The sequence below is a fragment of the Haemaphysalis longicornis genome, unplaced genomic scaffold (assembly GCF_048455015.1).
Source record: "Haemaphysalis longicornis isolate Haplotype H1 unplaced genomic scaffold, Haemaphysalis longicornis Haplotype H1 scaffold_155, whole genome shotgun sequence".
In the NCBI taxonomy this organism is placed as follows: Eukaryota; Metazoa; Arthropoda; class Arachnida; order Ixodida; family Ixodidae; genus Haemaphysalis; species Haemaphysalis longicornis.
In genome coordinates, this window is record NW_027526262.1 from 427431 (window position 1) to 566036 (window position 138606).

At 46.5% G+C, this 138606-nt stretch overlaps 1 protein-coding gene and 1 non-coding gene across 2 annotated transcripts; both read left to right on the plus strand.

The window, feature by feature from the left end:
* The first annotated feature begins 17966 nt into the window (after positions 1-17966).
* Positions 17967-116643, plus strand: LOC144166014 (neprilysin-2-like). Its single transcript, XM_077695682.1, has 21 exons — positions 17967-18131; positions 33482-33635; positions 35295-35348; positions 35749-35883; positions 40061-40147; positions 40418-40626; positions 40713-40955; positions 45938-46012; positions 59262-59392; positions 62322-62601; positions 62677-62775; positions 63660-63737; positions 85102-85214; positions 89688-89746; positions 92112-92163; positions 92226-92296; positions 106729-106844; positions 108280-108342; positions 113726-113824; positions 114618-114691; positions 116465-116643. Exons 2-21 carry the CDS (start codon positions 33506-33508, stop codon positions 116586-116588), a joined length of 2292 nt encoding a protein of 763 aa, XP_077551808.1. The 5' UTR covers positions 17967-18131; positions 33482-33505; the 3' UTR covers positions 116589-116643.
* Positions 81115-81188, plus strand: Trnat-cgu (transfer RNA threonine (anticodon CGU)). Its single transcript has one exon. It is a non-coding gene; the product is annotated as a tRNA-Thr (tRNA).
* Positions 116644-138606: the final 21963 nt, after the last annotated feature.

Consider the following 138606-nt stretch of genomic DNA (forward strand, 5'->3'; position numbering starts at 1 on the left):
GCCAATGGTAACAACCTGACTACGGTTGCTGATGTAACTAGGGAAGAATTCGAAGCTCTTTTCTCGAAAACCATAGTTTTTTAATTTTTTTTTGCAGAATGCAGTGGTCGATGGTGTCGAATGCCTTTTGTAGGTCAAGAAACACGACGGAAATTAGCTTATTATTATTTAAAGACGTGTTGAGCTTTTGGGTCAGAGCTTGAACTGCGGTGGAAGTGAAAATCCCGGCCGGAAACCATGCTGTTGCGGACATAGTATTGTATATTTTTCCAGGAAGTGGTTGATTCGAGAGGAAAGTATTTTTGCCAAAATGTTGTTGATTATACTGAGCACCGATATCGGGCGGTAGCACGAAGGGTCGGATCGATCACCGTCTTTGAATGCGGGAAATACTTTGGCGGTTTTTAGAGGAGAGGGGTAGGATGAAGTGGCTAGGGAATGGTTAAAGATGTGGCACAGTATCGGGCCTAATATGTCTATGTTGTCTTTGATCACACGCGCCGTGACTCCATCCAGCCCAGGAGTTTTGTTATTGCACAGTTTTGCTACAGTGGATAGCAACTCGCCTAACTCAATGTCGTGAATAACGAAGGTATTGCATATGAGATTGGCTAGACATATATCGTCGTTACAACCTTGATGACTTGACACCAAGGACGGGCCAATACTGGTAAAGTAGGAATTGAAGCTTTCAACCGTGTTATTATCTACGGCTAAAGGCAGAATTCGTCGCGCACAGGGATTGCCTGTAACACCTTGTACAATTTTCCATATTTTTTTTGTATCACCATTCGCATGTTTAATCAAACCGGAGTAATAGTCCCTTTTGCGTACGCGGATTATCGCCACTGAGTCATTCCATATTATTTTAAACTGTCGTAAATAGTATTCATTTTCTTTATGTTTCTTCTATTTGTTATACCAGAATTGCTTTTTCTTTATGGTTGCAAGGATGTCATTAGTCATCCAAGGACAGATAGGAGCTTTATAAGAGCGAGAAGATATGGTAACGCTAGAGTTACTGATTGCTGTCTTTAGTGTTACAATCAGATTGGCGACCTCGGTATTTACATCGTCATGAAACAGACTACTTGGATTGATAGATTGAAGTTCATTCCTTAATAGGGTGTAATCAATTTTTCTAAAAGGATAGTTATTTTTGGGTACGCTTTTAGGCAGGCCTCGGATGGAAATGAAAATGGGTAGGTGGTCAGAGATTGGTTCGTCCAACACATTCGCGGTGACCGGGGTTAGCATGTTTGTTAACACGTGGTCTATGATCGTTGCTGAAGTGCTGGTTAAACGGGTGGGCGTAGAAATCAAGTTGCGAAGATTGAATGAAGCAAGCAAAAATTCGTAGTCTTAAAACGTTGGATTCTGAGTGTCAATATTAAAGTCCCCCGTAATAACAATCGGGACGTTGTAGCTTGCCGAGAGAGCAAATAAAACTTTTTCAAGCTTGTCTAAAAAAGCAACATAAGATGAGTTTGGAGGTCGGTAGATAATCCCTAATACAAGGGAGCACTCTAAGTTGATAAACAGGGATTCCATGTCTGGGCAGCTGTATGTAACGGTATCTAGTTTAGAAAAAAAGCATCCGGATTTAACAAAAAGGGCCACACCACCACCACGTGTGCGTGAGTCTCGTGAATTAGATATAAATGAGTAGCCGTCGATGTTGGCATTTTCACCCTTTTTAAACCACGTTTCTGCAAGCGCTATAATGTCGATAGGTTGAAGATGTGCAGAAAGCGATGCAAGGAGCAAGTTTTGGTTTTTGTTCAAACTGCGTATGTTCGTGTAAAAGACAGAAACATTCTTGTGTTTGGAAACGCTATCAGTTTTGGTTACTGAGGGCGGCATTATGTTATGTTCCGGTGTAACAAGGGCTGCAGTACAGCTTTTATACTACTTTGACCAAATCGTCATCACAGGTGACGTGCAGAACCTTCGAGCTTTCAGATTTCCTCATTAAAATTTTTCCATCGGCCACCCACGCGAACTTGCAATTTTTTTCCCGTTTGTACTGAATAGCCTTCCCGAGCAGGATTTTGTTTTCTGGGCACAAGTGGTCGTTCACGTATACTGGGCTATCTGCTTGATAACCCAGCAGTGACGCGTTCAGCCTTTTCTTTTTTGCGGCATGCAGAAGCTTGTCACGGGTAGTTCGCGAGTTAAATTTAACAATTATGTTAGGCAGTCCGCCGCCTTTTGTGGGGACACGATGCACCACATCAACATCATTATCCGATAGCTCGACGTTCAGGCACTTGGCCACCTTCTGCAATGTTAGGTCTTCCTTTTCGGTTAGCGGTATTCGTTTGAGTTCAAGGTTATTCTGCCGGGAGTACTGTTTTAGGTCCACCATTTCTTTCCTTGCATCTCTGAGTTCCTTATTCAAACGCTGACGTTCCTTTTCCCCTTCAACACTGCGTTTTTTTACTTCACTCAACTCTTGCCGGACAGACTTGAGCTCAGCTTTGAACTCGTCAAAGCTCTCACTAGGGAATTTCATAGACGCCTCGAAACCACTGACGCTAGTCTTGATCTCTTTCATAGCCCCCATGATGGTGCTGAACATTTCGATCAAGACCTTCGTAAGTTCCTTGATAGAACTGGGCGTTTTGTCACCCAGGGCTTTGGTGATGTCAGCGAGGGCCTCCATCGAGGTAAGTCAATTGAACAGCAAGAAATTTCAAGCGAATTACACAGCAGTAAAATACAAACGTGTAAGCACTGAGAGCAGACCGACAACCATTTGCAAAGTAGGCAGAGGGCACATCAAGATCGAATTACCAGCCTTCAGTGCGTAGAAGAAGGGATTAGCAGTCGTGCCGGAACGGCTGCCAGTCTGCTCTGAATGCCGACAGTCCAGTTGGGGCCGTATTTGTAAGCGACGTGGACGCCACCAGACGAGCCGCCAGGGAAGTTGACGCCACGTTCCGTCAAGGCGATTAGTCGATAGCAGCACGTGCTCGAGAGACAGCCGCGATGTGACTGCGCACAGACGACCGTAGAATCCTCCTTCCCGGCAGAGATATCAGGCCTGGATCCGTTACCCTGTGTAGCCGTGCCTGCAGTGCGTAGAAGCAGGGATTAGCAATCGTGCCGGAACGGCTGCCAGTCTGCTCTGAATTATGATGGTGAGGAGGAGGATTAGGATATAGTTACACTGTAGTTGATTTAAAATCTTCCTGATCTTCGTTTTGAGGGCTCTACGTTTTTTTCCTTAGACAGCTCCCTATATTGTTTTCCCACTGGATCTAGCTGCCAGTGGTAAACAAGTATTTATTACATTAAACAATGATATTATGATGCTTGGTAAATATTTGTGTTAAACTGACTACAACGGACATTCTTTTCACCAAAAGCCATGCTGTACAGCACTGCCATCGTCACCAGATGCCAGAAGTGTCAGAAGCTTGCGACCTTTGTATCCCCGCATATTACGAGTGTGCCGGACTAGCAAGCAGCCGCATTTAAGTCACTGGACGGGGCCAGTTTTCATCACATGATATCCCGAAATGTCATCCCAAAATACATCCTCCCCGCCAACCCAAGCAGGACGAACATTATTATGGAACCGGGGCTTGTACCTTGCTCGCGCCACTTCATTTTATTTCTTGCATTTCAACGAATTTATTTTTTCCTGTTTTCAACGGATACTGTGTGGCTCTGGTGGATGTCGTGCCATCATATATCTACATTCAAATTCCGAAAAAATACGGGGCTACATATTAGTTTTTCTAGGGTTCTTCTGCTGTCTTTGAAGAGAGAGAGAGAGAGAGAGAGAGAGAGAGAGAGAGAGAGAGAGAGAGAGAGAGAGAGAGAGAGAGAGAGAAGAGAGAGAGAGAGAGAGAGAGAGAGAGAGAGAGAGAGAGAGAGAGAGAGAGAGAGAGAGAGAAGACTTTATTTGAAGAAACTCATGTCCGAAACGCTGAAAATGGGTTAAGAGCGGAAAAGTGTTGCAGAAGAAAATCTCCCCAAGTCTCTAGAACATAAATGGCGGCAGGAACTTCGCTAGATGTCTAGAAGGGGAGAGAACCGCAGAGTATAAGCAGAATGAGAAGTCCGTAAATATGGTTGCCCTTTGGGGTGTTGTAGAACAAAATGGCTTACCGTCAACTGATCAATATGCAGGTTACTGGTTGAAAACTCCTTAGAAAATTCGTAACTTGGTCCGGGTAACGCGGTACAGCTAAAATCGCCCAAGCACATGCCCAATGGCGTCAGGCGAAATAATGACAATGGCGTAGGACTTGTTTCGACAACTGATTGTTGCAATTAGCTTACGACAAACAGGATCATCACTGCTATATTTGATGTAATTGTATATTAATTGCTCAAAAAAATATTAAGAAAAATTTTCAACGCGGAAGTCATGAGGTTAAAATAAACGTGGTAGCAAAATTTTGACAATGTCGTCCAATGATTGGGTTTAATAAATTTATACCTCGATTGGCCGCATTTTGTATTGTCATCACTGTTTTAAAAAGCGGGGGTATTTTGTGATAATACACGATGATAATCAAATGCTTTCTAGGGTGTAGTCAAATGTTTTGTTTCCTTTTCCGCGTTTCAAACTCTGTACGTTCCAACTCGCGCCCTACAGCTTAAATGTATTCATTCTGGCGCATACCAAACATTACAGGACGAAACAGCGCGCGTCAATATGGCACCGGCATGACAACTCGCGTTATATCAGCATGGCGTCAGAACAGCACAGTGACATAGCAGTACAAGCCAAAGGGCACATGCCAGGACAGCACAGCGACAAAACGGCACAACGACAAAAAAGCAGAGCGTCAAAACAGCGTGCTTATGCGGGACGCCTTATGCGAGAGTTATCTACCGTGTTAACGAGTCCAGAAGCAATTTCAAGTAGGTAAAGTACATTTTAAATTGTCTCTTCTGTTTAATTTCTCTTTCATTGAAATAAGGGTTTAGATTTTCGTTCTTTGCAGGAATAGCGTGCACGCCTGTGTCCACCGTTGCCCGTATACAATATTGTCCGTTTTCACAGTTTTTACTATATATCTAGTGATACTCTAGGGACGTAGTTTTTCTTGCTTTTCCTCAAGAATGCAAGCACGTCAAATATTGCCTCTCGTGCGATGTTTTGAAAAACCAAAGTTAGATTTATCTCTTCTTTGTAATATTATTCTTTTATATTACCTAAATTTGTTTTTGTTGGACCTCAAAGATTCAATTGTTTAGTTAAAGAAAAAAAAATTATTTCTGTTACATAAAACAAAACATTTTCGATTTTTCTGTGACCAACCTAAGCCTAAAATGAAATCAGGAATATAACTTGCTTCGAGGCATTTTAGCGTTATTTGCGTATAAAATCGAGAAAAATGTTAAAAATTTTTCCTTTAATAATTTCCGTAGGTGTTTTCCTTGATTTTGAACGTGCACCACCAGGCTGTAATTCCCTCATTCCATGTCTTTATCACGACCGCGATGGAATAAAAAAAGAACATGAACCCCTTTTCATGATCTTTCATGAATATCTACTCCAGCTGGTGATGGATGGCGAGTAGGTATTTGCATATATTGCATTTTACTTGGATGCAAATGGTATTATTATCTAAAATTATTATTCAGCACTATTGCATATAGACCAATTTTCACAGACTACTCGCGTGCCGTACAGCATTCCCAACATGGGCAGATACTCTGATGCAGGATACGGTTACCGCTAGATGCTGTAAAGGGGACTCATGTACGTATACAATACATGGAAAATGAAACGCGAACACGAAAATATGAATCACAACACGCAAATAGCGCGATTTCTTTCCATACAAGTCAAAATGACGCGGGACTTGGTTACAAAAACAAAGTCCGCTAATGTGGCTTTCCGAACATACCAATAGCGCGCCATTATTAGACCTCAACTAACAGTGTTTTCCAATTTTGCGTGTTCTGATTCATATTTTCGTGTACGCGTTTCATTTGCCGCGTTTTGTACATAAGTAAGTCGCCCGGTACTTAGTCGAGTAAGATTGCAGTGCTGCCTCCGTTTGTGTCGCTAATGAATTTTGGCAGCATTTTATAGCCATGAAGTCAGGTAAGTGTCCAATTTGCCTTTCGAACGCAGCCTAGATGTAAGATACGATTTTTTTTCTAACGCTGTAACAAACGTGGGGTAAGACCACCGATCCACTGCAGGATACTCAATGTCGTAAGCGGCTCACTTCATATAAATTGTCGATGAAATCATTCACACATGTCTTCCGGAGCAGCCTGAAGGCAGGAACAAGAAGACGCGTTGGATTGATTGGATTATCTTTTACGAGAACTGCATTTAACTCAATTTTCCAACGGTCATAGGTGCTTGTACTCTCTCAGTTCATTGAATTTATGATTAGGCCTATTTTATTGCTGCGAAAGAAGTATATGCCCCATGAGCATAAATTCTGGCGACGTTGTTGACAGTCTACAGCGGACGGTACCAAAATTGCGGACGGTGCAAAGAGCAAAGCCCACCAAAAAAGGTCGGATTGACGTCATTCAAAGCTCGCAGATACGTTCATGTAAACAAACTAAACATTGTTTGTAAAAGAAAAAAAATACCGCTATGTACACTCTCACGTAGAAAAGAGGTGACCGATAGTATCGTTCAAAGGTCCATGCCATTTCAATACTGGCTATTTATTACAGATGGTGAATCACGCCTGGTACAAGCAACAAAACAATTCCATAGGGTTATTCCAGCCCTCTGGACTAATTTAAGAACGGGAAGCAGCTGTATTTTTGTACGTTCACCTAATCACGCGGCACTGTGAAGTACCCAAGTTAGTTTATTACACACCACGCACAAACACCTCATGAGCTCACATAAAAGCCACAAACGTTCGCAACCGACGAGAACACATGAAAATGTGCGCTAGTATTCGAGGGTAATCCGTCGCTGTGAGCCAGCAAGTCATTGGTGGATGCGTATGCTCACGCCACCCGATTAACGGGTTCCTACGAATTGGCAGCACAGCGGAAAATAGTTCATTATCTACTCACTTTCTAGTTATTGGTACACATTAGAACACCTGGAAAACAGTTATACAGATCCATTTCATGTTTGTGTTATAAATACAGCTTATTAATGCCTATAAAGGCAGTTTTAGCCGAAAAACCATCGCAAGAGAAATTAAGGACGCACAAAAGTGAGCTTTACATGACGCTACTAACAAGTCGTTTATTTTTCACTGTTACTAGGCTTATTTAGACTGGAACAGTCCTAGAAAAAGAAAGAGAATCTCCGGGAAGACGCAAAGTACGGGGCGAACATGGTTCTAAGAGAGCACAAAAACGAAAGCTAGAAGACTTAACTGACACTCGTGCATGCAATTGCAGGAGCTTTGCACCAAAAAAAAAAAAGGCCGCGTATCTACTCCTTTCGTTGAAAATATGTTATTACACTCAATTACATCTGAATTAGACATCTTATTTCTTACTGAAACTTGGTTGACTGGGAGTGACCCAATACCACTGCTCGACGGGTACCGTTCAATGCACCTGAGAAGGGAAAATAAAAGAGGCGGAGGCGCCAGTGTATACATAAAAGACACCATTAGTTTCATGGGTTTTGAAGGATTTTCGGAAATTACCAATGATTTCGAATGCATAGCTTTACACGTACGGAAAATTTCTATGTGTGTAATCTATAGACCTCCTACGGGTAACAAAAGAACATTTTACACCTTCTTGGAGCGGTTATTGACATATGCTTGTTCGCGCAATGAATGTTGCACTATAATTAATAGGTGATTTGAACATCGATATGACCTCGGAAGAAGGAGCGTCTCTTGAACTGAAAGCCTTGTTATCTTGTCATGGTTGGGTTAATCACATTAATGCTACCAACTAGAATTGACACGAACAGTGCCACATTTTTGGATATCTGTGTATGGAATTTTTGTGGTTGTGTTATATCGACAGGAGTTCTGACTGTGGATATCAGTGATCATTTTCCAGTTTTCTTTTTTATCGAGACTCATTCTGTTATAGATGATCTATCCCCTCAACCGCGCTTCTTCCGTAAGATCAACAACCACACAATCGAACATTTCCGAGAACTAATGGAATCGTTAGATTTGGAAATCGTCTATCGAGTGAGTGATGTGAATATCGCTTGTAATGTTTTCCTGCAATCACATAGGAGAATGCTACGATGCAGCATTTCCTCTATAACCTGCAAGAAAAAGAACCAAAAAGGTGCGGCAACCCTGGGTGGATCCAGATCTGTATAAATGCATATAAAAGAAAAATTCCATGTTGCACAATTTTATAAAAACGAAGGATCCCAAAATGCGCAAGGGGTAAAAAAGTTTAGAAAAAAGCTGTAGAGCGATTTAAAGAGAGCGAAAAGAAAATATTACGAACGGGTATTTTTTCACATACGAGGCCAGCCTAAAAAGATATGGGACACTGTTAACAAAATGACAAGTAGAAAAATAATAGCATAGCCGCAATACACTGGTGAACTGGTGAACAATAGACGGAGAACTGGTAGAAAGCCTTCAGCTGGCCAACTGTATGAATACTCATTTTATTGATGCTGGTGCGCACCCAACACACACTGATAACGGCGGCCGCGGCGCGACTGGCATTCCACGATTGTCCAGCTCTATCTTTTTCGAATTTAGGCACGATGCCGAAGTGCGGGACTTTATCGGAAAAATAAATAAATATTCAGCGGCAGGAGGTGACGGGTTTTAATCGAGTGTGATTAAGCGCGTGGCACTAGAAGTAAGTGACGTGTTAGCGTACATTATTAATCTATGTCTGTCCACCGGTGTTTTTCCCGAGGAGCGTAAAGTTGCTAGAGTGACGCCGATTCATAAAGGGGAAGCACGCGACAATGTATCAAATTACAGGACAATATCGGTCCTGGCAGTTTTTTCCAAGGTATTTGAGGGAGTAATCTATAATAGACTTTCGACTTTCTTTCTTTAACACAATGTAATTTCGAAGTGTCAATACGGTTTCCAAAAATCTAAATCAACAGAACAAGCATTACTCTACATTAAAGATAAAATAATTGCCAACATTAAAAACAGGCAGTTCACAATTGGACTGTTTTTAGACCATAACAAGCATTTGATTTGAAAGATAATTTTATTTTTCTAAATAAATTGGAGAGTTATGGAATACGTGGTGGGGCAGGTAACCTTTTGAAAAGCTATTTGACTCAAAGAAAGCAGTTTGTTCAACCAAACTCCATTGCATCAGACATGTTACAGCTAAAACAAGGTGTCCCGCAAGGCTCCAAGTTAGGTCCGTTACTGTTTATAGTTAATGTAAATGACATCATAAATATAGAAGGTCCGCAAGAACTTGTAATGTATGCGGATGACACTAATGTATTCTTCACATCTGATAATATAAATAAACTTCACTCAATGGTAAATGTTTACTTGGAACAATTATCAAATTGGTTATTACATAATAAATTGCAACATAACGCTACAAAATACAACCTACATAATATTTATGCCGTACAATAAAAATGTCGAGAAAGAAATCCCGATTATATTAAACGGAACCAAGTTAAACCTAATGACAGAACAAATGTTCTTAGGGGTTTGGTTTCAAGAACAACTTTCGTGGAATATGCATTGTACTCACCAGTCCACCGAACTTTCTAAAAGTATAGGGACCGGGCGGCCGTTGTATGGCACCACCGTCGTTTCAGCGAACAGCGCCGCCCGTGGCGAACCGCTCGTCAGTGGAATGCCGGTGGCGGTCAGCGCAGCGTAGCTGTGCATGGCTTTCTGTCGTTTTTCTGCGGTGCGGCTTGCAAAGCGAACGAAACCCCACGTGCATTTTTCAGATCGATAAATCTTGAGTGTGGATGTGACGTTTACGAGGCATGCCATGTGTGTTATTTACGCCCATACTCAGTATTTACAAATAGCAGACGACGCTCAATGCGCCAAGCTGGAAGTCAAGCTGGAAGTGAAAGTTCGTTGCTTCATGTAATTTTTTCATGCCTGCATGTAGTTTCGCGAATGGAGAAGTATATTGCCGCTAAATGCTCCCACAAAGCCGGTGTGTGCAACCGATCTAGGAATGCTGCGGCGCTGGCCTTTGGCAGTTGATGACGAAACGGCGCCGACGTCGTGCACAAGCCAAAGACGAAGTTGGAGGGTGTCTTAGAAGATTTACCTCAAAACATAAATTGTGATGGGCGACGCTTCTGTAACTTCATTACCTACGGCTGAAACGTATTTAATTTCACAGAAATGCTCTTACTACAGTCATCGGGAATCGTTGATAGAATAAATACCGTATGATAGTAGAATGTTATTGCCTGTCGTGGAGAAGCATTGCTTTACAAGAATTGCAATGGTTGTTGGCTAGTTGGTAAATGGTTTTTCAAAAACATATTCCTGCGTGGCTGAAGGACGCAAGACAGGAGGGTGCCCGAAACCTGTACTCAGCTTCACAACTGAATGCTGCATGCGGTCGGTTTACAAGCTGCCACCTACGCTTGAAAAATCATGCACACCTCCGTCTAACGACGATGACGGTTTATCGCAAAGCTCTATCGTATGGGTTTCCTTGGTTGCCTTCTGGATTTAAACTCTGACTAGTTAAGCGTCGAATTTGACCAGCACGCAGTTTGGTCTTTTGATCGCAGCGTCTTTGACTTTGATAATTTCCCATTCGATTTCGCACAAAAAAAGCTTTGTGTTCAACCATCATAATTATTAGACGGAGGGCTAGATGATTTTGCTGTTTAATTTTGAACTTCCATGCCCCCTCTCCAAATCTAAACTTTTTCCAGCGTGTCAGAAATGTGTCTGTGGTGGAGGACTCGGGCTCATGCACCCATATTTGAAGCAACTAATCGCGCGTTTTTGGTGTCTTCACCAGGCATTACACGATTTTTTAGGTACTCTGTAAAGAATACTTAAGCATTAAAAAACACCGGCTGACATTAACACTGCCACATTTTTTAACTATCGCTGCCAGCCTTTATTCTACGCAGGTGGTAAAACGGGAAGGGGAGGAGGGATGGTTTGTAGCTTTTGGCTGTTGAATTGGTGAATAACTTTGGCTCTTGATAAAATGACCACCACAAACGTGGGATTTCCACTTCGGCTTTCAGGCTCCCATGCTGTCACAGTGTCGCTCACTAACACCGAAGGTACAAAGCTCACGGTTACAGAAAGTGTAAACTACCGCAACATTTCTACGGCTACACGGTAATCCATCTCCTATGCAGGCGCCTTTCTAAAGCACACATATCGAGGTATCCCAGCGCAAAGGCTGGCGTGGAAACCGTAGTCATTGAAAACAGTGGAGATAATTTAAAGTGGTAGAAATGAATTCTAATATTGCTAATAGTTTTATTCCTACTCAGGTCGCGCGGAGCCAGGCGTAGAGCGCTGCAAAAAGCGCTCGTGTCAATGTAGCCCTTCCCCAACCTTACAATCATCCAATAAGTTTGCGTAGCCATGAGTGCATTTAAGAAGAAAATAATACTAATAATAGTAGTTTTATTCGTACTCAGAAAGAGTGGAGCCAAGCGCAGATCGCTGCAAAAAGCGCTCATGCCATTGCAGCCGATACCCAACTTTAGACGCGTCCGATGAGTTTACGTAGTCATTACTGCATCTAAGAACCCAACACATCTGCTTAGACTTCGTTTCATCTCACATGTATGCTCACAACGCCACCAAAACCGACAAAGCGCCGAAGCAAACACGACAAAAACAACGGGAGGCTGTGTAGTCCAATGCACCGGCTCATTCCACTGACGAGGGGAGCGCCGAGTGGTGGCGCCACCCGTCCAGCTGCCCGGTCCCTATAGGTCTCATATATAGAATCGGCCATTTCATACCACTATGGTTGAAACAAAACTTATACAATGCTCTCATTTATTCGAAACTATGCTACGGGATTTTGGTGCGGGGGACCACAACTAAAACTAATAATAACAGGCTCATTGTATTGCAAAAAATAATTTTGCACATATATTTAGATTATCATGGCTGTTAGGCATATTTGAGGACAAGTCCTTTATTTACTGAATACTCAGTGCTTCTAGCTGACCAAATCTATTACATGAAGGTTCTGCACTCCATTTATAAACAAAAGACCCACAATAAAGTTAACAATAAATGTTCTGGCTACCAACTCAGGCATACAATACGGCACACTCCAAAAGTAAGAACGAACTATGGTGAGCAATCTTTCCTGTACCAGTCAACTGAAATATCAAATAAATTGGGGGAAAAATTAAACTTCCACGCCAGTGAACTTACGTTTAAAAAACAGGTCAAAGAAGTGTTACTTAAGCAAAGCGCTTGCAATACTGATATATAATTAAGTGTTTGAAGAATATGACTATATGTTCCCCTAAAGGTAGAAATTAAAAACGATTACAAACTAAAATACATTAATACGTAATTGTGACATAGTTGTGTGAATGATGAAAGTTAATTCGTACGAATTACTGCGTTTGTGTGTACGCTGTGACCTTTCTGTGAAATTTAGACCTATGCTTTGTATAATACATAGGAAATGTAGTAATTTGCTTTGTGCTATTTTTTTATTATGATTGTGCTATTATGCTTAAATTTGTGAACAGCCCTGTTATTACGTACGCTGTAAATCGGGTGGCTGAGGCCTTTGTCAGGCCACGTCCACCTTTAGTCTCAGCCTCCCCTTGGTTTTGCCAAGAAATAAAAATCAAATACTCAATTACTCAAAATGTCGACGAAAGACGATAGTCGACTGTCACCTTTGCCAAGTAAATGACTTCCTTCTCTTCCGCGCTAACCTCTCATGCTGTTCCGCTCGCGTCTCGCTCCTCCCAAGATAACACGCTAGAGATTTGCTCAAGTGAATTTAAATTCACCGCGTCCCACTGCTACAAGTCGGGTAGCCGGATGCCAGTGCTGCCGCACGGCGGAGGAGCGCGTGATTCGAGGCACCCTACTACAAGTTTATAGAACCACGTTGCCCTGCTCTACGAGCGTTCCAAGCGGAACGTGAAACATATCTTTGGAACCTTTCGTTGCTGTTTGATTTTTTAAAATGCCGCCAGGTAGCGCCGGCAATGGCAGGTAACGGTTTTTTGAGGTTGATGTCGTATTTTATTTGCTATCGCAAAAACCAAGCATCCGTAATTTTTTAAACAAAAGAACACTGCATATATTACTCATGTATTGATTTTCTGCCTTTTATTTGCATGCGTAATGTCTTGTTCTTGTTCCCCAATGTTGACAAGAACGAACATTAACACCGGACTCAGGCGTTTAGATTTGGCTGTGGGTATATGGCTGTGGGTATTGCGCAGTTTATGTTTCACTTAGGCCGGGTGGCCGAATCAAGTCACAGACAGACAGACATACAGACATATAGACAGGCCAAAATTTCTGCGTTTAAGTAGCCCAACAAAGACTATCGTCTTTTGAAATAGCACTGTGCGTCAGCGTTCTGTCGCTCGTCACTGTACCTGCGGGTGTGTCGACTGGCGAATAAGATACCTTTTTAGTGGCGCCAACGTTCATGAGCTGCACGATTGCTCGTGTATGCCACCATCCAGCATCCACCAGGCGAACACGGCTGCCGGATCAGTATTGCCAGATTAGGAAGGAAATTCCCGTCCTACGTTAATGGAGCATTTAGGGAACAAGCTTGTACGAAGGAAAGTTTGGCATCCACTTCAATGCAGCCATACGGCTACAAAGGAAAGCTATACAGCTTTCTCAGAAACTTCACAGTTGAAGAAAAATTCGTCCTGGTCCAGGTCCTGATCCACTTACTCCACCTTGGGGATTTCCCCTAAATCTGGTCGAGGGAACAAGCTTGTAATAACCCCGCATTGGCCGTTCCCCGCGCGTCCAACCTGGATGTTTTGCCGCGCATCCTGGGAAACTGGATCGCTCGGACACACATGTAGACCTCAATATGAACAGTAACCGACTGCATTCTCTAGGCCGAATAGATTGCGTTTAGATGACAAATGTGTTAGAACTACTTCGAAACTGGTGAAAAGAAGTCACACTGCCCCAAGGGTCATCAAGTTCCCGCAACTTTTGACTGCCACCCCCCCCCCCCCCTTTGTATATCCCTTACGTTTCTCCTAGGCTTTTATGTTCTCGGAGGTCCTCTTTATTTCTCTGCTCAGATTGCTCGAGTGTAAATCGGGGATGTTGGAATGAAAATAAATCAGCTGTTTTAATAGCACCGTGGGCTCATTCCACTTTTGTATTGTCATCCGTTTATTTATGTTTTTTTTGCGCCATTTTTCGCCAGAGCATCAAAGGAATTGGAAGAAAAAAAAGTGAAAGTGGCGGGAGGCAGGCGGCTGCATGCACTACAGACTGCCGTATAGGCGAGTTACAGCAATAAAGTCCCCGAGCTGCCTGTAAAGAGGACCATGCGTCCACCAACGAATATCGGGCGGGCGGCCTGGTTGGTGTCCTGGGGCTACCATGTGCCGGGTTCAGCCCGTTTCTCTCGCACTCTTTCTTTCCTCCGTCATGAACATCAACCAAGTCGTCGGACGACCTAGACGTGTGGTTTTATAAACTGTAATTCGACTGAGAAAGGCCTTATGGCTAAAAAGGAAATGATAGAGATTTTCTTGATCAAAAGCGATTAATGTAAGAAGTTCTTGTTGATTCTTTGAGAGCTTTTCTTCCGACAAATAAAAAACAACAACATTGGTATTAGAATTAGATGTCTACTATTTCAGCGCTGAATTTGATGAAGTGATACCTAAAGTTTCGGTTGCAACTTGTAACAGTCAGTCATGAGATGTCGAACCTTCGATCCATTCTTGCAAGCGCACTTCAGATTAATACAGTGGTATCATCGCTTACGATAGAACACGATGTATGGCTGAGCCCGAACCAAGAACTGATGTGTGTGCACACTCGTCCCTACGCATTGCCATCACACTTACCAGCTGGTCATTCTGGAATTTACAACGCCTGCGCGGCACAGGCCTTCATCCTAGGAGACCTCCCGATCTCGAGCGATGGCTCTGCGTGCCTTACCACCGCTCTCTTTTGAACTACCTCCGATAAGCAGGATTGAACTTGTATTTCTAAGACTGCTTTTAGTTATGGCAGAGGGAATATTATCGCAATAAAAACTACGTGAGAAGAACTTCTTGCTGGGCTAGTGGTGAATAGATGCCATGATTTGAAGCGCAACAAAAACACACGGACGAAGAACAGAGTAGACGAGACGGGCGCTATCTATATGTCTATATCTATCTATATGGGCTGTCTATATGTCTGTATATCTGTCTGTCTGTGACTCGATTTAGCCACTCGGCCGAAGTGAAACAGAAACTGCGCAATACCCACAGCCATATAGCGCCTGTCTCGTCTACTCTGTTTTTAGTCCGTGTGTTTTTGTTGCACTTCAAATCATGGCAAAAAAATACATCTTACATCTGCTGATAAGAGACCATGGCGGGCCATGCAATTCCCCTCGTGAGTGCGACAGGGATCACGATTAGCGAAACAGTGGTCTCACTCGCTGTGAAAGACCGCACAAAATGTGTACACAGATGGAGGAGAGGAGTGGACAGGAGCGCGGGAACCCACCGTTGCCGTTGAACAAACCTCCGTCGGGTTAATCGTGGAGTGCGACGGGAGGGGAAGAACGTTGCACGGTGGCGGGGGAGAGAGAGGCAATCACGCGGCAGCGGCGGCACAAGACGATGGTCTTTCGATGACATCTGCGGCAAAGTGGGCAACTACACGGCCAATTTTTGGTATCAGACTGCTTATATGATGTTTAATAATGTCTTTTCCGAAATGCATTCGACTGCATGACGGAATCCCGTCTGGCCAAGAGGGTACATTCGCAACAAAAATGACGCTGAACAAGGCTTCCGTGCTGGAAGCCGAAACGTCAGTACGTTTTGTTTGGACTGGCTGGCATCTCATTTTTGTTCAAAATCTTTTCCAGAATGCATGCTTGTGTGTAGTAAAACCAATGCTAAAGGGACGGTGTATTCAGCGTTTCACACGACTTCTACCGAGGAATTTCTATTTTGTTATGACTACTTATATGGCGCCTGGAAAAATGAATCCCTGCCAATGTGTGTGCCTGTAGTACAGAAGCAATATTTATGTGTGCTTGTATATAGCTTACGGCTTCCGAATTTATTCAACCATTCTCACTTGGGAATTCCTGCACTTTTTTTACTGACAGGTCAGCTATTGGAAAATGCATGCCAGTTTTCAACATAAAAGTGCTGCCAACGTCATTTACGTAATTTGTTTTGTGTACATCATTTTTTTACTCTAGATAACGTTACCCGGGAAGCTTAAATTTTACCCCCCCCCCTCCAAACCCCGTCCTATCTCCAAAGAATCTCGTCCATACCTGGTTTCCCTGTCGCCAGCTTCCGCTTTTCAAAAGGTACTTAGACGCATGTCGGCAACCCATAGGAAAACCAGAGCAAATGTCCGCTCCGAGCGCTGCCACCTGCCCGAGAAAACCGACGTTGCGCGTAAAATTGGTAAATGAATTATTGATGTTGCAGTGATTAAGCTGTGTCGAACACTATGCTTGTGTTCCTACGCCCTGTTCTGTGTGCGCGTTTCGTGCTCGTCCACAGTAGAGTGCCTTTTGTCACCAAAGCGGTTTCTCGAGTCCATTATTAACGCATCTGTTGTGTGCTACCACCATAGGTCGTCCCAGCGGCTGAATGCAATACTATAGCAGGATAAATTAAAAACAAAAAGGCACAACAAAACGGTTAGTTTGCTGTATCGAGTTCTGTGCCTACGCTGTACCCCCCATGTCGCAATGCCAACCCTCTTTGCGGACTATGATAGAAAAAGAAAAAAAAACTATGCGCAGATGGCGCTGATGTAACTCTGGTTTTAAGGTGTCTGTGCGGGCTAGTTGATACTTCATCTAGTGAATTTCGGTCACACGCCAAGCACAACTCGAAGAAAGAAGAAGGACAGGAACCTGTTTCCTGTCCTTATTCTTTTCTCGAGTTGTGGTGGCGCTTAACCGAAATTTCTACGATGTAGCTCTTGTGAGCATGCTGCGGTGGTATTCAAACCACGCATAATCACAGTCACGCAAAAATCGCAACTGCGAAAGCAGTGGGTAATCTCTCCATGTGCACCACATGAATTGCGTAGAGAAAAGGGACAGAAAGGGAGAGGGAACAAATAACTTAACACATTTTTGTAACTAGCGTTTGATACACTTAGCCTCGCCTCTCATCTCTTAGTGTCCTGGTCACATTAAGGAAATTAAAGTAGCCTAGGCCGTTTAACATCAATTTTTAATGCATCCTTTTAATTGTCCCGCCTACGAGTGATTGCATTGCGTGCATGTTTCTGATTGCGCTGGGTAAAGGTTGCCTTAACACGAAGAGGAGGCGAAAAGAGGAGCTAGAATGCAAGGAAAGAAGGCAATAGAAAGGAGGGATAGCACGAAGAGATAAGGTTTGGATGCAGAAAATCATGGAGAATGATTTTGGACCTAAATCTCGGTAAGATCGCGTACTATCTAACATCTCCATCCGCAATAGTAGCAGCACTCAGTACGGCGTCATGCAGAAAAGAAAACATCGCATATTTGATAACGTATATCTTGTGTCTTCAATGCCTAAATGGCATTGGGTGAGGCTAGGTGAGGCTGAGCCTCATCCAGGGTGAGGCGGAGGCTGAGCCTGAAGTAGGTAAGGCTGAGATAAGCTCTCAGCCTCACTCAACCCCGAAAAAAAAAGGCGTACGTGCAAACGCCGTGCTGAAGAATGCAGCTGACGCGAAAACTTGCTTGGACAAAGTTGATCAATCAAAATACATAACTTCTTGTCAGAAACACTCCCTGAACCTAGTAAAAGGGTAGCAATGTTCATTGGAGAGTGTCTAGAAATGTCGCGAAGTTCTGCCTCCATTGGTTGAACTAGGAGATATAGGTTTCGATGCAAAAAAATGACGCGCTTATTTTGCGGTGTTTTTCACAACACGGTTGACACAAAAATTTCCAAATAAATTAGGAGAAAAGGAGGGACCAAAAGAACGCTGGAGTATCATCCTATCATAAAGTTGAGAACACTTTCAGGAAAAGCACTACTCCATTCAAGCTTGCAAATCAGGCTCCAGTCGTGGAGCGAAGTTTGTCACGTAAGCATACCTTATCTTTGCCAGCAATCTTGTTGTACACACAGTAGACTCTCTATAAACGGAATTTCAAAGGACCGAAAAAATTAGTTCCGCTTAACAGGAGTTCCGTTCACTGAGATATATGTATGAAAGTTAAAATTTATGTGCGTATACACCTTATTACCATTTCATGGAACTCTTAGCACTAAAAGGCAAATTTAGCAGGTAGTTTCTTTTCACAAAGCAAGGAAACTACAAGTGGTTTAGGCACAGCATTCACAAAGTGGATTTGCTGACAATGAGTCGCTGTGAACTACGAAATGCATCAATTATTTTTGTTTCAGTCCTTGCAACTTTATCTTCAAGGAGGCAGGCCTCAACTTCGCGAGTGCTCACGAGCCACCGAATTTAGAACACGGCAACGCGGTAATCAAGCGCGGATAGCACCACGATGGCATGTACGAGCCGGCAGGAGCTCAGCCCTGTAACCTCTGTGTCTTGTATTCAATAGGGACCGAACGACTGGAACAAGAACTGCGATGTTGCATTCTTCGCGCTAACAAGGCTTACTACTAACGAGACTAGGTTTACGAGGTAAACGAGGATTAAAAAAAAAGCAAAAACAAAACAGCTGGAACCGAAAACAGCTGATGTTCATGGCGATGGATCTGAGAAGTTTTATTTTCGGTTGCGTTTGAAAAGTTAGTTCCAATTACCGAAAGTGTTTTTACGTTATCTGAATACAAAACCAACCAACTTACAGGCTAGTGTTCTGTTTAAGCGGCAATTCCGTTTAAATGATTTACGTTTATAGAGATTCTTCTGTATTTGCTAAAGCCGCATTGCTTACTAACTTCATTTTCATTTTGTTTGAAGTGTTATTGCAAACAAGGCAAGATACATTGTCAGAAACATCACTTTTGTGTGCGGAATAATTGAAAAATGGTTATATACTGCACGAGGTTTTGTTTTCAACATTTGTGCATTAGTAAAAAAATAGAACAGTGCGCGACTATAAAGCAAACATGCCGTTTAACAAGGATCTGGGATCGGTGGAAGCTCGTCTGAAGCGCTGTAATGCCTAGCCGCAAATTTCTTTAAACAAGTGGTGAGCTATATAAGTAGACTTAAACTCAAGTCAACGTTTCGTTCATCTTGAAGAACAGTCCTTCTGGGTGGTTACGAGCAGAGTTGCTACCTGTTGCAGCACGCATGCTTAATTGTAAAGAGCCCACTTTCCCAACAAGCGAGACAGGAAATATGTAATGGTATGATTCACTTCGCCGATATTCTGTACGCCCTCCTTTGTCAACCAAACGAATTACTTGGCTGCCGCAACATTCAACTGCTACCCACTACCTATAGAGTTTCATACTAATATACGCACATGGGACACTGGCGCTAGTGTCTATGCGAGCCGCCGAATGACGGCTTCAACCCCCCCGGAGGCGGCCATGCCTGGAGGATGCGTGATTTTCGAACTTGGCTTGACCCAGCCGTTATCTTGATTTCACTCAAAGTACTTTTTTTTAAATACAAAAGCTATAACTAATGTTGATTAGTGTATAAATTGTTATTCGTGAAAACAAATTGTTCTTTGTGTCAATTTTATATTGAGGTTTCGAAGAATTCTTCTATCAGACGGGAAGATATTTGGAAAGTGTATACATCGCTGAGCTTAGCGGAGCCGACGATTAGGCCGATTAGGCGGCGATGCGTTTGTTATTTTCCCTGCGCGTCGGCGATGGCGTGCGGCTGAAGCAGGGAAGCTGCACTGTATTCCACAAGTTTGCATGGTCAGGGGCGGTGAACGCTGTTGTGTGTGCGCCTTGTTCACGCCAATAATTACAGGCACCTGATTACCGGCAGAAGAGGGCAGCCCAGCAGATGACGGTTGCATTGGCGGTATCTTTCTGTGCATGCAACCTACCCTCGTTTTTACCGTGATAAGCTGGTGACCACAATCAACTTGGTGGTGACCCACCCACCGGACGAAGCTCCCGCGATACTGTTTTGTGAGGAAAAATTACAAGGCTGTACACATATACTTACGGCTGGTAAAAGTTATTTTATTTGGCTCAGCCGATACCGCGCTGGTGTTGTTCTCGCAAGCGTCGTCATTGACGGGACTAAGATCGAACAGCGTGCTCGTACCGTCTACCACGTGGGGAATCTCGACTTCGCGTCCGTTTTCAGAAAGACCTAGAACATGACTAGTTCTAGTGGAGGGGCTACACGGTGATGCTACTGCTTTCCGCAACCGCTTCATTCCAGCCGAGAAGTATTTGATCATTGCAGCCCCTCGAATCGGGCGTTAATAGCAATGCTGCCCCGGAACGAGCCCTCAACGTTTTCGATGCCAAAACCGAAACTGATGGTGCAGAAAAACCCGACGCCAAGTGCACATAACCGCGAAGCCTCAAGTTAAGCCAAGTTCGAAAATCACGAGTCTACGTCACAGTCAGCCCCGTGGTGGTTGAACGATTGCACCGCCAGTGTCCCCTCTAACGTATATTAGTATGAAACTCTATGCCCACGACCGGCTTTATAGATAGCGACGTGCCCATCGCTGCCAGCGATAACGGGAGGCAGCGTGCCACAACACTAGGAGTGTTGTAAGCTGAGCTATATGTGCTGTTTCATGGCGGGTAACAGCGCAAACCGGGACGAAAATACGAAAACGGAGAGGCACAAATCAGCGATGACCTACAACTGATTTTATTTGAAAAAAAAAAACACGCAATTATATACATACGTCGCATCCTCATGGAGCATGCGCGAAAAGAAAAGAGGGAGAAAAAAACACCCTAACTGTCGAAACCAGCGGTACAGAATATAAAAATTACATTTCAACCTATGCCCAGATAAGAAATCCCTTTTTCATGTAAAAGAACAGAAGGCTGGCTGACACATTCCGTCAATCGATTAATAATGTGCACTGCCTCGACCAGCTCCCTGGCCGTCTGGTTCCTATGGGAGAACAAATCGAAGTGTCGGAAAAACGGGGTGTGCAACCGCACTGCTTGCAATGTGCGGACAAGTGGGAACTTGTAGCCCCTTTGATTGAATTGTAATGTTCTCTTAGTGGCACGTTAAGGCAGTGCCCCGTCTGCCCCACGTAGACGCGTTTGCAAGGCAGAGGAATGGAATAGACGATGGAAGTACGACAAGGTACATAGCTGTGAATATGTTTCACCGTGCAGCCAGGCGTGGCAATACCCTGTTTTTGGTTTATGCGGCGATCGCCTCTTGCGCACAATCGGCCCAACTTGTTTCGCGCAGAAATTAACACCTGTGTCCCATAGCGAGATGCAACCTTTTTGAGGCCGTGAGTGCAGCCATGTATGTAGGGCAATACAGCAATTTTCTAGCGTTCTTTTTCAGCAGATGCGAGCTCGATTCTACCACCTTTATTAATCTTCTGAACCAGCTTTTGGCATGCCAAAGAGAGCATGTCCAGCGGAAAGCCAGCGTCTGTTAGTTTCTGCGTCTGACCGGTCAAGCTCTTTACCATCAAATGGGAGCAGGACCGCCGAACGAAAGCAGGAAAGAACCAGGGCATTTTTCACTAATTTGGTATGCCCTGAGCTGTACTTAAGCAAAAGTTTGACCAGCGCTTGTTTGTGTCTATCCCTTTTCGTGTATTCGTCCAGTTTGCACTGTTACCCGCCATGCCAAAACATTGCTGTGTTGTGACGGCGCACTCCGTCAGATGGAGTCAAGTTTATTCCCTAAACTCGCCAGCTTCGCTTCGCACGCCGTGGTCCAGTGACTTATCGCATGAAGAGTAGCGGTCGTACCAGTAAATGCCGATTGTACCGATCGCTACCTATAATACCGGCCAGAATAGAGAATTCACGGTTAAGTCTAAAAGGTACGCAAACATCAACGTGCACAAGTAAACCACAGAGCTACCATAAGCGCCTGCTCGACTGGCGTCTTTTTTTAACCTTGTCGTTTATTTAGAAATGCGGAAACTATCTCGACTGTCGCTTTTCGTCGAGGAGCTTTATTTTTGAATTCACAGAAAAGGCTCGAAGTTGTGCAAACACCCCAATAGTGCCATTGTGTGCGTGGAAGCACCGTCATTCTTGCGGAAAAACATAATGTTGTTACAGCGAACAGAGCACTGATCAACGGCAACCTTTTCAGCAACTGCAGCGTTTTTACCATAACTCGGGCGTCACGTTTGTAAGAGCTCCGTCAGGGTGGCTTACAAGCCTAACAAATGGCAAACCTGGGTATGGCAGCCGTCTCCCATCAAATCTTGCGGTGAGAACCTGTTAGCTCGGGATATCTTTTTGAGCCTCCACTGTCCCCGCACCGAAGCTATGGGAACGTGGTGCACGACCGCTCGATTCACCCACCTCCCCTCTTCCCGGGGAGAACGAGTGGTTGTGCCTGCTGAGGACAAAATGCCGTTACCGTGCACTTTTCTGGCTTGACAGCTGTACGCAACAAATACAGTCGCCTAGGATATGTTCACTGAAAGTACGGTGAAAAATATTGCAGGATCTTTCCGCATATTCTTTCACGAACACGTTTCTTTCCTTAGGTTTGTTGCCGAGCCTGCTGCCTAAGTCGTCTATAACCTACAAGCGTGGTATCGGACTCACTGCAGCTACTTTTTCAAGAATCACTATTCATGCTGCTGCAATACTGCCTCCACATACGCTGAAGGCCAACCAAGACTGCGCAAGAAATTTCTGGCGCTCGTTTTTTTTTTTTTTTGTTATTCTCGTCGTATGCGGCGTAGGCCAATAAGTATCGACGGAGCGCTGTGGGTTTTATCTTCTCACTTTTTCTTTTGATGCACTTACAAAAATGCGCGCGAAGTCTTTCTTCCTGTTAATTTTTTTCTCTACCGTGCTATGGAAGAAAACAGGCTGAATATTTCTGGGGGATTTTATCCTTTCGAATGTACGTGCGCTATCAAACGCGTGGAACACCATGGAACACGTCACCAACGAGTCAGCAGCTGTGGACAATTTTTTGCCGACGATCTCTGGGTGGGTGCACGTTGGGTTCATGTCGGCCGCATGCACGCTTTCATCAGCCTAGACAAGTAACAATTTCGCGTTAAATACTCTTATTTGAGCCTCCCGTTGAGCCCACAGATGATGTGCACTTGCCGCAGTAGAATAAGCAAACACTGAGCGGAACGGACCCAAAAAAAGACGAAATAACAACGACGCAAGGTCGAGCAAACACGTGTAAAGCGCAGAAATGAGGATTAAATGCAGCGCCAGCCAGTGCGGTGGCGCCGGAAAGAACTAAAAGAAACCAAACAAGCCATAACGAATTCGGCACGTGGAATCAGTGCTTGGACAGGTCGCTATTTATAACGTCGGTCGTGCTGCTACCTGTGATTTAAAAGAGCTTCTTTACGTTGCCTGATTTCTTAGAGATGACAAAACCATATTCCAGCATTTTACAGCACAGAATGAATGACAGGTGAGGTTTCTTTTTTTTTTTTAGATGCAGAGCATCTGATTCACTGGCCTTGTCCCTCCGGCGTCGTCATCGTTGTCGGCGTTGTCCGCCCCTCCCCCAGTATCCTCGCTGCGCCAGCTGCGCTCTCCGCCGCTCACCCCTCTCCTCTCCGATAGCGAACACTCTTTCGCGAGGGGCATTGGATTGGATTGGATTCGATTGGCTTGGATTGGATTGGATTGGCTTGGCTTGGCTTGGCTTGGATTGGATTTGGATTGGATTGGATTGGATTAAAGTGGATTGTGTTGCGTCGTAGCCGCGGCACGTTGCGTCATAGCCGCGGCAGACGCGCTGGGGCCGGCGCATGTGCAGTACTCTCTCTTCCGCGGTTTCCTCTCCTTCGGGCGCGCTGCGCATATAACCGGTGTGCCGTTCTCCGGCGAAGCAACATCCACGCTTGGCTCAAACACCTAGAGTGCACGCCGCTTTACAAGTACGCCAACGTCGTCATCGAATGGGACCGGCTTACGCAGTCCCCTCAACGTTATGCGCGCTATAAAACGCGGTGCCTGCGCCGCTCCGCTCTATCGTTCCAGCGCCGTTCCTCCGCTGTCCAACGCTGGAACGTGGACCCCCTATGCGTCGCATCTACACAGGGGTTCCCGCGAGGGGAGGTGTTTTCTTTTTGTGTGTGGGATGACTAGTTAGGCTAGATGCATATAACTGAAGGGGTGTTAGTTGCCATTCGACATGGCATTCGATTCTGGAACAGCACGCTCTGCTTCCTAATTAAAGTGCAAAACTAGAAAGACGACGAGTTTATTTAAGAAGCTGTCATTAGCTGGGGCTTCTTATCTAGCTGTTACGATCCCTTTAAATAAATCGGCGTGCTTGACTGAATTACTGACTCGTAATCGCTCAGCCCCTACTATTAAATGTAAGGCCTTGAAATTTTGAGGCCGTGACATCGAAATTTCAAGTGCATGCCCTCCCGTGTACTAGAGGCCCAGTAGTAGACGTTTTCACGAAATATTTATTCGAAGGGTGCAGAATTTTTTCAACGTGGTTTTACGAATTAGGCAACCTCTGTTAAGCGAGTAAAGCTATGGATATGGTTTTTTGCATTGACTATTCACTCTCTCAAGTATATGAAAACAAATTGCTGTGTATTTTAACTTTTTATCTTAGCACATATTTTTACAAATCCCCTAATATACCCAGACTCAAAAACCTTATAAAATCGGTTGTTAAATCTAGACGTAACTCACACCTATTCCCCAAAAGTATTTATACGATTTGAACAACTTTCACCCCGAATGATGTAACAGGAACAACACTTAGCTTCAACGGCTGTCGAATTCCTCCCCACGAAGAGTATCCGTACAAAATTGTAAGACAAGTTTCGGAATGTTTAGAAATTACCTTTAAGCGAAACCTAGAGGGTTCAGCATGTCTCCCCAAATCCATCTTTAGATTTTGCCGGACGTGGACTAGTTTTTATTATTATTTTGAAAGGACTCTTACTTGGTCAGAACAATTATGAAATGTGCGACCCCCTATCATTTGGGTTCTTTTTTTTTACATCGGAGATATTACCGGTATACCGGAGGAGGTATGTTCTTCGTCAAAGCAATTAGCCTCTTCTGTTTACACACACAGCGGCTATCGGTGACGGGCAGCATGTCAAGCAGTTGTCGCTGCCCCGACATGAGCTGGGAATTTTCTCTCTGTAAAGCAAGAGCATGGCAATGGATCAACAAGAAAGTGTGGAAGGTCTGGCATCATGGCTAGCCGGCAAATCAGGGACCAAACTGAACTTGACTGAACTTGATGCGCAATTCGGTGAATAGCGGGGAGCTGACCTCCTGTTTTTTTTTTCTTTTTCACTTTTCTGAGGATAAGTACATGATTTGTTCAGCTAGTGAAGGGGGGCTTTCATCTGTCGCCTATAACTTTTAGACGAAGGTGGTGCCTGGTTGGTTGCAGCAACCTGGACAGAGATAATCCTTTCAGACTTCATCTCGGGTTCTGGTATATTGTGTTTTAGTTGTGTTGCGTTTTTTTTGTACATTAACTGTACATAGTTGCTACCACGACTCATGATTAGACTGCCAGAACTGTGGACGCCTTCCGCAAGCAGAGAAGAGACGACCAGGGAAGGCTCGACATCGAAGACATTGAAGCATGGACGACGAAGCTGAAGAAGGAAGTCCAGGAAGCGACCAAGAAGATCGAGACCAGCGACGACATTACATGCTTAGACAGCGACTGGCGCCCTTCATCGAAGCGAAGAGGTTCATCAAGGAGCGCTGGAAGAAGCAGCGATGGAACAGGAAGCTTCGAAAGAAGGTGGGAGAGCTAAATCGAGCGATTGAAAAACACAGCGCGTTCCTCTGCAGCCAGCAGTTGGACGAGGTGTGCAACCGCATCGACGGCAGCCTCCACCAGGGCAAGGCCTGGTCTCTGATCAGACACTTGCTCGACGAGACCAAAACTAAATCAGTCCATCAGAACCGCATGGCGCAGATCATGCACGAAGCCGAGAAGACCCTTGGCAGAGGCGAACTGATCAAGAAGCTGAGCGCCAAGTATCAACCACAGACGACGGCCGAACAACACCCAGGATACGCGGGGACCCAGTGCCAGGCTGGATCGGGACATCTCGACGGCCCAGGTTGCAAAGGCCTTGCGGGAGCTGAACACCAGATCGGCAGCGGGACCAGACGGAGTCTCGAACAAGGCTCTGAGAAACCTCGACGACTCGTCGATCGAAGCGCTGACAAAATATTACAACAGATGCTGGCGAAGCGGCCGACTACCGAAACAGTGGAAGACAGCTAAAACGGTACTCATTCCAAAACCGGGAAAACCACCGAGCATTGAGAACCTGCGGTCCATCTCGCTAACATCGTGTGTGGGGAAGGTCCTAGAGCACGTGCTGGCGAAAAGGTGGCAGGACTTCCTCGAAGAAGAGGGGCTGTATCCGGACTCGATGATCGGGTTCAGGAGAGGCTTGAGCACCCAAGACGCGATGCTACAACTGAAGAAAGAAATCATCGAGGACGATACAAGGGATAGCAAGGTGGTAGTCGGCCTAGACCTGCAGAGCGCCTTCGACCGAGTGAGGCACTCGGCCATCCTGGCGCAAGTGTCAAGGCTCAACATGGGAGAGCGGAGTTACAAATACATCAAGGACTTCCTGTCGGGCCGCAAGATCGAGCTGCACGCGGGAGAGAGATTTACCAGAACGAGACGTAGGCAGCGTGGGCACACCTCAAGGGTCGGTTATCTCACCGCTGCTCTTTAATATTGTCATGATCCGAGTCGCCGAAGCGGTGTCGAGCGTCGAAGGCGTTCGACATACCATTTATGCAGACGACATCACCCTATGTACGGCCGGTGGCACAGACGCAGGTATCGAGAGAAGGCTGCAGAAGGCGATCTCGGCCATCGAAGGCCGGTTGGACGGAACGGGTCTGCAGTGTTCGCCGTCAAAGTCAGAGCTCCTGGTATACTCGCCTCGCAAGGTTGGTCTGCAGCCGCTGCCCCCAAGGGAGTGCGATCGCCTGGAGCTGATGACAAAGACAGGCCAGCGAATCCCCGAAGTGCCGCAGATCAGGGTGCTGGGCATGCTTATCAACGGCAATGGTAACAAGGAGAACCTGATGAAGAAACTGGCGACCAAAACGGCAAGTACCCTGCGGCTGCTCCAGCGCGTATCGACCAAAAAGGCGGGCATGCGCGAAGATGGGCTCGCGAGACTGGTGCAGTCTTTCGCGATCAGCCACGTGGCATACACGGTGGCGTACCACAAGTGGACGCAGACGGACAAGGCCAAGATAGACATTATGATCCGAAGAATGTATAAACGGGCACTAGGTCTAAACGAATCGACGAACAGCGAACGACTGCTGCAACTGTCCACAACACGGTGGATGAGCTCATCGAGGCCCAGCTAGAAGCACAACGAGAATGACTGGCAGCGACCAAGACGGGTAGAGCCATCGTCGATACCCTGGGCTACGGCTACCAGATTACGGGGAGGAAACTCCAAGACCTAGACGAAAAGGTGCGGGAGAACGTGCGGCTGGGTCCCATTCCAAAGAACATGCACCCAGAACGCAATCAAGAACGAAGACGCGCAAGGGCAAAATACATAGTCGAGCAGTACAGTAACGACCCGCGAACACGGTACGTCGATGCGGCAGACTATGGCCAAGGCAGGTATGCGATGGTAACCATAAACGCAAGAACGGGAAGGGTGGCCAAGTGAGCGAGCGCAAAATGCGAGAACGCCACCGAGGCAGAAGAGATCGCCATAGCCCTGGCGATGTCCGAAGCCACTTGCGACACGATCCTGAGCGACTCGCAAGAGGCAGTCCGCAACCTGGCGAATGGCCGAGTGAGCGGCAAGGCAGCCACGATCATCGATAAAACGGGTGTCCAAGAAGAAAGAAGAGTAGAAATCAGATGGATCCTGGCGCACGCGGGCGAATGCTCACCGTACACAGCGAACCACAACGAGACGGCCCACAAGGAGGCGCGCGCTATAACACACCGCGCCCCCAGTGTGGGGAGGCGTCCCAAGTGGGCATGGTGGGTGGAGACTAAAGACAGACCCAGGGGTTACGGCGAAGCACTAAACAACATGCGGCTGATGAGAAGACCGTATCCGCCGCCCCACCGGGCTCTGGGTCGCGAAGAGGCAAGGTATCTCAGAAGGCTACAGACGGCGTCGGTCACGTCACCGGCAGCGCTACACCGCATGTATCCCGACGAATACCCCAATACCCAATGCAGCATATGTAAGAAAGGGCCGGCCAACCGGTGGCACGTCATGTGGGATTGTGTCTCCGGCCCAGACGGTGCAAGGTTTGAAGAATACCCCGCGGACCTCCAAAGAGCCATTGAGTCAAGCAACAAGACGGATCAAGCATGGGCCATCCAGCAGGTCTTCATTGCGCTCGAAAGGCACGGGCTCCAGACCCAAGCCCACAGCAGGTTTTATTGAAATAGTCATTTCCAGTCCAGTCCAACTGTGAAACCACGTAACGAAGGGGCAGCGTGCTAGAATGCACGATGGGGCGCGGCGCGTACTTTCAGGAGAACGGTGTGTTTCGCTGCTAAGAAATAAAGCAAATACTATTGTCAAACCTCGTGCTAAAAATTTAGGGTAAAATGAGTTCTAAATGTAATGTTTTATTTCGAACAGGCGAGCTACCCTCTCAGATTCTTGAGAGTGCTTTCAGAGAGCCTGCAAAGAACAGCACAATAACAGCACCAGGACAATGACTAATTGTTGATATGCCGAACTGTACGACGACCCACCACCAAACGACAAATGCTGGCTGTTTTAACCTCACCATTAAGTCTTATGAAAATTCTTGTCAGAGGCTACCATATTACACTGTACATATTCCCAAATGCAACCCCTGCATTATGCTGAAGAGCAAACTTTCGCAACTACTACATTGCAGGCAAAAGCATGCGTCGTAAGAAACCTGTTTTGAAACCTCACATAGAAAAAGTGGAGAAACAGTGGAACCATTATGGCTTACTAATTACTCCGAAATTTTTCCATTGTCATGAGTGGTATGCGGCATGTGTTCGACAATTCATGTTTTAACATTTCATAAATCGTTCATTCACTTGAATATCCGCAGCCTCTCTAAAAACTTTGATGCAATGATTGACTTCTTCACTACGTTAGATCACCCTTTCACAGTGGTATGTCTTTCGGAAGTTTGGCTAACCTCAACCGACTTAAACCTATATGCTATCCCTGAGTATTCTGCTGAGTTCTGTTGTCGAGACGATAACCGATATGGTGGGTCTGCCATATAAGTATCATCCAATCAGCCCTACCGTCGCCGAAATGATATTTCATTTTCGACAGCTAACGTCGAATCAGTTTGGCTAGAGTTTGATTGCAACTTTCTGTGTAGCAATAGCCGTAGCACAGTAATCGGATCTGTATACCGATCCCCATCATCATCATACACAGAGTTCTGCTCAGAACTTGAAACAATTCTTAATACGCTTGCTTGTGAAGACAAAAATATTCTTTTGTTCGGTGACACTAATATTAACTTATTGGATCCAACAGATAAGTCCTACTCGAATTACATAAACTCTTTCGTTGGGCATGGCCTTGAATCATTAATTAATGCGCCTACTAGATGTTCTACCAACGGTACAGAAACTTTAATAGACCACATCTCATCCAACCTAACCACTGATCAACTTTCTGGTGTAGTAAATATTTCTATAACTGATCACTACCCTGTCTTCACACTGATTGAATCTAGCAGTCCCAGGAAATTCCCAAAAAAACAAAAACAAAGCTTTGATAAGAAGAAGTTTGTTGCGTCAATTTCAAACTCTGATTGATCTCCGATTTTATCTGAAACAGATCCGTGTATTGCCTTTGAGAAGTTCAATAGCATTATTCATCGTGCGTCCCAGCAGTCTAGTTCTCCTATCAAGGTTACCCGATGGTTTTCGACCCCGCAAAATCCTTGGATAACACGTGGTCTCTTGCGTAGCATTACTAAAAGACACAATCTGTATAAGAAAACTAAGCTCCAACCATTCAATCTAAACCTCAAACTACGATACAATAACTACTCAAATACTCTCACAACACTACTGAAAAATACCAAACGTAAATATTTTGAAGAAGAAATTATGAAACGCAAAAAAAATATTCTTCTCTCATCACAGCATGCTGAATCGTGCCCAAAGGGCAGTTTTCAACGGGGAAACTACAAGATGGACTTTTTAATTTGCCGCGCTTTCGAGGCACTTTTTCAAAGAAAGTGCTTCGAGTTGTGCCGCACCTCCGCCAGATGGCGCCACGGGTCTCGCGACCGAGAGAAGACGCAGTGAAACATCCCCCTCGCGAGGGGCACGATCAAATGCAGAGCATTTCCGGGGGCGCACGACGTTAAGTAGTTTGCGTTACGTTAATGTTGTTGCAGTTGTGGCAACTGCTGACGAGAGAGCGCACGTCAGCAGTAAGGCGCGTTCGTAGCGTCCCATTCTGTGTCGGCTTTGTGGCGCAGTGGGTAGAGTACCATGTACATTGCGTTCCGCCCGCAGGGTCGAGGGATCGAAACCGGGCGCCGGATAGTATTTTTTTATATAGTAGGGAGGGGTGCGGTGCGGACTACGGACGTCAACGCGGGTGACATCGTGAGTTACTGAAATGCTCTGCATTTAAAACGATTCAAGGAAAATGTGGGAACTGATTAAGTCATTTCTTAATGAGCCATCAACGAGGAACACAATTTCTAAAATCAACACTACACCGTGAACGCTCATGGAACTAAAAGATATTGCAAATGAATTTAACGAGTTTTTCACCGGTAATGAAATGACTACCGCCTCCGATGCCTCTCCTACGCACAGTGTACAGTCGTCACAATCATTTTATCTTTACCCTACTAATCCCTCCGAAATCACCGACACAATATCGAATCTGAAATCCACGGGTCCCGAGCTTGATGGAGTGCTTCCGTCGTCAATCAAAACAATTGGCAGCCATGTCTCCGTTCCTTTATGTCATATTATTAACTGTATGTTTAAAGAAGGTACATTTCCTGACCAGTTAAAAGCAGGTAAAATTACCCCGGTGATAAAAAAAGGCGACGCGGAAGTCGTTCCCAACTATAGACTTGTTTGTATTTTACCATTTTTCAGTAAAATTGTTGAAAAGCTTATTGTAACACGCCTGACAAAATATTTCGACAAATTCAATCTTCTCTCCCCTCATCAGTTTGGTTTTCGTCCAGGATTTTCGACAGAACATGCCCTCATTTCTTTTACGGATACCATAAAACGCGCTATAGACATGGGTCATATTGTAGGGGCTATATTTGTAGATTTTACTAAAGCATTCGATACGATAAATCACACCATTCTTCTTCACAAGCTTGATGCACTTGGAATTCGGGGTCCTCCACTGTCTTTAATTCGCAGTTACTTATCAAATAGGTCCCAGGTCGTTGAAATTAACGGTTGTCTTTCACAACCGAAATTATCAATAAAAGGTGTTCTGCAAGGGTCTATTATAGGTCCACTATTATTTTTAGTTTATATAAATGATGTTCCGAATTTTCTTAAGCTTACAAATGCCATATTATATGCTGATGATACTACCATATTTGCTCACAAAAAATCCCTAACTGAAGTCTTATCCCTCTTAAATTCAGACCTAGATAATTTGGTATCCTGGTGCAAACTTAATCAACTCTACATCCACCCCGCGAAAACCCATTTTATGCTTTTGCACAGTCCAATGCGCAATATTGATCCCACACCATCAATAACGTTACAAAACGTTGTCATTCATGCATCATCTGCCGTCCTATTCCTGGGTGTACTGCTAGACACTCATCTCAAATTTCATCAACATATTAATTTGGTATCGAAAAAATTGGTTTTGGATTGCGAGTAATAATAAAAACGCGACGCTACTTTCGCGCCCCATTATACTGTCCTTATATTACTCGTTCATACATAGCCACCTACAGTATTGTCTTTCATCATGGGGAAATACTTAGTTGTCCCACTAGTCCCACTTACAGCATCTACAGAGACAGGCTCTAAGACTAATTACCTTTAACAGTCATTTTTCAGAAGCAAATGCAATTTTCAGGACCCTCAATGTACTACCATTATCCAACCTTTTCCAGCAAAAGCTGACAACAATTATTTACCGCGTAGTTAACAACAACAAAATAACAATCTGCTATTACCCAAAGTTAAAACTAACTATGGAAAATTAATGGTGTATTTTATGGAAATTACGTTCTGGAATCAACTACCTACTAACATCAAAACCTCTACTTCATCTTATTCATTCATAAAACATGTCAAACACCACCTAGTTACCACAATTGATTCATCAATGGCATGAAGGCTGCCTAAATAAGTATCTATTGCTTATGTTGCTGTTTCTATATTAATGATGTAAATAATAGCAATGTGTTTTGATGATCCTTTACGTCGCACAATTTTTTTTGGAGTACATTTATTTAGTCGATTTCTTTTTTCGTGTCTTATATTCTCACTCATGCTGTGTAAGCATGCTTTCAGACTTGAATTTACCCTGATGTACTAATGCATTATTTCCACTGCCTGTAAATTTGTACTTTTCATCTGTTTTATGTATTAATAGGAGGTCCCCCTGACAGTTTTGTAACTTTGGGACCTCCTTCTGTATTAAATGTTGGTGCAGTGTTGTTGTTGTTGTACAATATTCAGATTAACAGCGAAACTTGAGCAAATCGGTTGTGTACCAAGAAAAGCCCGAGCGCTCGTGCACGCGTGCCTCGAGCGCACGTTCGTCAAGCCAAGCACACCACTTAGGGGGATTGGCCGACATTAGCCCCCGCCCGCCCCCCCCCCCCCCCCTAAAAAAAAAAAAAAAAAAAACTCCAGCTTTCGCCGTATCGTGGTAACAATTCCTCGGAACGCGCAGGACACGTCATGGCGTACGCCATTCGTTCGTTCAGCCTCGTGTCATGTCCTCTGTACCGCAGAAAAGCCGCTGCTTGAATGTCGAAGCTGCTGTAGGTGATCATTGAGTCTAGTTCACACGGCCGGGGAAGAGGCCGGGCTTCTAGAGGCTCAGCGTGCAAAGCATCGGCTAGAGACGATAAGTCGCGCTTGCAGAGTGGCGTACGAAAACGTCCAGTTCACACTTTGGCCTTGCTCAGCATAACTTCATTGAAATGTCATGCCGCCGACGTCAACCACGACACCACAACGAAACTAAAACGCACCTTTCTGTCCGTCAATGATTACCTAAAACAGCTTTGTAATTCAAATCTTGCACGTAAGTGCAAACTTCCCTTATATTTCTTTTCTGGTTCGAGGTTTTGTTGTTTAGGATTTAAGGGTGATTAAAGCTTTTGCTAACACATGCATTTCAGACCGGAACACCCTGAAACAAAGCAATGGGGCCGATTGCCTTGCTTTTCGGGGGCAAAGTCATTCTTTGTCAAATTATAATTGTAATCCTTTGGGTTCCCACTTGTGTACCTGCGGACCGCATTAAGCCAGGGGTCGGCGCAATTCAGCCTGAAGGTAAGTTTCTATTGCTTGCTACAATATCAGTGGACAGATACAGTGATAGTACGGATGAAAATGAGAAGTTTATTTTCAGGAATAATTCATATGCTGCAGTATTTTCGGAAATTAAATTTTCTTCTCACGAACCTACGAAAATCCTTTATCAAGACAATATTTTTCTTGTGGAAAACATTTACGTTCAATAGGAACTCAGAGAAAGCACTTGGTATAAATTGTAAGGACTTTGGGTAGTTTCTTTTGAAAGGTTGCTGCTCATAGTGCTTCGCCAGATGGCTTGTTTCTCTGGGGAATATGACGGAATCATCTCCCCACTTTGATAATGATCCCAAAGAGGGGTTTTAGGATCACCTCTGATTGTTCAATAAAACGGTGTATAACATTTGGAGAACTGCGATAAATTAATCTTAAACGTAAAGCAATATCCTGCAAAGCTGACGTGCTTTGCGGTTTCGCAAGGGGGAGTCAAGGTTCAGAGAATATAAACTGGCATATCGACCTCAGGGCAGCCAAATGGGAAACGGAAACCGGTGGCTGGTGTTTTATATATTGATGAGCGATTTGACTGTAGGGTTTAACACGCCGACGAAACGCAGGCGATGAGGCGCGCCGTAGTGGAGGGCTCCGGATTAATGTTGACCACCTGGGGATCTTTAACGTGCGCCGAAATCTCGTACACACGGGCGTTTTTGCTTTTCGCCTCCATTAGAAAAGCGGGCGCCGCGGCCGGGAATCGAACCCGCGACCTCGTGCTCAGATGTGCAACGCCTCAGCCACTGAGCCACCGCGGCGGGTGCATTTTATATATCCCAACCAATGAACATTTGGATGCACTTGTTTCATGTTTTTGATTTCTATTTTTGATTCGGACCTGAGCGTCGTTTTTGGTCATCTGGAAATTGACGCTTTATTCTAAGAAATAATAAAAACATTATTCGCCGGCTGTGTGTTGCCGAGTTTCGCCAAAACACCCAAAATATCAACAAAAAACAGATGAATAAATAAAAAAAGGCTATAAATAAACTATAAATACCAAAAGAAAAACCTAAAACTTACTAACAAAATCGCAAAGATTGATTGACGGATAGACTTCCTTAATGGGTACCGCTTTCGAAGGGAAGTATAAGTAACTTCAAGTTGCACCCATAACGCTGGCGACATACCGAGGTGGGGAGTTTTGGTTGCACGCAACCACTAAACCCACAAACAACTAATTACACTTAGTTAGACAAAGGCCCCTTACACTCCATCTGACTTTACGCTAGTAAAAGTGGTGTTGCACAAAGCGACTAATCGAGTTCGACAAATTACCCGACATCTGCTATGAAGACCCCACGGGCAAAAGTTTACAACCCACTACTCGCCCCTAAACCCACTCGGCTTGAAGCCCTCCTTCTACAATAAAAGCGCTACAACAACCAAACATTACTTGTTGTTCGTAAGAGTTGGTCACTCTGACTCAGCACGCTAATGCAATTATTAAAAAAAAACACGAGGAAAAATAAGCTTTGCGGTCTAAAACGGCGTAATTCAAAAACTCAGTCAAGTTTCTGAATTCTTGGGTTAGAAAATAACGACAAAATATAAGCGATATAATGGAAGACAGACGGTTTCTTGCACCCGTTCATACGTCACTGATGCTCTTATTTCTCTCAGATGGATCATCAGACTACAACAAAACTTGTAAAGCTCCTGAGTGCCGAAAAATGCGTGAGTTATATTTCTATCCCAATTTTTTCATGACATTGCTGCATGGGCATATACTTGAATTTGGTTCATTGATTTTGATTAAGACGGGTCACCATAATCCCTGCGATATTTTGGTTATTACAAGTATGATTTGTTTCGTGAAAAACATTCATCGCTTGAAGTGTAGGGCGACTTGTTCGCTATACAACGGCGGTGAAGTATAGTTACTTTTGTGTTGCACCGCACTACCCCTTTATCAATTTCTTCCCTATTTGACATCGACTCCAGGTTTCAATAGGTCGCTCTGAGGTACATAAGTATTCGAGAACATCAATTCATGCCAACTTATTCTGCATCCAATGTTACTTCCGTAAACATGCACTTCTTTCTATGACCCTTTTAAATACAATTTGTGTTGCAGTTCACATGATTCGGCACCAAATGGGAAACAAAACACCTTGCGAGGACTTTCATGAATATGTTTGCGGAAATTGGAAAGGTGACAGAGAACTGAACTCACGTGTTCTGAAAGAGAAAGCCGTGATTACACTTGCAGGCAAGTGAACGTATTTTTTTTATGCCAGCGTTGCTTTGAATCCTCTGTGTGGTTTCCTAGATGCACCATGTATACCGTACATTGAGCGTTGTCTTTTGCGCAGAGGTATATATTACTGCGGTAGAAGTTGGCGCTGCACTGCAGGAGATAGGAAATATGAGTAGCAATTTCTCAGAATGTCGGACATAAAGACCGAAGTATATATTTGGGTTGGTCATGTATAGAATGTAAGCAGTGAGTGGTGATTCCCTTTTCTGATTTCTAAAAAAGGCAGTTGTCGTATTATTACCAGTAGTTTATTTCAATCAGTTTCTCAAACAACCTACTACGTGTGAGATACCTACATCGATTTGCTCGATAATATGAAACTACAGATATAAAGGAAACGTTGTTTGGAGACCACAATCTTTCTACCTCAGTGAGATTCATGAAATATCACAAAACTTATGTGCTATTTGCAGTGGCATGCTGGAACGTATGGTTTGTCCGACTGCGTGCGCCGAAACGAAATTTGTATTTCTTTTCACAATCAAACAACCTGCTGCTCCCCATTTCCGTCGTTACAAAGTGGCCGACGATTGCAGCCTCTCTACATTCCTAACTAGTTTAATGCCTTTTGCATGCAATTTTACTTTTAACAACAGTTCCCATGAACGAGGTGCATCGATTTTATCCTGTAGGCAAAAGTATGGAAATCGACTTGAACTCTCAGGGGTAATGCTATTATAAAAGAAAAGTTCACAGCCACTTAACACAAAAATGCTACGAAAATTTACAGCAACAAATTTTCGAGATTCAATTGATTTCAAACCTACGCAAACACGTCAGAGACACAAGGCGTTGTTTGTTTTTGTTTGAAACTGCCTTGTCAGCTGTCATTGCACAAACCACGCCAATAAAATGCTGAAACACACGGAGGAAACGCTAAGCGTGCACATAGCGAATTTGACAGACATGGGAATATGTGTACGTACTACAACGTGATATTGCAGCGGTGTATTTCGAGAGCGTTGAACGGCGTATTCCCGCATTGGCGTGAAATAGGCAAACTTTCTACTGAATATCGAGAATAGCGCAGCAGGCACAGCGTTTCCGTGCATATAGGGACTGAAAACAATACATGTCTGGAGGGTCTTTCCATTTTTGAGTTGGTACAAAAAATAATAAACATGGGCCAACCAAGAGCAAAATTACTGCAAATACGTCCCGGTGACAGTTTCGATTCAGTGTCGGAGGACGCGCGTCGTAACCTTACTCAATGTACGTAACCTTACTCAAAGAAACAAATTTTAGTGGCGCGAAGAGACCCACGTGGCTCTGCCGTAAAATGTCAGAAATACAAGTGTACTAAGTTAATACATTATCGTCAACTTAGCGATACTACTGATACTACAATGCCGCACAAAAGTATGAAAGGCAAATTTTTATTCGTACGGGATTAATGTCTCATAGGGTCATAAATGATAGATGGTTGGGCTGCGCCAACCACGGAAGCTCATGAAAAGGTCATTTTCTAGGATCAAATAAGGAATTTTTTTGCACCACGCTAGACATTGCTAGGCAGTTGTTTGACCAATTGCCAAATAAATGCTATGCAATCACGATATCATTTAAGCATGGCCATGTTTGACCGGTTAATTGGTAAAGAAATGTTTTACAGTCTCGATGTCATTTAAGCATGGGAACATGCCATATGTGCATTATTTGTAAGTATGGGTTTAAACGGAGATGACCTCGCAAATATCGGGTAGCACTTTTCGGTGAACCTCCGACGTGGATATGTGTCGTGTGATGAGGCAGCATCTCACACTCGCACACAGCACTCGCACACATCACGTTCAACCTTTTGCTTGTTTTACCAGCGTGGCACACTCGGTAAGGCATCAACTTTGCAACCGAAAGGAACCCAGATTTGACGCCGGTCCCAGCAGCGTTTCATTGCGAAAGCAGCGTTAGGGTATACCATTGTCGATTTTGCGGGAAATTTGTGAAGCACTTACGTGAAGTCTGTTTCGTGAAGCCCTTTCATGAATCCGTTTTCTTAAATCGTCTTCTGTAAAGATTCTTTCGTAAACCCGCCGATATTCTATAGTTCATAACTCACTTAGGCGAAGGTTGATTTGCAGCAGAGGAAAGAGGCGACGCGAGAAGGCGGCAATCCGAGTTAGGTTTAACGTCAGGCTTTGAGGTCGGACGATGGCAGCTGGTGCCCGCCGCTCGGCGAACAGTGAGTATGACGATGCTTAGCCTGTCGTAGGCTGATTTTAAACGTTAGTGAACCTTCAAGTGAAACGAATGAAGTTAAATTTAACGTCACGCTCTAGGGTCAAACGCCGTCTGCCGGTACGTATGTGAAAAAGTACTGATTGTACGTCAAGCAGCAGGTAAGACCTCAAAGAGAAACGGAACGTCAAGGCTGGTGCCTACCCAGCAGTTGCTGCTGTTAGCCTCGAAAAGTAATACATGCACATAAATTATTCCACTAGCTTATTACACAGCGCTTTATACGCTTCGTGCATGCCTAAGCCAGGGAAGAGTACAGTAATGGACAAATGAAATGAGAACTCGGAAATTTGAATCAAAATACGCAAAATTTAACAATAAGAATAAAATTTCCGTAAACTTTGTTTATTACGACACAAACTCAAGGTTGCTCCCTCTCAAGTTAACTACTTAGCGTATACTTCAATAATTAGACCGAAACTTGAATATGCTTGCGTTATTAGGGATCCTCACACGAAAACCAATATCGATTGCCTCGAGAGAATTCAAAGAAGAGCCATCCGCTTTATTTATGGTATGTACGGGCGAACAGGCTCCGTTTCTGCCCTCATGGAAAGACATGGTATCCCAACATTAGAATCCCGACGTAAATCAGTTAGGCTAAAATTACTCTATCAATTAGTTAACCGCAAGCTCTTATTTGATTCCAGCCCCTACATTAGTCTCTTGGCAACACGGCGCGGTCGTAATTTACATGCCCTTGCCTTAACTCCATATTTCGCCAAAACTAATCTTTTCAAATTTTCGTTTTTTCCACGCACGATCAATGAGTGGAACAAGCTACCGCTTGGCGCCCTTCTGTCGACAGATTCTATTGACGCGCATGTCTTCCTGGTGACGTGAATATGATTTGCAGTTGTCTTATCCGCTGTTTAATTGTGTTGTTGCATTGCTTTACTTCAGTGCCATGTTTATCTTCCCCCCCCCCCTTTTTTTAAAAAAAATGTAAGTCATGTAATCCCGCTTAATTCATTGTTGTATGTGTGTGATGTTAGGCTTGATTGCCTTTTCTTATTCTTTTTTTTTCGGTTTATTGCCTTTACCACTCCTGCTTGGGCTTCATGCCTGCAGTATCTTATAAACAAATAAAAAATAAATGTGTATAGTGGAGATAAAATATAGGCTCGCTAGTGGTATACATGAACAGACATATTTTCAATGTTTGTTACTGTGATAAAGCCACGCGACAATTTCACACCCATAAAACGAAATCGCGCTATTTGTCTGTGCTGTTTCATATTTTCGTGTTGGCATTTCATTGGTACATGACATTACACAACGTTTTATAAGCAGGACTGTTTAATGCTTTCACACGATATTCTGTGGTCCGCTGTTTTTTTTTTACTACCTCTCAAGAGGCTCTCTATATAAAAAAAGCGAAATCTACTCTGCTAGCTGGGCTAATAGTGCTTTTGCAATCAACTGCCAAAGTAGCGTAAAATGCTGATTCAGTGGGGTGATACTTAAATATAGCCATGCTACTCCAGTGGCATTAGCTGAAGACACCGAACGGAAGCGACAGCTACGTCAAAGTTCAGAACGTTGTTTTTAAGACGGAGAAAGAAAACGACAGGCTTGTTGGAAAAGGAAGTACGAGATTTGGTGGCTGCATCTCGTGACGTTCGAGGAAAAAAGAAAAGAAACGCATCAGCCATGCGATAAACGAGGGTGGCATTTTAGTCACCGCATATTCTATTGGGACATGTATTTTGTTCGTCAAGTTCAATAAACGGGGACTGTTGCATACATTCAAGGAAACACTTGCAATCTACGAATCATAACATGACCATGAGCGCCACTGGAAAATCATTTTACGCACTAGTATAAAAGTTTTTTGCACACAGCTCTGTCTTTTTACTGCAAAGTCAACGCTAAGCCAGTAATTCTATTGCAGGTCTCCTGAGAAAAACCGTGGAGTCATTGGAATTTTCAAACACTACACGAAAATTGATTCGCGCTTATCAGTCCTGTTTGAAAAAAGGTAAGCATACTCCTCTTTCTCGACTATCTTTCTATTTACTAGGAACAAGGGATGTTGTTGAGGGACTAGCATGAATACTGGACTGACTACTTTGCCAGGAATGCCTGCTGCTGATGTAACTCGGGAAGCTAGCGTTTTTAAATTAGAAACTGTTCTAAACGCACGTCAATGGAGTCAGAGCTGTGTGAAAAGTGAAAAAAGAAATTACTAAAAGGAAAACATTTTTTTAGCACTCTCCACAACATTTTTTCTCTTCTTACTTTTGTGAAGGCAAAGACAAACGAGCCCTAGGAATATCAATTAGAGATGTCCTCATTGGGTACAACGTAACAAATAGTACATGGCCGATAGCCTACCATCTTGACAAGCAGCCTGCACGAAAAGAGAGCGGTGATTACGTGGACGTTCTCAAGAAAACAGGGCCCCGCCCCGTGTTCTCCATCTCCGTAATCATGGAAAGTGGCGCCCCCGTCATTCTCGTAAGCCATTTTCTTTGTCGCATTCTCAAACTGTCTTCAACCACCACTGTTTTGGTTTAATAATTTTGGAACGTTTTGTTTCGCAGCTGAACAAACCTTCCGAATTTTACGTATTTGACGACGAGGACTATGACCCCACCATCACGAGTGACGAAAACGAGACGCCCGAAGATCATTACCAAGATTACAAAGAAGTTTTAGCCCAAGATGAGAAAGCGTACAGAAAATTCTTAAGCAAAACAATTAAATTACTGAATGAATATTTCAGTCAAGAAGAGGTGAAAAATGCTACAGAAGACATCGTTTCGATGGAAAAGGGCTTCTCAAGAGTGAGTTCCCATTGCGTTATTTCATTTACACAAAGGCTCCACTGACGGTATTTAAGAACAATGTAAATAAAAATTGATTCACCGCACAAACAGTGATGTGAACCACAGTGACAGCTTAAACTTCCGTTTCTACGACCTCCAGGGAAATTAGCTCGGCCGAGACATCTTAACTCCTGCAACCGAAAAAGATTGAACCGTCAGCCAAAAAAAAAAAAAAAAACAAAAAAACTGGGAGGCAGTTGCTCCCTAGCTAAAGCGAGTAGAAATACGTTTTGAATGAAACAAATTACTGCATGCGCACCTCTGTGGTAAAACTGACTAATAATGATGAAGCTAATTAACTTAAAACTGGGCTAAATTTCAAACTGAAAGTGAACGTATTTAAAAAAAAATACGCCATGAATATCGTTTCTCTATAATGTGAATTTTGAGTGTAGCTGTTCAGATAAAATGTCTCTGAAGAGTATCTGTGCATCACCGGGTTTGTGATTCCGAACCTCTGCTCGAGCAGCACCTTTAGCATAAGCGGCGGCACTCGTACCAACGGCATCACACATTATACGGAAAGAACTGTGGACGCCGAAGTTTTTTATAATGCAGGGAACCCCGTGTCTTGTTGAACTGCTTCACCGATGTGGGAGGCCTCGGTACCACACTCCTGCCACCGTCGTTCAGGCTTCTCTCTTGCTGACGCTGTGGCTCGCACTACCGTACGCCCATCCTCCGATTTCCTATTTACGTTGCCGCCGTGCCCGCCTCCTTTGCCGTCTTCATTGCATCCTTTTCGCTATAAGCGTAGCTTCGTCGTCACTCATGCTTTTCGTACGCTCCAGTCTGTTGTTACGGGCTGTAACGGGCGCTGAAGAGCCGCTCTATAATATTTGGGACCCTTATGCAATCGTCTAGAAGCAGCGCAGCGAGAGCCTTTGCGCCTCTTTGTAGTCGCATCGGACAGCCATCGTGTCGCTTTGGGCATCTCGCACCATAGCACCATCGTCCGATGTAGTGGACGGGCACCACCTGAGCTTGGTAGGGGAATTGCAACCCTTTTTTTTCCCCTCGCACACGCACACCGTTTTTTGCGTTAGCGGGTTCCTCGCGTCGCTTGCAAAGCTTGCAAAAAGACCTCTTGGAAGGCGAGCGCAGGTGTTGCGGAGGCGACTTCTCATCACAGAATCCGATATTTTTCGACACGCGGGACCACGTTTCTGTATGCTAGCGCGCTACCTGTGGTAGCTCGTAGGCATGGAGTGCAGGGTAGTACACCTGTGGAACTGTGGCCTATAGAAGAACTGCCGCGGCTTGTAACCGCTTTAAAATTACATCACGCCATAGAACCTTTCTGGCAAAGAGTCCGAAAAGCGTGCGCATATTTGGAAAAGATCTCGCAGATTAGTTTTCTAAAGATAATTCGACGACTACTCGGCGTTCATGGTGGTGGCGTACAAGTGCAAAGTGCTCTACGACCTCTCGATGCTCGACTGCTTTCACTCACTTTCGTCGCCCCGGCAATTATCACATTACCCATCTCAACCCGTTTTACAAAGCGGCCTTCATGCGATCTGCGTCCAATAAGCACCCACGCACTCTTCAGAGTTCTTATGGGCAGCAATGCGGTGCCATACGCGGAATCCCATTTCGCCAAGGACAACCAGAATATCATGCGATTCGGAAAAGCAGACCAGGGATTTCAGTGAAAACCAACATTCATGCATTAAGATTGGTGTAATATGTTCGTAGCGTATTCGTTTCTTATGCGACAACCAAAATGTCATTTGGTCCTGAAACCAGACAGTGATACTGGTACAAGTGTTGCGCGTTTGTTCTGTGTCTGTGGTTGATGCGCCAAGTTGTCTCATGGAGCTATTACCAAACATACAATCGCATCGACAAAGTTGTCGATCAAGCCAGAATAGTTCATGTGAGGGACGAGGGCATTGCGTTCTTTCTGTACCTATCAAGCAAGATAGCCGGTACCTACCTCACATCCGCAAAACAGAAAGGAAAAAAAACTATTTTGGAGGATTGCCTTCTTGGTATTTTTACAGGGAATTATCTAGTTGAATTATCTAGTTGAATTAAAATCAGAACAGCATGTTCTATCTTGGAGCAGTGTGACTTGAGTTTTAACCAGTCGGCCAAACCGGTTCCGCTCACTGTCTAGCCAGTGCCACTGTTAATCGTTGGCAGTACACACGTTAAAAATGTAAATAATTGTCCCTTGAGGCGTTCCATGAAAGCGTGCTGTTTTTTCGCTGCACTTTTCTCGCGTGCTGTTGTTGGCATGCTGTTGTGACGCCACCCGCAATAGTGGGTGTTGTCCATGCCTTCCAGTAAGAACATCGCCATGTGGTAGGAATTGGCTGGAGGGAAGATTCTAGGGTGGCTTGCATGTTTCGGTATGTCCAGTGGGCGTGTTTATTGTGGAGTGTGGAGTGCAATCTGTGGAGTGCGCGCTTTGGAATGCCTTGCAGCCCGTCTGTGTATTGTTGCAAGTATTCTGGTAGCGTGAAGTTTTGTGCTCGTCCAATGATGATAGCTTCCAGGCGGGCGAATTTTGTCGTGTTAGGGAGGGTGGTTCTTTGGTTTCTGTCGCCTCGTAAGTACTGTACGCAAGCGTGGTGCCTTTCTCCGCAATGCCCTTTTGGGTTATGCGAGGCCAGGGTATTGCGGCGCCCGGATCATGAAGAGCAGCTCGGCCTAAGGCGTGGGCCTTCTCATTTCCCTTCACACCTTCGTTTCCAGGGACTCGGATCATAGTATGAAGACAAGGATAGTTCCGTGTGATATTGGCTAGTGCTTGGCGCATGTGGGGATATATTAGAATCTCTCGGAGATTGCGAATCGCAGATTTGCTGACAGTCATAATGAATAGTTTAATTTCGTTTCGGTGTGATTCTGCGGCGTTGACAATAGCCCCAAGCTGCAGATATGTGGACGGTGGTGCCGGAGCGTACGTGGTTGGACAGGAGAGGACGCTGCGGTCAAAATAGGTCGTCCCTATTTTCGTCTCAATGATGTACGCAGCGTCAGTGCAATTCACCATTGTTCCCCGAGGGAACGTCTTCAGGTTTCAGCAGTTTGCCTTGCCACAGCGCTGACATGCCTGGCCAGAGCACATATCTTTAGGAATGAGATTGAATGTTATATTATATGGGTAGGTCCATGGTGACGGCTCTGGTGGAATATGCTGCTAGTGTAATGTTATGGCCTAGATCTGAGAGGGTGAGACGACCTTGAGGTTATGTTTGTAGTCTTTGTGTTTGTACGAGGTTGTGTTTCAGCCTCTTGAACGAGTGCTTTCAAGTCGCATGTGACGTATGGCGGGTCATTCCGGATTAATCTTGAGGACCTTGCTATGACACGGATGGCATTGAACAAGTAATTTGGCGAATCGTCGCCAATCCACCCCAACAACCCACAAGGGATGAAACAATCACTTTTAGACGATTACAGACTAATACATAAAGGCACCGCATTTTTCTTCGTGCAATTTATTCAACAGACTATCAAGCCCCCTGCCACTACTGCCCAGCGTCCGCTACCCTGTACCATCAGATGTAGGAGTTCTACTATTCCCAACCCCTCCACACAGCCGTGGACGGCTTGATTGACCAGCAAGGACCATATACATTTTAGCTCGACCTGGTGAAAAGGGCCCGCGGAGCCAGCTGCAGGCAGATGACCTTGGACTAAGAATCCCCTCCACCGGGTGGGTGCCCTAACGACGGCACGTGTTGTTCGCATTAAAGATTTTATTCCTTCCTTTCTTACAGCTTCTTATGTAGAGTTTTTGTTAGATGTAAGAAACGCTGTGCATAACCCGTGAGGCAAGGAAGGCATCGGCCACCTTGGGATCTTCGTGCTCTTTGGACCATAATAGCGGTGGGTCACTTGGGTAGTGATGATTTCAACCAAGGTTGTTTCTGTGCTATTCTGATCTATGCGAAAGCCGGCGATCCTTGCGAATTGTTTTCGAGGAACGTTCTTTTAGGTTGGGTTTAGCGTGATGAGTTCTCGGGTATCATCTCTATGAGTTTGCCAATATAGGAGATGAGGGAAATCGTTCAAGAATTGTGAATGGCTTATCAACGTCTGCAGCTAATGGTTGTGTGAGTCATGTCTTCATGGAATCTTTATGAGATATTGTAGTGCAGGGGGGGGGTATAATCGATTAGAAGATGTGCTAGTTCATCGTTTTTACTTGTTGTGTGGCTACTGAGTGTTTGAATAGCGGCGTTGCTTGTTTTCTTGTTCCCTAGTCGACTGTTCACGATGCGCCACCCTTTGCTTGCTTGGAGGTGGGAATTCATGCTATTGCAATCAGCGACGTCATTGGCTGTCGGGGTACAACTGCTCTAGGAGGCCTGGGTAGTAGTGCTACGATATCTTATCCGCTGCGCGTGCATTGTCGGTGACTCCGCTGTTCTGCCCAGTGGGATGGGCCTATCAATGGAATTTCGTAGAATGTAGTGTTGATGAGGACGAATCGGGGATAGCGTAGCCTTAACTACTATACAATCCAGGCGCGCGCCCTGGGCACCACTCGGTCGGTCCGTTAGGCTTAGTTAGCTGCGTGGCTTGGCCTGAGTGATGTCCAAGTTGTGGGTCCCTTGGTGGTCAGCTTCGAGTTGGCGGTGTTGCTGAATGTCCTTGGTGGTTTACACACCAGTCTGGTGGCTTCTAACAGCTTCAGCCGGCTATTTTGGGGGATTTTAAATGATATACGATTTTTGTAGAGTCACGCTGGCAAGCGTGGTTCTCTGGTGGCGGCTGCAGCGTCCTCGGTGACCAGCGAGAAAGATCAGGCTTTCAGCTCACCATAAAAAATCCCTGCTCAATTAGCCGCGTGTAAAAAAGCACAAGCAAACCATTGCCAGAGCGCACATCGCTGCTGTATAAGCACGCACACCAACTTGTGCTAAACATGAGCATTGGTGATCACTGTAAACGTGCTGACAGTAGGTATGTTTGCTTTTCAGTTGGCCACCGCTGCAAAACAGAAAGATCCACTAAATATGACACTGTCAGAGTTGGACAAACGTTTAGGCAATAAGGTAAGTGTGTCCTACGTTGTTTTATGCTTGACGCAGCAGTTTGCTACTGTAGTCGCATTTCCTATCATCCAGAGTAAAAAAAGAAACCGATGTTTTTAGCTTTGTCATGCGGCTTTCTGAAACCTACCTGTGGATTATTGATGCTCTTCTACGAACACGCTAGCAGAACACTTAAAAAATGTGCTTTCGCGTCTGTTTCCGTTTTACTTTGCAATACCATTTACCGTGTTAACGTTGCCTTTTTGCTGTCCTTTTCATGCTCCGTTTGTGTATATCTTGAGATTGGTATTTAAATACCTCTCAGAAGTTGATTTCGTCTCGGTGAAAGTGTCTAACGAGTACGAAATAAATACGCTGAACTTATAGATGGTATTAACTGAAAAGTTTAGTGGGCAATTTTTTCACTAGGCAACGCTAGAAACCGCCACGTCTCGCTCGCTTGCGCACAGACATGGCCCTGCTTGTGCTATTGCGCCTGCACCTTAAAGAAAAAAAAATGGCAGCATCTCCACTCCGTAGATGATGGTGAGGGTGCTGATTATGGGGACTCGAAATGACATCCAAGTTGCACCCCGAGTGAGATCCGATTTGCGCCCTGATCGTCATTCGATTTGAGCCGTGAGTTGCACCTTGATTATTCCCTAAATAAAACTGCAACTCATGGCTCAAATCAAATTTCGCTTGATTTTCGCTTGATGGTGCTGTGCGCACGGATGGACGCGGACGGACATTGGGAGGTCCTAAGGTACTCCGCATCGTTACAGGTGAGGGAGTAAGCCGTTTGACACTCGGGTACTAACTCACGGTCGTCGAATGGGTAAGACGACTGATACTAACTCTACAAGATAGTATCAGACGACCAGACGACTGATACTAACTCTATCCTAACCAAACACAGGCTCGAATCCTGCCGGTGCCTGTGTGATTTTTTAAGATTGCAAATACTATGCGGACGGACGCGGACGGACATTGTGCTGTCCTAAGGTACTCCGCACCTAAAAAAAATACGCTGGCGTGCGTCGTCTCCCCGTTTCAACCCGCTGATCGGCTACGGTGTCAACAGATATATTATTAATCGCACACACACATAATGTGGTGGCGCTCTCCCTGTCTCAAGAACTTCCCATCACCGGAGAATGAACTGCGGCTGCAAACGAAAGCGATACTACGCTCAAGAAGCCAACGCAGCAGTCGCCTGTGACCACAGATGCCGACACTCGTGCCCTCTAATGCGTGGTTGAGTACAAAATCCAAATAATGGTTTTGAACAAAAGTTTCACCCGTACGCCGATTTAGATATAGCAGCTATAGTGCACACGAGGGCGTCTCTCGAGCTGTGCCGTGGTTGCACTCAGCAGTCGGCACAAGCGCTGGCGAATCACAAGCGCCCTTTGAACAAATCACTTGAGTTCGGATTCTGCACAGCAAAATTTTGAAGGGGCGATCGGCTTTCACTAGCATATGCAAGTGACTTGGTCCATCGCGACGCAGTTGCACGCCTATAGGCTCCAAAAATGTTTCCGCTCTATCTAGTGGTGCCACAGTTTCAACCGTGTCTTGCGATAGGTAGATCATAGAGTGCAGCACGGAACAGTATTCGGCGTCGAGGCATTACTTTGCGTTCGGTGGAACACAGTGTGGCCAACGGCAACCAGTTTTGAACGCAGCGTGCCTGAAAAAAACTCTACAACGCCCTGCATAATATTGTTAGTGGTCCTAAACTCCGCCCTACGCGCCAAAAAATGACTACTTTGACCATATATGACAATATACTTATAATTTTAAGTGCTTACTTTTGCTTTTGTATTTCTCGTCTGATTTTAATACTTTTACAGCGATGATGTGTATGTTTCGATTTCGCAATACTATAGCGTGCATGAACCAACCATCGTAGAATGCAAATTTTTCTTCTCCAGAGCTAGTGTTTTGCGTTGCCTTCTTAAAGGCTTCCTGGAGTTAAGTTTCCACCGGGGTTTTTGTTGCTCATACGCGTGCACCTTGAAGGGCTTCCGGATCAACATTTTGGCCAGCGTCTCCTGTCTAAGCACGCACGCATCACCGGCCGCCAAAGAATGTGTGCCCAAGGGGGGGGGGGGGGGGGTCTTTTTCGCGCCGCCAGGTTTTACACGCTCACCGCTGAAAACGACTCTGATAGAATGGTTACCAAACAAAAACTGAACTTTTTCTTATTGAAAACTATCCCGAAACATGGCCGTTCGCTGCTAAGCCACCTTTAACAGCTTTCCGAGTGTCACTTATTTTCACAATGACGTAGTTCACAGAGAGGTTGTAAATATGGTGGAATTTCCATCTCCTCTCAATACCTGGGCTTCTAAGGGAGGAAAATGGACACCCCCGTGTTTGTCCGCTGCAGTAAAACTAGAATCCTTCGAAGTTTCACTCCGCTAGTAGACTAGAAAATATGATAAATCGCAAATCACAAATAGCCGTGTCTTGTTTTGTCCACTGATTGGGGTGCACCCAGCTTCTCTGGTCAACCTTCTCGACAGAATGGAAGAGCACTGAATTTTTTATTCTTCGCTCGGGGCTGCCAAATTACTAGCTATGTCTATTCCACGTTAACGATGGGCAGATACTTCCTGTGTGACGTCATTGGAGCCGCCATACAACGAACCGTTGTAGAGTTTCATATTATTATGCACTGTATATTAGTATGGAACTTTATGTAAATAATCACCCTTTCGTCCATGCTGCTGATAATGAATGTTCTATTCTGATGACATGTTCTGTCTCTGGACGCATGCTGCTCGCGCCCTGCCATTCTCTGAGGAGTTGGATTTTCTGTCGCACTCTGTGTGCGGATCGAGCTGCAGAAACGTAGACCAGATGCCAAACTTGACATTGCGATAAGGTTTCTTAAGTAAAAGAAACTCTATGGGCCTTACAACCCGTTAGATAAAGGAATAGTCTCGCTCTGTAGCGGCTTCAATTAGCTTAGAGTTGCAAGTCCAACACGATAACTCAAAATCGCCCCACGCCCGGCGAAAAAATGGCTGAACAGCCCGGCGAGCGCAAAGTCATAAAAACGCCCTACATTTTGGGCGAAAACCCTACAGTTGGCAACACTGGTGGGGCACAATTTTGAACATCGAACAGCTCTTACGATTTACGTGTGCTGTGCTCTCTCGGGCGCCAGCACGGTCAAGTTCCGCCACGTGAATTGGCGGCGTCGCCTAGCAACACAGATGCCTGGCGGGGACACACATTGTTGCCTGCATGCGTGCTACGACAGTGAATACAACCTTTATGGTATTACGTAGCAAGCAATTAGAGTATGTATGTCTGTAAGAGATTCTACTTGTAAGCTATTTACAAAGTAAAGGCGTACAATGGCAGGTTGGTGGCCTAGTTATGTCGCGCCGTACACTGCATCGGCACGCACCTTTCTATATCGATGATTAGCTAGCTCCCCTTTCGCATCGGAATATCTTCATTGGCGTTTGCTGGACGAAACTATACGGCATCGTAAACACTGTGTGATTTACGGATGGTAAGTATTTTACAAAGAAATACCTCAAACCGCCAAGGGAAAATATTGAAGGACGAATACGGGAAGGCAGGATTCTTTGGTGGAATCGGGGCAGGTCAGCTGGAATAACATGACGGGAGCTCCTTTCGGAATACGGCAGAATAGAAGAAGGTGACATGGCCCAGTTCACACAGCATTTTAACCCGAAAGCATTAAATGCCCCACTAAGCGAAAATACGACGTTCGGAGTAGACGTGACCTAATGATGGTCCGAAAAATGCCCAGAGCGCCAACAGAAAAATGGAGACCTTCTACACAGCAAAGCTGGCGCTCAGTTGGGATTTCCTAAGCTCGGGTTTAGCTATATTGAAAATTAGTAAGGTTGAATTATAAGGAGAGTGGCGCGGTCTCTACGTTACAGACTAAGAACACACGCGATTAGTGGTTAGACAAATACGTTTATTACAGCTGGCTACGCTAATCACGGTGCATTCTCTGGTGCGCCGCACAGGTGGCCGCCGAAGAGCGCTGGAAATTGCGCAATGTCGGGGGTTAAGAGACGCCGCGCGGGGTGAGGAGTATACGCGACTCGGTAAATAGGCCGCAGTGGTTGTAACGAGTATAAAGCCGGACTGTAACCACACTCCCTTCATAGAGGGCCATGCTTCACTGTGCGACCCACAATGTGCCAAAGCCAGATTACAAGAACTAATGTGACCCCGATCTCCTAAACTAGGCGTCACCTTAAACACGACTGCATTGCTAGGAAAATTTTTACGGGGGGCAGTGTAAGCCAGTATTTTTTTTATACAAAAGTGTTTTATTACGGTATACACAAAAATGACACCAGTACAACAACGCAAGCGGCCTGTAAAGGGTGCACCCCTGCACATAGGGTATTCTTGTGGGGAAGTAACCTTTTGTACTAAAAAGTACGTCGAATGAATGAATGAATGAATGAATTTATTGTCAAGGAAAAGGAAAGGAAAGACCACCAGCAGGCGTAAATTGTCACACCTAGGGGTGGACACCGGAACGCCTGCTGGTGTGGGAGTTGGGGCAGAGGATGTCAGATTCATAGAGAGGAGAGACAGATGACAGAGGTGACATATTTACAGAACGCAGGGGAGGGAGGGCATATTTACAAGTTAACACACACTCACACACCCACACAAAGTCTGGTCCAGAAAAAAAGGACCCGGAAAAGTCCACACAGTCACTGGGCCAGGGAGTCAAGTGCCAGGCGGAGCCCTGAGGCATCCAGGTAGCCGCCCAGCGCCTCGTGGACGCTGTCCCTCTCCCTGGTGTTGCCCGGCGGCCATAGTAGCTCGTCTAGCGGCCGAGCCCTTCCCCCCAGGGCGGCCAGCAGTTCCGGCCTCCCTGCCGCATACTCGGGGCACTCGAAGAGCAGGTGCGGCAGGGACTGGACAGGTGCGCGGCAGTGCCGGCTGGCAGGGCTGTCGACCAGCACCAGGCGGCGCTTTCATTCCGCCGTCCACACAGCCCCCACGCGGAGGCGCAGGATTGCCGAACGCTGCTGTCGGGGCAGCCGTGCGGCCCGCACAGGTGGTGGGGCCTCTCCACCAGCCAGCCGTGGGCCCGGGTGCTGTACCCGCACGTGCCGCTGTATAAGCAGGCGGGAGTCGTCCGCCGCTGCCTGGTCTCCGTGACCGAGGGCGTCAGCTCGTGGGCCTCGGCGGCCAGCTCGTCCGCCCGCTCGTTGCCCTCGAGCCCGATGTGGCCGGGCACCCACTGCAGCCGCAGCCGGGCACCCCTGCCTGCCAGCCGCTCCGCCTTCTCGCGCACGCCTCGAACCAGAGGGGAGTGCGGGTCGCCCTCCCGGATGCGCAGCAGAGCCACCCGGGAGTCGCACAGCAGGGCGCAGCGCTCGGGTGCGGGCTTCAGCTCCAGCAGCAGGTCCAGGCCCAGCTGGACCCCCACAAGTTCTGCCGTGGCCGAGGATGCGGCGTAGTGCAGCCGGGCCTGCGGGGTGGCCTCCACCAGCACGGCGGCTGCTGTAGCCGAGCCCTGCCGCTGCCGCACAGAGCCATCCGAGTAGGCCAGGGTGTGGCCCTCCAGGTCTTGCCAGACGACGGCCCGGGCCAGCTGCAGCAACCCGCAGTGGGGCGTTCGCCGCTTGCTGCGCAGGCCCGGAATCTCCAGGTGCAGCTCGGCCGCCAGGTCCGGAGGGCGGCTGGAGGGCCCCAAGTCTGGTGCCCACCACCTGCTCGTACCGGGCCAGCATGCGCCCCATGCGCGACTGCCGGTGGGTGCGCACCAGCTGCAGCAGGGGGCCGCCCCCCTCAGCTCGGCGCAGCCGGTCAACATGGCCCAGGGCCCTCTGCTCGGCCGTCATCTCCAGCGTCCACACCCCTGCCTCAGCCGGCATCCTGTCGCACTGCGAGTTCCGGGGCAGGCCCAGGCAGGCGCGGACGCCCTTTCGATGGTCGCCCTCCAGCTGCCGCCAGTTGGGTCTCCGCAGGGTGACCAGCGGCAGCGCGTACATCAGTAGCACCACGACCGAGGCGCTGTACAGCCGCTGGGCTGTCTGCTGGGAGCAGCCTTTGTCTTGGGCGACCATCTTCCACACAGCCGAGGTGGCCAGCTGTGCCCTGGCACGTAGCTCCTTGGCGGCCTGGCGGAAGTCCACCCTGTGGTCCAGTGTGAGCCCCAGATAGCGCACTCTGGTCTTCCACTCGAGCTCCTCGCCGTCTATGTGGAGTTTCCTCGTCCGTCCGCGGGCGGCTGCGCTCGGGTGCACAAGCATGGCCTCTGTCTTTGCAGCCGACAGCTGCACGCCGACACCTTCGAGCTTGTACCGCACCGCATCCATGGCTGCCTGCAGCTGCTGCACGACTGCTCTGTCGTCTCCTTTCGGTCCCAGCACCCACAGGCCAATGTCGTCGGCGTACACCAACATGTGTACCCTGTGCTCCCCCCCCCTCTGGGCAGGCAGCCTGGCAGGGCTGCCATCACCAGGTTGAAGAGGAAGGGGCTGATGACGGAGCCTTGTGGGGATCCGACATCCATTGGCCGAGGTGCCGACAAGACGTTCCCCACCTGCACCTGTGCCGCTCGGCCCGTCAGGAACGCCTCGACGAAGCCCCGCAGCTTCCCCGCAATGCCGGCCTCCTCCATGGCAAAGGAGATGGCGGGGCGCTGCAGGTTGTCGAAAGCGCCCTTCACATCGAGCAGCACCAGGGCAGCCACCTACCTGGTGGCACGGGCGTGTTCCAGGGCCGCTAACACGTCAGTGGTGGAGTCGGTCGCCGCTCGGTGCTTCCGAAACCCCGTGAGCTGCTCCGGGATCGCCTCTTCCTCCACCACGATGGCGTCCATCCTGCGCAGCGCCACCCGCTCCAGCAGCTTGCACCCGCAGGAGGTGAGGGCCACGGGGCGATATGCCGTGACCGCCCAAAGGCCCTTCCCCGGCTTGAGGATGGGCCTCAGGATGGCGAGCAGCCACTCGGGCGGCAGCTGCCCCGTCTCCCAGATGCGGTTGTAGGCCACCAGGAGCTTGCCGAACCCCACCTCGTCCAGGTTACGGATCATCTGGTAGGTAAGGCCGTCTGCCCCTGGCGCCGACTTGCGCTTGCAGCTTCGGAGGGCACTGCGGAGTTCGCCCTCCGTGATGGGGGCGTCGTTCAGCGGGTGACGTCCCTCGGGCTCCTCCAGCGCAGCCGCGGGCCTTGGTTCCGTCCGGTGCTGTGGCAGGAAGTGATTCGCAAAGAGTTCGGCCAGCTCCCCAAAGCTTGCCTGCTTGCGGATGGCCAGGGCGGCCAGGGGTCGCGGCTTATCCAGGGCCTCAACATGGAGCGGAAGATGCCCCAGAGTCGACGGCAGCGCGGGTCTGCCTTCGAGCTGACTCACAGCTCGGCCCACCGTTGCCGGTTGAGGCGGTGGGCATGTCGTCGGCAGGCAGCATCCACGCGACGGTACTCCGTCGAGTCTGAGTTGTCCAAACTCATCGCTCACCACACGTAAGCTCCATGGGGGAAAGAAGCGCTATTTCTTCCTGATAAAAGAAAAAGTTTGCGGGAGCACATGAACGACACGACCGCCATGCGTGGCCCCCTGGCGGAGTTCCACGTTGTACTTGGGGTTGTTCGTTTTCGGGTTTTATATTAACAGCGGACCTGTTGTTACTGGCCGTAAGTTCGGGGTTCATGCGCGCCCGAAAACTCCCCGCAAGGAACGCTATCACGTAGGCGTCGCGCAGCTGTCGCATTACCCCCTTTACAACGAAAAGACACGTGATAGCGGCCGCCGCAACACTTGAGAGGAGCGTGCGCATGATCTCAGTATCGTAGGAGAGCCCTTCGCGGTAGAGTTCGCATCGTCGTGCGCATGCGCTCAGTCTAGTATAAAAGACCTCGCGCGCAACGCCTTCGCACTTTTTCGCATGGCCCGGCCTCGGATAGTTCACATCATAGAGTTTCATACTAATATATACTAGAGGGAAATCTGGCGCTGCATTCGCGTGCCGCCGTGGGTGGCGCCATTGCAGCTAGCGACGTTCCTCGCCTCCTTGGCTTGGTTAGCCACATGGCTTCTTTTTCGTCTTGAAGCCAAATCAACAAAAACTGGTAACATTGTTTTTTTTATTCAGCTTGCGTGAACCTTCTAAGTAATCCGTGGCACATACATCTTTCTGGAGGTTTAATTTTATATTAATAAAACAAATTCGATTGATCTTCTGCCGCAATATTGTTGCATTTTTGCAGCCAGAGGCGACTTTTCAGCCTGTTCGTGAGCCATGCCAAGGACAAGTGGAACGTGCCTTCCCGGTACATGACGGCACGCTCGCCGAAGTGCGGCTCCCCTAGATGGTGGCGCCAGATTTCCCTCTAGTGTATATTAGTATGAAACTCTATGGTTCACATGGCCGTGGAAGTGGCCGGGAACCGAAAGGCAGTGCGTGCTTCTGAAAGTACCTATGTATCCGTGGATGCTCACCTGCAACAACTTCGCGTTTGAAGTCTTCCGCATGAGTGCAAGCTTCCCAAGATTTATTTGAACACGGAAGTCCTTTATGCCAGGATACACCAAGAATTCACTGACGTCATATCCATCGCGGAAAGGACGCCAGTACACCTTTGCCGAAGCGACTCCCCAGCAGGACATCGCTCTCCAAGCACACCCACAAGACAGCCACCGACCCGCAAATCATGCTCAGCTGCAGATTTCGCTGCACATTTAACTTTCGTGTTTTACCGATTCCTATGACAGAGGAAACAACCACAGTTTTAGATTCGGAGCATCTCGTGATTGGGGCGGTGTCCCTCCCTCCCTTGTCGTTGTTGTCCGCCGTCCGCACACCCACTGCGCATGCCTGGCCAGGCACCGCTGATGATGATTGTGGCAGGATGCCCCTAGGGATTGACCAACCAAAGAATTCATCACGAGATAGCTTCGCGTTCAACCACCGTCATCTTCCCTTAGGGTAACCCTGAGTACCACACCCCCATTGCGCATGCCTGGGCAGGCACCGCTGATGATGATTGTGGCAGGATGCCCTAGGAATTGGCCAACCAAAGAATCTATCATGAGATAGCCTCGCGTTCAACCACCGTCGTCATCTTCCCGTAGGGGAACCCTGAGTAGTATGCGAGGCATTCCTCCTCTACTCTCCGACACTCCTCTCCTCTCCGGCATTCCTCCTCTCCTCTCCGGGATCGCGCCACGAATGGCAACACCTGCGGCTCCGCGCGCGATAATGCGAAGCAGCTAAGGGTTAGAGACGCGACGGTAGCCGCTGCATACTCTACTGGGGGCGCCACTGTAGCTCCGCGGTATAAATGAGGCGCGCGCGCTCCGCTCCCCTCATTCTCCTCCCACAACGCCACGATCAAACTGAAAACTAATGGGAACTTGAGTCGACCCCATGGCTGCTTCGCATACTACTCAAGGTTCCACTCCGGGAAGATGGTGAAATTTTTTTTTCAAGATTTGGAGGCCCTATGACCTGTTGCCCTGCACTTCGGCGCCCACTACTGAGTTTAACGGCGGCGTTGTCCTAGTCACCGAGCGAGCGTAGACAGGACCGAAAACAGAGAGCAAACTGAGGAGGCGTGTGGTGAAAGTGTGAGGGGGGGGGGGGTGCTATGCCGCAGCGGTGTGAGACGTTCCCCGGGCTACGCATGGCGAAAGTGGGAGGGTTAGTCAGTGATACCTTCTGGGCGCTGGCAACACGCTGTGAGATACAGCCATTGTAGTGCGTGCCGTCACGCACTCCACGATGTCGCGTTTACTTCCTCAGACGCAGTTCGCGGTCCTTTCCCGAGACGCAGATTGCGATCACTTCCTGAGACGCGGCTCGCACCGCCGACCCAGAAGCTTACCATCGCTGTAATTTGCGCGGGAGGTTCAAACCCTATTTGCAACAACATGCACGGCGGCGCCGACGCGCTGCGAGATAACTGCAGAGTAGCGCGCGCCGTCGTGCCTTCGCTCATCACGTGATCTTTTCCTGAGACGCAGAAGCTTTGCGCCATCACTCAGAAGACTGCAGTTCGCGCTGGGCACAAATTTCACATTATGGGGTATAGTAATCATCAGCCATGTTGATATTTTTAATGTTGCGCAGGCTAAAAATATTGGTGTACTCTCAGTCTGTAACCGAAGACGATCTGGTCGATCATATCCATACACAGCTTGGCTGTACAAAGTAAATCCTGTTCACCCTCTTCACGTGATTAAGACAACAAATCAGCTACCCTTTTGTCGAAATGACAATCTTGGGGGAACGCGAAGCTTTCCGCAATCATGGCCAACACCAAAAGAACCAACCCAGAAGCGAGCGGACCCACATCCCACCACCTTACCATGCACTTAAAGGAGTACTGACACGAAAATTTTATGTTTCATTTTATTGCTTTTATCGATGCTTAAAGGAGCCATGAAAAAAAATACAAGTTTGTTTTATTCGAAAGATTTCGTGTTTTATAGGGCCCCCAGCACTTGTCCGAATACAAATCATACTTTATTCACTGAGAAAGTCATAAATTGAAGTTAAAATTTTGATTTTTCCGCTAAATCGTGTCTTTTCGTGGTCTCCAATGACGTCACAGGAATCGACCGCTTTGCAGCCAAGGGTGCCTTGATTCTCGCGTCTGCTGTACAGGGTGGAGACACGTATATGCTGGCGCCGCCATTTTGGGTCACTCAATCGCCGCCGAAGCAAGTCATTGTATCAAAACCGCACTAAAATTATCGCCGCAACGCGGTTTACTGACGAAGTTTGAATCATGTTATCTGTTTCACGTTGCTGGGTCTCGTGGGTAACGAAAAGAACAACACGTTGAGCACGTTGACCCAATTGCGGCGACACGGGACCGTTGAAAGTGTGTCTCCACCCTGTACGGGGGCACTGGCATCGAGGTATACCTTACGGCGGCGTTCGCGCGTTTGTTTACGTTACTGAACCTAGATGGCTCCAGCATACCGTGACAAGCCGTTTTCTGCCTTTGGTTTGTTTTTGATCGTATTTAAACCTGGCTTGTTTTTGTTCTGAGAGAAAATAATCGTTTCGTGAAACATAGTGCTCGCTCGACAGATATGGTCACGTAAGACACCGTTGCTTGCGTCAATCGGCCAAATACGTCCGAGAAAACCCCAAACCACGGCAGTGCTGTGCAGCTAAACCAAGCTTAGTGCGCGCAGTATCACAAAAGCAGTACGCATCAGTACTTCTAAGTCTACATGTGCTTTCGTAACTTCCACTGTCTGTCCCACCCTTCTTACGGCTTAGAAAAGAATGTGCCCTAAGTTTAAGCGCAAATAGCTCGTTCGGCAAGCTTATAAGCTCTGCCTAATTTGCACTTGCTTTTGCCGTCCTCCGCCAATCGCAGAGCAGGCTGGTAGGACATCATAGGTTCTGTTGCGGGAAATGAGCGTGTGTGTCGCATGGACATTCCCTTTTAGATGCAAAGCATCTCTTGCTCTCGGCTCCATCGTCCGTCCATCCACCGGCCCAGGAAGACACCGGCAACACTGCCGCTCCAGGAGCCCTTTAAGGGGAAGCGTGCTCGTCTCGTGCCGGTCCAGGAAGACACCGGCAACACTGTCGCTCCAGCATCTCATGGACGGGGCTATGTCTCTCCCTTGTTGTGGCTCCGTCCACACCCCCACTGCGCATGCTCGGCTCATCTCGGGCTGGCCCAGGAAGACACCGGTAGCACTGTCGCTTCAGGAGCCATTAAAGGGTAAGACACCACCGGGCATTCAGCAAGCCGAGCATGCGCAGTGGGGGTGTGGACGGCGCAACAACGACAAGGGAGAACGCAATTTCCCATTTCGTAGTTCCGGTAAGTGAAAATGGTGGTAGTTACTATGGTAACCAAACTGTAAATATAACGGTAGCTACGTACCTCAACCTAACGGAAACGACGAACTGAAAACTAATAGGCACTTGAATCGACCCCCTGCTTTGCATACTATATACTCAGTGTTCCCCTACGGGAAGATTGTGTAATTTTTTCCTAATTGTATAGCTTATTTGAGCTAAGTTTACGTTAAAACTGGTGTCAGTATGATTCTAATGGGGACGTCTTTTGAATGAACCAAACGTGTGTTTTGTCTTCATGGCTCCTTTAATGGTCTGAAGAACCTGTCACAGCACGTTAAATTCTTCTCGCGCGATAATTAATCACATTGAATGGCCTGAAAAAAGTTTGTTTCAATTTCCCGCGCTTTTAACCCGAAATACGCAAATGACAGAAGCCCGGCATAACCTCACCGCTTTTTGAGGACGTCAAAACACTGCGGAGGCCGATGGGGGCGTTGTTTCGATCGCACCGCCGCCGGAGCTGAACGGCTGAGTGTACCGAAGGTGCTAGGCCAACCACTGTGGCGGAAATTCGATGACCGCTTTCAATAAAAGCCCTGATGGTGACTTCTATTGCAATTTCGAACTATGTTATCGCTTCCTTTCGCGTGTGTGGAACTTTATTTTTGCCAACAGTGCCTTTCTGGGCAGCGGTTATGCCTGTATCTCTCGCTACGTGCACCCGTTTGTGAATGCGCCGGCACCCAGTCGCCGCTCACGGGCCGCGCGCGTGAATTGACTTCACGAGTTTTTGACGAACGCTTTCCGCGTCACTTCTTTTGGCTACCACGAGATGATGTCACGCTGATGTCCATTTGCTGAGTGCCGCTCCGTGTGCTGTTCCGTCGGCTCGATAAATGAGATCCAATTAGAGTATGTTCTTCGCGTCGCAGGCCGCTCATATTTCAGCCAGGGTATTCTGTTGAGTAAAGGAAGCGAACTGTGCCATTATATTAATGCTGAAAATTGGTGTCAGTCTCCTTTAAAGCTAATGCCATTTTTTACCTCTCGATATTTACCTATTTACCTCTCGCCCCTGTATACACGCCCCGAATGCATTCCAGAGGGGGGGGGGGAGGGCCGGGAAGTGTCTGCCAACAGAGATCGTGTGTGAGAGGGCGGGAAGAAAATGTTTCATAGCACGAAACATTCCATAGCACGGAAGTAGTGAGAGGAGACCATCCATGGGAGAGTAGGGACACACCTGAAGGAAGAGTAAGGACGGAGCCAAAGGAGCGACAGACAAGCAGTGAAAGGGGGTTAAATTGTTTATGAGAGAGAGCTCTTTATTAGATGAATGCAGAGAAGTCTGTCGACATGTAGCCAATATACATGCTACCCTACAGGGATTGGAAGAAGGGAATAAAGGCCCTAATAATGTTTATGTGCAGAAAATCAAAACTGAGTATATACCACTCTTTCCTCCCCGACAGATTTCAATGGCCGAAATTCTTCAAAGAGACTTTGAGGGCCTAAATATTACCATCAATGAAAGCACAGTAGTCTTGGTTCAGTATATCGACTACTTCGAGGAAGCAGTGAACTTGATGAAGTGCACCAGAAGGTAAGTAGACGAAGAACTAACCCGAGCGTGACTTGATTGAAAATGTAGTCTTGTGTTGGATGTCCACGTCAATACGTGAGTAAAGTTAATTGTTTTTTAAGCGCGTTTATTTTGCCACAGGGCATAGATGCGGGGGTATGACTTGATGATCACTAAAGTTGATTAAATGAACATAAAAATGTTCACTTTGCAAATTAAGTCAAGGCGGGAACGATGATGAGGCCTATGTAGCCACATGGTGTATGCGGATGCGTGGTCTATGCGGAGGCCCAAGGCCACAAGATGGCGAATCCTCGTGGGGCGCAAGGCGCTGCAGGACCGCAGCAAGAGGTGGATGTCAGCCATCCAATCGCTGCGGTGGCAAACTGGGAAATAGAGGTTTTCAAAAGAATCTCGAAAGTGACGCCGTTTGCGGGTCACGGTGGTAGTTAAGGCCACCCCCACCCCAACCCTCCTAAGCACGACCTTCTGGTGCGGGTAAGACCCGGGGGGAGGGTGACAGCACACCGTGGATTTGGAGCACGTGTGCGGCGCCGGAGGGGTTCCTTTCTCGTCGTGAGGATAGTGGCTTCCGCCATGGACTGTCCACTCAGGACGCCCTTCTGCAAATCCACCATGATATTCTACAACACCCCCCCCCCCCCTTCCCCGCCAGAGACTATGCGGCAACCCTCGCCTTAGATCTCCATAAGGCATTTGATCAGGTAGGGCACTCCGCAAATCTTAGCTCCATCAACACACTACACCTAGCCGATCGAACATACACTTACATCCGCAATTTCCCCTCTGATCGCACCGCCACTCTCCGACTGGGCACCGTCAAATCAAACATTTTTGACATGCTCAACAGAGGCACCCTACAAGGGGCCGTTCTTTCGCCTCTACTATTCAATCTCGCCATGCTCCCTCTCGCTAATACTCTGGAAAATGTACCGTCGTTCCATTCGACAATATACGCGGACGACATTACGCTTTGGGTCACTCAAGGCAGCGGCCCCCACATAGAGGCCACATTCTCAGCAGGAGCTGCCACAGTCTCCCGTCTTGCTGCACAAGCAGGCTTGACTTGCTCAGCCACTAAATGAGCACTCCTACTCAAGCTTCCTCCACCTAGAATTAGACCCACTCCCCTGACCACCATTCAGGTAATGCTGGACGGACAACCAATCCCCCGGGTCTCCCAGCTTCGCCTTCTCGGCATGCATCTCCAAGCCAACAGTGGCAACACACACACTATACAAAAGACCGACATCTGGCGCAGGCCGATCTATATCCAATCATGTGGTAGTAGTGACACAATTGAGCGCCATTCGTTTCCTGTCGACAAGGTCTGTTGCCGCCTACACAGACAGGAAAGCCAGCCTAGACTGGAAGCTGCCCCATTCCCGACGCAGCACTTGTGATGCAGTCGGCGGGCCCGCAACGAGTATAGTCCTATGATGATGGGGTAGTAAACGCTTTCCCAGCAATCGGGGTCCAGGTGACATAAAGGTGTGCCAAGACCCAGCCACTACGTAAGGTCCGGTGCGCTAGGCGCCCCGCGAGAATACTGTACCACAGGTGTCGTTGCGCCAGTCCGGTTGAGCAGCATGAATGAAGTGTCCGCAAACACGTCCCGCACACGCCTGCCACGAGGCTTGATACTGGGTAACCCCAATCGGAATGAGGCGCATTAAAGTCCCCACCCACCAAAGAAAATTGGGCACCCTGGGTGTTGCTGAGGAATAGCTAATAGCCAGCGCAAATTATTGAGCGAGGGAGAGCCACCTGCTTGCCTCAGGTAAAAACACGACAACCACTGTTGCCATTGTAAATTGGACTGCGACTGCCATTACCTCCTGATACGAGTAAGACCACAGTTCTAAGGGAAGTTGAATTTGCGGGTAACCCACCGCTACATACATGGCCGCCCTGCCCGGAGGCGCCGGAGAGTGCACAGGATGATCTACCATAGATGGATACACGTGGCCACGGAAACCCGAAATAGTAGGCAGATTGTTTGTTTCTTGAAGCAGCAGAGTCCAGCTATTTTAAGCGAAGTCATAAATTTGCACAGCAATGCTTTGTCCCAGTTCTCTCCAAACTATTTCGACAGATGGCCACGCCTCTATTACGAATGTCAAAGAATTTACTTAATACTTTAATTTACTTAATGCATGGAGGTGCTAAGTGCTCCAAAGTGCCTGAGTGCTAAAACCGCAAAAGGTGGGCTCGAAAATGGTCATGCCGCGAAGGCTCTTTGCCAGTGGAATTTCGCACAGTTTCAGCTGTGTCCGTCGATGCTAGCATCATCGCGTAGCGAACGTTCCGTAGCGTACTGCAAAAACTTGGGCGTCCCGCTTGGACAGCGTACGCACTGCTACGTACAACGTACAACTCTTCAATGCTGCAACGCTACTCATGTACACGCGAAGCTGCGCTCGCTGTTCTGAATGTTACGTTAAAATTTTGTCTGTTTTAGGCGCGGCTTTGAGAAAAGTAAGAGGATAGGGATTTTAGTTAACCATATGTTTACAAAAAATATTTAAACAGGAAAAATTGTGTGACAGATGTTGAAAGATTCCTTCCTCCCTTCTGCCTGTACTACCTTGGCTGCATACCGAGTAGTCAGAGCACGTACTTTGAAACCTTAGAATTTGCAAATTCTTAAAAAAAGTTCTAAAAGAATCTTTCCAACATTTTTCTTTAAGCTCTCGTGGGTCGGTCACCCCCCAAAAATTTTGACCAACTCCAAAATTATGCCATACTAGTTCAGCGATGTCTGCACCTGTCTACCCGAGGTCGCCTGTGGTGGGGCGTGGGGAGAGCACTTGTCTTAATAGCTTTATAGGTAGATAAACATAAATTTGAAATGAGCGTTGTCCTAATTAATTAAGTAGCTTCTCACGTCTTTCATCACAAAAGTAAACTTTGTTTTCTTATTCCCCAGGGAGACGCTCATTAACTACATCTTCTGGACATTCATCCGAAAAATGGCGGAAGCAGTAGGAACGCAGCTGAACAAAATATACGAGAATTATAGAAACAGCACGCCTTTACTTCATTTCACGCCAACAGAAGAGAGTGAAAGTGAAGAAGCAGAAAGTGTCAGGCTTCCCAGCAATTTAAGCCTGCAATGCGTCCATCAACTGCTTCACACCGACGTCATGTACACTGGTGTCGCTAACTTTTACATAAAGGCCAAATTTAACAAAACCTTCAAAGAAGACGTAAGTGTTATGTTTTTGTGCTAAGGCATTCGAGCGCACAAAGCAGTCAGTTACATCTTGTCGAATTCTCCACAGGTTTTGAAGATGATGGCATATGTCAATTACAGTTTTATGGATGTTGTGCAGAACAACACCTGGATGAGCACCACTACGAAAGAGGAAGTCTTTATGAGAGTAAGAGAATATTCGGCTTAAATTTCTAAGAACGGATGCCATATCAAGGCTTTGAAGTGAATTTGAATTGTTCGGATATGTAACCGGAAAGCACATATTTATTTTTAAAGACGATAGTATGTCTAGGGCTACTTAAACGTGAAAATTTTGGTCTGTCTGTATATCTGTTTGTCTGCCTGTCAGTAACTCGATTTTGCCACCCGGCCAAAGTGAAACAGAAGTTGCCCAATGGGTTTATTTACCCGCAGCCAAATCTAAACGTGCAATTCCGGTGGCAATGTTCATACTTGTCACCATCGTTAAACAAGAACACAAGATTACGCAAATGTGAGGCAGAAAATCGACACAGAAGTGACATTTGCAGTGTTCCTTTATAAAAAAAATTATGTATACTTTATTTTTGCTATGGCAAATGAAATAATTTATCCACTGCAGAAAAAAAATTCCCTCCTTCGCCTGCTGTCGCACGCGCCGCCATAGCTCCTGGCGGCATTTTAAGAAATCAAACGGCAACAGTTACGAGAGGTTGTACTAGATAGGTTCCACATTCCACTTGGAAAGCACGTGGAAAAGGGTGACGTGGCTCTATAAACGTTGAAGTAGGGCGCCTTGATTCACGCGCGTATCCGCCGTACCTGGCATTGAGGTACCCGTCCTGGAGCAGTGGAACGCGGTAAATTTAAATCGACTTGAGCAAATCTTTAGCGTGTTTACCTTGGGAGGAGCGTGACGGGAGAGGAACAGAATGAGAGGTGAGCGGGAAAGCGAAGGGAGGAATCTACTCGGCAATGGAACTAAAGAAGCCGACACGCGGCCATTTTTTTGCTGCCCCTTCTTTCTCATAATATACAAATCTAACCCATATTTTTTTGCTATATTTACAGTTAAGATCTCTGACAACTATGATTGGTTACCCCGACTGGATGCTGGACGACACACTTTTAGACGCCTTGTATTTGTTGGTAAGTTGGTTTTTCTTAAGAACAGCGGAGCTGTTTAACCCGGCCGTATGTTGTCCAACGCGAACAGAAAACGTCTATATGGAAAGAAAAAAATCCCGGGCCATCTCCACTAACGTCAAACCTGGGGAGGGGTGAAGCATGCAGTGTATAAGAGTATTCGTAGATTGTAAGTCTGCATCTTGCCACACGGCGTGCGCTCACTGGGCGCCGGAGAAACACCGGGGGAGGGGCAATAGCGCGCTTGCTGAGTTGGTGGCGCCCTCTCTTGCACTGATTCATATTTAAGCAATTAAATGAAGGAGAGACTGGCCGTAATTTGCCTTCGTGTCACACGCCGTAGAAAGCTAAGAAGTATGCTAAGTAGCGTGAGGCGTTGGAAAACGACTGTCCCGGTAAGTTCTTTTAGTACGCGTTTTAGCTTGTGGAGGTGCAACGTTCTAGCGCGAGGCGTTAGAAACCGAGTGTCTGGGTGTTTTAGTACCGTGACTAAATGAAAATACGACAGCATGAGAGGACGACGACGTGACATGGTGATGACATGAGACGCCCACAGCCCGAGCCCCTACGTGCCTTCACCCCTAAAACGCGTATTTTGATGGGAAACGAACCCATGGGTACATCGCCTTCTGAAGTCGGCGTATATCTTATTCAACTATGAAACATTATCGCTTTCCAGGTGCACAGCATTATTTCCTTTCGGTTAATCCTAGCGTTGGCTTTGGACATCACGTCAGCGTTTGTTCGTTCGTTCGTTCGTTCGTTCACTCGTTGGCTCGCCAGCTCACTCATTCATTCGTTCGTTCGTTCGCTCGTTAGTCAGCTAGTTCACTCGCTCGTTCTCTTGCTCGTTCGCACGTTCGTTCGGTCGTCCGTTCGTTCGCTCGCTCGCTTGCATATGCCTTACTTCTGCAACCGAGCCGCTCTGAGCCGCTCTTAATAGTAAAGCTATTTAATCTTGAGCTTGGTCCAGTCGCATGACGTTGTCGAAGCTTGAGCTGGGCTAACGGCACGTGAGGAGGCCGCGAAAAAAAGAAAACAGTTCTGCGTCAACGCCTCAAATGGGAAGCACAGAACAGCTCGCGCTACAGACGCGGAATTCACGCAGCCGGTTGTCTCGGGTTGTACGACGTGCTAGCACAGTCCACTTAGGGATAAATGTGAACATCTGCAGGCATTAAGATCCGGACCTGCAGTCATGCAGAACGTTCAGCGGCAAGTTGCGAAATCCATGTGAGGTGCAACAGCTGGTTGCAACACACACACACACGCACGCACGCACACACGCACACATGCACACACACACACACACACACACACACACGCACACACGCACACACACACACACACACACACACACACACACACACACACACACACGCACGCACACACTGTTGGAATGCGGAAAGGGCGAAGACAGGCCGTACCAACGGAGTCTTGGACTGAGGACCCCGATCACAAATATCCTGACTTCAACTGTGATTAAGTGTGGCCCCGAGAAGTTTGAATCGCTCCAATCAGGACTCTCACTGGCTGAAGTTTGAAATCCGACGAATGGTAGCGAAGCGGTGAGTCAGCCGAGCCGGCACGATGGGGAAAGGGAGGACGACGCCCACGCCGTCTCCGCGAGATCGCCTCAAGCCGAGTGGCGACATTCCCGTTTCTGGTCGTTCACCCGATGCAGGATTCGGCCGAGCCGCCGCGACGCAAAAGGAGAGGCGACACTGCGGCGGGACAAGTCTGGGCAAGTCGGCCGCGGGCGGTTTGCCCTGGTTTGGACGACGCCTGAATCGGCCCCGCTGTCGGCGCGTCGCCCCGTGCATGCGCACACACACTCACGCACACCCACACACCCACTGGTCTCCTGCGCGGCGTTCTCTAACTGGCTGACCAGTGCGCTGCCATATTTGACCATGATGCCTCAGGGTTTCGGCGCTGGCGTTCGCTCATTTGTGCTCTCCTGGCGCGCCGTTCAAACTGGCGTTTCTGTTCTTTTAGGGGCGAAGCTCCTCTTGCTCTGGCCCTGTCCCGTTCCTCGTTGCTGCTGTATCGGGCACATTAATGATGATTGTGGCAGGATCCCCCTAGGGATTGGCCAACCAAAGATTGGCCGAAGAGGTCAAAATGTCCAACGCGTTCGTTGCTACCCAACGAGGAGGAGAGGAAGAAGAGGTTGTCGTTCCTCGCCTGCGAGCTCAATACACGTACGCGACACAAGACGGTCTGCAGAAGGCGACGGCCAAGGTGGCTAAAATGTCACACACCGAATTCGCCGACTTACCCATGGAGATTCTCATCGTCCCAAACAAGCCCTACATAATCACCACAAACATCGACGTCGTCGACGGGCTTGTCAACGGAGCGCTCCGGTGGTAAGCTTGACGTGTCGAGTCTTTATATGATGTGCGGGCGAATGTTTCACGGTTTTACCGATAAGCATTTTAGCTTCGCCCCTCATCATCATTCACTTCGTGGAGATGGCAGGATTTTTTTTTCTTGTTTTCGGGGGTTTTGATGCATCCCCTCAGGGGGTGCCCTTGACACATGACAAGTGCTGTCCTACGTCCGGAACGTCTCTAAGCTAGCTAGTCCCTGACGACGAGGTAGGCCGTATCGTCTCGGAGGGCATGGATGTCCTGGTGAGATGCAAGCAAGCCAGGCCAAAGATTTGTATCAAACGGGAGGCTTACGTTCTCGAGGAGAATTCGCTTTGTGTTCTTCCTGCCGATAGGAGCTCGTGCGCACGAGCTGTCCTCGGCGGATGCCCTTCACACCGGCTCCGTCTTTAGCCCCTCGTTTCTTTAGTATATTGACACCCCCGCTCTCAAGATTGGTACCACGAGGATCGCTGTGTCACACAGATTCCCGGGATCCAATATCTTGGACATCGGAGTGCCCACCGGACAGTTACAACCATCTGAAAGTGCGACCACGCCACCGACCGCGCTAGGCCTACTTCGGCCTCGCGATTCCATCTAGCTCGCCTGAGCCGCAGCGGCGGCGTTCCACTCTACCGGCTGCGGCGCAGCGACGCCGCTCAATTCTCCAGCATGGAAAACGTCGTCGAAGGTGAAGAGATGGACCCCGCTGAGTTTCAGAAGCCTGGCTGGGCCACCATCCGGCACCGCCAACAAGTCTTGCACGCCGCGGAACAAGGCTCCACAAACATGATGAATACTCCAGGCTCAATGCGCGCAGCACAACACGGCCGCCGGCGCCCTCCGAAGCGCCAGCCACCTGCTTCCCCACTGCCAGCTTCCGACGTCAAAATTATCTTACACCCACGCGGCGGACTAGCGTTAACGTCTCTCGCACAAGCAACTCTAGCTGACGTCATCCAGGCTCAAGCTGGATTAGCCCCTAACCGAGATGACCAGATAAGAATTACCCAGGTCGCCAACTACGTCATCATCAGCACCCCATCAGAGGACCGAGCGAAAATGAACATCAACATCAACTCCCTCACGCTCCGTGGACAGCAGTATGAAATTGCAGCTCACGTCTCTGCACCAGCCAACACCGTTGTCGGTGTAATCTTAAACATTCCCGAGGACAATACTCCAGAGCAGATCATGAACAGCATTTGCAACTACAACCCGGCTCTTAAAATACTGGACGCCAAAAGGTTGAACTCTTCCTATATGGTTCAAATTCTCTTCGACGGCATGCAAGTACCCTATTGGATCCGCTACAGGGACCTATCGCTGCAAGCCGTTTCGGAGGAACACAGAGGCCTGCACAGCATGTTGGCAGGCCGGACACAGGCCAGATGTGTGCCCGAATTCGAACGCTCAAGCTGGTCCCCGTTGCTCCAGCTGCGGCACAGTGAACCCCGCTGAAGCCCACCCCTGTTCTCCCAGGTGCATCGTCTGTGAGGGCCCTCATGTCACTACGATTGCGGATTGCGCTAAACGATTCCAACCGCGCAGACGGCAACCCACATTTGCCCAGATCATGGCTGAAGGCCACAACATCAACAGGACCCCTGAAAAGGACGCCGAATTCCCGCGATCACAAGACAAACCAAAGGATAATCCCCCCAGCCAGGCCAACGACGCGGGACCCAAAACAACTGGTGGCAACTCCTTCTCGCCCCGCCGCCGGGTCACCTCGTCAAAACCCGAACTGCATTTTGAAAAATAGGTGAGCTACCCTAGCGCCTCCCACCCTGGCTTGTCACACCCGCTCCCGCCCCTCCCTCCCTCCCATGACATCCTTAAAGCGCTTAACGCCATTAGGGCGGAAATGACTCTCCTTCGCCAGGAGAACGCAGCACTCAGGCAAGAAAACCAATCTCTGAAACAGAGAATTACTCCTCACGTGGAAGAAGCTCCCTCTCCCTTTCCCAATCCCCCTCCACCCAAGCGTAAGGCAGTTTCAGACGACTCCCAGTCCGCTCCCGCCTTGTCGGACAGAGAGGAACTGGTGGGCAAGCACCTTACCGCTATAGAAGACTCATGTAAGCAGGCGCTCCTGGAGCGAAAGGCAGAATACTCCAACTTTTATCAATCTCTGCAAGGAAATCTCTCCGTTGTTTGGGCCAACATTGAAGAACTACGAACAGAAATGCACAAGTTCATGAGGGAAATTTTTGCCCGTATTAACGCTTCCACGGCCCCTCGTGCGGTGAACCAGCCCCCTTATGACACCACGTATGAGCAACAATAAGGAGGTTCTCCGAGTCTGGCAGTGGAATTGCAGAGGGTACCGCAGGAAACGCCCCAATCTGCAGATGCTCATTCAGTCTACAGAGTTACCCCCTGTAGTTATTGTCTTACAGGAAACAGGCACTGCAGTTAAGCTCCCGGGTTACAAGGCGTTCCAATGTATAACCAATCCAAAAACGGCGGTCAAGACTTGGTTCAACGGAATGTGCCAGCTCAAAGATGTCAATTCGATAGCGTTGATATCGCACATGATTTTGTCGTCTTATTTCCCCCTAAACGAGATGCACTTAGGATATGCATACTTAACGTATATAGCAGCCCCAAAGATACTGGGCACAAATTTGGTCACTTATTTTCTCTCGCTAAGCAGGCAGCCCAGAATCACATGCTGATGATAGCAGGGGACTTCAATGCCCCTTATACTGTGTGGGAATTGTGGAGAACCGCGACCTGCGATCCCGAGCCAGCGTGCGCTTCGGGAGAGACGCTTGTGCGCTGAAACCGGTCCGGCGCTCCGCTGGTTCGTCGGCGTCCCCCGAGAGATGGCGCCACCGATGTGTGCGGGGATAGGCGCGCGGGCGCGGGCGGCGCGAACGTGCGCGCACGGGAGTCGAGGAGAGTCTCGTCGGAGACCCGGTCGGGGCGAGATCGGCGGAACATGGCGGCGGTGATGGATACGTGCATCTCAGGTGGGAGCTTTGTTTGTCGCGCGCCGTGAGTGCCTGCCTCCCGTTCGCGGTCACGACCCGGACGGCGTGATTCGTGAACGCCGTCGAGCCTTGTGCTCGCCTGCTTTGGGGTTCCCCAAATAAACGGCTGTGCTTCGGCACTACTGTCTACTGTGTTCTCGTATCGGCGAACCTCGCTGGGCTGCCGTAGCCATGGGAGCCCGCGTGGTTGACACGCCGGGAGCTAGCCTGGTGGCTTACGCCAGGACTGGCTAAGTCGCCCCGGGGAACACCCCTGATATATCCCACATGGCGCCCGAACGTGGGTCTCGTATTCAGACGAATTCGAGGTTGCTAGCTCCCCGAGAAATGCGTTGCTGCAGTCGTAGCCCGCTACCCTTTGTCCGGAAGACTTCGGACGAAACGCCTCGCGCCAGTCGGTTGCAGGCAGACAGTTATGATGCCCGATACAGCCGTGACGGCAAATGCGTAAACCTTCCTACATGCACCAGGCGGTGAGTCAGTAGGATACCTCCGAGCACCGCAGTCGCGGCCCGCTTGCGAAACGGGAGGTGCGTAGGCCTTGTCCCAACATGGCGGCGGGTCGCCTTCCTCGTAGCGCCGTCCCCGCGCAGTCGCGCCGGCGGCGCCGGTTGAAGTTTCCCCCAGGCGCGGCGGACACTACCGAGCGAGGGTGCGGTGTTTGGGAGTTCGCAAGCCGCACGATGAGCCCGCCGCTACTGCGCTTCGAGTCCGAGGCGGAGTGTTTGCCGATTTGACGCCTGACAAAGAGCGAGGGGGATCGCTGAAGAATCAGTCTCCTCTCGCTGCGGGGGGAAGCGGGAGCAATGGGACCGTTGTCTCCGCGCTTCCGGAGTGCGTGCGTCTCGATGCCGTGAAGTCTCCGCTCGAGATTGCGTTTAGGCAGTAAGAGCTTCGCGCGGCTCGGCAGCGGGCTCGTTGGTCGCGAGAGATCGCCAGTCTTAGTAAGAGACGGACTCTCAGGCGACCTATACCGGTGATTTGCGCCCGTAAGCCGCTGGTATTGCGGTTGGCGCTGGCTCTACGGTAGCTTGTATTGCTGCGAGTGAGTTGCAGGAGCCCCGCTTGCTTGATGCTGACGCTGCTTTGCCGACCAACGCACCAAGCCGAAATTACTCGGACGGGTGTTTCGACGCTGACCCCCCGTAATAGTCAGGCGAGCTGCCTCCAGGCGGGGGTGGCTGCTGGAGCACAGTTGCCGGACTCGTGATTCCGCGAGCAAGCGAACGTGCAAGGGGGAGCCCCCTCGGGCATCTTTTTTACCCTATTTGGCGAGATCGTCGATAAGGTTTCCGGCCAGTCACAGGAGATTGCGGAGTCCCGCTGCTCCCCACGTCAAGTTTGGGAATCGTTTAAACTGGACGGTGAGAGCGAGACCTGCAAACGGATACAACCGGGAGCCACGCCAGTCACCACTGCCACGGACAGCGAGGATGGCCTGCTGAACCACCTGCGGGACCGAGCGCGGCCCGCGGAGCTACCGCCAGTTGCTGCTCCGGCCTGCCGGGCGGCAGCCAACCGTTCGGGAGGACCTGCGGCCGAAGCGGCCACGGAACCCAGGAGGCGGCGGGATCTGGCGCCTACGCGAGCGGCGCGAGCCTTCGGGCAGCCGCAGTGGGCGCGGCCGTTCCTGTTGCCGCCTCGAGCTGGGAGTGGGGGTCGCATCATGGCGCGACCCCGGCGTTCGTGGGCTGCGGCTGCAGGCTACCCCCGGGCCTGCCAACCTGCTGTGCTGCCCAACCGCGAGAGACTCGGAACCATTGCAATGTGTTTGCGGGTTTGTGAGGCGAGCATCGCGACGACGGCATGGTGTGGCGAACCTTGGTGTGGACTAGCACGGGAGTGGCGTTCGGTGGCTGTTTTGCTGACTTGAGACGTCGTGACGAGTGTGGTGCAACGTGACGTCACTCGAGCTCACGTGGCGTCCAGTTTTAGGGGGGAGGAGTGTGGGAATTGTGGAGAACCGCGACCTGCGATCCCGAGCCAGCGCGCGCTTCGGGAGAGACGCTTGTGCGCTGAAACCGGTCCGGCGCTCCGCTGGTTCGTCGGCGTCCCCCGAGAGATGGCGCCACCGATGTGTGCGGGGATAGGCGCGCGGGCGCGGGCGGCGCGAACGTGCGCGCACGGGAGTCGAGGAGAGTCTCGTCGGAGACCCAGTCGGGGCGAGATCGGCGGAACATGGCGGCGGTGATGGATACGTGCATCTCAGGTGGGAGCTTTGTTTGTCGCGCGCCGTGAGTGCCTGCCTCCCGTTCGCGGTCACCACCCGGACGGCGTGATTCGTGAACGCCGTCGAGCCTTGTGCTCGCCTGCTTTGGGATTCCCCAAATAAACGGCTGTGCTTCGGCACTACTGACTACTGTGTTCTCCTATCGGCGAACCTCGCTGGGCTGCCGTAGCCATGGGAGCCCGCGTGGTTGACACGCCGGGAGCTAGCGTGGGGGCTTACGCCAGGACTGGCTAAGGCCCCCGAGGAACCCCTCGTATATCCCACAACTGCTTGGGGATACTCTCATTGTACAAAGAAGGGTCGCCTGCTATGGGAACAAATACAAGCACACAGGCTTGTTATTGAGTCAGATTCCTCGATCCCCACCAGAATTGGCAATAACGTCCAAAAAGACTACTCTCCAGACCTCATTCTCACTCACAAAATCAAGCGCTGCCGTTGGACCTGCACTGATTCATCGCTGGGCAGCGATCACCTAATTATTCAAACGGATATCTTCCTTGACGTTACCATTCCGCCGTGAACCAGACAAACCTATTTTACTAATTGGGATGAATTCCGCAACGTCCGTGCTAATAACCCCTCGCAAGAAGTTAGCACCGACAACTTCCAGGACTGGGTAGACAGAATCATCTCCGATGCCCGACTTGTAAGCAATCGCTTAGAACCAGAAATTCCTTCGGATATAGTAGATTCCCGGCTACAGCACATGTGGGAAGCATTCAAAAGCATACAACGCCGCTGGTGCAATAACAAGCACAACCGCAAACTCCGCCTGAAGCTAGCTGAGCTAACCGAGTTCATACAAAACCACGCTGCCGAATTAGCGCGAGATCAATGGAGCGAGATCTGTGATCAGATGAAGGGAAACTTAAGTATGAAACGCACATGGTCACTTCTCAGACATCTTCTAGTTCCCGAACGGTCTAAGACAACTCAGTTGAATCGACTATCCGCCATAGTTCATAATTTCCCGGGCACAAATCAGCAACTCCTCAATAAGGTACGCTCTCATTACATCCCGATCGGCGATAGACAGGCTATTCAGGGGAAGCTAATGATGAACTAGATGCTGAAATAACGGAAGCGGAGGTACGAGCCGCCCTCCTCCACATTCGCCCAGGGTCGGCCCCAGGACCAGACGGCATCACAAATAAGATGCTCCGTAATCTAGACGACCAATCTATTTCAACACTTACAAAATACTATAACCACTTTCGGAAACTCGGCGTTTTACCCCAGTCTTGGAAGACCGCAAAAATTGCCCTGATACATAAACCGGGGAAGCCGCTTAATATTGAACATCTTCGGCCCATCTCCCTCACTTCATGCGTTGGAAAAGTACTAGAGAACATCATCCATGTTCGCCTTACGAATTATCTCAACTCTACCAATTTTCTTCCTCACTCCATGATTGGCTTTAGATCAGGATTGTCCACTCAGGATATTCTTCTTCAACTATCCCGGGAAGTAATTACCCCTCCGTCAAAAATGGACACGGCCGCTGTACTTGCCCTAGACCTCACGAAGGCATTTGACCGGGTATCACACAAGAGAATCTTGCAAGGACTGGCAACAGCCTCCCCTGGAGAACGTACTTACAACTACATCCGGGACTTCCTCACGTCTCGCACTGCAATTATTCAGGTCGGAGACGTCACATCAGACGTTGTTGAACTCCCCTAAGTTGGCACTCCGCAGGGCGCCGTACTGTCTCCGCTTTTATTTAATTTCGCCCTCCTCAACATCCCCAAGAGGTTGGAAAGAATCCCGCACCTTCACTTTAGCCTGTACGCGGATGACATTACACTCTGAGTACCGAGTGGTAGCGATGCCCTCATTGAAAAAGCCCTACAAGCTGGTGCACAGGTGGTTGTCGAGGAGGCGGGTGCGGCAGGACTCAACTGTTCACCTCAGAAATCTCAGCTCCTTCTTCTACCTGCGAAGCGTAGATCGGAAGCCCCACCGGACATAAAAATTCAGATTGGGACCAACACCGTCCCAACAGTAGGAAGTGTTAAAATTCTTGGTCTTTTCATACAGCGTAACAGATCAAACACTCAATTTATATCGCAAATTACATAGCATGTAAACCAAACTATCGGCCTAATTCGACGAATAACCACCCGTCACAAAGGACTGAAGGAGATAGAAAGACTCCAGCTGGTACAAGCTTTCGTGATAAGCCGCATCACCTACTCACTCCCTTATCTTCATGTAACAAAAACCGAACTGCAGAAAATTGAGTGCCTCATTAGAAAAGCTTATAAGACGGCGTTACAAGTGCCCATGCACGCATCCACTGCCCGACTCGAACGTGTGGGGGTCTATGAAACCACGGAGGAACTCGTGGAAGCCCATCATATTAATCAACTGCGGAGGCTTTCGGCCACCTCCACCGGAAGGCACATACTAGATCGTCTGAAGCTGCATGCCCCTTTAATTACTGATAAGAGACTCCCCATTCCCCGCGATACGCATGCATGTCTTATAGTCCGCCCCATACCGCGCAATATGCACCCCATTCATCACAAGGGTTGCAGGGAGCATAGAGCACGACAGCTGTTCCTGCGCTTTCCAATAAATTCACGCATACTTTATGTCGACGCGGCGGACTATCGGCACCACGCCGCATGCGCAGTGGCAGTAGTCGACCAACCAAATGCCCCCCCCTGTCACCTCCCTCTCCGTCCGTACCACTTGTCCCGCGACGGCGGAAGAGACGGCAATTGCACTAGCCTTAACTCAACGGCCAGCCCCCGCAATCGTAATCTGATTCGAAGACGGCCGTTCGAAATTTCGCCCGGGGTCTAATAACCCCGCAGGCCCTCCAAATTCTCTCCAAAAATCCACCCACCACCCCGATAGAACTGATCTGGACTCCAGCCCACACAGGTGGGGGGGGGGGGGGGGGGGGGTAACGAGGCGGCCCACGCTACTGCTCGAGCACTCACTATCCGAGCGGGCCCCAGCCTTGTCCCCTTCCACGGTCCCAGATCGGCTCGAGATAGCCTCCTCAGCTATCACGACTTGGTCCTACACCACCGTCTCTCCCGCCGCGCGTTTCCCCCCGCTCATGTCAGCCTTCCCAGGAACGTACTATCCCAGGAACGCACGTGGTGACTCTTGCAGCACCATTTCACCCCTCACTATTTCCCTCCTCCAACTGCCCTTCGTGCGGTGCTCTAGCCACCGTGTCGCACTCCATGTGGGCATGTCCTAATGATCCCTTCCCCGCCATAGCGTGTGACGAGCAGTGGGAGGGGGCGCTGGGTAGCTCGGATCCGGGGATCCAAATCTCCCTGGTGAACCGAGCCACCGCTGTCGCCGCCAGGCTCATGCCACCGGCCACCCCGCCCTTTTAACTGCCTTGTTCAATGAAGTTTATCTCTCTCTCTCTCTCTCCTGTCGATAAGTAGGGGGCTTTGCTGTGTTTCCCATGGGATATTTAACGTCAAAGCTTACAAAGGAATCAGTGCTGTTTTTAGTTTGCGCCGTGTGTCCGTCTTCACTTCGTCCGTGTCTGCTGTTTTTTGCGCAATAATTTCTAGTAATCAAGGTAACGGTTCGCAGAATCTTTGGTTTCACTTTTTGTAGCGCCACGTGTGTTAATTCAAGTGACCTCGCATGGGAAATTATTGGGGGTGTCGTTTGAAGCTTTGCTTTCCCATCACTTTCACAGCGTAGATTGGAGCCATTTTTTTCAGTTACTGCCAAAGAAAACTCTTGTGGCGAATGCCGACAAGTGTGTAGGAGGAAAAAACAAGAACCGAAGAATAAACAAGATTGACGGCTCTGATATGCAAGCGGGACTTCTTAGTCATTGGGAAGTCTAAGAAAGCGCATGGCTTGGCGAAGGTGCTGGCCGGTAGTGTACACACATAACTCCGAGGCATGGATGACAACGGACCTATTCTGCAAGTGGGTGGTAGAGTTCGACAAGGAGATGAGCGCGAAGAAGTGCAAAGTTCTGCTATTGCTCGACAATTGCAATGCACACCATGTCAACTCACATCTAAGCGTTGCCGAGCTCCTTTTCCTTTCTCCAAACACAACCGCTAAGCCACAGCCGATGGACCAGGAAATGACAACAAACTTAAAAGTTCACTATCGATGCCGTGTACACTTTCTCAGAAAAATTGGCCGCGTATCTGCTCCTTTCGTTGCAAATGCCGTCAAAAGACGATAATCTTTATCGGCTTTTGCGAAGTAAATGCCTCCCTTCGCTTTCCCGCTCACCTCTCATGTTGTTCCTCTTGCGTCGCGCTCCTCCCAAGGTAAAGACTCCAAAGGTTTGCTTAAATCATTTTAAATTTTGCGCGTTCCACTGCTCCAAACCGGGTGTCTCGATGTGAACGCTGCCGTACGGCGAAGACGCTCGTTAATCGAGGCGCCCTACTTCAACGTTTATAGAACCGCGTTTCCCTACTCCACGTGCGTTGCAAGCAGAACGTGGAACCTATCTAGTGGAACCTTGCGTAACTGTTGCCGGTTGATTTCTTAAAATGGCGCCAGAAGCTATACTTGCGCGGGCGACAGCAGGCGACGGCGAAGTGAATTCTTTTTCTGCAGTTGATGAAGTATTTAATTTCGCAAAAGTCAAGCATGTCTGATTTGTTTATAAAGGAACACTGCAAATATCACTTCTGTATTAATTTGTTGTCTCATATTTGCGTAATGTCTTGTTATTTTTCAACAATGTTGACAAGTATGAACATTACACCGGACATAGACGGGTAGATTTAGCTGTGACTATATAAGACTATTGCGCAGGCATTGTTTTGCTTTGGCCGGGTGGCTGAATCGAGTCACAGACAGACAGACGGACAGACAGACAGACATACAGACATACAGACAGACCAAAATTTCTGGGTTTAAGTAGCCCAAGAAAGACTATCGTCTTTAAAAGTGGTCGAGGGTACTCTGCACGTGTTTCGTGAGCGCAAGTTTCAGACCAAAGGCCTCCATAATGTACAACTGTGAGCCGACACCCGCTTCTGAACTCAGGTACACAAGCAACGTGTCAACAGCTGCAACAGCTGCTCCGGAGGTCACTAGCTGAGCTGCGTCTCCGGCGTCACCTTCGGCGTCCGCGGCGTTGACACCGATGATCGTTTCCCTTTCAGAAACACTGCTGGCGAGTTCGTAATTCGAGAAATGCTCAGCTGCGACTATGTTTTCACCCGTGAAGGCGAAATCCATGCAGTTCAAGCTGTGTGGTACGAGGTTTGCAGCGCTACCAGACTCCCAAAGCTGACCTAGGCGCTTCGCTGCCGCGGCACCACCTATACTGCATCACCGATATCACCTGCTGCTGCTTCTTATCAGGAAGCGCTGGTACACCGCGAAAAACCTGCTTTCCGCGATCAATGAAGTATTTTCGGCAACTTCACGTCCCTCCAGGCAGCGCTCGCAAAAAATATTGCCTTCACCAGCAGCAGCTTTAAGTCTCCAGAGTTGTCAGCGGTCCATATGTCGATGAGGAGATGCTCCATTACACGGCGGTGATAGTGGACTCTGAAGTTTGCTATCACACCCTGGTCCATCGGCTGTAGCTTAGCGGTTGTGTTTCGAGAAAGGAAAAGGAGCTAGAGAACGCTGAGATGTGAGTTGACATGGTGTGCACTACGATTGCCTTGCAATAGCAGAACTTTGCGCTTCTTCGCGCTCACCTCTTTGTCGAAGTCTACCACCCACTCGCAGAATATATACCTTGTCATCCATGCCTTGGATTTATTTGGGTACGCTACCGGCATTCACAGCACCTTCGCAACGCCGCGTGGCTTCTTGGACTTGCCAATAACTAAGAGGTCCCGCTTGTCTGAGCCATCCATGTTGGCGCACACCAACACCGTGATGCGATTCTTGCTGTTTCTCCCTCCCACACACTTGTCCGTCTTCTCCGCGAGAGTGTTCTTTGGCAGCAACTAAAAAAACAGCTCCGTTTCATCAGCGTTGTATATCTTCCTGTCAGCGTAAGTCTCAAAGATGCGCCCGTTGTGCTGCTCTATCCAATGCTGGAGGCCGTCTTCCACGACGGACGCAGCTTCAACAACAATGCTCTTGCATGCGGCACCGTGCCGTTCTTTGAACCGCTGCAACAATAAATCGCTCGGCTTGATGTTGTCGTGACCCAGAACGATCCCCACACTACTGGCCTCCTGCAGCAGGATCGGCCTGCCAACGCTGCCAACGTCACTATCTAAAATGGCGTCAATTTGGTTTGAATTTCTGATGATGGTCACCAAAGACAACTGCTCAATGCCATACTGGCGCGAAATGTAAGTCTTCTTGATGTTTTTCCGAACGTCACCCAAAATGGCGCATTTCTCTTTCAACGAGAGCACCTTTCTTTTCACCGTAGACATTCCGGGTCTCACTCGGCTCTACGCTTCGCCACAGAAAGCACAGGGAAGAAAAAGTTCGAGCATGCCAGTAGAACACTATAAAAATTTGTCTCCAATCCACGCTGTGAATGTAATTGGAAAGTGAAGCTGCAAATACACACCCACAACGAATACCCATGCGACGTCACTTGAATTCACACACGTGGATCTACAAAGAGTGAAGCCAGAGACAAGTGAAACGTACTTATCCACACCCTTTATTACTTCACAACGACATTTACGACTGAATCGCTTCGCAGCGTTCTCTACTTCACGTCGCTCCTCGTCAGCTCGTCGTCTCGCTTGCGCTCTGCTTCTTTGGCGGCATATGCTGGGTCCTGCCTAGCCTGCTGCTTGCGCTGGCGAATTGTGCGAGAGCTGCTAGGTTTTTCCTACGACGCTGTTGAGCGAGACGGTTTGTTCTTTTCGTCGAACATTATCTTCACGTTGTTCTTCTGGCGTCCTTACTTTTCGTGGTCTACCCATGGTTGCCTGGAATGAACTGAATCATATGCTATACCCGTGTTCCTTTTAAGGAGCAGCCATCTGGCAGCCGTCGCCTGCCTTTCGTGGGGGCGGCGTCCCGAACGCAGCAGCGACGCCAGAAATAAAACAGAGAGGAGCGTCTGGGGAAGGGTGAGGAAGCGGGCATGTAAGGGTGGCAAGCGCAGCCATGGCGTCATCTCTCTAACTGCACCCCCCCCCCCCTCACTCTTGTTTCATGCGTCGCCAGAACAAAACACCCTCCCCGTCCTCCCTCTCCTCATACGCTGCTCCGTTCGCCGGTAATCTAAACCATGTGAATGTCGTTATCTTAAATTGTGCGGTTTGCACTTCACACGAGGGCTTTGAATGAGCGCAGGTGGTATACCCGCCGCTGTGATGGTTGAGTACACCATCTGTCTCACCCAACTCGTAGTGTGGGCGTAGCTTAATTAGTAAGACGACGGGCTGTAGCTGCGTTACTATACTCGGGTGCAGGCTCGATTCCTGTAGATGCCAGTGAGCCAGTTCTTTTATTTTGCCTGGGAGTTTCTGTAGACGCGGACACGATAATTTTCTTGGCTGGTAGAGGTATACTGCTGCGCAATAAAAATCAACCAAGAGACCGTCAGCCCGAGGCAGGTTGGGCGGTTGGACAAAACGCCGCTAGAATAGCTATTCTAGTAAATTTAGTTGGGCAGGCCGCTTGATCATAGCTATCGTTTAGTGTAACTGGGGGCGCCGCGCCGTGAAAAACAAGGCAATTTCGTAGTACACCGGCATGCTTTGCTTTTTCTCCAAGGAAGGGGCACTAGAAGCGGGTGACTGGGAGCTCCAGAACGTTTGGAACATCTGCCAACAGGTATTATTTTTTCAAACCATGGTTTTCTTTCCTCCATGTTTCCAATTAGCGAGGTGTACTATACAGCGTGAGGCTTAGCGAGCCACAGCTGCCAACCAGCCCGCGCGGCCAAAGGTCGGCCTGCCTGGCTTAAAAAAACGGAGGCGTTCGCTTGTTTCCAGACAACGCGCGAGCAGCGCTGGCTGTGTGATGCAGCGAAGAGATTTTTTATAAAATGAGCCGATGTGGACTAAATGGCAAACGTTGCTGGCGGAGGCGCCCGGTTGCCCAGAGTTGGCGTTTTCTTTAGCTTTGATTCACCCGAAAGCTGGGAAGGTTATTTAAGTATAGTATTTTTGTTCCTTCTAAAAAAAAAACTTCGCTAAATACGCGCATTTGCATTTTTTACGTCGTTAAAACTGTACCAAAAAAGACTTGAAACTATGAAAACACAAAATCACTTCGTTATAACCGCTATTTCGCTATAAGTGGGCTGCACTGTATGTACAGTAGAATCTCGATAAACGGAAATCGCTTAAACGAATGGCCGCTTAAATAGAATAGTAGCTTGTAAGTTGGTTGGTTTCGTATTCAGATTACGTAAAAAGACTCTCGGTAATCGGAACTAAAATTTCCGCGTCGCCGTGGAAACGGATCCAGAAATGGAACTTTTAGATGCGACTGCATCTCATTCACTCGCCTTGTCCCTGCATCCGGCGTCGTCGGCGTTGTTGTCGGCGTCCGCCCCTCCCCCATCCTCCTCGCCGCGCGAGCTGCGCTCTCCGCCGCTCACCCCCTCTCCTCTCCGATAGCGAACACTCTCTCGCGAGGGGCGTTGGATTAGATTCGATTGGCTTGGCTTGGCTTGGCTTGGCTTGGCTTGGATTAGATTGGACTGGATTTGGATTGGATTGGAATAAAGTTGATTGTGTTGGATTGTGTTGCGTCATAGCCGCGGCAGACGCACTGGCGCCGGCGCGTCCCCTGACCGTTATGCGCGCCATAAAACACGGTGCCTGCGCCGCTCCACTCCATCGTTCCAGCGCCGTTTCTCCGCTGTACAACGCTGCAACGTGTACCCCCATGTGTCGCGTCTACACAGGGGTTCCCGCGAGGGGAGGTGGGAGTTTTGTTTGTGAGAACCATTGGCATGAGAATCAGCTTTTTAGGGTCGGTCTGTTTCGATTTTTTTCTTCTTCTATGTCTTTTTAGCCTCGTTGGCCTCGTAAGCCTCGTCTCATTAGTGGTCAGCCGTGTTAGCGCAACGAATGCAACATCGCAGTTCGTGTTCCAGTCGTTCGGTCTCGATTCAAGACGCTGAGGTTACAGGGCTCAGCTCCTTCTGCCTTGTTCGTGCCATCGCGGTGCTATTCGCGCTTCATTACCGCGTTTCCGTATTCTACATTCGGTCGCTCGTATCACTCGCAAAGTTGAGGCGTCTAGCCTCCGTGAAGACGCAGTTGCAAGGACTTAAATTGATTGATGCATTTTGTAGTGCACAGCGACTCATTGTTGCCCAATCAACTTTGTAAATGCTATGCCTAAACCTTTTTTTAGTTTTCTTGCTTTCTGAAAAACTATCAGCTACATCCACCTTCTAGTGCTTACAGTTCCATGAAATGGTATGAAGAATGCGTACGCACACAAATTTGCACTTTTACACATCTATCTCAGTAAACGAAACTCCTGTTAAACGGAACTAATTTTTTGGTCCCTTGAAGTTCCGTTTATCGAGAGTCTACTGTATATGTACATATATACAGATATATGCATACAGCGAGTCGTACTTGGAAATGAGGGGCTCGTTGAATGAAAACAGAAATAAGGGTGGGCAGTCAAGAAAGCCAAGGAAAGCAAGGGGGAGAATGTGGTAGTTCATTTATTGTTCTTGAAAGATATATTTTTTGCAAGATAGAAAGAAAGGGGTGAAAAACGTGCCCGCCGGGTGGGATCTAAACCTACGAAATCCGGTATACGAGTCGGAGTGGCGGGGAGTACAATCCCTAAGCACAGGAAACAATTACCTTGACGTAAATACCCAAGAAAATGGAGGGCAGCACAGCCCCGCCGGTAGCGTAGTGGCCATCGCACCAGACGCGTAATCTGGAGGTCGTGGGTTCGGATCCCACTTGGGGGGCATGATTTTCTCCACTTTCTCACTTTCAAAAAAGTGTATCTCTTTTAACAAGAATAAATTACCTACCACATTTCCCCCTTGCCTCCTTGCCTGTCTTGAGTGCCTACCCTTATTTCTGTCTTCATTCAAAGGTTCCCTCATTTCCTACTATGATTAACTACGTCCATACCGAGGGTCTGTTCTGGCAGTCTTGGTGCATCATGAACCACTGCGCAAGCTACAAGGCATGGTACGAACCAAGAGGACAGACGAAGCACTGACTGACAACTGGATTTTATTTTCTCTGGCAATGCCGACTATACACGAAACTGAAGAAAACAAAACATGATAACACATGAAAAACTGAAATGAAAAAACAGAAAACCACGCCAACAACTAACAATTATCGGCACTTGCCCTGTTAAGATAGTCTAGCTCCGTCTTCGTGAGTGCAATCGAGGCTACACTGACGCCATTCCCTCCCAAGCGTTGAATTTCGGCGGCCTCTATAATTTCGCGAGTTAGCACCTTCAAGTTTCTGCTGATAACGCTGCAATTTTCAAACACCGGCTTGCATTTGCCTGTATCGCAGTGTGTGGGAAGATGAACAACGGCTTTATTTTTAACGTTATTGTGGTGCTCCCGCAGGAGGTCATTGAGGCATCTACCGGGTTTACTTATATATACACTTTTTTCCACAATTTAAAGGCAGGTCGTATGCTATGCCTTCCATGCAATCCAGTAAAGGCATTCTGTGCTTTATCTGACGCGAGGATTTTGCCCTCCCCCCAGAGCTTTGGTTCATAATGCAGAGGGCCGACAGTTTCTTTGGGGCAGAAAAGCACACTTGCATGCCCGCCGTGCCAGCTATCCTTCTTAAGTAATGCGAAGTGCCATTAAGGTACGGGATAACAGCGACTTTTCTTTAGGCCATTGTTGTTGGACTTGCGGTTGCGAGCCTCCAACTACTGCTTCTTGGTCTTAAACATACGTTCGGCTACCCAGGCCACCCGCCGCGGTGGCTCAGTGGCTAAGGCGTTCTGCTGCTGAGTACGAGAACGCGGGTTCGATTCCCCTCCGCGGCGGCCGCTTTTCTGATGGAGGCGAAAAGCAACAGCACCCGTGTGTACGAGATTTCGGCGCACGTTAAATATCCCCAGGTGGTCAAAATTAATCCGGAGCCCTCCACTACGGCACGCGTCATCGCCTGCGTTGAGTCGGCGCGTTAAACCCTACAATCAATCAATCAAATCAATCAATCAATCAACCGAGGTCAGCACATGCCTAGGGTTTCCTGAAGCTGAAAGACCCGTAGCCTGCGCTCTTAAGCTGGCTTCAGCATTGTGGCCATAAGATTTTGAAAGCGCATTTGTAAAACAGAGTCGCACAATGCCCCTGTGCTGACAATAAAGGCAACAGCGTTTTTGAAGCTCTCGGCTGGTATGCCCAACAGACATGACCATCGGAAAAAGCCTGAGTTCTGGAAATCTGGTGGAATTGCAAACCGGCATTTCATGCGTTAGTGTCAAAGGTTGCACACAAGTTTGAAAAATCGACAAGACACTCGAGGCCTGCTGATCGAGACATTTGAGGGTACAATTAGGCATGACTCGTAAATCAACCACCCACTGAGACCAAATCGTTCAGTGCGGGAGAAATACATAATCCTATTCAATTGCCATTTTTCTAGAGAAGAATTTTGTCTTTCCGTGCCACCAGCGTTGATCTCAAATACAAAGATAATAACTGAAGAAATCCACCGACGCGCACTCCTGCCGCGTTTTGAAACGGGATTGCCCCAAACCGGTCTAGTTGCGGGGTTAGCTTTTTCTTATTTCGTGTCAGTTTTTTATGTGTTTTCCATGTTTTGTTTTCTTCCGTTTCGTTTATATTTGCCGTTGCTGAAGAAAATACAATCATGTTGTAAGTCAGTGCCTTGTTTGCCCTTTTGCTTCGTCCTGTGTCTTGTAGCTTGCGCTGTGGTTTAACCTGCATAACCAACTCGCACAAGTGATCACATTGGTAAGTCTTGATGCCATAGGTAGCTTACGAGGTTTCAACGCTGGTCGACCACTCCAGACACGTCGTAGACGCTCGAGTCACGGCCCGGTGGTTAAGAAGTAGGTCCCCGTCACCCCGATTAGTCGGAGTGGCGCTGGCTACCAGCCCCAAGCACAGGAAACAATCACCTTGACATAAACACCCAAAAAAGTAGAGGGGAGCACAGGCCCACCGGTATTGTAGTGCTCATCGCACCAGACGCATATTCTGGAGGTCGTGGGTTCGGATCACACCCAGCGGGCGCTTTTTTGTACATTTTCTTTCTATCTTTGAAAAACATATACAGTATCTGTTTCAAGAAGAATAAATGACCTACCACGTTTTACCGCATGCTTTGCTTAGCTTTCTCAAATGCCTACCCTTATTTCTGTCTTCATTCAACGAGCCCCTCGTTTCCAATGCTGTCACAGGTGTATTAGCTGGCGGAGACCAATGCTGCGTCGTTGCCCGCATTAAGTGTCGAGAAAGTAGCTCTGCCTCCAAAATCACGTTCCTGCACATGTTTCCGACGCAGAAAAATGGTATTTATAACAGAAGACGGAAGAAAAACTGATCCCTCAGTACCCGATGACGTCATGACGTCAATCCTGAGATTACCCCAAACAAACACGCACCAACCGCGGAGGTGCCTGCCCGCCATCCATCCCACACGAGCCCCTCTGTTTTCACTACGAAGCCCCAGCCACATGCTCTAACAGATCGCCTTGGAAGGAATGCCAAAAAACTTGCATCTTCCTCTATGCACAACCACTCACGCGTCCAGCTCTTTCCCCGATACGCAGCTACTGCTTGCCGAAAGGGCGAAGACAGTAGGACGCACCAGCGAAGTCTTGAACTGAAGGCACCGATAAATGTACAACCTCGCTTCAGCTCTGATTAAGATTTCTGTTTCTGTGTCTCTTTCTCTCTCTCAAGCGAACAAACCTTGGCACAGGAAATGGTACAACTTGCTGATGCCGCAGCGTCTGAGTTTTTTGTGCTCTTTGTGCAGAATTATTGTCGTGAAGCATACGTACGCCGTGCGTAACATACCCGCGTCTGTTTCTCTTAATGGGATCTCGAAATTTGTCCCCCAGTTGGCAAGAATACACATGTCTAGAGTCCTCGGTCAATATTTTCAACAGTGATACATCACCGTTTAGGAATTAGGGCATCCATTTGCACTGTGATTTGTATTTTTTCACGGAAAGGTAGTTCGGCCCGTCATTCTTATTTCTGAAACCTTTCTTGGCACGCTCAAAACAGGTGAAATCATTGCTGGGCAGCGGCCTCGACATTTCGCCCGTACTCTGCCATGAACAGTATGAAACGAAATAACACATTCGTTATGACAGAGGCGCGCTACATTCAGAGCGCGTGAATATACGCGTCGCTGTTGAACATTGGAGAGTAGTATTCCGTGGCTTCCGGAGCCCCTACCCCTCCCCCGCGCACACACGTACGCACACACACGCACATGCACACACACACACGCACAAACATGCACACGCACACACACACGCACACACGCACGCACACACATTCACACACGCACAACCACGCACACGCTCACGCACACACACACACGTGCACACACGCACGCACACACACACACACACACGCACACGCGCACACACACGCACACGCATGTACACACGCACGCACTGTACGTCCTTTTTTGAAGAGGCTTCCGGCTCACCTAAACGACCATATCCTCCACGTTTCGTATTTACTGCGAGAGATATTTTTGAAACCTATTGTGCCGCATTCCTGGTGCCGTAACAGAATAGATAATCAGCATAGTCACCGTCGCACAAAAATTCAAACCAAGCAAAATGTGCTTTCACTTTTTAATTTTTCGAGACAATCTGGAGTAAAGGGATCTGCTTTTCAGGTTCCGTATGTTCTCAAGGAAGCCTCTTTCGTGGAGCACTACCATTACCTGACGGAGAGCAGTTTTAAGCAAGAGCTTCTACGGCTGCAACCACACAGATATATCAACAGATCGTAAGTACTCGCCATAAGTAAGGGTTTGTAGATAAAAGAGCTTCTTGTGTAACTCAATAGCGTTTTTGTTTTCCAGCAGAAACCTCTTGCTTATTTTTCGCACATTGCATTTACTCTGGGCGCCGTTTTCTGTGCCTATTTCTGTTCGTGCAATTTTTTCAATGCGGATCAGTGCTTAGGGACCTTTCTCTACACTTTTTTTCTCTTCGCTACTTTGGAGAAACAAGCAGTCTATAGAATCTGCGTTAGTCAGGAGTTATACCTTAGAAAAAAAAAAAAAACAAGCGTCATATAAAAAGTGACAACTCATTAACGTAGTCTCTATGATTAAATTCTGACAACAAAACATATAGGAAGCACCAAACTAATATCCAGTAATATATTTCAAATCATTTTAAACCAAACTCTGGACACTAGTGTCATTCCAAAAGACTGGAAAATAAGCAAGGTCACCCCCGTACACATATCTGGAAACCGTTCAGACCCCTCAAACTATTGTCCAATTTCTCTAACATGCATCGTCTGCAAGCTTCTAGAACACGTATTCTACGCCCACCTCGCAACGTATTTGGACCTAAATTCCCTTTTTTTCTTAACCAGCACGTGTTCCGGCGAGGACTCTCGTGCGATACAGCTGTATGAATTTACTACCGATCTTCATTTTAAATTGGACCCCTCCTTTCAAACCGATGTAATATACCTCGACTTTTCAAAAGCATTCGATCGTGTCCCCCATCGGCGTCTTATAAATAAACTTTCCTCTCTCAGCATTGGCCCATTAATTGTAGCTTGGATTAAAAATTTTCTCACCGATAGGGTTCAATTTACTGTTGCGGAGAATCACCAATCAACTCAGGTGAAGGTAATATCCGGTGTTTTGCAAAGGTCAGTATTTGGGCCCCTTTTATTTCTGATCTTTATTACTGACATTCCAGACGAAATCTCATCAACCATTCGCCTGTTCGCAGATGACTGCGTACTTTACCGCCGCATTTCAAGTAGCACTGACCAAAATATTCTTCAAAATGACTTATCTAACATACAAAAATGGTGTTCACGATGGCTGATGCAATTAAATATAAATAAATGTAAAGTCATGCAAGTTTCGTGCAAGCGCCGTAACTTTTCTTTCCAGTATTCGGTAAACTCCAATTTACTAACCCAAGCTGATTCGTATCGATACCTCGGAGTAGTGATATCAAGCAATCTAACATGGTGCGATCATATACAGCAACTAACCACCGCCTCGGCTAAACCACTTGGTCATATCAAAAGATCGCTAACATTCTTAATCCGAAAACTAGCTTATGAAACATTTACGCGTAGTAAACTTGAATATGCGTCGGCTATTTAGAGCCCCCACCAAAATTACTTGGTCGATTCACTTGAATCAATACAGAATCGTGCCGCTAGATTTATTTCCTCACAGTACAACCCGCGCTTAAGTATTACCAGTATTAAACAATCTCTTAACCTCCCCACCCTCGAAATCCGCCGAAAAGTTACTCGACTATGCCTCTTACACAAAATATAATATAATTTCCCTTCACAACGCAGTACAGTCCTTCTCCCTCCTGCCCGTTCATCGCGTCGCCTGTTTAACTCGTTAATTTTGCAGCGCCTACATGGGTCAACTAACGCGTTTAACAAATCATTTTTACCTGCAGCCATAGAAGATTGGAATAACCTACCCGAAACCATTGTCAACGAACGTGACCCCTCAGTGTTCAAGCAGTTCATCACAAATCATTTCAGTTGTTGTTAAGTTCGGGCTTCTCATTTAATTAATGGAGACCGCCGGTGGCTCATGTATCGGCGTCACCTCCGCTTGTAGCTGTCATGCTGCGTTCCTTTCATGCAGCCGCAGGGACGCTAAGTTGGGGGGCCGGCGAGTGCATGCTTTGTGTTTCGTCCTTTTTGTGTGGCAAAAGACGGGGGTGCTTATCCCGAGTACCTCTGTTCCGTTGGTATGCGGTCGTTCGTCAAGGCTGAGGAGCTGACGGGAAGCGAGGGGATGCCGTCTCTTGGTGTCAAAAAGGCACGCGGCAAAGACTTTGAGGATTTGCAATGCCGGCGTAGGTGCGGTTCGTTTATAGGTCCTTCGCCTCGAGAATGCTCGCCTGGGTTTACAGCAGCTCTACCCACGAGTTTGGCGGCGGACAGCGGCGTTCCTCAGTCTGGGGAGGGGATTAGCAAAGACTCCCTAATTGTGCCGGCGAGCGCGCGCGGACACATGCGGGGTGGCAAGGCGAGGACACTAAGATGTTAGCCGCGCGAACACAGCGCTAAGCGTTCGGCTTTGGCTTTGTGTATGTGCTGCCCGCTTGGCGTGATGGTTTGACCACTCCGCGCATTCAGTGACTTTGGTGGCATGGAAGATGTCTTGTATTTGCTTGTCGGTTGCAATAACGTGCGCGGGGAAACGTACTATGAGTGCATGAGAGAGAGTGTTAGGTCACGGGACCACAGGTGGGGACATGCTTAGGATTGATTGGTTCTTGTGGCCAATCAATGGTTCATATTAATCTTTGTTTTTATTGCTACAGTTCCTTTATGTATATATGTATATATGTATATATATTTGCTGTGTTGCTGTCATTTCATTAAGAATCTACCCCACTTCTACGCATGTACCATCGACCATCACCTGCTGTGAAATTTTTGTACTTGCTCCCCCCTTATGTAATACCCCGCAGGAGGCCCTTAAGGGTATAATAAATGGGTGTATCACGATTGCCCCGCGCGCACAAGTCCCGTCGCAAAATTCCTGTGACGTTAGCCCCGTGTCTCAAATGCCCCGTGAGCGATAGCCCCGCGCCATAATCCGCGCGTGCCACTTTCCACGATACCATTTGCCCCGAACCATTCTCCCGTGGCGATACGATGGAATGTCATTTTCGGTGCCTAAATGCCTTACGAATTGTTAAATAATGTTCGACGACTATCTCAAGAAAGAGGGAGAGGGATAAAACCGAGCTTATAAGGGAGGAGGGAGGAAGAGAGCTGTCTTGAATCGCATTAATCGTGTGGTTATGAAAATGTCGGACCTCGCCCCCCCCCCCCCCCTTTTCGCTTCCTTCCCCTGTTGAACTAGCACTTAGGTAGCATGCCTTCCACCCTTGGCACCACTAATTTGTATGCGTGGTCTAAGTAGGGTAAATTTGAAGCCCCTGCTGCGGAAGTGATAACCAGGCAGTGAACTTCATCATGCCCGCGTCCGTCGAGAAGCCTAGTGACCTTCCGTGGTCTTGGGGGAGCCATCTCGGCCCGAGTGAGCGCGACATTCAGCACCAAATGAAATACGTTGCCATGTTGGTTATTCCGACCCAAAAAGGGCAGGATGTGCTCCTCATCCATGGCTACAAGGACATGTATTACAAAACTATTAATTAAATTGATAATTGCAAGACACGAACTTATATAAGACGAAAACATTCACAGTTTCGGTAAAAGTTCTCGTTTATTTAGTTGTACTTTCACGTCTTTAGGTATCGTTTCAATGGCGCTCCAAAAAAAATTACGAAGAAAAAAACAAACAAACATAGAAACCCTTGGGCTTAATTTATCGGCGCGGGGCTCTCGGCACGGGGAAAATATGTCAGGGGCTTATGAGTACAGGGCTTCGACAACAGAGCCAAACAAGCGAGGTTTCTGCCGCAGGGCAAATGTGTGCGGGGCAAACGTGTCCGGGGATTATGAGCACGGGGCTTTCGAGAACGGGGCAAAAGACGCGGGTCTTCCGTCGCGGGGCAAATGAGACGGGGATTTTGAAATCGTGGGCTTTCGTGCACCACCCTAAAAAATGATGAACGATGATTGTGAATGGAATCTGTGGTTCCAGCGCCTACAATTCTTAGGGACTATCGTCATCGCCAATACTACAGGGCATTCACCAAACATAATTTATGACAAACATTTCATTTATTCTTACAATCAACGAGGTTGAATTTGATGTTTGTCACAAATATGCCCGTATTTCTCTGTGTTTAATTCAGAATGATTGCTTACCTCCTTTTCAACTACACTTTAAAAAGATAGTGAGCGAGGGAGGTGCTTCTAAACGTGGCACCACAACTTTATAAGAAGTCATATAACTGGACTCTAATCTGGCTACCACATAAAGGCGCCACAGAATGCCAAAGCCGTATCGATATGAAGAGCTTCGAGAGAATCTAAAGAAATGAAACGCAAAACTCACTTCAAATAGGATCAAAGTGAACGTCCTTGCAGAAATATTTTTGGTCGGAACAAACCAAATTAAAATTGTTTCGATGTTCTATAGAGGTGGTTTCTAGTTACCAAGGAACAAAAACAAAACAAACCTTAGTTCTAGCACACCAACAAAAGGCCAAGGTCACAGGATTTTTGCATAAACTAGCATTGCTTGAACTTAATTAAGGAGATGATGATGATATTTTTTTTTTCATTTTTCTAATCACCTACTTGAAAAGTAATCTTTGTTTTTTGTTCTAGGGACGAAGACATTCCTTTGAGATCGCACGCGTACTACGCTCCCCGTACTAACACAATTGGTATGTCATTCATTTACTTCGAAATAACGAAATATATCATGGACACGCCCTTATTTCGGTGCCAATGTCAACTTCATGAAAAGGAAGCGATATATAACACATTTTTAAAAGCTCTCGAAGTAATCGTCAACAGTCAATTACAACAGAATGTGACTCAATAATGGTCAATGCACTGGTTCCTGTGAGCATTATATATAGGTTTCTTTTCGATTAGCACTAGCGCATCATAAAAATAACAGTACGCGTCCAATGTTTGTTAAAATGAAATCCCACAGCATACTCCCTGGGTGTCACTCGATTGCCCTACGTTGCATATAGTTTCAATTACCCAGGACAAATTTCATGGGGAAAAGAGTGGCAGGTCATAGAAGTATTGCGGATTCGCACTTCTTTGTGCGGGAAATAAAAATAAACTGGATGTCGATTGATTCGATTTGAGTAAAATCAATTTTACCGATGCCGGGGCAATTCTTTTGCTATCGACGAACAGCTATTCCTGCAAAAAGTGGATAAGGGACGCCGGGAGGGACTCCGTTTGATGATTGTTGTACGTTTCACCTAGCGGCAGGGTTATCTGAAAAATAGGGCATTGCTTGGGCCCAAACGAACAATACTAGTGCTTTCATCCAACAAGCTTATGCTGTGCCCTAGCTAAGGCGTTAAAGAATTAAGATAATTATATTCTCGAGCAAGGGCTGTATTCAGCTGCATGCAGGCAAAATAAAAAAAACGCATATTTGGGTCATATCTCGGTGCAGGTGCGTGCGTGCGTGCGTGCGTGCGTGCGTGCGTGCGTGCGTGCGTGCGTGCACGAGTCCGTGCGTGGGCATGCGTGTGTGCCTTCTAAGTTGTATGGCTTCGTCAACCTTTGCGCTGCAATGTGTTTTATGGTGTGTGAATACACCTACCATCGGCCATGTAGGTAGTGGTTCGGTTGAAAAGGAAAAGAAATGGACTGGTGATAATATACTCTGTGCTCTGCCTATATGTTGCTAACTTTTCTTTGACCGGCTGCAACTATTTTTTGCGGGGTGGTTCGCCAGGTTATGTGGCTGCTTTAGAAGGCATAATATCATCGTATATATGAAAAATTCAGAAAAAATTGAGTTTATGTGAAAAGGTTCGCCGCCGGAGACGCAAAAATTTGTTGGCAGTTTTCCGTCCCGCACACTGGCCTTATGAAAAGAATTGGCACGAGGCGCAAAGGGGGAGGAGCCAGAAAAGTCTTTATTGGTGGTAATATATCAGCGGAGTCGCGAAGCTGCACAGCAAGGAGACGCAACTGACAACAACCGCAATTTTTTTTGTTTACCTTGCGGAGAATGTTCTTGAGCGTTGCAGAACCTATCGTTATCGTCAAAATTCATAAAACAAATATGGAATTCCTTACCTGCTTGTTTGCGGTCATTTGGAGGCGTCATTGTCGCCGGTGGTTACAACTACGAAAGCACGTTGCTCACATGACTCTTCCCACGCTGTTGCCAGCGCAGTACTCTTCAGTTGATTGAAAAATAATATGGTCTACACCGATGAATCGTTCTAGGTCTTGTTAAAGACGGTAGTCTTTCTTGGGCTACTTAAACCCAGAAATTTTGGTCTGTCTGTATGTCTGTATGTCTGTCCGTCTGTCTGTCTATGACTCGATTCAGCCACCCGGCCAAAGCGAAACAATGCCTGCGCAATAGTCTTATATAGTCACAGCTAAATCTACCCGTCTATGTCCGGTGTAATGTTCGTACTTGTCAACATTGTTGAAGAAGAACAAGACATTACGCAAATATGAGACAACAAATCAATACAGAAGTGATATTTGCAGTGTTCCTTTATAAAAAAATCAAACAAGCTTGACTTTTGTGAAATTAAATACTTCATCAACTGCAGAAAAAGAATTCACTCGGCCGTCGCCGGCTGTCGCCCGCGCCACTATAGCGTCTGGCGCCATTTTAAGAAATCAACCGGCAACAGTTACGCAAGGTTCCATTAGATAGGTTCCACGTTCTGCTTGCAACGCACGTGGAGTAGGGAAACGCGGTTCTATAAACGTTGAAGTAGGGCGCCTCAATTAACGCGCGTCTTCGCCGTACGGCAGCGTTCGCATCGAGACACCCGGTTTGGAGCAGTGGAACGCGGGAAATTTAAAATGATTTAAGCAAACCTTTGGCGTCTTTACATTGGGGGGAGCGCGACGCAAGAGGAACAACATGAGAGGTGAGCGGGAAAACGAAGGGAGGCATTTACTTCGCAAAAGCGGATAAAGACTATCGTCTTTTGACTGCATTTGCAACGAAAGGAGCAGACACGCGGCCAATTGTTTTTTCTCAAGCTTTATTCTTTACATTCTGCCTCTAACATTGTTCTTTTGCAGTGTATCCTGCTGCATCCCTCGTGACACATTATAGAAGCCCTCCAATTCCCAGGTAAATCATGCTTAAATGCGAATACAGAAACCCCGTATGCATCGTCCCAATTCCGTCCACAGGTCTGCAAACTATGGGACAATAGGAACAATTCTTGCCCAGCTTTTGACTAAATTATTGGACAGATATGAATGTACGTATTTTTTTTAATATTTCCGCTGCTATATTTGCAAATGTTATTATACCTGGTTAATATTTAATTTATTGCTCTCTTTCCAGTTTTAGGCCCGTATGTAGGGAAGTGTTAGATCTGTTACGAGTTTATGTCATGGCTTCCTTACACTAACAAGTTCAGAATTGCGGCGGAAAGCCCAGGTGGCGCATGTGTCGATATAAATGTGACTCTGGAAGGTGTATAATTGGCATGGTTGCATTCAATGCTCATGTTCATGCTAGCAGTGTACAACAAATCCGCAGACAGGGAGTGGGTATGCTGCTGGCTAAGGCAAACGTAGCCTTGCAATGGGTCGTGGGAAATTTCTTACCCTGAGCAGCATCATGCCGTGCGGCAAAAAATGCCTTTTGAAGGATACAATCATACAATAAAAATTCTAGTAGGAGACGTGACCTACTATTTTCAGCATATAATGCCTCCTGGAAGGTATGCTTTTTTTTTCTTGAAGTATTCCGCCGAGAAACGGTGAAGCTGCTGCTGGTAAAAATCATAAAAAAAGATGGTAAGGGTACAGGCTAGTTCTTAAAGGGGCTCTGAAGTGATTTGTAAACATTGCGGGATTACTAGCGCAAATTGTAGTCCGGAGTCCATAGGCCACGTTTCGACCACTCTGAGTGCGTTTACGCGAATTTATTTAGTAAAAAAATCAATTAAAAAATGCTGTCATCCTCTCTGCATCTTCGCCCATTTTCTGTGGCGTTTTCGTGTGACGTCAGGAGGAAATGACTTGGCTTGACTGCACGGCTCGCCGACCATCCGAAAGAGTCAGTCGGCCAAGCGTTTAGTCCACCGGCCGCCGACGGGTCGTCGCAATTCGTTCGCTCAGTTGAAAAATTAGCCACGACACGTTTGTGAATGGAAGAATATGCGTTTTTAAGTTTGTTAGTCTGTACACTGTATCTAGCTCCAAGTCAAGATCACTCCACACAAGCGCTGCACAAGCGCACATGCGACGCTTCGCTGACTGGTACGCGAGTAGGAAAATCTAAGGGCACTTGAAGGCAGGAGAAGAGTCAGCGAAGTGAAGATAGGTACTAAAGAAATAAAATCAACTGAAAGTTTTACCGTACAGCGTAAAACTAGGGTGCAGGAAGCCCTTTTTTGCGCTGGGTGAACAAGCACAGCGGTCAGCAGCACGACCACACATCTGCGAACGTTTTTCCGTCTAAGAAATGCAATTGCTAGACGTGAGATATTGTGGAAATTTGGGGGACCCTTACTGCACGAACGCTATACAACAAGTAGTCACCTAAGCTGCTTGAATTGCTAAGAATAAATAAAAGTGTAAATTGGTTATACATTATATGCCTTATATTTCCGATGCCGGCAGCGCTAGCTCATGGCCGAGTGGTCTGAAGCGTTAGCTGTGTTGTTTTGCAAGTTGCGAGTTCGAATCCCCGATGGTACATTCTTTTTTTTTGTAAGTTGATTTTTTTAGTTTTCGGCCGATGTTTTCTATACTTGGTTCACCATTTTTGGGCCGTAACGCTCACTGCTCCACGAGCGAGTTTGCAGAAAGCGCGCAGACTGACACTGACGCGCTAGCGAGTTCTCGTTGGCGTGCTGTTGACATAAGCACCGACTGCTTGCGGGCAGTGGCCACAGGCCAGAATCAGCAGAACCTTGGCCTGGTGCGAACACGCATTTTACGATACAGGCATGAGTGAGGCAAGCTCCAAATATGGGGAAAAGCGCATGGCATTTGAGCGTCTGATGTGACGCGGATGGCGTTCATCCACTGCATGCGTAGGCCTCGGCTAGTGATTGCTACGATTCCAAACTGTCCTGGGATGCTTATCTTAGGCATTTTACAGCCGACAACATGGCAGAAGCGCGGTATGGCGATTATTGAGATATCGAGGAAGCCTACCCAACGATATTATCGGATATCGAACATGTTGTTTTACAGAACCGAACCCAAAACTTTTTGTTTGAATGCTTATCTTGGACATCGTGCAATCACGGTGCACCTCTTCCCGACGTCACAGCCAGTAGTTGGTGCGGCCGCCGCAGACCGTGCAGGTAGTTTTTCTTCTTTCGGGTTTTACAAACTAATTACCGACTTATCAACCAGATAAACGATGAAAAGTGTGTTAATTTGAGCCAGTCTACGCAGTGCAAGCAAAAACGGGAGCTTGACAAACTCACTTCAGTGTCCCTTGAATCCATGGCGCGTACAGTGCAATACGGGGCAGTAGGACAATGACAAAAAAAGAAACAAGTGAGGACTTCCAACTACCTAATAATTGAAAAATCTACCGGACTTCTATGACTTCGAAGTCATGGTAACTAGAAGATCCCCTGCCAATTCAAAAAATAAAAAAAGCAAGGGAACATGGCCGCATACCTGCGTGCCTCGAAGTCGCAGCAAATGTTGTTGAACAACGATAGTACACTGCTCCCCCTGCCCCGTAACTCCTCCTTCTCTTCACCGCTACCGTCGCTCAGGCTTCTGACGCCGCCAATGATGAATTCAATAAAGGTTTGCTGCATTAACTCTCAGTCTTGTATACGGTCCTCCAAAATAGGAAAGAAAGCTCGTTCCTCGTTCCTTGCCAATTTTGGAACGAGTTCCCGTTACAAGTTCCTTTATTGCGAAAGGAACGCGTTCCAGTTCCACTTCGAAAATTGGAACGAGTCGTTACATTAACGTTACAATAAGGTTTTTAAATTAAAATATAGTGTCGGATAATCCTCGGTCGAAATTAAGTGAGACATTTAAAACTCACACCGAACTACGTATAATATACGAATATTAACACCACCGGCAGCAGATTATCTGGAGATAAAGATAATCAAAAGAAACGCTCCTAGGCGAATTTTTTCAGGGAGCACCGGACAAACTCCAGACGGCTCGAGGACATTTCGGAGCAGGATATTTCGGTGCGGAAATTTCGGTGTAGGGACATATCGGTGTACGGGCGTTTCGGTGCACGCACATTTCGGTGTACGGACATTTCGGTGTACGGACATTTCGGCGACCAAATCATCCGGTGCTCGCCTGTTTGCGACAGCCGTTATATTTTTATTTCCGCTTAACGTGGGTTATGGACAACAATCTGGAGCAGTGAATTTATTTTTTTGATTGATGCCATGTTCGATTTTTGCCAGGTATTTTTATAAATTCTACATTTATATATTTTTGTTTATTACCTCTTCCCGGTGACACCTGTTATGCAGCCGATCGAATTATTTAGCACACGTCTTTTTTTATTTATGACAGAGTGTTAATTTATATTCGCGCTTTTTTAGCTAAGACAATTACCCGTGTTTACGATGGTCTACCACCTCTTTTGTATTTTTTTTAAATTACACACCCTCAAATTACATAAATTACATGCACACTCTCAATATCCAAAAAGTAACAAACATTAGCTAGCCCCCCAGAATGAAGAAAACCTTATAAAGAGTATTACGTATGCTGGGCTGCCTTGCTAAAATGAATTCGCGAACATTGGTCTACGATATTGTCGGGGAGGAAAAATGGGCCTTTTGGAAAACAGCCGCAGTTTCTAATGTCCTAAATGCTGATTAAGCGCGTACCGGTTGTGGATACAAATTCCACCCATTGTGTTCGGGACAACCAACCTTCGTTTAATGCTTACAAGCCTACATTTACCACATTTTAATTCTTTGTTCTAGCGCCCCCACTCCTCCCACCTCCCGCCTGTACGCTCGAAACTCGACCAGATCTCTTTTTCAGCCATATTATTTTCGGTTTCCTCAGAAAATCCTACTGGCGTGGTGGAGTTCACGGTCTCCGAAGGGTCACCGCAGGGATTTCTTATTTTTTATTTAGAACATACTGCTAGCCTCTTAGTGGAGGCTTTTACAGGAATCGCGTGATACATTCACAACAATGACATAGCACACTTCGCGTTTAAAACAGAGAAAAAGCTTTACATTCACCACGGGCGCACGAAACCTCTATAACGTGACACAAAAAGCCACCCAAAAAGCCACTGAGAACACAATGGCCACTATCGTTTGCTGGCTACGCCCTTCCGCGCGTCGCGGTCATATCGACGGCGCCCCCACTCCAGGAATCGCTCTTTCTGCGCCTTCAGTCGCCCTCTGGGGAATGAACCCATCAAGTAGCGCATATCATGGACACCCCAGGTATACATCGCTTCCTCCCATTATAAGGAGCAAAAAAAAAAAATGAATAGGCTAGTGTGACGAGAGCGGCAACAGTCGTCTTCAAGTTTTCGAAGTCCAGTCGACGCAATGGTGAAGCACAATTGACACCCCTCTCTCTCTACTTAGGGGGGTGATTGCCGGCGGGGTTCAGCTTTCCCCTCCCCTAAGTAACGCCACCGTGAGTGCGATATTGGTTTGTTAGTTTTAAGTAGAACTGACACCGAATGCAACGAAGGCGAGATTGATTGAGAGAATAATTAAAACGGAATGCACACGCGCCTAATCCACCTCGTTTTTCTGTTATTTTTTCGAGGAAGTTTTGCTGGGGGGGGGGGGGGGAATAGACTAAAAGCAGCAGCGTCTTGCACCGTTGGGTGAAGTGAAATGAAAGCGCTTTCGTAACACTTAAAGTATTAGGGTTGTTCACATGAATGTTAAAATAACAAAAAATGGTTGAACGGATCCAAATTAACAACGTAATTTTTACTATTTGCTACAGAAATTGGGTTTCACGTGGCAATGCTCCGCCAGGATTTAGCGTTAGTTCGCACGAACGGCGGCGCAAGCACAAGTCTCGAACGTAAAATCATATCAAGTCACGAAATTACAATATAAAGCTAAAATGTTCAAAGAATGCCAGGGACATCCCCTCACTCAAAATGTCTGGGCCAAGACGTCGTGCACAGAAATGTCCACACCGAAACGTCCTGGACCAAAATGACCGACACCGAAATGTCCGGATCCCGTTTAGCAGTCTGTCCGTTTCGTTGGCTACGTTGTTACCGGGTTATCGGGACCGGTCTGCCCCTGAGCGCTCCGAAGGGCGAGTAGGAAGGGTGCGGAGGCACAGACATGGCGAAGGCAGGCCCGCGGAACTAATCCCCCTACCGCGACGAATGCCCAAAAGCCCAGCCGGGTCCCGGTCAACTCAGTAACAACGCATACGACAGAACGGACGGACTGCTAAAACTCTATTCTTTCGCCGCCAGGGAACAATTCTATCGGCCAGACGCGCATTCTGGCCGCCCCAGACAAACGATGAAGGGTGAATAGCATTCTCGCGGCTACGCTATTCACCCGTCGAACGCCGCGGTAGCAACCTGCATGAAAGCAAGCATAAGCTGCGGTCTGCTGCGGGGTTATTCTTCTGCCTTTGACCTTCGAGGAAGCACGTACGGCTGAAGGGCGGGCAAACTGACCATCATATAGGAAGAGAAACGCAGTAGCGCTTTGTGGATTTTTGTACTCGAGCCTTGGCATCAAAAACAGCCAAATCCTAGCGATGTAACGGCAGGAACGCCGTTGCTGCCGTTCCTTCAAAAACGTAACGAGTTACCGTTACAGTTCCACCAACCCTTAATGGAACGGCGGCGTTCCTCCGTTCCTCCAAAAAGGAACTAGTTCCAGGAACGCCGTTCCTTGTAACGCCGTTCCGTACAACACTGATTCAATTCTCCTGGATTCGCACTGCTTGCGCCCTATCTTTTAGAACAGCGCACGCCTATTTTCCTGTATTTTTTTGTTTTTTGTTCTGCTTGAAACCGATCGTGACGGTTTTTTGTAGCGTGAATTTTTGTAGCGTAAATACCGGTCCGAGTACCAATAATACCGGTCCGTGTATCGAGATTTTGATCCATGTTAAATATCACCAGCTGGTAAAATAAGTATGCCGGCCTGCAACATAAGCTGCGCCTCGGAGGAGAGATATAGCATGGGGCATGAAATGCGCCAGTTTTTTTTAAAATGTGTTTTCACGAAAAACAACAAAAAAGAAAAGTCGAATCACGTTGCTTTAAAATATTACGCAAAAAGTAAGTGAAACAGAATAAATAAAAAAAGCACCAAAACGTGGATATTGCTCTATACTTTTCTTTGCCCTGTCTTTCACAACCAAAAGTGTCATCAATGCGAAGGAAGTGAGTTCCGTGGTCAGTTTTTGAGGGCAGTACAGTGGACAAGTTCTGTTTTTTACAGATACAAATAACAACAGATATGTCAGGAAAAACTGTTAAGGTGCGCACTTAATCCCTTGGCAAGAAACTGCAGCCCTCGACCTTGTCTTGGAAGCAGAAACAGTAATAAAGCAGATGACACATGCAGAAAGGCAGGCCGGTACCTCACACTGTCCCATTCACCCAGCGATCATCTTTTCTGCTCGTTGTACAGTTTTGTCTCTTTCAGATATGCTTTTTTTCGAAGGTGCACTTGTACTGACTGCCAAACTCACTACCTTAGTTCTACTGCTACTCGTTCCGGAAGGGAGTACTGCTGTGGACGAATTCAAGAGCGTCTACCCAAAAATGTCCCACCTCATGCTCCGCGCGTCAAATTTCTCTTCGATTTTGTAACAGCATAATCTATTAATAAGATTCCGCAATGTAGCGCATGGAACGATTGCCGGGGGTCAGGCAGTACGATGACATACTGATTGTAATGCATACATCCGGTATGGCTATCGCAAAAGGATTGCAGTGGTCAGGGCAATAGCAGTGACTGAGCATTAACAAAGCTTACTTTCAACACAATTGTGGCTAAAACATTCGATAAGGTGACAGCTGAAAAAACATTCAGGGTGACCAAATAATCTAATTCATTGGTAGTATTTACGTGCCTGTTCTGGGATTTTTCTGTTCTGTAACAAATATAAAAATGTGCGCCATTGTTATTAAGCGGTGGTATTTGAACGCGCCAGTATGTAGGCCTAAATTTAAGGCTTCAAGGTTAGCGTGATGGGCGATCCCATAGCGACAAGTGCGATTTCAACAAAACAGGAAAGGGCAGAAAATATATCCCAGTGTCATATCTATTGGCGGTGCCTTTATGAGTAGTCACTAGGACAACATAAAGTCCGGGCGAGAAAGTAGGTGGTAATCGTCGCCACTTCATGTGTTTTTCTAATATCTCGTAATTGTTTAAAGTTTTATTTGCAATTCCGCCGCTGCCCTTGGGTAACAGCAGAATTTTGAATTTTTGTTTGTATTTTGATTTGACTGTCGTTTTAAGGTACTAAATGATTTTTTTCGAATTTCAGTGATAATTCAACTCATCGAACCGGTTCGCGAACCGGTTCGGTACGTGATTTTGTCGAACCGGAACTGAACCGGAACAAAGTGATTTCGCCTGAACCAAAAAGCAAGCAAAGGGGAGGTTGTGGTGGGTCATAGAAAGAGATAAAGAATTTTTTTAGTCGAAAAGAAAGTGGTGAAAAAATGCCCGGCGGGTGGGATCCGAACCCACGACCCCCAGAATACCGGTCTGGTGCGATAACCACTACGCTACCGGCGGGGCTGTTTCCCCAGCACTTTCTCGGGTATTTATGTTAAGATATTTTTGCTTCCTGCGCTTGGGGGACGTAGCCAGCGCCACTCGGACTACTCGGGGTGAAGGGGACCTTCTTTTTAACCCCCGGGACGTGACTCGAGTGTCTACGATGTCGTAGACATCAAAGGAAACAAAAATATCTTAACCGAAATACCCGAGAAAGTGCTGGGGAAACAGCCCCGCCGGTAGCGTAGTGGTTATCGCACCAGACCGGTATTCTGGAGGTCGTGGGTTCGGATCCTACCCGCCGGGCATTTTTTCACCATTTCTTTTCGACTCAAAAAATTCTTCATCTCTTTCTATGACCCACCACAACCTCCCCTTTGCTTTCCAAGGTTTTCTTGACTGCCAACCCTTATTTTCTGTCTTATTTCACGGAGCCCCTCATTTCCCACTTTCTGATTCGCTATATATATATATATATATATATATATATATTATAAGAGAAGAAAAACTTCGAGCAAGGTAAACGCACGATTGTGGCCTACGTTTCAGCCAAGAGAACTTGCTTCCCTCAGGGTGGTATATATATATATATATATATATATATATATATATATATATATATATATATATATATATATATATATATATATATATATATATATATATATATATATATCTATATATATATATATCTATATATATATATATATATATATATATATATATATATATATATATATATATATATATATATATATATACCACCCTACCACCCTCAAGCGTCAGATACAGTTGTAGTAAATATAAATACCCCAGAAAGTGAAGGATAACACACTCGCCCAGATAGCCGAATTGATAAGGCATTCGAGATCTAATCGAAAGGCGTGGGTTCGGCCCCACTCTGGGCACGTGTTTTTCTTTCTTTCTTTCTTTCTACGTAAATTAATAAAATATATAATTTCACTAACGGTCAAAAATAGTCTAACCATTCCCCTATGCCTCCTTTGGCGTTGTAGGCTTGTAACGAGCCCCTCATTTCCGAATCATATTATCCTGCGAAAGCTTAGCGAGGGCCTCGGTTCTGGCAGCGTTGATGCCAAGGTAGCATAAGAGGGTTTCCCGCCAGTTACCCGCTCATGACAGGCTGTAGACATTCGAGTCACGCCCCGGGGTTCGAAAAGAAGGTCCCCTTCTCCCCGTATAGTCTGAGTGGCGCTGGCTACCACCCTCAAACGTCAGATACAGTTGTAGTAAATATAAATACCCCAGAAAGTGAACGAGAACACAGTCGCCCAGATAGCCGAATTGGTAAGCCATTCGAGATCTCATCGAAAGGCGTGGTTTCGGTCCCCACTATGGGCGCGTGTGTTTCTTTCTTTCTACGTAAATTAATAAAAAGATATATAATTTCACTAACGGTCAAAAATAGTCCAACAATTCCCCTATGCTCCTTTGGCGTTGTAGACTGCCAGCAGTTCTTTCTATATATATATGCATGTATATATATATATATATATATATATATATATATATATATATATATATACATATATAGTATAAGTAAAGAGTCGGATACACAGCAAGAACAATAACAATGTTTACTTACGTAGCGGCAACGGGACTTGCCTTCATCAGAGTAAAGTTACAGATATATATATATATCTTTGCGCTCTTTGTAATTTTCTTGAAGCCATGAACCAACTCGCCCAACAATCTATTATATATATATATATATATATATATATATAAGAAAAACTTTGCACAAGGTAGAAGCACGATTGTTGCCAATGTTTCAGCAAAGAGACTTGCTTTCGTCAGGGCAACCTCTCGCCTGGCTGGAACGCTTTATATACTAGTATATTCTAGGAACTATACCTATTCTTGGGGTATTGTTATTCGAAACTATGGGTCTGCAAGGAATTTCGGCAGTGAACAATAATTCTACGGGGATTTTGGGGACTTTTGAGAGGAGGTAAAAACGTCCTGCATGCTTATTACTCGGTTTCATGAAATCTCCTGAAATACCCCAGCCGAAGCATTATCTCTGTTTCTTAATCATTACCTAGCCGACATTACGGCTCTTCTTCCTTCATTCGTTCAGCATACCCGCCCCCCCTTCCTCTGCATAATAGAAGAGATAAATAAGGGTGGGCGCCGACCCAGTGGAACCATCCTTGTTACTCTTGACGTTGCCGCATTGTATACAAACATCCCTTTCGTCGAAGGAATCGAAGCTATTTCAAAAGCGCTATCAGAGAACCTGCAGCCAAAAGTGTACATAACCTTGTTACAACTAGTTTTAACTCTCAATTATTTTAAATTTGACTCTTCTTACTTTTTGCAAGTTTTTGGAACCAGCATGGTTACTCCATTCGCGCCGACCTATGCCAACATTTAAATGGGGTCGGCTACATAGACATCTTCATGATTTGGGAACACGGTCGCGCAACTCTAGAAACGTTTATATCATCTCAATTCTTCGCATCCGACTATTAAATTCTCGTGCCAGTATTCTGAAAAAGAAGTGAACTTCCTCGATACTACCGTCATTCTTGACAACGGTAAACTTAATACCACGCTTTTTAGAAAACCAACAGACAGGCAGCAGTACCTAGATTATAAAAGCCATCACCCGAGACACTGCAAGCAAGGCATCTTTGTAGGACAATCCACCAGGCTTAGAAGAGTATGCAGTGATGACAGTGACTACGTAGAGCACCTAGACGAACTCAAGTCCACCCTTATGAACAGGAACCACCCCAAAAGCTCGCTCGATCAGGCGCACCAACGTTCGTCTAATCTCAAAAGGGGTGACGTGCTCAACAAACAGCGACAAAACGAAAACGCCAGGCCGCCTGCCCTAATAACTAAATTTTTAAACGCCCTCCCAGAACTAAACAATATACTGCAGAAGTACTACCCCATTTTAGCCAGTAACGACCGACTTAAAAAGACTTTCCCGGAAGCACCAAGGGTTAGCTACCGGAGAAACAGGAATCTAAAAGATATTTTAGTGCATGCTAAAACAGGGCCTTCAAAGCAACCAGTCATAGCCAGCTGCTCCCGTCCCAGATGCAAGACTTGCAGTCACCTGCAGACAGACTGCATTGTAAAAAGCACAGCCGGTAATTATGTCCACAAGATTAATTCAAGTTTTACGTGCACTTCATCCAACAGTGTGTATATGTTGGAATGCTCAATGTGCCACAAACAGTATATAGGCGAAACGAGTCAACCTATGAGCCTACGTCTTAATGGTCACTGGACAGATACTCTTATCAAATCCTCCATAGCTGTAGCGCAGCATTTCAACCAACCAGGCCACAATTTTGATGATCTTAAGTTGTGTATACTTCAGTGAAACTTTAAGTCTCCTAGGGATAGAAAAAACCGAAAATCCTATTTAATTCACAAATTCAACTCCATGGAAGCTGGTGGAATTATTGCGTCTAGGGGCAACTTGGAATCCTTGTGATATTCACCGGGAATACAGCACTAGGCATTGTCTTGCATATACCTTATCCAAAGACTATGACCCCTCCCTCTGCTCTTTACCTGGTCCCCAAATTCCTGTAGTTTTTATTCCTTAGCTTCCATCTTAGCACGCACCCGCATCCCTCCAACCTTTGCTTTTGGAATGCCATTTTATTTCTTTTATTTCTCTTGTTTTTTTTTTTGCTCTGTTTTGTCTTGTGCCCCGTGCGCCACTCTAACTTTATCTTTTCGTTTTTGAGTTTCAGGACAGGCCTGTTCCAGGAATGTGGCCGTAGGCGACACGTGCCATTTCAGTTGTCAGGTTATTGCTTTTTCTGTGTGTGTGTGGGTCTGTGTGGTTTTCCTCCCTCGTTTTTTTCGTTTTTTTCTATTTTCCTTGACCAAGTTATTCCCCCCTTCACTACCTTCTCTTTTGACCTGAGGCTTGCAGATAGTTTCTTATAAGGACCCCCCTCTCACCGCCTGTTCTCCTTCCGGCGGTTCTGAGAACCTTTCGGTACGCCGTGCCGCGGGTCAACAAACACCGTCTCATCCTTTCTCTCCAAAAATTTCCGGAATATCAACCCCCGGCTGACTTCCCTGTGACCTACTTAGCGGCTAGAACTATACAACCTTCTTTCCCCCTCAATATCTCCCCCGACATACTCTTAAGCCAATCCGCTTTCTGAATTTCACTTCCTTCTTTCCTTCTCTCCTCTCACCTGGGGACCTACCCCTATATAAAGCGTGCCAACCAGGCGAGAGGTTGCCCTGACGAAAGCAAGTCTCTTTGCTGAAACGTTGGCAACAATCGTGCTTCTACCTTGTTCGAAGTTTACTCTTCTTGTGTGTGTTCTCTACAATCTTCAAAGTTGCACTGCTCCACATATATATATATATATATATATATATATATATATATATATATATATTATCTAGAAAGTATGCTCAAACAAAACTTACCAACGAACGTGTTCTGCTTGCACAGCCAAGCCTCTGTGGACACTGAGTCTCCCTTCTGCTGTGGAGAAACGCGACAGTTCCTCGTGTGGTTACTTCGAAACTCCTATTTTATGGGGTTGACGTTGAATCGATTAATCTGGTCGATTAACACCTGTCCATCACTCCTAGTTGTTGATCAATTCGCTCTCACGCTACAACGACTAGCCTCCAGGTTAGCTCAGTTGGTAGAGCGACTGCTCCGGTTAAGCGGTGGTCCCGGGTTCGAATCCTGGACCAGGACGAATTTTTCTTCAACTGCGAAGTTTTTGAGAACGCTGTATAGCTTTCCTTTGTAGCCGTGTGGCTGCACTTTCCTTTGCAGGAAGTTAGTCCATCTTGGGGATTTCCCTTAAATCTGGTCAATTAACTTCAGGAGCCGAAACGGGCCAGGATGGTGGTGTACCCAGCACCACACCAATATGTTTCGTGGAGGCAGTATACAGATGGCGCGAACCATGGTTTTTGGCCAAGCGATGTGTTTACAAGATTAGAGGACCTATTTACAAGCGGCCATAACAGGGATCTCGCTTGCTGTGCCCCGCACACAGCTTCTTTTTCCTTGATGATGTGTGAGCATAGTGCTACTAGGTACTGGGCACTTCTCGGTGCAATATCTTCGAGTCACACTAACCAATAGCCTCTCTTTGAATACCCACGTCTAGTTACAGCCTGTCCAACCGTAACCTTCATTTCCATTTAGCAAGACTTGTCTTTTGAAGCACGATCTGAAGGGTTCTCCGGCAGGTACTAAACTCCTACCCTATACCTCTGTCATCATACCTCGACCTGAGTGTGCATCCGCCGTCTGGGACAGTTATACTGAAATAAATATTCAGGCATCAGAAAGAATTCTGCGGAAAGCCATATGTTTCGTCTCTTCTTAATATTGTCGGTGCTACTCGCCCACCAGTACAACGACAGCATTTGTTATTCAAACCCTCAAGAAACGATGAAAAGTTTTCAGACCTAACTTTCTATTTGTGCTTTATAACAGGCAGTTGTCATTGGATGGTAAGCCGTACTTACAGCCTATAGTTACAAGACTAACAAGAGACCGACATTAAAAATAGTTAACACGTTACAGTACCATGACTACCCTATTGGACGCGAGCTATGCCGCATGTAACACCAGATGTCACGAAGCCAAGAACGATGCATGGTTCTTCCAGTAAAAGAGGTTTATTGGAGCAGGATTTTGATCCGCAATAAACTTAAAGAATACCCAGGCGTGGGAAAGGCAGTCAACCGAGTGACGTGCACTGGCGATCGTCGTCGAATGAAATGGCGCAGAGTTTTTCCTGCGTGCTTTTACCGTTTCGCGTTAACATTTCTGGGACTGTCAAATTAGATAGAGAACACTGGCGATAAGAGAAGAACATTATAGTCAATTGACGACAGGGTGAAGCCCTCTCTGTTTCAAATAAGGTAGCCGGTGCGCGTACAAAAGAGAGACGAAAACACTTCTTCGCTTCAAGCTTAAATGAGAAAGACAAGACAGCTGGGCACGGCCAGACACTAGCAACTTAAGACATAAGTAAACAAAACAGCATGCAAAGTTCACAACAACCTTAAAACGAACTTTTAAGCCTCTCACTGATGTCGCCTGTAGTCCACCTAAGCGAACGTTCCCCTACGATGATGATGATCGTGGCAGAAGTGAAAAAAAAAATTAAATCGCTTCCCGTGTTCGGAATCTAACCTGGTTCCCTGACGTTATAAAGCCGACCTCCATTCCATTCCGCCATTGTCGAGCAGCTGAAGCAGTTTGGTTTTGGAGAAGGCTCCATGGACGTGCAAAATTGAACAGAAAAGGCACCGCTCCGTCTGACATCGATGGTGGTTGAACGCTAAGGAAAGTCATAGGACTGATAGAACGCCAATATCAGTACATCACCAGAGAGCACAATCGCAGTTCCGTAAACCGCTTTGATAAGAAGCAGGGGCTCGCTTCTTGGTTGGTTGGTTTGGTGTTGGACATGATTATGGAAAGCTCCGCGTTCTCCCATCGTTGTTTCAAGAGGGGGTCGTTGAATCTGCTTTCTTCCCCCTTAAGGTAACCGACTGGAATAACTTGCCTTTGTATTCATTAGCTCTACCACTACCATAAAAATAACAGTGTGTTGTTTTGCTCATTACGGTTGCTTAATCTTTATACTGAATTGTTTTCATGTATTGTTCTAAGTTTGACGTTTCATTTTTGACATAATTTGATGCTACTCTTGTGTGCTGTATATTTGCTCATGTTTTATACTATGTGTCGGTCCACCTGGTTGGTCATAACCTGGGCTAGTAGTAAGGAACTAATGAACAAAAAAATAGGGGTTGCTGTAGCACAAAATTGTTTCCACACGCCTGTGTAAAGAAGAAGTCTGTTTCATTTTCAATTATATTTGGATGCCCACAATCATACTGTCTCTGCGTTTCAATTTATTGACTGTATCTAACTCACAACTAATTAACACGTGATTATAACAACTAAGTGTTTGAAATTTTGAAACTAAATGCAGATCGCTCCAAAGAAACAGGAAAATACAATAAGAACACCTGGGACAACGAAACGAGAGACAACTTTTGCAATAGGTCATCGTGTCTGAACAATACCGAAGAATGCAATGATACTACTGTAAGTACTAAATATTGACCAAATTTATTGCGCAGTATTCTTTGTCGAGTCCTCCCCGCCCCCCATTCCGCCAGGGCTATGAAACGCGCTGTATTCGTTCAAAAATGGAGAATTGCTGGCGGTAACGCTTTTTACCGTTATAATAACGGAGATGGGGATAACTGGCCGAACAGAATCTTGAAAACCAACGCAATAAATAAAATAGAAAAATAAAAATGTTTAAAAATTAACTGACGGTATCAGCAATATGCGTGATAGATATCCCTAAAAAACGTGGGCTAAAAAAAATTCCCGGAAAAGAACATTGCAGTTAGAAATAAAAAATAGCAAAAATTGGCAATGTAGCACCATGCATTTTCACAGAAACTGAGAATTGGGCGAAGTCACAGATTTCATCGCTTTAATAGCGTGAATTCAGAAAATTGTGCGAAGAAAATAACAAAAAAGAAAATAAAAAAGAAACATTTTTTCTAAAACAAACTAACGAAGGTAAAATAAAGAACATGCATTTTATACATCTCCTCCAAAAAATATTATCAAACTAAACACTCCCGGAAAAGGATATTGGAAATGTAGACAAGAAATAGCGCAAACGGACCTACCCCGCAGCGGAAAAGTACCTACTTGGTGAAGTAAAGGCGCTCAGTCACTATAATGAGGTAAATTTGCATCATTGATAAAAAGAAACAAAAGAAAACTTGAAAAAAATAAAACGCCCCAACGTCTTTAGCTGCTCATAGCCAAATCTTGTTTCCAAGGACTCATAATGTATGCAAGCAGCACAAATATGCTGTGCATTAGTAGACACTTCTCTGTATTTCTGGAAAATTTTGGTGATGTTTTATTTTAAATCGACGAATATTTCGTTCTATCATATCACAATTAATGTTTCTTTTGTGAGCTTATTTTTGTATAGGTGATAGCGCTAGCCAACTTGATAAAGCGCGATTTGTTGCACAGCAGACCCACATGTCTTTGCGCTGCGGAAATGGGAAAGCTTACTTACGGGAGAAAGCTTACTCGGGGATCCTCCCATTGATATCCCTATACAATTAACATTTTTGCTGTGAAATAAAAATTCTAGTGGAAAGGGGGAATAGTAGGCCTTGTTTTATAAGTCTGGCTAGTATATTCGCAACACATAGAACAACGTAAACACTATTATTTCCTGTCCGACGCTTTCATTACCTGCTACAGCAGCAAGGCGCTTTCATAAGAAATATACGTCTAAGCAGACAATGTTATTCTACAGTACGGCTATCGCCGACGAACTAACAATATTTCTATTATTCGGCGCCCTCGTACAAAACGCCCTAAGAAACTCGTGGGTAGCGATTGCACCTTTGATGCTATTAGCAATTGTGTCGGAGTATTTCATGTTTGCAGTTTAGTTTCCGTTGGTATGTTTTTTAGCGTTTGTTTTTTTCTTCTTTAGGTGTACCAGAGCCATAAGCTTCAGACAATGCAAGACTACCTTGGAGTACGAATTTCTTACACGGTTTGTACATCTGATTTCACCCTTCAATTTTTTTAGTTGACAAAGTTTGCTTAATTTAGCCATGCTCACACTCACAACCAAAACAGGAGCACTGAAGTGTTTTCAGATGTTATTTACCTGCGGCGACAACAGAGCTGCTATAAATGAAAATGCAATAACATCTAGTAATAACTACTGCACGTAGTATGGGGCGCGATTGTGTGGGAGGTACCAAAATTATTTTCTCCACTGTCTGGCGCTCAAGAATCTGGTGAGGGGGACGCGCTTATGTTTATGCATCCCTTGCGAATACAAAGCAGGCATTATTGTCACAGGGCAGAGAAAATGTGGAATTTACTGCTGAAGCTGCGTCCGACAGACTTCTATTCTGGATAGTAAATAAATTGAATGTGCGTACCTTCTTGCAGATTACTAAGAACAGTTTATCATTTAAACAGCTCGAACTACCAGACCCGTTATGACCCTACCTCCCCAAACGTTCGTCAACAAGGGCAGCATGCTCCCATTGGGAGATTATGCTTGTGCTTGCACAGGCATTAAATGGCCCATCGAGCGAAAAAGAATTATGGAGAGGCATGTGAGACTGTTGATGTATGGGAATGCCAGCGCATTTTACGGGTGCTACTGACGTGGACGCAACATGTGGGATCTATTGCAAACACTCTCATGTGCGCTGAAAACATAATGAAAAGGCAGGAGACAGTTCACTCTCTTTTAATCAAAATGCTCCGTATCCGGGCTGTACCTGTTTTCTTCATGGGCCGCCACGTGCACGCGCGGTGACTGTCACACCTGTCACGCAATAAGAATACAGCGTTGCACGCACTAAGCTATATTTCTCCGCCTCAAGTAGCGGGCTGATTGGGCGTCATGGTAACGTACTCGGCCCCTACTCTGCAAATCCGGGTTTGATTCCCCCGCGAACTTCAACATATTGAAATTTCTTTCCCAATTAATTGACCTAGTTTATCTAAATCGATGCCCAGACGCACTTTGTATGTGCTTTTCACTATTTATAGCTGCGGCCATTTTCTGCACAGGATGACAGCAAAAGTTTCGGCTCACAGTGAAGCGCCTATGCTCACGCATTAAAAGCCGGTGTCGGCAAGGCGTTTCATGGCGCATATCCCGAGCTTAACCATGAAAGTAGCGAAGCGGCAGTAGCTGTCCATGCCAGTACACTCCAGATGAAGTAAGAGGGCGGAAGAACGCAGCCAGGCGAACCAACAGACAGGAAGCAGAATCCACACCATCGTCGTCAATTCTCCTATTCCGCGAAGTTAGGAACGATCAGTGGAGTAACGCGTGGGAGAAAGCTTGAAGCCATTCGAAAGCGTTAAGGCGGATGGCGAAGCAAAACGTCTTATTTCACTGGAAGTATTGTAAAGCCCTTCACAATGCAAAAAATGTTTGTTTCTCTCGACAACGCGAGGCGAAAGCAACGCGCCGTACGCATTTAATTCGAAAATAACGCTTTGGCCTTCACAACTAGTCATAAGTCCTCAGGTGTCCGCGAACTTGTTTAGTTTTTCCACGTGGGTAATATCTAAAACATTCAAAAGACCAATGGTGATCCTGGTAAAAATTTTGAGTAAAATGGAATAGGCGTCTACTGGTACCACCTGAGTATAACTGGTAAGATGAAAGGAAATTAAACTCACGGGAAAAAGTGCATTAAATTTACACTTACACTGGTAAGCCTCTCGGACAGGAACCCTGCTCCGCCGCATTGTCGAAAAAAACAAAAATGTTATCCTCCAAAACAGCCTTACTCTTACCTTGTGGTTGGGAAATTGCGTCTCTAGGAATACAGTCCTTAACCTCATCTTCATTGCCAACAGCGAATACCCTGCATGGGGCCAATTATTCGGTACTCTCGACAGTGGACAGCCCATTTTATTGCCCAAGTAACCTTTCCCAAAACCCCTGTCGCAGCAACTTGGGATCACTTCGAGCAGTCCCGGAACTTCTGGCATTGATTCACGACGATATTGATAAATATGCTTTTGAAAGACGGCAGCATCGCCCAAACACGTATATTTTTTCATAGACACTACTCCCGTTGCTGGCACCCACCCTTCAAGATGCCGTTTTGGCCTCATACGAGCGATAAGAACATTCCTCGCGCAGATATCGCGCCTAGCGCCAAGTCTCAAACTCCGCTGTCATTTTTTTACTAAATAGGGGGCAGTCCAGACATGTTTCGTTCATTTATATTGGTAGATTCCCGTCCTGAAAAGAGGATGAAAAAGATATACAGATAAAGGCGGGGCTACCTTACAGCACAGCTTCGTAAAACGATGGAAATAACAGTGCCACAACCGAACCCTTAAGAAACGCATAATCATTCTTCCTCATTATGCTCATGAATATAACCACGCTCTACAAGAACACAAGTGGAGATCCCCTTAAGGCCAACTTAAAATAACCCTCAGTACGAAATAAACTTGACAACTACTCCACTACTTCACACAGACGGCTCTCATTCTCGAACCACCACCAACCCCAAGATCCTGCTTCTCAAACGCTACAGGCTCCATAATTCTAGGCGTGCCTTTGTACACTCGATGCACGACCACCTCTTCGGTAACCCCTCCACTCATTCTACCCTACCCACCCAGCCGTACACTAGACTGGACAAACCCTTTACGACCGGAGACCAACACCAAGCACCAACCAAACACGTGCAACAAGACCCCAGGAAGGAAACATATTACTAACCCGCCTTCTCCTAGTCCTGCTCCTGCCAAATACTGCTCATCATCATCATCATCATCATCATCATCATCGTCGTCGTCGTCGTCGTCGTCGTCGTCGTCGTCGTCATCGTTATCATCATAAGCCTGGTTGTGTCCACTGTAAGACGAAAGCCTCTCCCTAAGATCTCCATCGATGCCTTTGCAGTGCTACCTGAATCTATGCTCTGCCCCCCAAATTTTTGTAGCTCATCTCTCCATCGAGTTCTCGGAGGACTCCTATTGAATTTGCGGTGCTCATACCTACCATTAATTTACTCGTAGTCTACACACCTCACATGTTCCACCAAACCCCACCCTTGAGCAGTACCGGGGACCGTGTTGACCGGGTCATCGCCGGGGCAACAACAGGCTCTGATGACCAGAGCCCTTGAAGCAGAGTGGGCTCGCTGTCTCCTGAATCAAGGAGGCTGACTACACTCTCCTATCTGCACCCTAGCTTTACAAATGCTTATTACTGCTCCTACTAAGTCGAGCTTAAATGAGAGGAATCGCAAAAGGAAGAGTAAAAATGGCTGAAGGTTGCTACACCCCCTAATGAGAAATTTGTGCGCAGCGCGAACTGCTGTCTTCTCGGACGCAGCGCATAGCTGCTGCGTCTCAGGAAGCGATCATGTGTTCAGCGAAGGCATGGCGGTGCGCGCTACTCTGCCGTTATCTCTCAGCGCGTCGCCCCAGCCGGACATGTTGTAAATTGTGTTTGAACCTTCTGTGCAAATGTCATGTGATTCGGATGAGCCACGCAGCGGAAAGGAAAGAGAGTTTCTGTATTTAAGAGAAACTAGCAACGCGGACGATGTCGAAGGTTATACGTTGGTGCATCACGCAGCGTGTGCTGGGCTTCTGTGGCGCCACCTCGGCATACCGCCCTCCTCCTCACACTTTCGCCACACTGTCCTCCCCAGTTTTCCTTGTGTCTTCGGTGTTTCTTTCGTTCGCTCGGTTACGAAGCCGACAAAGCCGCCAAACCACAGTAGCGGACGCTTACGTGCTGCGCAATAAAAACAACACTTTTCCTTTTCCTGGGAAATCCGTTGAGGGTATTAAATGTGGAAATTAACCGCATGGCTCCAGGAAGCAAGAAAACCTGCGTTGACGGCACGTTGCGGGGAGGTTTTATTTATTCTTGGTCAATCCCCAACCATGTGTACGTTCCAGTTAAACCCCCCTACCTTTTGTTGATAGTAGATTATTTACCAAATATTCCTAGCAACCAATTGAATTTGGCCAGTTTTTTGGCCAATTCCTGGTACAGTATTATCAGGATTGCTACGGGCGCAGTTTTTTGCACTCTTGAGGCGCTTCCACAATATTTTCAGCAACGTGCTGTGTGTTCGCTGTTTCTGAATTCAGTTGAGGCATACTATACGAACTGGTATGATTATTTTTTAGCGCCGCGGACTTGGCCGCGACGTAAAGAGATTCTTACAAAACCCCGGAATTTCATTCCTTACAGCCGACTCCATGGCTGGGGCCGAGTGGTTACATAATTACGACTTCAAAATTCGCGGCGATTTGTTTCGAAACCCGTCCTTTGCAAATGGGCTTGTTCTTGCGAGTGTTTTACACTTCAAAACTATGCTAAATGTGTCCCAGCAGGCACGCAGGAACGCACGTACGCATGCGCACTCACACGCGCACACGCGCACACGCGCACGGAAGAAAAATAATTTGAAGACAGGTGGGGCAATGTTACAGGAATTTTACTCTTAGTGACACGATTTTTAAAGGAGCCGTAAAGACAAAATGCAAGTTTGGTTAATTCAAAAGATTGCCTCCTTAGAATCACGCTGACACCACTTTTAACGTGAACTTATAAGCTGTAAAATTAGGAAAAAAGGGAATGGCCCTGTGACCCACCAGCTCATTTCCCGCAACAGAACCTATGATGTCATACCAGACAGCTCTGCGATTGGCGGAGGCCGAAAAAAGCAAACGCAAATGAGTCAGAACCTATAAGCTTGCCGAACGAGCTGTTTGCGCTTAAATTTAGGGCACAATGTTTTATATCAGTAAAAATGGTGGGACAAACAGTGGAAGTTACGAAAGCACACGTAAACATAGAAGCACCGATGCGTATTGCTGTTGGTACTGCGCGCTATATGCTTCGTTTAGATGCACAGCACTGCGGGGCTTTGGGGTTGTCTCAGACGACACTGGCTGATTGACGCCAGCGACGGTGTCTTTCGTGACCATATTTGTCGAGCGAGCATTATGTTTTACGAAACAATTATTTTCTCCATGAACAAAAACAAGCCAGGTTTAAATACGGTCGCAAACAAACCAAAGGAATAAAACGGCTTGCCGCGGTGTGGTGGCGCCATCTAGGTGTGGTGGCGCCATCTAAGTCTCCGCTCCACACCAAGTTCAACTGAAATACTTATTCTTATGATATCATTGAAAACGTAGTTAAAACACTCGTTTGGCTCGAGAATAAAAATTTTAGCTTAAATTGATTAATTTCGCAGTGAATAAAGCATCATTTTCCTCCGTACAAGCGCTTGGGGCACTACAGAACACGAAGCGTTTCGAATAAAACAACCTTGTATTTTGTCTTCATGGCCTCTTTAAGGCAAGCGATTTAGTCGCGCTTGAGAAATACATTTTTCGTAAATTTTATTTTACAGGCCATGACAAACAGCACGGGCAATTACACTCCTCCATTGGTGTTCCCTGGTAAAAAGCTCAACTCCGAGCGCAAGATATTTTTTATTTTCTTTGGAAGCGTAAGTAATAATTTAGCCTTGATAATTTTTTTGTGTGCGTGTGCAAAGGTCCCGATTGTCGTTATGGTAAAACTAGCGAAAAAGCTGACTGTATGCAGCAACAGTGTACCTTTTAAACGGCGTGAATTTCCACTTGACACATACTAGTACTTACGTGGCCTTTCACCAGTCTGATGCTTCGACGTTACATGATACAATACCGTAAATGTGAAATCAAATGAGGCTTACTCATTTAAGAAATATATACATATATAAACAGACACATGGGTGTTCCAAAGCAAAGTGCGGAAAGGTACCCCCTACTTGCTTTTAGCCTTGCTAATGCTTGCCCTGATTATAACACTTATTTATCTGTAGCGTAGCGTCTTGATTTCACCCGCCGCGGTGGCTCAGTGGCTAAGGCGTTGCGCTGCTGAGCACGAGGTCGCAGGTTCGATTCCCGGCCGCGGCGGCCGCTTTTCTGATGGAGGCGAAAAGCAAAAACGCCCGTGTGTACGAGATTTCGGCGCACGTTAAAGATCCCCAGGTGGTCAAAATTAATCCGGAGCCCTCCACTACGGCGCGCCTCATCGCCTGCGTTGCGTCGGCGCGTTAAACCCTATAATCAATCAAATCAATCGTCTTGATTTCGTCTCACACACCTTGCATGCGACTCTCTTGACAGTTGCAGTTGTCAACAAGTCATAAATGCTTTTAACAGAAAACTTCCTAAATACTCTGGCATGAATATTTTGTTTTCTGATATACCAGAACGAGTGAATTAATATAACAACTTATTGCATTTGTGTTGCAGTTGTACTGCCCGTACAGCGTTAATGAGAAGCGTATTCAAAGTAGGGCTGACGATGGAGAAAAGTTCCCTGATACGTAAGTTGTCAGAACATTCTTTCCTTGACGTATACTTCACAAATTGGGATATTTGATCAACCAACTAAGCAACAACCATTCATGCAAGCATGCGCTGGAATGGGGATTTCACTCATCTACAATTTTTACAGTACAATGCATGTGTGCTTCTTGGATGCTACATAATGCGTGATGCCTGAATGATGCTAACACTATAAGCGCAGTATTATAACTCAGCGTCCGTCATAATCCAGCAAAAACAACACCATGAACAATGCCATTGCCTGGCTTCTCCGCATAACACACGACTGACGAATCATTGTAGGAAGCAGAGCGAATTCGGAAGTATCGGATCCGACCAAGATATATTATTTGGGCTGTTGAATTTCCTAACTGAAAAGTTGTGCTTAATTGAGCCGAATTGAAGGGTCAGAGTGCATGTCACTTTTCTAATTCAGATGTTACGCTGGTCGTGCTAATTCTATATTTTGCCCTTCGGGTTGTTTGTGGGAAAGCAGACATAAATTCACAGCATAGCGCATCAAACTCTCTTTCCACCGTAAAAGTTCGTTCTCTAAGAGAAAGAAAAAACGTAACTAAGTAAAATAATTTAAAAACGTAAACATTGAGAAATCCGCCCCGGTCTGAGTTCCGAGGTGTTGCGAAGCGAGAACGCGGAGAGCGCGTGCTGGGGTGGTTGATAGTCGAGGCCAGCAGTGAGAACTGAATCATTCATGCCATCGAGTAGGGCGTATTTAAAACAGAGCCAAATAAAAAAGGAGAGAGTGAGGAGGGGGAAAGGCCGGGAATGTTACAAATAGCATTAAAGCACGAACTCTGCTGATGGTTCAGGCGGCTAAAGACACAAGTTACAGTATGAGCAATATCGCTACGCATCAAATGAACAAATACAAATTTGTATATGCCCAGGATTGTCCAGTCTTGAAAGTTATGCTGAACATCCTCCTCTCGAACACTTTTCCTTGCAATGCTAGCCCCCCCCCCCCCCCCCCCCAAGCGACAAAAGTAGTATACTCTATATATGTACTTGACCGAAGGAGGCTTAATTGTGAGGGGGCATATTCCTCCGAAAGTCCGGAAGCAAACACGCGACTCGTTGAAGGTAATGAGTTTTTTGCCGCGAGGGATAAAGGTGTTCATCGCGTACCACACATTACCGTGAAGTGGCATAAGGAGTGGTTATACAGTCGCGATTCTCAAGTTAATTAGCAAGTAATAGCATTAAGAGCGATACATCGACGCTGCTGCTAAAGTTGAGGCGAAGGACTATAACTAGAGGAATCTTGATTGTACTTGTTTTTATATACTTGATATAGCCTCAGGCGTCGGCGTCTGATGCGGGCAGCGGCATTTCGTCCCACTCCTTGTCCCTGCCGTTGCAATAAACTGGACAAGGAATGAGGAAGGATACATATCCTGCTCAGACCCAAACACCCACACACACCGAGAATCATTTAAAATTAGTCCAGTGACAGTCTGAAATAACATACAAAATAAAGAATGAGAACACAATCTGCTCTTTTTTGATACTGCATGGCTGTAAATAAAACAAGCCTCGCAGTTAAAAGAACAGCCGGAGTGTGATACGGAGAAAATTTAGGTTGGCAGTGCGTAAGACCAAACTAGCATAAAAGACGTAATTTCTAATTGATGCATTTCCTATTAACAGCATTCAATGCAAAAAGTTTGACCGAAATGCGCAGATATTGGAAACGTGCTGTGAACATTTTTAGTATAAATATTTGCACTAAAAATTTTATTTGTTGATTTCAGATTGAACGAAATTGTATACACGTACACCGAATTCAACACCACCTTCAACTGTACTCCGACTAAGGATGCAGACACGTGTTATTTGACACCAGGAAGGAGCCCACCCAAGCCAGCTGGTTGTTAAATAAACTTTGCATCTGCATTCCCGAAATTTTAATATGTTTGTGCACAATGTTTTTTTTTTTGGCCTGTAATAAACGTCTGAATACTTTTTTTTGCGATATTTCTAGCAACTTGTATTGTGGCGGTTGAAGCATTGCGATTCGTAGAATTACTCAAACCCACAAATGTTTTCCACACAGTCAACTAGAGATTTTCTGAGTAATTTATGTCGGGTTATGCTGGAGTAGAATTTGTTAAATTTTACTATTCGTTGTCTGTTCCCTTTCCTTGCGAACGTCCTTCAGTGAACAAAACATGAAATCGAAACATTCAAGTGAGAGTGTCCGCAAGTCAGCAAGCAAGCGAGGCCTTAAAAGCATGCGAATTAGCATCGGCTGTGTGTGGGCGTGCTTTTTGCTGATCTAACAGGCTGGGGAAGGAACAGCCAAGAGACAGAGAGGCAACTCTATATATGAGGTAGGGCAGGCTCTGACTTGTTAGGGAAACGAAGTTTTAAAAATCTGCAGAAACTCGGAGAATTGTCTAACAATGCGTTGAATTCTTATGCCGTTGTCTTTAATGTGAGTTCTTTACAGCCACTAATGGCTATAAGCAGAAAAAGACGTTGGAATATTTTATTCTTTTTCGTTTTCTTTTGCTCCTTCTCACCGATGATGTAAATATGTACCATTATGGCGATAAAAGGCCTCTACTTCGGTACTTGAGTTTTTTTTTTCGGGGGTGCAAAACGTACTGCAAAGTTGGTCCAACGGAAATTTTTATACTCCCTATGCTCATTTGTGGGCTTTTATTCGTTTATTCTTGGGTTTTGAGGGATATGTACGAGATAGGCATTCTTGATTTTGTCAGGTAATTTTTGTGAAAATTTTATTGTTGTATTTTCTCATTTTGAGGGTTTGCAAAATTCTGTCCGACCAATTATTTCTATTTACGCTATAATCGGGCTCAAACGTGAAACTTCCACCAAATCTACATTTCGGTGGAAGCGCAGGGCTTTACACGGTCCTGGGTGGGGTGGGGGTACTATGAAAAGATTGCTACGCATTAAAACGTTAAAGATGGAATAAGGTGAAGTACGTTCTTGAATGGGGAAGGTCTTGGTCTTGTCGTGAGTCTTTTGAGAGACGGAGTCATGTGGCGATTGTATTAGGAAGAGGGCAGCATGCGCGTCGTAGTAAACGGCTTCTGCAAAACCGCTTGGGAATGCTAAAAGGGAAGGAAGGTGAAGGAAGAGAGTGGTTACCGTGGTTATCGATTGTATGGTTACCGTAGGATAATGGGAGGATAGATAGAATTTCACAATCAGTTAATTTCGGGCAACGTCAGATGAGGTTAGGTAGATCAGCTTTCAATCAGGCGATCAATTTGGTGATAGAGAAAGGCGTGGAGTATACTGAACCCCTATATATAGCATTCATACATTATGAGAAAGCATTTGACTCGGCCGAAACCTCAGCAGTCATTCAGGCATTACGGAACCATGGTGTAGACGAGCATTATGTAAGAATACTAGAGGATATTTACAATGGGTCCACAGCTACCGTCATCCTCCATAAGGATAGTAGTAAAATACCTATAAGGAATGGCGTGAGACAAAGAGACACAATCTCTCCAATGTTATTCACAGCAGGGTTACAAGAAGTATTCCAAACATTTGAACAGGAGCAGGTGGGAGTAAGAGTTAATGGAGAACACCTCAGTAACCTCTGATTTGCGGATGACGTTGCATTGCTAAGTAACTCAAGGGACGAATTGCAAAGCATGCTTACCGCACTGGACAGAGTAGAACCATGGGCCTGAAAATTAAAATGTAGAAAACTAAAGTAAACTTAAGTAATGACCAATAACCTCGGGACAGCGCAGCGGTTTGGGATAGGTGGCGAGGCAGTGGAAGTGGTAAGCGAATATGTCTACTTAGGCCAAGTTGTGACCCCGGATCTCAACCATGAGGCAGAGATAATTAGAAGGATAAGAATGGGGTGGAGCGCATTCGGCAGGCATTCTCAGATAATGAATGGCAGCCTACCATTGTCTGTGAAGAAGAAAGTCTTTGACAGCTGCATCTTACCGGTACTCCCCTACGGGGCAGAAACATCGAGGCTCACTAAGAGGGTTCAACTTAAATTGAGAACTACTCAGCGGGCAATAGAGCGGAAGATGATAAGTGTAACATTAAGGGAGCGGAGTGGGTCAGAGAATAATAGCGTGTTAAGGACATATTAGTAGAAATTAAGAACAAATGGACGTGGGTAGGGCATGTAATGTGAAGGCAAGATTAAGGGTATTAGAGTGGATCCCTAGAGAAGGCAAGCATGGCAGGGGGTGGCAGATGGGCAGATGAGATCAAGAAGTTCACGGGGATAAATCGGTCGCAGTAGATTAGGACCGGAATAATTGTACATCAATGGGAGAGGCCTTGGCCATGCAGTGGGCGTAGACAGGCTGATGAGGATGATAGCTCGGAGGTACACAACGCCCTCTGGCAGTTCTTAAAGCCCGAGAGCAATGGCCCATGAGAAAATGGCCTCACCTTCCGTGGAATGCGTGTATAGTTTCCCAGACGAGTGGACAAACGGAGAAGCCTGTAGTCCGCGTAAGCCTCGAGCACGACGATGCTGAACCAGGAGCGGCCGCACCCAACAGTAGGAACGGAGCGACTCTTCGTCGCATCCAAACAAATACGTTCGTCCATCAAATTCGCTGACACAACATGTGTCCCACTCAATTTCCCTCCGAACACACTTTTCAATGCAGAGCATTTCTTAGCCTCACCTCTTCCTGCGTCGGACGGTGTCAACAGTTTCGCGTCCGCAGCAGGTGCGCCTCTCCTTCCCTCCTCTCTCTCAACAGCAGCTGTCGCGCGCATGCGTCGTAGTCAGCCCGTTCGCTCCGTCGCGGTCTCGGCGTAACAGGTGCGTGATAGCAGCGTGGTGGGGCGTGGAAGGGCGCGCGCTGCTTGCGCATGCGCGCTCTCCCCCCCGTACTGCTCTCCCTCTACTGCGCGCGCTGCAAATATAGCGGCTAGCGGTCGCTCGTGTTTCAGTCACTGCGTTGCTCCTTCCTTCATTGGTTGACGCTCGTGCCCACGTTTACTCGTGTCTGCTACTCCAGCATCACGGAAGAAGCGATGGAAGCAACACTGCCTTCAATCAGTACTGAGGCCCCAATGCTCTGCATTTACTCGTGTTCCCCTCGCGGGAAGGCGCGGGAATTTTTTTTGCTCTAACCCTGGCACACTAGTTCGCATTTTATTAGAGTATGCGCATAACTCCAACCTCCCACCTTTTTCTTCCCCCCTCACCCGCTATGAGTTGTGGGCGAACCTGATCACTTGGATTACCGCACTAGGGAACCACTCCTATATATACTTTATGACTCAATAATGTTTCGCACTACTACTACTACCAGCAGTCAGCACACTAGCGCCATGATGGCGGCGCCCCAACGCGCTCTCGAGCCTTGGCAACGGTAACTACGGTCTTGTTCAAACGGGCCCGTGTACCAGTGGTCACACGGGGTCGTTTCCACTGTACCATGCCCTGTTCAGCCGCTTGGCTTCTGGCCGTCTTGGTTCGCGTTGTGGCGATACTTTCCACGCGCGGCACCTACTTTTTGTCGTTATTTCGGGACTCAATTGAGCGGCAAATCTCTCGCGTGGCCATTCATCACAGTGCGGGGAAACATAGTGCTGGGGATCTTCGTCGGCGCGGCTTCATAAAGGGGTGACCAAATAACTGCGGTAATGCTAAACCTGGTTTGCGCGACCCGGCCTCGGAGAGACCTGTCCGCCGCGACAGCGCCACATGGAAGAAACGCAAGCGGGCCGCTAGTAGTGGGTGTAAATGTTCAATTATTGCCGTGAGCGAGCATGTTGCTTTGGGGGCACCCCTATCTGGCTTTCAAACGGTAGTTTTTCCGACAGACCACCGAGCGGAGCCAATGCTTGCGCTTAACTCGGAGTTTTGTGGGATTTTTTGTTAGCAAACCGTCTTTTGGGGCAGCTAGTTCTTTCAAATTAAACTAAGTAGAAAGGAGAAACTATAATCAAGGCGAATTAACGGAGATTGCGGTGCTTGACCTTCGTAATAATTTAGGTGACGCATTTTTTAAAGTGATGCTTTGCATGCGTCACTGATAGCGTTGATGTCCGAGCAGAACAAACTGCCGGAAAGCCAACTTTACCAGTGTGTTTCATAAACGGTACATCATCCATACACCTGATAACATAAGAATGTGATCTTTTCGCACACGTACCGAGCATCCAGTAATACATAATTATATAGTTCAACATTACGCATGGTCCGTGATGATGATGATGGAATACATTTTGGGAACAGGGTTGGTCTTTTGCTTTGGACTATTGGGGAGGAGATTCTAGAGTGGCGCCCCTAGCGGCGCCAACAAGAAACTTAATAGAGGGGAAACAAAGCAGGCAACACAGGCTTTTTCACATGGCCGAAGACGTACGTTTTTTTTTCTGAAGAAAGGTATTTAGCCCTTTGTCCAATTCTAGGGAGCACTTTGGAGTATATGCTGATCTGAAAGAATTACTCCAACTGTACACATTTCCCAAGATTTTATTCGCTGTTTTACACGTTTTGTCTGAACTAAAACCCCACTTCCCTAACATTCATACGTCCTTCTACAAGAGCTGCCGCACTCAGTCATTCTTACCATGGCTATGAGAATCCGTACAACTGCTGCACGAGAAAAGTTACTTAAAGAAGAAACAGAGGAGCCAAGTCTCCAACGCTGTTTAGTTCTTGGCGTTCGAATGAAATTCCAGTTTGGTAAGAAACTGCATTCGCGTCGGTGTACTGGTCCCCCGAGAGGTGCAAAATTTTGTCTTCCCCACTGAACATAGTCCCACCCAGTTGACGCTGAAGGCGGCAGAGTTATAGTACGCGCAACACTGACCTGGTTGTATACGCATGAAAAGCTCCGTTAAGTTCGCTAATCGCGTGCGGATCTAAGAGCTACCGAGCTGCCCTAACGGCTGCCCGCACTTTCTTCGCGTGCTGTCGTTCAGGAGAGGAGAACAAAAAGAGCAGTGTCCTCCCACATTTTTGTGTTTTTCTATTGATTACGACCACCCAATAAGCGCAGAGTGCTGGGGAAAGAATACAGGGGGGTGGTCATCTTTTTTCCATGGGGTGGTGGAGGTGGCGGCCAGATTCCCCCTCTGTATCGTTCCCTTCGTCAACGTCAACTTGTCTTTCTTTGTAGTCAATTATTTGCAGGCAGCCACGGGTAGCGTAATTGTTTAGACCAATGAGTGTTGGTGTCGCGGGCCGCGGCGGCAGCTTCTGTTTCAAACGTAGTGATTTTCTTGACATGCTAAGGCTGCGCTGGAAATTGCGCTTATCCCTCGTTGAGTTAGCTCGTCTGTGTCGGTGTGCAGTGTGTCCCATAGAGTTATGAAACTCTATGGTGTGTACATCTCGTGGTTTGCCTTCAATTACCTGGGCTTGGTCCATCACTGTCTGCGTGTCAGCTCGCCCGTCTGATATGCGCTGCCGGCTCTCCGTGCGACGACGTCTAATGACCATTGGATATTGACTCACACAACAGAGATTGTGGTACGTGTAGCGCTGCCTATTTTGTGCGGATTACGGGTCGTCCGTGCTAGGAGCGTGTTTTGCGTAGCTACCTGTAAGTACCGCTGTCCTGACTGCTGCGCAACAGGTGCAGAATTGAAAAGAAATCGTTCTGTGTTATTGTGCTATGCTCGTTTTGTTTTATTCGTTCGCGGAGCCGTATCCTGGCATTTCTTCATCAGCGCTTTTATCTTGGAAACATCACCTTGTTTTAACGGTAGCCTGCGGCGTGAGCGTTGCAGGTAACCGGCGCTGATGTTACTTGCACACATTTTTAAAAAAATGAACGCGTTTTTAGACCACTCTCGTCGGCGTTGTTTTGAAGTGAAGCTTGCTAGGAAAAACATATTTTCAGAGTAGCTTTTAGCATGTTCAAGCTTCATTTCGGCGTAGCGTGGACTGTGGGGTATCAATCGTCTTCGGAAGCGGGGCCTTATAAATTGCCGCACTGACTCGCAACTCAATTCGTAGGCATGGAACTTACTACGTACACACAGCGTCCATCAAAAGTGACCTAGAGCCAAAGTTATTTTGTGCCCGGTAAGGCGGAACATTCAATGAAAATTCTCGAAAAACTTGCAACTTTCGGCGGCTTGTCGTGTTCACCACGGTGAAATTGTCCGACGAAACAGCTGTTCTTTTAAAAAAGTCAATGTCTTTTCACCACCGCGAATGATTGTAAAGCCTTTTGGGTGGGCTTTTTGTGTCTGTGCGATTTCTGCACTGTTGTAATAATTTCCGTCTGAGATGTGCCTTAAACACTCTGCGCTGAAGTGTACTACAGACCGAGTCCAACGCTCCTTCAAAATTTCAGCTTTGGTATCCAAAGCTTGCGTTGGGTTTCCGGCTGCGGAAAGCAATGCAGGCTAATGCCTGATGTGTATTTCGTAGATTTCCACTGCCCCATTGCGCATAATTTCCCCGTACATTAAAGGGATCTTGTTTGACCGACTAGTGCCCTATAGAAACCCAGGGATTTGGCTGAGTTGATGTGGACTTTGGCTTGAACTTGGCAGTTTAGATTGGGAGAGGGGATTTTGGAATTTGACTTTGACTTAGGTTTGACACAGGGAGAAAGCATCGCTTTTTAAGCCTGCTTCTCTTAAGAAAAATGCTTTAAAGTTTTTTTTCTCATCTTTACTAATGAACTTTGAGGTGCTCTGGACGGCTTCCCGTCGCTGCGAGCCTACGAGCCAAGGGTTGAAAGTGTTACTCGCTCCATACCTCTTACGCAAAGTCTTCGCTGAATAAGCGGAATCCAGCGAAAGGGTACGTCATCTAGTCGTTGTGTATTCATTAGACCGATATGCGGAGCTTATAAAAATTTTACACACAAGTTTTTCGGGTTTTTGTTCAAAATACAGTTTTAAGAAACTACCACGACATGATTCCAAAAAAAATTTAGCTCAAGATGAACTTAGAACACCGAAAAATAAGGTACACACCTTGCTACTAACAACACATTTATTTTTATTGCGATGTGGCTGATTTAAACTGAAGCAGTTCTCACACCTAACAAAGAAAGGATCCCTGAGCAGATGTAAAGACAACGACCATGAAGAAAACATAGGCTCAGCAGGAAAGTGCGTAAACGACCACGCAAGGAAACATACTTGCCACTGAGAAATGCACAGAAATTTTGAAAATTGCTTGTAGTTGGTAGAACGAACATCTGTCCTACCAACATTATTTTTCCTTGGTGGCGTAAATGGCGCAGTTTTTTTCATATGGTTCCTCGGGGAACAATCTCTATCTCTTCGGGGAGCAAGATGAAATAGAGCTTTCGGATTTGTTCGTTCCTTTTTATGTCGTATTTGTAGTTTTAATTGTTTTTAATACTTTAGTCCTCTTGCGTGCGCTAGATTAGATGCACTGCTGAGATTTTGTTGGTTCATTTAACGACTTTTGTTTTTAAAGTTGGCTTCACTTATGTACGCACGTGACTGGCCAGAGGGACAGTATTTTGGGCCGTTTTAGAAACTCTATATCAAAGTATGAATGCTCTTGGGCCTTTTATTTAGGGCCTCCACGAGGTAAGTATCACTACCAGAGCTGTACTCCGGGTTCGTTTAAGTCTACGTAAAGGTGCATGGTGGCGCCTCATGCCGCGCGTTTCTGTTCTCGTGTTTTTAAGCAAAGCTTTCTCGTCGAGTGGTTTCGCCGTCGCGGAAGATTTGACCTACATTTGACCGAAACTTCTCCGTACCCTGGCAATGCATCACGTGACTCGCCGGACCGAGTTCCGGGGCAACCGCGTTCGCTAGCCGCCATCTCCGCCGTCGCCGCTGCCGGCTTGGCGCATGCGCTTTCCGCAGATGGGTCGCCGCTGACCACGTGACTCGCCGCGGGAATGCGAGCTTGGCCATGGATGAGAGCAGTACGGGCCGTTCTCTCTTCTCTGAGCGTTCGCGGAAACTGGAGGCTTTGAGCCGTCATCGCAGGCGGTGCCTGATAACCCCTGGCATATCGCCGGGCGAGCTGCTTCAATGGAATTTCAAGCCCGCGAAGCTAGCGCCGGATACTGAGGAAGAGCGAGCCTTTCGGCTCGGAAAACGCCGGAAGCGGGACCACAACCTTAGACAAATGCAGGCTTTGGGCGAATAGTATACTAATTTCAGCTAAATCAAAGCTCAACCAAGTGAAACCAAGACTAACAAGGCTAAGCCAATCTTTCGTTTTACATATCCTCGTAAAAATACTCACCAAAAGATAGTGAAAGCCACAGCCATTTTTTAGTGTTTTTGTATTCATTGGGGAGGTATTGATCATCTGCATTTGCAGTATTACAGTAATTTTATGTGTTAACTTTACCAATTAGGCACGTTTTTTTGCAGATGTACTGCATTTCGCATATGCGCAGGGGTTCTCGCCAAAAATACTTTTGTATTAAAGCGAGAAAAGGAGCACACTTTCGTGCACAATGTAGTAGCTTCGCATGTGACCCATTCTTCCGGGAAATGAAAATTGTGGGTCGACGTCGGGATCAAAGTGCGCGTCTTATAAAATAGGAACGTGAGGAATTTGTCAGTATGCACAATACTGCGTTTACGTGGCAATAATAAATGTTTTTGGACTTTTTTAAAGAATATTTTGATAACAGAGCGTTTGCTGTGTACTTTCATATTTTCTGCACAATAAACACAGTTGGGATTCAGCGTTAGTCATGCCTGTCGTTTATGCTTCCTGTGTCTATTTCCTGTGCACACCTTCAAACTAAAATTACCCACTCTCCCAACAACAAGTATAATTAACGTGCTCTTCGCGTAAACCCCATACACTGCTTAGGAAAAAGAGAAGAAAATACGGAAGAAATTTGTGTAACAACGTTTTATAATGTTTGCTCTATCCTCACAGCTAATCAAAGTAATAGACCTGCAGCGTAAAGATAACCCTGATACGCGAAATAAGTGTGAAATTATTCTTTGACGCACAGGATGGTATTTCAACATTCGCATGCTGCTCAGATAAATTCAAAATAATGCGCGTCGTTAAACAGGGATGTCCGAGTCGTTCAAGTCTGCGCTGTTGCAGATTAAATGGACATAGAGTGAATAATTCAACGTCTTATTTATAGCTGCACTTTGCTGCTTAATGCTTACTATTTATTTATTTATTTATTTATTTATTTATTTATTTATTTATTTATTTATTTATTTTACCCTCAAGGCCAAGGGCATTACAGAGGGGGTGGGGCTCATGTAGGGGGAGCAATACAACAAAAGAAATTAAACAAAGTGCAGCAGCAACAACAACTAAGCATGTACAATTCCCATCTGTTACATTGTTAATAATGCAGTGCGGAAGCGTTCATTATCTTGAATGCCAGCAATTGGTCAAGGAAGGTGGTTCCATTCGTTCGATGTACGAGGAATGAATGACTGAAAACAATTGTTAGTGAGGCATGTCATAATGCCTACTTTGTGAGGGTGGTCAGTGCGGGTCGAAACACACGAAGGTGGGGAAATGAGAGCTGTGCGTAAAATAGAGTTGTGGTAATAAAATTTATGGAACAAGGAAAGTCTACTGTATTTGCGATGAGTAGCCAGATGAGGTAATTGGAAGGAATTTTTCATGGATGTAACACTAGCTGTTCTGCTGTGATTGTGAAGAATGCAACGAGCGGCGTTGTTCTGGACTAGTTATAATGATTTAATGAGAGTTTCAGAGCTGGGGTCCCAAATAGAAGCTGCGTATTCAAGTTTCAACCTAACTAATGTTTTTGTATAACAGTGTTTTAATGAGAACGGTGCGGAACGAAAGTTGCGGCGTAAGTAGCCTAACATGCGTTTAGCGCTGTTAATTAAATTCTCAACATGCAAAGGCCAGGTTATATTATCACAAATATTAACACGTAAGTACCGATATGATGTAACAGTTTCGAGTGGCGTGTTATTGAGGTAGTAAGCAGGGGAAGAAAGCGGCGACCATGAAACATGCAAAATTTGCATTTAGTAGTGTTAAGTTCCATTTGCCACTTCACGCACCAATCTGATATGGCAGCGATATCATTTTGCAATGGGTTAGTATCGTTAACATCCTTTTTCTCGCGAAAAATAACACAGTCATCAGCAAATAGGTGGATTTTAGAGAAAACACGGCCTGGCAAATCATTAATATACGCAAGAAAAAGAAGAGGACCAAGAACGGAACCTTGGGGTACACCTGATAAAACTTGGACTGCTAACCTACTACAACCACATCATCCTATCCCACATTTTTCTTCCCTCTTTCTTCTCGACTGCCCACATTGTCACATCCCTCTCAACCCCTACCACCTCATCTTCTCCCGCCCCGAACACCCACACCCCTCCCCTTTCACGGAGCAATGGGAGTCTGAGTTGACCAGCTCCGCACCGGAGCCCCAGGTCGCCCTCGTGCAGCGCGCCCAAAAGGCATCCCAGACAAGAGGCTTCCTGGACTTAGGAGGTTTACCACACCTTTCTGCACTTCCCTTTAAGCTCAACAAACGTTTTACCATCCATACATCCAGGCTTGATTTTCGCGAAATGAAATACTATATTCACTGCAGAGAAAGAGAAAGAGAGAGAGAGAGAGAGAGAGAGAGAGAGAGAGAGAGAGAGAGAGAGAGAGAGAGAGACGGGACTAAGTGAAGAGATGCATGGTCATTGCACGTTACAAACTGTGAACGGGTAAAAAAAACTGCTCCAACCAGGCGAAAAGATTGCGATCAAGGTTTAGTTAGCTAAGCTTGAACAGTAGTAGTTTATGGTTTACCTTCTCGAAAGCTTTTGCGAAGTCTAGAAAATACAATCGGCACGTGAACGACGATCCAAAATGACATGAAGTTGATTGGTGAAGGTTAGCAACTGTGTCTCACATGAAAATGTTTTGCGAAAACCATGTTTTGCGCAAGAAAAAAATGAGTTAGAATCAAGCAACTTTACAAGATGAGAAAGCAATACATGCTCTAGAATTTTACTTGAGACACTTGTCAATGAGATAGGGCGATAATTATAAGGAGACTCTTTACTTCCAGACTTGTGCAGGGCGACCACCATCCCGACCTTCCAGTCAGACGGTAATTCGCGAGTATCCAGTGACTGTTGATAAAGTTTAGACAATAATATTGATGAGTACGTAAGAGTGCTTTCCAAAAAGTTTGTAGTGATTAGATCGCTTCCGGGACTACATGAAGGTTTTAATGATTCAATTATTTTAGCAATGCCGGCTGAATCAATCATAATAGGATTCATTGGTAAATAGTTATAGGATGCTTCCCTGGACAATAAAAAATCAAAAGGCGCGACAAAGTTCCGGTTGAAAACACCATTTAACACATGAGGACACTCGGCATCAGGGACAACACAACCATTACAATCCCCTAGGCGAATAGAAGTATCTTTGTTAGGTCTGACGACACGCCAAAATTTCTTTGGGTCAGTTATAAGCATGGGAGGTAAGGTGTGCTGAAGGAAATTAAATTTAGCGCTTTTTAGTGCACTTACGTAGCGGGAGATAGCAACTTTATATGAAGTAATACGGTTTTCGGACGGAAACCGCTTCATCGCCCGGTAGAGTCGTTTTTCGCGGTTGGACAGTCTCTTAAGGTTAACGTTAAACCATGGCACTTTAAGTTTTGAAGACAGCTTGCGTAAAGGGATGTATTTGTTTATCAGTTCATGAATTTTCGATTCAGTGAATTAGCGAAAGTCAAGAGCTCGAATGGGCACCAGAAGGTAACACACCATGTGGCGTTCGCGGCCGCCCTACGGACTGCCGAAGGGGGGTTACATTAGTATGCAATGTATTTTCAAGCTCAGCCGTCAAACTTTCGATTTTCACGCATTCCAGTGTAAATGGCGACCTCTTATTTGTTTACGCGAGGATTGTACGGCTTAGAAATGCCACCAGTTTCGAAAGGCAGCCTCCAAAACTTCCCCGTCTGTCGTCGTAGACAAGGTCAGAAAATCGGCGGGGAGAGTGTTGTTAGATGAACGGCACATTCCAGGACATTTTTCTCGTTCAAAAAGATTTGTTAATTGCAGAAGATCTGAGAACAAGGCCTACACATTCCGTACTTTAATGCGGTGAAATAATTAGAAAATACGCTCAACTATATTCAGTGTCTTTTAGATGGCTGAGGTCATTGATGTGAACGCGTAGTGAACGCCATAAGTAGTAAATCAAGTCGACATTTTGGCAGTATCGAGGGCTACTTCCTCTTCTGCCCGTTTCTAGAAGAGTCATAAAGTCTGCGCATATGCTTAAAAAGTTTATTTTCCAAATCTGCAGAAAAGTAAACCCGCAAGAGTAAACTTTTACATCACTCCATGCCACTCGGCCGAATCAATCCGAAATTCAGCTGCTGCCAGCCACTCGCACTTCAGCAAGCTCCATTTATTGCGTCCGGAGATATAGGTCTAAATCATGCGATAGCTGCACTTGAAGAAATGGCATTCCGGCATATTATGACACATAATGACTGATACCCGTTGTTACTTTCTGTTTCGGTGAAGATGACTGTTACGCTAGTAGCGTACAACCGACCGGGTGTTTGTTTTCAATCACCGCGACATTCTGTTCTGTGCAGGCACGCCACGTGTTATTTTCATAAGGTAACGACAGATCGTAGAATTGAAACAAAGTTCGTCATAGTCATACAAGCTGCAGAAAGCAACGAGTTGATGATTTGGGAGAAGTGTTCGTTCTTTGGAAGTCACTTCGGCGTATGTGGTATAGCGTGGTAGGGGTGGGGATGTCAATATGCTGCTACTCGGAGTATGTCCCCACAAGAACAAATTGGCACGACCGACCACTGACCGACCGACTGACTGACTGACTAACTGACTGACTGACTGACACCGTTTGTCCTATACACTTCAAATTTAGAGGGCACATCTCTTCTGCCACCTTGAGGGTCAAAAAAGATGATTTTACAAAAGTTCATTCCGGAGGGTATTGCCAAAGGTTTAATGGTGCTCTCACAAATCATCAATGATCTCTTACGCCAGTAAAGTTATGAATCAGTTTCTGTATGTTCGAATTCCTCAGAGGAATATAAAACGAACGGAATTAATTCCGTAATATTACATTTGTTTGTAGCCCATATTTTTTTAAATAGTTCCGTTTCGTCACGGGACGCCTGCAAGCTTTAATAAAGGAAAAGTATTCAGAGACTGGCAGTGCCATGTATATGTGGTAAAACTGATTTATTGTGGGGTCATATGGCATGCCGAGCCATGTAAGTGGCATAAAAAAACCCATAGGCAGTTAAACACTCGCTCTGCCACCTGGTTATGAGGGATTCATCATTTGATTCATCATTTCAGACTGATGTAATTTCCGTTGACTTTTCAAAGGCCTTCGATCTCGTCCCTCACCAACGACTTATCAACAAACTGTCTTCCCTTTCCCTCGATCCCCGGACCTTGTCCTGGATTAAGTGCTTCCTAACCCGCCGCTCGCAATTCACTGTTATCGGTGGTGCCCATTCCCATACTACTCCAGTAATCTCTGGCGTCCCTCAGGGCTCGGTTCTCGGTCCACTTCTCTTTTTAATCTACGTAAATGATCTTCCTTCCGGCATTTCATCAACGCTTCGTCTTTTTGCTGACGATTGCGTCATCTATCGTCGTATATCAACTCCCGAAGATCAACTAATACTACAACAAGACTTACACATTATTGATAACTGGTGCGCTCAGTGGATGATGAGGCCGAATATTTCCAAATGCAAGTTCATGCCTGTCTCACGAAAACACACTAACGTCATCCATCCGTATTCATTACACTCAGTAGTGTTATCGCAAGTGGATTCTTACCGATACCTGGACGTTGTAATTACAAGCAGACTAACCTGGACCGAGCATATTACCAAACTAGCTGCCGATGCCTCAAAAACTCTTGGCTATCTTAGGAGGTCATTGTCATTATCACCTGCTAGCCTTCGTAAATTGGCCTTTGAAACTTTTGTTCGTACAAAAATGGAATACGCATTTGCGATTTGGGGCCCTCATCAGATATACCTAATTAACATTCTTGAATACGTCCAAAATCGTGCCGCCAGATTCATCTCCACAAATTACTACAAACGAGCAAGCATCAGTCAAATAAAATCATCCCTCGGTCTCCCTGTTTTGTCAGCTCGACGCAGAATTTCACGTCTCTGCCTTTTTCACAAACTATACTACAGCTTTCCTCACCTACATGGCTCACTTTTACTTCCGCCTGTCCAAACATCTCGTCGCTTATTTAATGCCATGAGTATTCAACGTCTGTTTGGTTCTACTAACGCATTTAACAAATCATTTCTTCCTACGGCTATTGAAGAGTGGAATGGATTGACAGATGCTATTGTCAGCGAACAAGTTGCTTTTAAATTTAGAGATTTACTACTAGCCACCCTTGACTCTTAATCGCTGTTCTTTTTTCGTTGTTTGTTTCCTGCCACCTGTATATTTTGGACTGCGAATTGACTGTTAATAATTCGTTTTACATGCTCTGTGTTCTTTTTGTTATTTTTTCCTACCTGTATGTATTGGTAATTCAAAAACCGTATCCATGAACTGCATTTTCATTGCCATTTGTACTTTGATTGTTCCCCCCCCCCTTATGTAATGCCCCGAGAGAGGCCTTTAAGGGTAAAATAAATGATGATGATGATGATGATGATGATGACGACGATGATGATGATGATGATGACCACAAAAACGAGAAGTAGTCTCCGGTCGACGTTACGCTTTGTGTTTCTTCATCCCGTAAATGTTGTAAATACGTCTTATAAAACACTTTCCCCGCAACCACGCTTGTTGGAGGAGCCGAAACCACGCTCCTTCGTCACGGATCCAAGGAGCCGGACGAAGGCTGTATCCTGATGGCTAATGCAACCCATGTGGGAGGGATCGCACGTCGAAGCATTATGTTCCTGGAACTTCATCAGGTAATTGTGACACCGATTTTCTTGACTCGGTCAAAGAAGTAGGAATATGTGAGGCGCTCACAATAAGTGGGAACCAACTCTCAGGCTCGCAAATGTTATATTATAGGCATTTACAGCACCCGCATGATGGGAATGCCGAGCGCCAGTCTCGAGTAGATGTGGTTGGTTACAGTTAATCCTCTTCGTCGTAGTCCCTGATAACCTTGCATTATAAGCAGTCGCTAAGTTCTAATTTTTCCTTCATGTGGCCTCACAAATATCTTGGGAAATATATCTTAGGCTCGAACAGCCTTAAATATTGTTTTTTTTTTAAATCCAGAAGGTACTCGTACCTATTTCTGAAAACAAATTCTGGAATTCTTAAATTCTAGGTTCCCAAAGGGGTTAGATGAAGGCTTTAGCGCAGTCTCTTCAATCCTTCAATATCTCACAACAGTACGACGTTATCAGACTGCTTTATCTGTATAAAGGTTACCCATCGTTACCACTCAGCCGTGACACTTCACGTTTACGTTAATTCCCAAACAGCCGTCACGAGCGACAGTAATATAATGATGGTTCCAGTACGGTGATAGTGCGGTAACCGTTGCAATCGTCACATAGCAAGGCAAAGGCAGTACCGGCTGTTACAGAGAAGCATGCGTGTTGTAACAATCTTCTGCAAACGCCCACATGTGGTCGTCTCCGAGACGTTGGAGCGCCCATCAGACATTTCCACTGAGCACCGTGCGACAGTTTCGGGAATACCTGTTAACTGGACCAGTGGGAGTTGCTTCGCTTATTTGTATTTGTCTACACTTTGAAAAAAAAATCATCATTGCGCCGCGGAAAAACGGGCGGTATTTGAAGGTACATCTCTTCGTTCCTCGGCGGGAAGTGCCAATGCACCCGCCGCGGTGGCTCAGTGGCTAAGGCGTTGGCTGCTGAGCACGGGGTCGCGGGTTCGATTCGTGGCCGCGTTGTCCGCTTTTCTGATAGAGGCGAAAAGAAAAAAAACGCCTGTGTGTACGAGATTTCGGCGCACGTAAAGATCCCCAGGTGGTCAAAATCACCGTATTTACTCGCATAATGATCGCACCCATAAAGTTTATGGTCAAATTTCAATTTATTTAATTTCCCGCGCAATGAACGCACCCAGAACTAGCCGCAGCATTATGTCACATGTCTGCCAAGTCTAGCTGATGACGGTCGTGTGTAACTCTGTTTCCTTCCCTTTCAAAAAGGACATGGCTATGTTATTGTGGCAGACTTGCTGATATTAGGGATATCAGCAAGCATGCGCTCAATATTGATGAGGAAGAAACTATGACTAAATGCACATAATTTATTCACAAGACAAAGAAAAAAAGGCGCTCAGGTTGCTGCGTCAGCAGCCATGTCTGTTTTGATGTGCCGCACTGTGACAGTGGCAGCCACTTATTGCCTGAACGGTTGTCACCTAGCAGCAAACTCCTCCCGGCGCGTTTTGTAATTCATGAAAACTGAATTTTGCGTCACTTTGCAAAGCGGCTGCCGGAGGTGGGCAGAGTTTTTATTATGTTTTATTTATTATTTTATCATGTTCATAAGACCTATGGTAAAAATTTTGACCCACAACTTTGTTTGCGTTTTCTGTACTCAAACATTTTTCGCGAAAAATTTGCCGCGCGTAATGAAGGCACCCCTAAATTTGCATGACATTTCCTGAAAAAAAAGTGCGATCATTACGCGAGTAAATACGGTAATCCCCAGCCCTCCACTACGGCGCGCCTCATCGCCTGCGTTGCGTCGGTGCGTAAAATCCTACAATCAATCGATCGACAACTGCCAATGCATCTTGTACAGCGCTCGAGAACGTTACTCTACCTGTTTGAGTTGTCATGCGTATCACAGTGTGCTGTAGCATCATTTTTGTCTTCTTGCCAAGGAGTTCAATATTTAAGGTTGCCCTCTGGCTCTTCATGGTCCGTACGGATGCAACGCTCGTCTGCAAACGACTCTTTAGGTACGCTACCTCGACGACGCGGGTCACGGTAGTGCGCCCACCCGTAACACCATGAAAATGCAGGAAAATCAGTTACAGTATAGGGAGCGTTAGACGCTTAAAGATGGCGCACTACTCCGCCTTGGCAGCACCACCATCGTACGCGTCGCCGTTCCGCGGAGGGAGAGCTCCACCACAGCGGTCTGCTAGACCGGGATTCGGGATGGCGAACAGTGCAATCTATCCAGCTGGAGCTCACCGTATCGACGATTGCGGTATTTTTTTCTCCAATTAAGAAAACGACGTCAAAATTTATGACAGCAAGCACGTTTTCGACATGTCCGAGGAACGTGGTTGGTGGCGCACAGTGCACCGTTGTCAAGAATCACTGCGTACGCCAAGCAAGCGCGAACAAGGAGGCTTACGCCGTCAAACTCGTGTGTGTAATAATTATTATTTCAATTTAGCGCTGTCTCCTTGTAAATTAGCAAAGGTTAATGCGACCGATCGACGCAAGTAGCCCATTCACTATAGTGAATACGAACAGTTCCTATCTGCGTCTTATTACACACGAGAAGCAGCGCGTGCATCCTTCATAAAGAAAGAGCGTGATTTTGTTCTTTTCAAGGCAACTTAACGGCTTGAACATTCAGATGATCCATTTTTCTCTCTAAACGAATAAATTTAGAGAGAAAAATGGAAGCTAAAACGTCGTTAGAGATGTACAGGGCGTAGAAATTGGTCATCAGAAAGGAAAATTTCTACGAACATTCCAAGGGCAATGCTTTGCTTTTTGAGGTTAGAGCAGGTTGCTTGCGAACTAAGAGCTTTGTGGGGAAGTATTCACCAAATGATGGGGTATGCGTGGTCTGCTGAAAAGAAACAGAAACTATGCGGCACATAGTGTTAGGATGCGAGGGTATCTATCCACATCTACACGAGGGAGATATTCGGCTTCCAGAAGCCCTAGGATTTAAGGGTAGCACAGATGAAGTTAACTTCAAGGCTGTCGAGGCAACGAAAAGAAGATTAAAATGCTGGTGGACGAAAAGCAGAGAGGAGAATATTGCCTAGGACAGTTACGACCTGTAACAGGAAAAAAAAGTATATTGTGCCTAATAAGCTTTCTGTGCAAGCCCTAAGCAGCTCTAGTATCAAACCAAGAGTATAAAACATACGTATATTAGTCCTGTTTGGTAAGGTGACACTTCATCACCCCGCTACGAAGGGGAAACCAATAGTAATCATCATCCCCTCTACCTTTCGTGGCTGTTATGAGAAAGAGTAACGCGATATAACAGTTTGTGAACTTTGTGTTGCAGTTGCACTGTCCATACAGCGTGAACGAGAAGCGCACCGAACATAGGGCTGATGATGGAGATAAATTCCAGAACAGGTGCGCCGTTTTTTTTTCACATGCGTTTTGCCAAGCTTTCTAAGCAGGTGCAGTTAAGGAAACATGCGATGAAATGTGGAATTAATTTATCCATATTTTTATTTGCAATATATGTGCTCTTCTGGCGTATTGCCGTCTACTACGTGCACGAATATTGTTAAGATCATGAGCTTTAATTCTAACTTTACTTGCCTCATAACCAAAGGAATAAACATCAGAAGTCAATGCCATTGGCCTGCTTCTCCGCATAGCAAATGACTGACCAATCATCGCAGTCACACAACAAACTCTGAAGTGTCATAAAGCGACCGAAGTAGTGTGTGCTGTTAGATTTTCCAATAGAAGCATCGCACTCGCAGAGTTGTGCCCCTACACATAACGCCTTTCTGAATCGAGTGGAATATTGGGTCTTCGCACTTCACTAAATTTCATCGAAAAAGCAAGGCAATTTGTTTTCATGTGTGTCCTCAGAATATTTGAAAAGTCTGATGCGTTCGCCTTTTTATGACTTCGAAGTAATATGGCAACGGCCACGACCACACACGCAGGCACACACTCACGCACAAACACACACAAGCACGCACACGCGCACGCATACACACACGTACCCTCACACACGCACACACGCCGACACACACAAGCACGCGCGCGTGCGTGCGTGAGCACATCTAAATATAAATTAAATGCTAGTATAGAATAGGACTCATCATACCGGATAATTATATATTGTATTAACAGCACGCGATTCAAAATGCTTAATGAGCCTGTAAGATTATTGCACCAAATGCGCTGCTATTGAAATGTGCTATGTACATTTTATGCAGTGCTGAATTTTCAGTTTACAGCTAAAAACTTTGTGTATTGATTGCAACTTGAACGAAATCATGCACACATACGAAGAATTCAACAAGATCTTCAGCTGTAATGTTATTATGGATTCGAAAACATGTCACCTGATTCCACCAAGCCAAGAACCAAGCAATCACCAGTTGTTCAAAGAACTTTGTAACGGCACTCACTCTATTTCAAAATCTGCGAGATCGAGTCCTAACCAGCTGGCAATAAATGTTTGAATACTTGTTTTTCTTGGGCTACATTTTTATGGACAAATATTTCACGTCCGCAGCATCACGGTTCACAAGACATAAACTTATTCTCCAACCAATATATGGTTTTTACGCAAAAAAAAAGAACTGTTTTGAAAGGGACACGTTCCGGGTAGCGGCTTAGCAGTTTGATAAGCATCATAATTGTCATTGCCTTACCCTCTCGAACGGCATTTAGTAAATTAAAAATTCCCAGGCCACTCGAGTCTCCTTATGTTCTTTGAAGGCGACAGCCTTGCGATTTTTATCAACTTGTTTACCGCTAAATCATATACTCTAAGAAATCACAGGAGGTGACTTCACCCCAAAGTCATAAAACGACTCAACAGCGTGACCAAATGTGCAAATATGGGGAATGATGAGACCAAACATGAGATACAGTAAAGAATAAGCGCTTGGACAACAGCGCTCATTCACACCTGGCGGTGTAGTCCCAGCGCAGACTTTCTCAAGCAACCCCTCCTTTCTTTGGCGAATGGCTACCCCTTGCCCAATTAAGCTTTATATATAAATATTATAGATTCTGGCCATGGTTACGTGAATTAAGGAGCCTCCACCTATTTCTTACAGGTACAAAAAACGGCATGCATCATTAATTGCGAACAATTTTCTAGCGTGTAATAAAGATGTGGCCTTCATTTGTGTTTTTTTCACCCGATCGCCACTATCCGTGTTCATTGCAATCCTCCTGAGAGCAAAAACCGGATTATCCTGACCTGATAATAACTATTTTTCCTGCTGAAGGTATAGCTCCTCGTCTGGCCTTTACTCTCCGGGTCCTCATTTTATTTCTTATAGTTCGTCATTCCCCCGCACCATCAACCAGTGCCTATGATAACAAATTCTTCGCTCAGGGAGTCGAGTTTAGGTGGCGGGGTTGTGCATAAAACCGACCAGCGGATCTACGAAGTGACTCGACACCTCACACACATGCGAATCACGCGTTCAACACCCCCAAAGTGGCTATAAGTGCTATCGTGGTCAGTCTTCTTTGAGAGGATAAAGAGGGTGTTAACAACATTTTTCTATCCCGGAAATGTGAGCTGAAGGTATGAAGTAAATAAATTGTTAGCCAGGAGAAGGGCGCAGGCATAACAACGAATCGATCATCGGCGGATGACACGACAGCTGTGCACAACCCCTGACTTTTGCAGAGCCGCGCAGAAGGCGACGCAGACGTTGAAGGAACTCGAGTTGGAGCCGTGTTCGCTTACGGCGCTGCTTAAAAAAGTATTGCATCGAGCATTTAGCCATATGCATTAGTACGCTGCGAAGTGCACTTCTGACGCTTTGTTACGATTGAGGAAGAACTTGAAGGCCATGTTACACCGGGGACTGGACGGAGGCAGATTCTGCGGACGACGGCATTCATGTGTTGTGGTTAGTCTGCATCAGCGTTTCCCGTTTGCTAGAAGTAATTCAGTTTTTCTCTAAGGCTGCGAGTTTTGGTTTTGTAGTTTTAAATCTTGAGACCATAAGTTCAGGTTTTGTAGCTCTGAATCTTACAATTGACTGACGCTATGCGGCCTTCACAAGTTGCTGTTTTGTGTGTGTATGTGTGTGTGTGTGTGTGTGTGTGTGTGTGTGTGTGTGTGTGTGTGTGTGTGTGTGTGTGTGTGTGTGTGTGTGTGTGTGTGTGCGTGCGTGCGTGCGTGCGTGCGTGCATGCGAGTGGGCGGGCGGGAGGGTGGCCGTGTGCGTGTGTGTGCGCGCGTGTGCGTGTGTGTGTGTGTGTGCAGGTGTGTGTGCGCGTGTGTGTTCGTGTAGGTGTGCGGATGACGAAGTACTCCTGAGCGATCGTATTTTAGTTGCTGGTTACAGGAGAGTCACACTCAATGTCAGTGGCTTTACAGCTGCCCTTAGACTGATGGTAATCGCGGACCCGTGTACCTCTTTTACGTCAAGTTTTGAGGTGGGTTAGTACAACGTTCTCGTGTCAGCAGTGAGATATAATATTTTACACGCACGTTAAAGAAGTTTAGCAAAAACAAGCTTTTACGTTTATGCCTTCGTTCCACAGACGCAATGAAAACAAACGTGAGTACGCGTTTCTTGCTACTGTGGGGATTGTTTGTGCCATTCAGTGGAACGCTTGAAGCTTCGCTAACATGTAAGTGAAACATTTTCATCATATACTAAGGTTTTTAGGAAATTCTTTCTGCAAATAATGGTATAAGCAAAATTGGCCTTTCCCAGTAGAAAACCTGTAGATTGACCGTACCATCCATGTTGCAAACGCTTGAATTAAAAATTGGAAGGTATTAAGAGTGATAAGGGGCTATAACAATTGAAACAAATTTGGTGAATATTATTTGGATGATATTTTTCGTCCCTCTAATGACGGAAACATATCGTAGCAAGGTAGCGATAACTATTACGAACAAAGCATTTTGCCACCAAGGCCAAAGAAAAGCGAATGATTCTAATAAAGGCCCGCTTTTTCTGTACAGTTTTCCTGTCATGAAGCATTCTGAACGTATTGTATTATCCGGAGGTGCCAAACTTCTGTCATGATATGGTGCTAGAAAATTGCGTGGAAATACCTCCTATTGCATTAT

Bases quoted from the DNA above. Each gene is read 5' to 3' on its own strand.
- LOC144166014 (XM_077695682.1), top strand. From the start codon at position 33,506: ATGGGGCCGATTGCCTTGCTTTTCGGGGGCAAAGTCATTCTTTGTCAA. The intron at 35,884-40,060 runs GCAAGTGAACGT...ATTCTATTGCAG, and splicing joins AGCCGTGATTACACTTGCAG to GTCTCCTGAGAAAAACCGTG. The intron at 113,825-114,617 runs GTAAGTAATAAT...TTTGTGTTGCAG, and splicing joins TTTTTATTTTCTTTGGAAGC to TTGTACTGCCCGTACAGCGT.